General features: G+C 46.8%; 17 protein-coding genes, 2 long non-coding RNA genes and 2 other non-coding genes across 24 annotated transcripts; 10 read left to right on the top strand and 11 right to left on the bottom strand.

The window, feature by feature from the left end:
- Positions 1–15,978: 15,978 nt before the first annotated feature.
- LOC6597785 (sodium channel protein Nach) lies at positions 15,979–18,254 on the bottom strand. Its single transcript, XM_026991198.1, has 8 exons — positions 17,840–18,254; positions 17,481–17,780; positions 17,331–17,412; positions 16,972–17,254; positions 16,776–16,914; positions 16,504–16,714; positions 16,236–16,412; positions 15,979–16,176 (listed from the first exon to the last, which is right to left on the bottom strand). Exons 1-8 carry the CDS (start codon positions 18,214–18,216, stop codon positions 16,057–16,059), a joined length of 1,689 nt encoding a protein of 562 aa, XP_026846999.1. The 5' UTR covers positions 18,217–18,254; the 3' UTR covers positions 15,979–16,056.
- A 3,575-nt stretch (positions 18,255–21,829) lies between these two features.
- LOC6597787 (malate dehydrogenase) lies at positions 21,830–23,006 on the bottom strand. The gene is made up of 2 exons (XM_002022954.2): positions 22,896–23,006; positions 21,830–22,832 (listed from the first exon to the last, which is right to left on the bottom strand). The coding sequence occupies exons 1-2, from the start codon at positions 22,989–22,991 to the stop codon at positions 21,888–21,890; spliced, it is 1,041 nt and encodes a 346-aa protein (XP_002022990.2). The 5' UTR covers positions 22,992–23,006; the 3' UTR covers positions 21,830–21,887.
- A 1,074-nt stretch (positions 23,007–24,080) lies between these two features.
- On the bottom strand, positions 24,081–25,209 carry LOC113566279 (malate dehydrogenase, mitochondrial-like). Its single transcript, XM_026991244.1, has 2 exons — positions 25,083–25,209; positions 24,081–25,022 (listed from the first exon to the last, which is right to left on the bottom strand). Exons 1-2 carry the CDS (start codon positions 25,170–25,172, stop codon positions 24,081–24,083), a joined length of 1,032 nt encoding a protein of 343 aa, XP_026847045.1. The 5' UTR covers positions 25,173–25,209.
- Positions 25,210–25,756: 547 nt separating this feature from the next.
- On the bottom strand, positions 25,757–32,323 carry LOC6597719. Its single transcript, XM_026991243.1, has 9 exons — positions 32,245–32,323; positions 31,743–31,991; positions 30,010–30,182; positions 29,062–29,820; positions 28,837–28,989; positions 27,151–28,767; positions 26,954–27,093; positions 26,736–26,867; positions 25,757–26,672 (listed from the first exon to the last, which is right to left on the bottom strand). The coding sequence occupies exons 2-9, from the start codon at positions 31,954–31,956 to the stop codon at positions 26,153–26,155; spliced, it is 3,708 nt and encodes a 1,235-aa protein (XP_026847044.1). The 5' UTR covers positions 31,957–31,991; positions 32,245–32,323; the 3' UTR covers positions 25,757–26,152.
- A 227-nt stretch (positions 32,324–32,550) lies between these two features.
- LOC113566265 (mitoguardin) lies at positions 32,551–34,706 on the top strand. 2 transcript variants are annotated; one of them, XM_026991160.1, is made up of 4 exons: positions 32,551–32,615; positions 32,681–33,051; positions 33,124–34,338; positions 34,398–34,706. In XM_026991160.1, exons 2-4 carry the CDS (start codon positions 32,983–32,985, stop codon positions 34,704–34,706), a joined length of 1,593 nt encoding a protein of 530 aa, XP_026846961.1. In that variant the 5' UTR covers positions 32,551–32,615; positions 32,681–32,982. The 2 variants fall into 2 exon arrangements, with proteins under 2 accessions (XP_026846961.1, XP_026846960.1); XM_026991159.1 differs by having other exon boundaries at positions 32,560–33,051.
- A 435-nt stretch (positions 34,707–35,141) lies between these two features.
- LOC6597720 lies at positions 35,142–36,009 on the top strand. Its single transcript, XM_026991165.1, has 3 exons — positions 35,142–35,192; positions 35,266–35,550; positions 35,625–36,009. The coding sequence occupies exons 1-3, from the start codon at positions 35,142–35,144 to the stop codon at positions 35,844–35,846; spliced, it is 558 nt and encodes a 185-aa protein (XP_026846966.1). The 3' UTR covers positions 35,847–36,009.
- A 4,231-nt stretch (positions 36,010–40,240) lies between these two features.
- On the bottom strand, positions 40,241–43,772 carry LOC6597721. Its single transcript, XM_026991262.1, has 4 exons — positions 42,314–43,772; positions 41,984–42,236; positions 40,513–41,894; positions 40,241–40,449 (listed from the first exon to the last, which is right to left on the bottom strand). The coding sequence occupies exons 1-3, from the start codon at positions 43,202–43,204 to the stop codon at positions 40,882–40,884; spliced, it is 2,157 nt and encodes a 718-aa protein (XP_026847063.1). The 5' UTR covers positions 43,205–43,772; the 3' UTR covers positions 40,241–40,449; positions 40,513–40,881.
- Positions 43,291–44,735, bottom strand: LOC113566278. Its single transcript, XM_026991242.1, has 4 exons — positions 44,425–44,735; positions 44,209–44,249; positions 43,407–44,130; positions 43,291–43,336 (listed from the first exon to the last, which is right to left on the bottom strand). Exons 1-4 carry the CDS (start codon positions 44,493–44,495, stop codon positions 43,291–43,293), a joined length of 882 nt encoding a protein of 293 aa, XP_026847043.1. The 5' UTR covers positions 44,496–44,735.
- Positions 44,736–44,779: 44 nt separating this feature from the next.
- Positions 44,780–56,955, bottom strand: LOC113566283. The gene is made up of 3 exons (XR_003409039.1): positions 56,892–56,955; positions 51,398–51,505; positions 44,780–44,875 (listed from the first exon to the last, which is right to left on the bottom strand). It is a non-coding gene; the product is annotated as an uncharacterized LOC113566283 (long non-coding RNA).
- Positions 55,882–56,586, top strand: LOC113566284. Its single transcript, XR_003409040.1, has 2 exons — positions 55,882–55,955; positions 56,092–56,586. It is a non-coding gene; the product is annotated as an uncharacterized LOC113566284 (long non-coding RNA).
- Positions 56,956–59,629: 2,674 nt separating the features above from the next.
- LOC6597722 (GPI transamidase component PIG-T) lies at positions 59,630–62,025 on the top strand. Its single transcript, XM_002022958.2, has 2 exons — positions 59,630–59,978; positions 60,038–62,025. Exons 1-2 carry the CDS (start codon positions 59,801–59,803, stop codon positions 61,786–61,788), a joined length of 1,929 nt encoding a protein of 642 aa, XP_002022994.2. The 5' UTR covers positions 59,630–59,800; the 3' UTR covers positions 61,789–62,025.
- Positions 62,026–64,364: 2,339 nt separating this feature from the next.
- Positions 64,365–67,936, bottom strand: LOC6597724 (trithorax group protein osa). Its single transcript, XM_026991150.1, has 4 exons — positions 67,810–67,936; positions 66,844–67,519; positions 66,224–66,757; positions 64,365–66,138 (listed from the first exon to the last, which is right to left on the bottom strand). Exons 2-4 carry the CDS (start codon positions 67,447–67,449, stop codon positions 64,432–64,434), a joined length of 2,847 nt encoding a protein of 948 aa, XP_026846951.1. The 5' UTR covers positions 67,450–67,519; positions 67,810–67,936; the 3' UTR covers positions 64,365–64,431.
- Positions 67,937–69,168: 1,232 nt separating this feature from the next.
- Positions 69,169–71,072, top strand: LOC6597725 (CTD nuclear envelope phosphatase 1 homolog). 3 transcript variants are annotated; one of them, XM_026991196.1, is made up of 4 exons: positions 69,169–69,637; positions 70,111–70,359; positions 70,429–70,611; positions 70,685–71,072. In XM_026991196.1, exons 1-4 carry the CDS (start codon positions 69,539–69,541, stop codon positions 70,874–70,876), a joined length of 723 nt encoding a protein of 240 aa, XP_026846997.1. In that variant the 5' UTR covers positions 69,169–69,538; the 3' UTR covers positions 70,877–71,072. The 3 variants fall into 3 exon arrangements, with proteins under 3 accessions (XP_026846997.1, XP_026846996.1, XP_026846998.1); XM_026991195.1 differs by having other exon boundaries at positions 70,102–70,359; XM_026991197.1 differs by lacking the exon at positions 70,429–70,611 and having other exon boundaries at positions 70,102–70,359.
- Positions 71,073–73,006: 1,934 nt separating this feature from the next.
- LOC6597726 (SRA stem-loop-interacting RNA-binding protein, mitochondrial) lies at positions 73,007–73,575 on the top strand. Its single transcript, XM_002022962.2, has 2 exons — positions 73,007–73,086; positions 73,154–73,575. The coding sequence occupies exon 2, from the start codon at positions 73,173–73,175 to the stop codon at positions 73,437–73,439; it is 267 nt and encodes an 88-aa protein (XP_002022998.1). The 5' UTR covers positions 73,007–73,086; positions 73,154–73,172; the 3' UTR covers positions 73,440–73,575.
- Positions 73,576–73,590: 15 nt separating this feature from the next.
- Positions 73,591–74,475, top strand: LOC6597727 (acyl-CoA-binding domain-containing protein 6). Its single transcript, XM_026991241.1, has one exon. The coding sequence runs from the start codon at positions 73,591–73,593 to the stop codon at positions 74,398–74,400; it is 810 nt and encodes a 269-aa protein (XP_026847042.1). The 3' UTR covers positions 74,401–74,475.
- Positions 74,471–75,948, bottom strand: LOC6597728 (26S proteasome regulatory subunit 8). The gene is made up of 3 exons (XM_002022964.2): positions 75,848–75,948; positions 75,644–75,788; positions 74,471–75,575 (listed from the first exon to the last, which is right to left on the bottom strand). The coding sequence occupies exons 1-3, from the start codon at positions 75,863–75,865 to the stop codon at positions 74,521–74,523; spliced, it is 1,218 nt and encodes a 405-aa protein (XP_002023000.2). The 5' UTR covers positions 75,866–75,948; the 3' UTR covers positions 74,471–74,520.
- Positions 75,949–76,828: 880 nt separating this feature from the next.
- On the top strand, positions 76,829–82,863 carry LOC6597729 (ATP-binding cassette sub-family A member 2). The gene is made up of 10 exons (XM_026991240.1): positions 76,829–77,046; positions 77,122–77,710; positions 77,779–77,922; positions 77,994–79,509; positions 79,728–80,244; positions 80,298–80,983; positions 81,045–81,183; positions 81,240–82,082; positions 82,146–82,211; positions 82,599–82,863. The coding sequence occupies exons 1-10, from the start codon at positions 76,829–76,831 to the stop codon at positions 82,861–82,863; spliced, it is 4,983 nt and encodes a 1,660-aa protein (XP_026847041.1).
- Positions 82,864–85,122: 2,259 nt separating this feature from the next.
- Positions 85,123–98,624, top strand: LOC6597733 (ATP-binding cassette sub-family A member 3). The gene is made up of 12 exons (XM_026991113.1): positions 85,123–85,184; positions 86,826–86,941; positions 90,533–90,841; positions 92,080–92,145; positions 92,362–92,959; positions 93,031–94,461; positions 94,528–94,876; positions 94,946–96,166; positions 96,236–96,386; positions 96,478–96,654; positions 97,022–97,804; positions 97,878–98,624. The coding sequence occupies exons 3-12, from the start codon at positions 90,630–90,632 to the stop codon at positions 98,068–98,070; spliced, it is 5,181 nt and encodes a 1,726-aa protein (XP_026846914.1). The 5' UTR covers positions 85,123–85,184; positions 86,826–86,941; positions 90,533–90,629; the 3' UTR covers positions 98,071–98,624.
- Positions 85,979–86,089, bottom strand: Trnay-gua. The gene is made up of 2 exons: positions 86,053–86,089; positions 85,979–86,014 (listed from the first exon to the last, which is right to left on the bottom strand). It is a non-coding gene; the product is annotated as a tRNA-Tyr (tRNA).
- Positions 86,309–86,419, top strand: Trnay-gua. Its single transcript has 2 exons — positions 86,309–86,345; positions 86,384–86,419. It is a non-coding gene; the product is annotated as a tRNA-Tyr (tRNA).
- An 834-nt stretch (positions 98,625–99,458) lies between the features above and the next one.
- Positions 99,459–105,601, bottom strand: LOC6597734 (ATP-binding cassette sub-family A member 3). The gene is made up of 9 exons (XM_026991182.1): positions 104,726–105,601; positions 104,519–104,662; positions 103,012–104,304; positions 101,874–102,709; positions 101,468–101,808; positions 101,079–101,402; positions 100,659–101,010; positions 99,846–100,595; positions 99,459–99,788 (listed from the first exon to the last, which is right to left on the bottom strand). Exons 1-9 carry the CDS (start codon positions 105,599–105,601, stop codon positions 99,587–99,589), a joined length of 5,118 nt encoding a protein of 1,705 aa, XP_026846983.1. The 3' UTR covers positions 99,459–99,586.
- Between the last annotated feature and the right edge of the window lie 31,543 nt (positions 105,602–137,144).

Here is a 137,144-nt window from a genome sequence, read left to right as displayed (position 1 = left end):
ACAAACGACTTTTGTTTCAGGCAAAAGTTGCGTAAAGAAGGAAAAAACAGAAACCAGAGGAGTAGGAGGAGGAGGAGGAATAATGTGCAGCCTCAGTGCATCGTGGGAGCACCCAATCCCCAGTCCCCAATCCCCACTCCACGTTGAATGTCAACTCGGAAAACTCGGAAAACTCGGAAAACCCCTTTTGCGATTAACCAAAGGGGCCACAAAGTGGCCTACTTAGCGATCTGCTCCACAGGCTTCCCCTTTGGCTGCTATTTATTGAACTGTGTTCTGTGTGGCACAGGAAGGAACAACGAAACGAAAGGAGTTTCCGGAGCCTAGCCCACGCCCTGTGGCAGGGCCTATATAGAATCCTTTTCTGGTGCAATGCATCCTTAGAACGTTCACATAATTCCATAATCACAAAAGGTATCATATTATGTACATATATGGACTCTTCTGACTCCTGACTCATCTGATCTCTCATTTCATTACCATCTTAAATATCTTAAGTACATAGGGACCCCCCGCTGATGGATTACTTAGTTTAATTTAATCTAACGATAAAATCTATAATCAAGACAGTTGGAGGGGCTTTAGCTGCACTCCATTAAGGAGGCATAAAAACCCTGGACTTTATACCATAATAAGTGTCCCCTTCTGTACTCGGATCGGGGCCTGGCCCCTAAAAGCCATTCAACTTACCAGAAATTAATATCTAAATTTGTCTCCCGTTGGGAGATCGGAGATCGGAGATCGGCGTTCGGAGTCGTTGTCTGGTGGCAGCTGCGTTTTGGCGTTAGACTCCTCCTAGCACGTGGGTCGTTCAACTCTTCTTTGGCTCCAGATCCCAGGTCCAACGGAATGGCAATGGCACGGAATATATATAATTTAATTGCGTAATTAAGCGCCGACTATGACTCCTAATTCTACACCGAATTCGGTTTCGCACATCCTCTCAGGCGTATTACCCGGGTATAATGGACACACGCGTTGCCGGTTGCAACTATCTCTCTCTCTCTCTCTCTCTCACTCTGCGGGTGCTGCTACCTTAGTTGTTTTTGCTTTTGCACTCAAATCCCAGCGGAGTCTCCCGCTCTCTTGCTTCTGATTTGTTTTATGTTTTCTTAGTTTAAGATGAGCTTTAAATACGAATTTTTTGTTTGAATTGGCATCACATTGAATAGCATACGGCACTTGGTAATACCCTTGCAGATGGTATACCCTTCGAAACACCATCAAGAATATATGATCGTATATTTAAGCGCAGATTCTTTGGTGCAAGATCCTACCAATCCAATCTATTTGGAAAGATTTCGATTATATATCGACCAGCTTGTGCGATGTTAGATCGCGAAAAGTGCTTCATATTTATAATAATATATTATATATTATAAATCAATTAAATTTGTTTAAATTAAAATTTTTTGAGGCTAGGCAGATGTACTCGAAATGTTGAAATCCTTGTCCAAGGATAATAAGGATAATGTAGTATGGAAACGTGGACTTTTCTCCCTCTAAGCATCAGTAATTTCTATTAAATAAAAAAAAACCTGGCAAAACAAATTAGAAATCGGAAACACACAAAAATGTCCTAAATCGATCTGCAAGGGTATTAAAAGCTTCGATTTGTTTTCGTTGTTGTTTTCAATTGAATATTTTTAACGTTTTTTCACCTATTTTTTGTTTTTGCTTTTTCGGCTGTAAAGAAAAGATAGAAAATCGAAATAAGTTTAAATATTGAGTGGTTTTCCGAGTGCATATTTTCCCATCAAAGATTTCACGAGTGCTTAAACCCTTATAAAAATGCAACGGTATTAGCAGCTTCGGCCACAGCGGAGAGCATGGAAATGCCAATAGATTGGTTGAGTCCGGTTGGGAGAGATGGGGGAGGAGATAGGTGTGGGGCGGCAGGGGGTTGAACCGCGAAACACTTAAAGGCCACTTAAGAGCCATGGACATCTATCTAGCCCCCTCCGCCTCCGACTGCGCACTGCCTTTTTGCTTTTAACTTTTATCAACATTGTAATTTCTGGCTCTTCATCTTGCGCTCTCTCATACTCATATTCTTTAGGCTAGAAAGCAAAAGAACGAAGTCCTTCCGTCTTCGACTAGCAGATACCCTCTGTTCTGTGGCAATCAAAGCCGTGTGGCCTTACCACTAATAGTGCTCAGAGGCCAGGTGTTCAAAGAGCTTTGACATTTTTGAAGATTTGAACAGATGGAAAACAATCGGAGCTCCGATTAGTTGAAATTATATATATCCTGGCCCCTCGGTGTTCCTTGAGCTACCATATACCATATGCCCTTCCCCATCTACGATTGGTGGATCCATAGAGAGAACAAGAGTCAAGTTTTATTCGAAAAGCCGGGATTACGAGTGGGTGGATGGAGGGTAAACTTACGAGTGAGATGAAATAAAAAGCGGCAGAAAATAACGATGTTGAAATCACTTAGCTTACAAAATGCAATAATACGTACAGCACTCTTCCGCCCCTCCAGCCATCCTCTGCCTCTGTCTCTGCCTCTGCCTGCCGCAGTGCAACATTAGTAGCGTTTACAGTCTTTTGTTGCTCGCTAGTTCTTCCTCGACCCCCCTTTCCCTTTCCCATTCCCATTCCCATTCCCATTCCCTACCCTTCCCCTTGCACTGCAGCCACACTTCCTCTTCGTCTTGTGCCCTGCCCCTACCCCTGCCCCTGCCCCTGCCACTGCCCGTGCCGTTTTTTATCTGGGCTTTTGGTATGAAAAAAGCCAAAGGGCATGTGTACAAGATATGCAAAGTACGGGGAAAGGGAGAGCTCCTACATGGGATACACAGAGCAGCACAAAGAGAGAGAGAGAGAGAGAGAGTGAGTGAGAGAGGGGTAGAGCTTTCGAAGGGGGAGAGGGGAGCAAATTGAAAGCCAAAGCGGATTGCCATTACTTAGAGGCGCGTTGCAAGCGCTTCATTGAGCGGGAATTTGGAATGGTACTCGCGGCAGGGGGGTGGCAGGGGGGTGGCAGGGTAATAGGCTATTCGAGCAACAGAAAGAATGAAAGCACAGCTCCATGGAACTACCGGAACCATTGCATACCCTGTCAGAGCCTTTGCCATAGCGAAATTGGAGAATATTCGGCAACAAAATCTAAAGAAGAGAATGGGGCCCAGGTAGGTCTGAAACGTATAGAACAACAAATACCCTACCATGGCATGTGCTCTTCTCGTTTGCAGTGTAGAGCATTTGCCCAGTCGCCCCTTATACATATGTATATCGTGTTTTGCAGTGTCAGTGTGGCATGCAATATAGCGAGATGCCCCACAGTCCATCCAACTACCGCTCTGCCCCCGCCCCGAAAGGCCTTCCCCCCAAAATGCTGCTAGACTTCAACCAACTTTCCGTTGTGCAAAAAGTCAAATGCGCTTATAACACTACAAAATACAAAAGCCGCAGAGTCTCGCATTCGCTTGTTGCAAGTTCCAAGTTGCAGCCAGCCGCCAGCTAGAGTTGTGCCAGTGGCAGGGCCAGAGCAGGGGCAGGCGGCAGGCGGCACTGGGGACTGCGACTGAGACTGAGACTGAAACTGAGGCTCAGGTTTTGGGGTTAGAGTTGCCTGGCACTGACAGCGATGGCGACAGTTGCACTGCGGAGGTGGAGGTGGAGGTGGAGGCGACAGCGACAGCGACAGACATGGCTTACAATTGCAAGGCGACTAATTGGTTTACTTATGGCCTTTATTCCGCTGGCTCCCCTTGCAGCCACACTCGCCGCATGCAACACTTTTTGAGGCCCCATAATTGTGCGAGGGGAACACCTTCTCGGCGATGCCTGGCAACGGCGACTCAATTTGCCGGCCAACGAGTCTGTGGCCTCACACACACGAGAGTTAACAATCAATTATGGTCCGGCCCGGCCCGGTCCGGTCCGATCCGCCGTCTGGGGCAGGCCACAGGGTGGTCAGTTTTTTTCGGGAATAGGATACCCTGCAGTCGCCCGAGTCCATCAAAGGGCGGATAGACCCTTTTATATTAAAGACTACAGAAGAGAAGATTACGTGTGAGAAGAAAATGAGAGCGTTGCTCTAAAGTTTCACTAAAACATTGAGTGGGTATCCTTGTTGCAGATTCGACTTCTGAAGCCATGGCCTTCCATCACCATTCCATTCAATTATTACCCCGCGAAACTTACGGCATTCTGTGGCGGCAGTGGAAAAGCGGCAATCGGGAAAATCGGGAAAGCGGATGGGAGAGAGAGTTTAGGGTCGTTTGAGTCGCTGTTTGTTTTGACTTTCGGAGGGGGGTGGGGCAGAGATTCGCCGTTAAGCGATTGCCTTTTGCCTTTGAGCGGACCCGCCGAGGAAATTCCTTCCCTGCCACACTGCCACAAGCAGCAGTGGCAAGCAGGCAAGCAGCAACAACAAATGATTACTTATTTAAAAACTCCATTAGAACACGTTCATTTACAAGAGGAGACCAGCGCCGATGACGACAACGACGACGAGGAGAAGGAGGATGAGATTTCCGACGACGTCCACGGCCAAGAAGGATGAGGAGGATGATGCTAAGGAAAGGGTTATAGGACCATACAGTGCGTCCCCATTGATGTAATTGAGCTTAGAGAATGCTTATAGATGTTCTGCGAGAGTTGATTACAGCGAGTAGCGATGATAACGAGAAGATACTCGTATTTATGGACAGTATTGCTTCGGACAGTTGATGCATTTCCGCGTGACTACCTCAGTGGAAATACTCCATCGTTTTCGTATTAGGTCTGTCTTATACTTTTGTTCTGCACTGTATGCGCCGTTGAGACTAACTCATTTCTCATTTTCCCATTAACTTGGGCAAATACTATGTCATCATCAAACAAGCCCAAAGACCAAACGCCGGACGATGGACGACGAACGATGAACGGCGGTGGCGCACGGGGGACTGAAGAGGGTGTAAGGGTCCGTTGCCGCTGCCGTTGCCATGCAGCAGCTTCAAACTCAATTTAGTTAAATTTTCTTCCCATATAACTCGTACATTTTTTGTTGGGAAATTAATTTTCGTTTTGGGGGCATGAAGCGACTTCATGCTCAGGCAATTAGCTTTTAGTAAAAGGTTGCAGGAGGACCCACAAATCAAAGGCAGAAAGTATCGTAGCCATCATGCGATACGATAGTCTATACGATAGATCAATGATAGACAGAGAGGGGCAAAGGGTGCATTTGGGAGAGGATACATGGAGATACATGGGGGTGTGGGTGTGGGCCCATCCACATGAGTGTCTTCTAAATTGTGGTTCTTCTTGTTGCCGCAATGATGCGTTCCCGCTTCGTATTGATACCTTGTACGTAGGAGATCTCAGCTTGAACATCAATTTGGTTGATGCTGTTGCTTCTCGGTACTATATATTCTCGCTATCATCACCACTCGTTATAATCGCTACTCGGTATCAGCTCTTACATCTATCGATGCAATGCTCGATCATCAACAAATCTGTACAGAGTAGAGGGTATCCCTTAGTCCAAATATATGTGCTTCTATCAGCTCTAGCGTCTGGGGGCAGTGTCTTCTGCTTCAGCATTTTCTATTTGGTGATTTGGTGGGCAGCAGGACAGCAGCAGCAGCAGCAGAAGACTGGGGGCTGGGGCTCTGGAGTCTTGTTGGTGGGAAGGGAGGCCAAACAGCTTTAGACACTTTAACACATTCCACTGGGAATGAATACCCACACACACAAACACACAGATGCCAGCTAGAAGAAGATACACAGACAGACAGACAGACAGACAGACACTTTGGGGAGACTTCAGCATCGACATTGACTCCGTCTTGGACTCGGACCTGGACGGAGAGTTGGACTGGGACTCGGACTGGGATAAAAAGGTTGAACAGCCAAGAGAAACATTTAGACGACTTTCCAAGACCGGTTCTTTTGGCTCTATGAACTCGCTCCTCGGCTCGCCTCCTCTCGCCTCGTACTAACTAGAACTTGTGGCCAAAATAAAAAGGCACTGCACTGCACTGCAAAATGGTCAGCTCTTGTTGGCCAGTAGCACTTGGCCACCGGCCCCATCATCCTTCTGCACCTTTCGTTTAGACGGGAATTACTTTGGTTAATAAGTGAAATCAAGCTCCGAAATTTGGTTTTTCTTGTCAGTTTTTTTGCGGGTAATCTTTTTGTTTTTGTTGTCTTTGTTGGTAACAAGAGCTGACACAAAAAGCCAGATCCAGAGAACAGAAAACAGAAACCAAGTGCCATGCCTTTTCATACTCTTACGAAAGGGTCCCAACTTTTAACATATTTTTTGGATCGTTGATTTTAAGACCATAGAAAGTATATCTCAAGATAGGCCGCGAGAGATGATAACGAGAAGAAGTGAAAGAAGAGATGATAGCGAGAAGAGATGATAGCCAGATGAGATGATAACGAGAAGAGTTGATAGCGTAAAGAGATGATGGCGAAGAGACACTACCGAGCAGATCTGATAGCGAGAAGCAGAGAGGAAAGCTATAAAATTTAATAGAAAATTTATCACATAACTTTAGCTCCACGAAATTCTCGAATCTCCACGAAGTTGATCAATAATTTTTGCTGATCCATCACCCAAAAAAAAAGCATCGGCAGAGTACTTGAAAATTCGGGAAGATTTAAGCCCGCCATTTCTTTGTTTTTATCCCAGCTGCTGTTGAGTCCACTACCTTCCTTCCCTTTTCCCCCTGTGGCAGCCAATCCTCCTCCTTCGCCTTTTCCATATGCCACATGCCGCATGATTACAGGAGACGACAATGGACGACATTGACGTTGACTTTGACGGCGTTGGCGTTGGCGGCCACTAACAAACTCCAGTGTGTCGCCGCCTTCTGTGCCACCTCCTCCTTCCCTTCAAGTGCCCCTGCAGGCTGCAGTGGCATTGCTGCCAAAACATTTCGACGGTTTAGCATTTGGATTTTAGCCGCCTTTTTTTGTTGTGCCCCGATTCGCTCTGTAACTCTGGACTGGACACTTTTTTGTGGCTGTTGTTTTTGTGCGTGGCAGCGGGCAGCGGGCAGCGGGCGTCGGTCTCTGCTTCGGCTTCGGCGGCTGGGTCCTTTGATGATCGATCGCTTTGTGGGGCAATCAGGGGCTGCCACTCTTGTTTTTGCCTCCAGCACTGCAGCGCTCTGGGGCGAAAACCAACCTCAACCTCAACTAATTAAAAGCCTTCAGCTTCGTTTACTAATTGAAAGGTTAAGTGCGTGTTGACCTGCTTCAGGACCTCAGAAAGTGGAAACTTTTCTCCTGACGAGAGGCTCTCATTTGTGGGTTGAATGAGAGATACCTTCTTTCCTCCCCTACGTCTCTCACTATGGTTTTCATTTTCAAAAGAAGATGTATACTGAAATCTACATTTACTATCCAGGTCCCTCAGAAATAAAGAGTTGAACGAGTAAAGATTTAATGATTTGATTAAAGGTTTATCGTTTTATAGATTCCAATATTGAAAGAACCCACCCTGATTTTAGAGCTCTCTGACTTCTACGACTATACAGCGAGTGTGTTGATAGCGAGAAGAGATAACAGCGAGAAGAAATGTTAGCGAGAGTGGTGTAGCTTCTGGATAATCCCTAAGAGGATCTTTCTCTCCCTATGCTGGATATAGATAGCGATAGCTCGCTTCAAATCGACAGACCGCACATATCGCTCGATGACACTTCATGCTAGAGTGACCTGGAAGGGCAACGGGACGCCCTCTCTGCTCAACGGACAACGCTCCACGTCTGTCGCATTGTGTTTTCTTTTCTTTCTTCGAGCACTACAGAGAGCACTACGGAAATTCCTTCATCTTAATTAGAAGGGATCATTCCATCTCGCATTGTGACAGACACATTGGGTTCTAGATGCCCTAATGGCCAGGGGCTTAGACAAAAGGACTCACCATACCGCTGACGGGGAAGGCGACGCGCGACGAACATTGAAGCCAATTGCAAGCCAAACGGACAAAAGAGTGGCGCCACCGCGCCCTCTCAGAGTCAAGTTATTGTTGTTAAAATACAGTATATATGTATATATGTATATATGTATATATAAATAAAAGGATTCCTTAGCTATTCCTATGGACAGAACGGAGAACAAGCGACTCCCGCTGGAAACACTGGAAACACTGGCAACACAAACACAGAAGTGACTGCAGGCAACGAGGATTCACTATTCTGACAGTTATTATTCTATGACAACACTCGAAGGGAGCGGACAGGCGGAAAGCGGGGCATGCCACAAAAAAACAAAAACAGAGTTAAAGGGTCAAAAATTGCGACTAGAGCATACCCTCGGTGACAATTATCCTCCTCGTATGAATCAATGATGAATGCACTCGTATTGCTCGCTTGAATCCATCTGAGAGATAAGATCTTTAGATGTAGATCTCCGTCTTTTAGAGAATGGCAATGCCTGTGAAGACAGGGTACGAGTATTTTGGGGATACAAAAGCCTAAAGCTTTAGATGGCATTATTTTTTTTTGGTGTATTTTTAAGGAGTTTTCGTGTTGGTTTTTGGTTGGTTTTGTGTTTTTTTTTTGTGTTTGGTTTGGCTTTCGGTTTTGATAGTCTGCGGTGACATGCCCTAATTTTGTGGAATTGCATTGCAGCGCGCGCGCCGTGCCAGCTGCCACGTGACCGCACGTCCTATGGACGGCTACGCCCGCCACAGCCCCCCTGGAAATTCCCGCCCCGGGAATTGGGTGGTGCACTTACATTAAGTCACTCTGCTGCAACTGCTGCAACTGCGCTCTCTGGGCCGGACACGTTCCGACGTTGCGACGATCAAACAGCATTTTGTGCAAATTAGCTTCTGGTCTGGGCTCTTGCCACTGCCACTGCCTCTGGCCTCAGCATCTGCCTCTGCCGCTGCCGCTGCCGCTGCCTCTGCGTGGCGTCTCTCTCTCTCTCTCTCTCTCTCTGCAGCGTGCAGGAATGGACCGAAAATACGAAATACGAACGAAAAATACGAAAAAGAAATATTCAATTAACTCGAAACTAGTTTTGGCACTAAAACAAAAATCAGGAAAAAAAAAGAGCCGCACACACACACGCGCGGACACGCGGACACGGACAGAGACACAGATACGGATGCGGATTCGCGTTTGCGGATTTGGAGAGAAACTGAAAATGCATTTGCGCTCCTCAAGGGTAATGCGGGGGGATGGGGTGGGAGTTGGGTGGTAGGCACAAAATTAAAATGTAATATTTCACTTTTTGTTGTTGTTGTTGTTGTTGTTGCTGCTGTTGTTGCTGTTGTTGCAGTTGTTGTTGCAGAACTGGAAAGAACGTTCACTCTTTAGTTGTTGTTTTTGTCGCCCCGAAGATCGCCGCCACGAAGCCAGCGCCAGCTCGGTTCGGTTCGGGCCGGGTCGGGGCTCTAAGCCTGGCTCTGAGTCTTGCTATCAGTCTGTAAGCTCCTCTACAGAGCGCGAACCGAAATCGAAATCGAAAACGAATCGCGAGCGAAACGAAACGAAACGAAACGAACGTGGACAAAAACACAACTCTGTTTCGGATTTTTTCTTTCGTGCGGCAAGATATGCACGTCCTCACGCGACCAGCACACGAATTCAACTGTGGCAGAGGCGACTACAGCGATGCCGCATGCGGCAGCAGCACCAGCACCAGCACCAGAACCAACTGCGGCTGCATGCAACTGCGGCTCATGCATACACCGAGAGAAATACATATTTATAGTTCTACTACAGCTTGGCCGAATTTCTCATATTAAAAGCCCAAATCAAACCACTTTCGAGACCCAGTAAGGTCATATTTTCAATTATTGAGCACTTTAAGCAGGACTAAAATATGAGACAGGGACTGTGCTAAGCGCTTAACCTTAGACCATATATTGAATGTGTCTAAACCTATATGTTCTCTGCCAAGAATGTAAATACTATAGATCACTCAAGGAACGATCGAAGACTGAGAAAAGTTCATATGGTTCTTTTACGACAGAACCACTTTTCTATTCTATCATACTTATACAGGAAATTCTCTTAAATTCTTCTGTAATCATTACATATTCTAGCGCTTTTTTCGCTCAGTGCCTGTGGCTATGTGAGTGTGTTTTTGTATGCGAATAGAGTGCAGGAGGAACAAGAACAAGCAGCAAGCTGTGGCTGAGGCTGAGGCTGAGTCTGACAAACAAACGAACGAGCGAACAAACAAACAAACAACATGAACAGCGCTTACAGGAGGAGGCATCATGCAGCAGCAGGCATCAGGCAGCAGTCAGTCCGTCCAACACGACCAGCTAGCGACGCGCGCGCTCTACTCTCTTAAGCAAACATCAGCAGAGAGCGAAGGAGAGAGAGTTTCGGCATATTACGTATACGCAACGTAACGTAGAAGATAAACCGGCATTAGACAGACACACATTTCGGGCCTAAGACAGAGGGAGAGTCAGGGCCGGATCGGTAGCAAAGAAAAGATGATAAAGAACATTACAAATCCCATTCGCAATACGAATCCCTGTGGCTACGATTCCTGGCGCCCGTTTCCCCGTTTCGCATTAAATGCGTCACTGCCCTTTAAGAACTTTTGCGCGTGCAGGTTCGGTTCTAGCATGGAGCGGAGAGGAGCAGAGATGTCCCCACATTACGTTACAACCAACTGCAACCCCATCACAGGCAGGGCGGCCAGTGCGCACAGTGGGAGAAATATCCCAACTGTCACAACAATTGATTGTTTTCAAAGGCAAGTGGCATCATGTGCAGGACGATACCCCCATTCATTTATTATTTATTCCTGGTGCAGATATGTATTGCATTAAATGAATTGCACTGTCAATTTATATCGCGGGAGGGACATGAAGCACTGAAGGAGGCATGAAACAAAGATTAATTCTTCAGGGATAGGTCGTATATTTTTTGTAGATTTAATTTTTCGGTACGGCTATCCCAAGTGGATGATATTTTCGGCTACAAAAATATAAAATAATCATTACTCAAGGTACCTGCCCTAATTAATAAAATTAATTGGATTTTCACTATGCGCACATCCGTTTGTTACAAAGGCAGCTCAAAATTACGTTATTTCTTCCACTGTGCAGCGGACAGGCGAATGTAACGCCACTGAGAGAGTGCACTCTTGAGCAGCACACTCTCTTTCTGTGCGACGGTTTGTGAGAGCGAGCTGCAGCTGGCAGCGAGCTTCCTACTTTATTACTGGTTTCCAGCTTAATAAAATATGTGGAGCGTCGACGTCGCCAGCTTGATTTACTTTTAATCCAGCAACGAGAAGGTGCAGCGCCTGGAATGGGGCGAAGGGAGGGGGAATTGGAATTGGAAGGAGAACGGCAGTAGCAGCGGGTGACTTTCTTCTGCCAGCTGTTTCTGCTGCTTCTGCTCTCTCTCTCTCTCTCTCTCACCACCAGCTGTTGCTTGCCTAAGCGCCAGCGTGCCTGTGCCAGGGTACACACTCATGCAAGGTAAGGTCACCTCAGTGAGCGGCGTTCGGCCAAGTACTGGAGAAAGAGAGAGCGGATGAGAGAGGCTTACCTTGCACTAGAAGCATATCCTGCTCATGACCACAATAGGAGTGTGTGCTTCAGAGAGCAGGGAGGTGGAGGAGGGTGAGCGTTGGTATGTCTTGTAGTTTATTGCAATTTCTTATTAATAAGCGCCTTTTATGTGGAGCCGGGAGCAGGCGTTAGTGCCATCATCCCAGGGGCGACATTAACGTTAATAATAATAAAATGTGTAATTGCATAGAACGAGAATGCAGTGGCTGCTCCTGGTCCTCTGTGCCACTGCAGCTGTAGCTGTAGCTGTAGCTGTAGCTGTAGCTGTAGCATCTTCTTCTTCTGTTGTCCAGACCGGTGCCAAGTCATCGGCCAGGCCTTCCATGCCATTCCCCTTCCCCTTCCCATTCCCATTCCCTCTCTCTGTTTCTGTCTCTGTCTCTGTCTCTGGCTCGACGCTTCTGCCAGAGGTGTAAATCATTTTCTAATCGCAGCAAACAGATCACATGCACACGCATCAACAAGCACAGACACGCACACACACAGTTCCAGAGCAGAAGAGTGCAGAAGAGAGACAGAGCAAACAGTTGGACACTCGAGTGGACTTGACTTTTGTTTTTAAATACCCTTCCCCAGAGAGAGTGTATCACGGATTGCATCAGAATTATACATACAAACATATGTACATATATTTGTATGTATGTCATGTGGATAGAAGAAAGCTAGCTTTCGTATTACATATTCTGTTTGTCTAAGCAGAAATTCTCTCTATATCCTACCGGAACAAGGAAGATCTGCAAGGGTATCAAAGTTCCGGCTACCCGGAAGCTGGTCGTCCTTTCTTGTTTTTGGCATTGCATTGCATTTAGTTTATGTTTATGTTGCAGGACTCAACTTTCAGTTGGGGCCAGAGCCAGAGCCAGAGCCAAAAAGACAATGTTGTAGAGGAAGTGCAGAACCGAGCTTATTTCGGGCGTGGGCGTGGGCGTGGGTGTGGGTGTGGGTGTCGGTGGGGGAGTGCAACTAAGAGTCCCCCACCGGAAGCAGAGCACTTGCCACTCTGTCATCTGCAACAAAACGGGGAAATGGAATATGTAGGTCCTGGCATCTCTCTATTGTGGTGGCTTTTTCTCGGTGGCAATATTTTTGTGCATTGTGTTTGAAAGATTTAATTCAATAAATTCATCGAATGTTTTGTTTTCTGCACTGTTGCTGGCGTTTCCTAATCGAAGTTGCACAGAAAAATCCTGGTAAAATATTGCTTACATTCCCCGTCCCGTCTCGTCCCGTCCCGCCCTCAGGGGCAAGCGGGCGGAGTGCCGCTGCCGGATGGCATGATGGAGTCTGGGCGGAAAAGTTTACGACGCGACTTAAAAACTTTGCTCATTCTTCTTCTGGTATTTTGTGTCTTAATTTCTACATTATCCTTGCAATCTTAATTAAGCTGCCTGTCAGGCCACGCCCCCGTCAGCCAGTCCGCCTCCTTTTTGGCTGCCGCTACCCATGCCCCTGCTGCTGCTCATTTGCTTGCGACCATTTTCCTCCCTTCTGCTGCTGTTGTTGTTCTTGTTCTGCTTCGGCCCCATGCATTTCTTCTTCTTTTTTCTTTTTGTTTTTTTCAAAGTCAGTCCGCATCCGGCTCCGCCTGCGGCACATTGCGTATCCGCGTGAAAAACTAGCGCCGCCGCTGCCACAGCCGCCATTGCCGCATTGTCCTTGCCGCAAGTCACAAGCTCATTTGCTTTTGGCTCATTCCGAGCGGGAGTCCCAGTCCGTACCAGGGTATATTGGATTCGTTCAGCGCCAGCACAGCCATAACTTAAGCGTATGGATTCGTGATCAATCATAGTCAATTATTCATGCATTCAGAGCCACTTCCTCTACAAAGAAGTAGGTACCACGATCCATGCAAAGTGGAGGCTATGGCAAATCCAAAAAGCTTTTCAGCCTTGTTTTCATGCCGGCCTTTAACAAATTTCTTGGGCTACTACTCGTACGACAATTAACATCTTTGCAGTAAGTCTCTTAAAATTTCAATTAGTTACCTGTTTTGAAATGGGTTTTCTTTTTTATGCAAGTTTTCAAAGGCAATCAACTGGGTTTTTGGCCGTATCATTAAGGCTTTATAACACTTTTATGGGCCATTTTAAAAATGCAAATTGAAAAGCAAATATGTTGTGTGTACATCGAGCAGCAGTCAAAGCTGATTGGTGGGTTCTCCGTCTGGTTCTGTGCCTAAGTACACGGAAAACGGAATGCGAAAAACAGAATGCGGAATGCGGAATGCGGAAGAGATCTCCATATACACAGACACAGACACAGACACAAACACAGACACAGTGTGTCAAAAGAGTCTCACTCTCCATGTTGGCCAAATCCTGAATCAATTAATGCCATTCGACTTTATTTCGTTTTATATTAGGCCACAGGCGGGAGAAAATGTCACCATTTTTATATGATACTAGCTGTGGCACTCATTGGCCTTGAACGGATAGGAAATTCTCTTTCTCTCTTTTTCTCTCCTTTCTCCTTTCTCTCTCTCTCTCTCTCTCTATCTCTGGCAGTGTGGCTTAGCTTTTAAGGGTGGTTACTCCAAGGAAGCACGAATCAATCCATGATATCAATGAATATCAATCCATAATAGTCTCTCTGTCCCTCAATTAACTTCAAGCCTTTTAAAGCTTCAGTTCGAAATGATTTTATAGAATTCTAAGACTATATCTTATTTACTCCATCGACAGTTGTGTGGCCTTAATAGTGCGGCCATATCTCTTCAATGCTAAGGAAGCTAGACACATAAATAAGGCAGTCGATTGTATTTGTGTGGAAATGCTGTTCCCTTTTGATAGTATCTCTTCTTTTTGTTGTTTGCATGGAATTGAATTATTCTTTTCGAGGGTTTCGCCGCCCTTGACGAGAATATTCAATTGTGCCCCAATTCTAGCCTCTGCACCTTCGACTTCCAACTGCTGGACGTCCTGTAATATATGAACATACAAATTCAAGCAATTAAAAAATATATTTACCATTTAAGATGATTTCATTAAATCCTGTAATCCTGTAATCCTGTATCCTGTAATGCCACGAGTGTATCCATATAGTAGGATCTGCAAGGGTATCAAAGTCTCGGTACCCCGAAAGACAGTCAGTCTTCCTTTCTTGTTTCAATTAACTTTTCTAAATTTATTTATGCATGCGCCTAAGTATACATGCATACATATATGCATGTGTGTGTGTGTGTGTGGGCGTTGAGGGCGTGCCGTGTGTGTTTGCATCGTCAACATTCCCGTTAACAGGCCCTAATTGTTTTTCTTTTTTGTTTGGTTTTCTTTCTTTGGTTCTGTTGTCAGGGTTTCGCTTCCATTTTTGCTGTCGGATTTAAAGACGGAGTTGGCTTGGTAATCCCGACCCCGCTCCCCCCTCCCCGGTCGCTGGAGAGGGGTTCCCATGGAGCGATCGCTGCATCTTAATCCCTGCGAGTGGCCGCCTCTGCCGCCCAACAAAGAGCTCTCCCGCTCTGCCTTTTACAAACTATCCGGCGGTTTCATTCACAGAAATATGCAAAGTGCCAGGGAACAGGTGGGTGGGGCGGGATGCGGGTGCGGGTGCGGGTGCGGGGGTGGCCGGAGAGAGTTGAATGCCAGTGGCTCACCTCCATCGTGCTCTTCACTGCTTGCATGCTCTGCTTTGCCTTGCCCACTGCTTTGCCCTGCTTGCCTCTCCCGCCAGACGACTGTGTGCGGCGCGTACTACGCGGCTTACAACTGCAATTACAACTACAACCGCCAGCCACCCACCCAGTCCCCCACCTGTTGGCAGTCATCACTCTCTCTGTCTCTCTCTCCTTGTCGCTCCCTGGTCTCCATCTCTTTCTACGGCACGATGGCTGGGGAATTAACAATGAGCCGGCAACGATGTTAACTGAAAAATGCTTTTCGCTTTTGCTCAACTGTGGCTCTGAATGCCGGGGAATTTGGTTGGAAGGCTTTGCGGAGGGTTGCGGCGGGTAGTCTGTGGTTGGCTCTGCACGGTGGAGCGGGGTGGGGTGAGCTGTATTGGGTGTGGGGTCTGCACCCACAGTGCACTGAACTCCGCCGCTAAGTATGCAGCACTGAAGACTGAAGTTTAATTGGGAGAAAAATCCATCGTTGGTGGCGGCGAGCGGCTGGCGGCACATTCCTGTATTCCTGTGGCGGCAGCTGAAACAATTTCACTCTGTTTTTCTACTATTTTTTGAGCTGAATATATAGTTTGTATGTACGTTCTTTATTACTGTGCTGTACGTATTGGTTTGTTGGTTATTTATTTTGATATAGTTTTTATATGATATATATATTTAATTAAAAGCAAGACCGCAATTCAAAATTCACACTCCGCAGTGACGCCTCCTCCTAAATGGGCAGGCGGTACGATATTTAAGGAATACAATTATCTGCCACTCAGTGTTAATCGGTGTTATCGACCAAGCTATCGTCGAAGGCTCTTATCGACGTCTTTAAATTCGAAATATTCCCGAAACTCAAGCAAAATACTACTGTGCTATTATCGAAGGCTGTTATCGATTGGAAAATACTACTGTGCTGTCATCGAAGGCTGTTATCGATTGCTTTCAATTCACGAAACTCAAGGAATATACTGTGCCTGATCGGACGCTTTCCAAGATTTCATGGTGGTGGATCCATACCCATGATCGGGCAAAACTTTGGGGCTGCGATACAAATTCTTTGTGTGGTTATAAAAGCTCTGCAAACGACAAAGAAGCTAGATAAGAAAACCAACAAATATTGCATTGCAGAACAAACCATTTCGTGTTTTCGCTGAGATCCCCCGCCTGCCTCCCCCACGGGCTTCACCTGCAGCACGGCCGAGGTGGAAGGGGTGCCCATCCTCAGTGTTGAATGCGACTTGAGCCGCAGCTGGAGATCAATCGATGGGGGAGGCTCTTTACGAATGCGCTCCTCGATCTCGTATAGCTCTTGCTAGCACAGAAAAAGAGAGAGTCGGAGAATTAGAGAGGAGCAGAGCAGAGCAGAGCAGAGGAGCAGGAGCAGGAGTCCTGGGAAAACTTACGCGATTCTTGTAGACCATGCAGCAGGCGCGCAGCGTGAAGTAGTAAATGATCTCAACGCCAGATAGCAGCGAAAAGCCAAGGAAGAGACTGGCAATGCCCCCGAAGGACACCAGCAGATCCACCCAGCCGAAGAGAACCTCACGCTTGTAGCGGATGATGGGCCATGTGAGGAACTCGACCAGTACTCCCGTACTCTCGGGTCGATCCATTCTGGGAGAGGCATACCATTAGAGGGAAGTATGGAAAACGGGGAGGACTACGGAACACTCACATCTTGATTAGCTTGTCAATGTTGAACACAGTCTTGGAGCAGCTGAGCTCGCACTGCAAGCAGTCCTTGATGTTGGTAATATTCGCCTTGAACTCGTCGAGGCAGTCAAAGTCCTTGACCATGCACATGGGAACGTTGTCTGGAAGGCAGAGGAGGATCCGTTACGGAGGATCTATGGACTTATGGACTGACTCACTTATGGGCTTGTAAAAGGGTGGATTGCACTTGCACAGCTTGATTGCCTTGTTCATGCGGCACTGCTTCATGCAGGAGGAGAACGTGTACACGTCCGGAAAGTAGTTGAGCTTCACCTCATCGCTGAAGATGCACTTTCGCTGGCCGATGGACAGCTGGCGGGCATCGTCCGTGGTGTAGGTGTTCTTCTTGGAGATCCGCACCTCCACCAGCTGGCTCTCGGACCAGTCGATCTGTGCATTGAAGTCCGATCCAAAGTACTCCTCATTCGAAAAGATGAAAATCTGTCATCAAACATAGACAGGACTAGTATCAGTATTCAGTATCCCCAAATCGTATTCTTTCTCCTTCAGGACTCACCCTGGAGGTGCTGTTGGGCACAAAGAAGAGGGCCCACTTCTTGTCCGTCTCGTAGAGATCGTGCGGGGCTCCCGTCTTGATGCTAAAACACACAAAAGATCCTGGCTCAGATCCAGATAAACGGCCAGAAGACGGACAAAATGCACTTACTCTTCGGTGGCCGTGGACTTGAAGCGACTGTTGAAGGCATAGCAGAAGCCGTGCTCCGTATAGATGGGCTCGAAGTGATCGCAGCAGGGTATGTCCTCGTCGCGATACTTGCACGACACGAAGGTATTCTCGCAACTGATGTGGCCCTCGAACGCCCACTGCCTGATGGTGTGCTCCTCCAGTTGGTCCTTGGGTATCGACTCGGACAGCACCTTGGCGTCGCGAATGTTGCCGAAGTTGAGCGATGTGAGTAGCTCTAAGAATGGGGCAAACATCTGTGCGTGTGTATCGTCATAGTTCCTGTTTGGAAGCAGCAAAGTATATACCACAAGGCCGATATTTCCGGGTGCTGTACTCACGCCAAACTTTTGTAGACCGCCGCATAGGACTTTTCATGATCGAAGGCCGCCTCCGGGCAGACAATTGTTGTGGGAAAGACGACATTCTGGTTGTGAAAGTCCGTGTCCAGACCGGTGATGGTCGGATTCGTTTGGAACTTCTCCCACAGGCTCATGATGATGACCAGAGCGGTGACGGCACCAATCGATGTGAAGCAGAACCACATGAACTTCTCACCGATGGGACGACCCGTTTCGGCAATGTAGCGAACGCCATGAAGGGTGGAGTTCTGGAAGAATTCCTTCGTCTGGTAGATGAGACTCCGGCGGAAGATGACCAGAGTCTCGAGGGCTCGTTGCCGCCTGGTGGACTCGTGGACGCGTTTCTCTTGCGGCATTTTCGTTTCAGAAACATTGCTCGCCCCGGTCGAGGCCACAGTCAATGGTCCACCAATAATCCAGCGACCAGAGCAGCTCTGGCTCGTGTCAGCTTGCCTGAAGGACTAACCTAAGGACAAATCCCACACACACAAAGGAGTGAAAATACAAAAAAAAAAAACGGGATCGATGCGTGGGTCATTAGTGGCTGCGTGCGAACGGGCTGGGTGTGTGGCAGTGTCTGCTTTTTGGGGTTTTTGCGGGGGCCACTAAAAGCCTTTCATTGTTTAGGCACTGTAATGTTGCATGACGCTGATTGTGCCCCCGAAATGGGGTAGTAATCGTGACTGACCCATCTACATAGATTGACCTATACCCTATATACCCTACACCCTGATACCCTTCCGGGGAAGAGCGTTTCTACCACTATAACCAAAGGACGGATATTTATTGTTCAATCGTTCAAGCATTCAATTCAATTGAAAGCTAAGATATAACAGCGATTTTGTATATCTGCAGAATCTGATTCAAAGTACCTGCATATCTACTGCCAGGCTATATTCATATTGGACTTATAGGTCGCTAAAGAGATATGTAAAAAGGGATTTCCAAACAGTCCTTTACAACGTTTGTACTAACGGAAGAAGAAAATACTAATATGAAATGCTACTTATCAGCAGGAGCCCTCTGCTTGACTAGCCAACCCCCGGCTCACTAGCTTCCCTCTTGCGCTCGGACGTCTACTAAAATCTATTGCAGATTATCTTTGACTTGTGGCTTATATTTATCCCTAAGTCAACTGGATATGCAAGCGTGTCAAGCGTATTTCATACTTCGGCTCCTAAAACTAGCCTTTTCTGTTTTTTTTTTCCTAATGCTTTCGCTTAGATTGTCGATACCCGGACCTTGGTCTAGTCTTCGAGTAGAGATTGTGGGTCAGTCCTATGCCGGAGTGCAGATGCTTTGGATGGATGGATAGATGGATGGATGGGATGGTCGAATGGTCGGTCGCAGCTAATTGCTCGATAGGAGCTGGTCAGGCGCTGTCTGAACAGCTTCCGGCGCCGCCTTGCACTCCAGTCCGCGACAGGCTCCACTTCAGGATGCACAAGACGAAGGAACTTCACAAGTTTTGTGTGAACTTCTGACACGGCCGGCCCCAGACTCTCGGCTCTCGGCGCTCTTTGTTCGCTCCGTTGTCCAGCCAACCTCGGAGCCAACACATGAAGTGTTCTCAAGTTTCACAAAAGCTGAACGGATCTCCAAGACCAGCTCAAGCCCAAGAACCCAAAAAACCAAAAAAAAACCGAAAAACCCAAACTCAAACCCGAATCTGAATCCGAGCTGAACAAAAGAACTGCCGAATTGAGTTGACCCTGATGGCGGTGGCCAGATAAGTGAAGCAGAAACAGCAGCGGCAGGAGCCCTCATCCAACTGGCGCCAGTCGGCAGGGCAGGGCAGGGCAGGCCCTACACAGCTTCCCCTCCCTCTGCCACCGTTCCTGCAGGAGACCATAACGGGCCGGGCGCGGCCCCTGAGCATAAATAAGCAAAGGATCCCGTCGATCACATAAGATCTGCACCTGCCGGCGGCGCTAAGAGAAAGGCAACCAGAAGATCATTCTAGGACCTCTCCTAGGATCGAAACTCGATCGCGACCCACTTATGGTGCACCCTGCCAACTGCCTGCCCCACGGTCCTCCCTTTCAATTTGTTTTCGAATCTGCTCTTTGCTGCTCTCTCTGCCTCGTTTCGGCCTCTTATCAGCGATCATTTGTCAAAGGCCCCCACCCCCCCACTGCCATTGAAAAGTTGTCCGACCACTGAGCGAAACGAACGGCAATTGAAACAAATTTGTTGGGGCCCCTTCGCCACAGCGTCTCCACAGTGCTACCCCCTGCCCCTGGTGTCCCCTAGCGTCGCACCACACTCTTCAGATCCAGTTGACAAATGCAGAGGATGAGGAAAAAAAATTACCCCAAAGAGAGGAGAACTTTTCGAAACAGGAACCCGGCTAGAATATACCCATGCATTGGTCCACACATACCAGAGAATGGCAATCCCTGAAGAATACTCACCGTTGAATAAAAATCATTCACTCAAATCACCCCAAAGTCACAATCACAAACTTCAAATGTAGCCATTTGAGTTTCCAAAAATCCCATTACTCAATTTCTAGACATAATTCCTACCAAATATCTAGATGCTTCTCATGTCCAATCGGCCCGTGATGCTCCCAGATCAGTGGGTAGCGCTGCCATCGTAGGGAGCACTCTCATAAATAAGAAATTGAGAGTAAGCGAGACTCTCGAGGATGAGTTCGAGAAAGAGGACACTGGAGGGGCAGGCAGGACAGAATCTATGGCTGAGGGTATACAGGCTTCGATAAAAGTTTTTCCTTTTCTCATACCCTTGCAGAAAGTATCATTGCTTTGAGAAGAGAAGGACGCGCAGCACTAAATGGTTTGCACAGCGCAATACCAATAGATCTGAAAGGGTATTGGGTGCTTCGTCACCCCGAAGCTGGCCTTCCTTTCTGGTTTCAGTCGGTTTCAGTTTCTCGTTTTGCATTGCGCACCAAGATCGATCGGTGGCGAAGAATGTTCCTTTGAGGCTGGTCTCCATGTCCGTTCCGCTGTCCGTCCGTGCGCCTGTCCGTCCGTTTATTTGTCTGTATGTGTTCGTGTGTGATTAATGGTAATTGCTTTCATGGCTCTTCCATACCCAGTACTCGGGGAGGACACGGGTATAGTGCACTCGTTTCCGATCACACAACCCTCAAATGTACTGATGATCAACCGGCCAAAAAGATACACACTCGTGCAGAACTCTATTGTGCTCTAACTCCATTGTACTTCTTAAGTAATGAGAGAGAATGTGCACAAGCCATAGAGGCCTTCTCCCTGACCTGCATGACCTTCAGGGGCAAGAAGACAGAGATTTAGGTCTTCTAAACTGACTGCTCTGATCGATCAAATCATATATTTAAATGGGTATCTGTCGGGCGTAATACTCGACAAAGCCATTACGAACTTGTTCCCCTTTATTGCTTGCAACCATTTGTTGCGCTAATATCGCTTTTAGCTGCCGTCACCTCTCCTCTCCTCTCGTCCTTCTCCGCCTTTTCGGACGAGCACTTTTTGGAAAGTTTGAGAACTATATTTCAAAACGAAAGAATGTGAGAGCGAAAGTTGCAACTTGGACAACAATGTGCCACTATGTAGTGATCCGCTCCGCAAAGCGAAGGCTTGCCTGTATACAAGATATCTGCTGGGGAAATGTGGGGAAAGAAATAAAAAGATGGAACGAAGGACATGGCTATAGCGAATCGACTATCCGCATATCACTTAAGTATTCGTTGCGGGGCACTATAAAATTTGCAGATCCCAGAAAAGGTATATATGTATATATGTACATACATTCTTGATCAAAAAGAGACATTCAAACTTTGTCCATCTGTTTCTCTACAAACTGGTCCATCAGTTATGAAGCTCTCTCAACGAAATTTATCTTTTGTTGTTTTTTCCGGCAGTACATTCCTCTGAATCGCCAGGAATGCATCCACTACTTCAAATAGCTTCCAAATAAAACTATTTCGCTATTCCGGTAACTATTTCAAGATGAAAACCGATCTTTTCTGCTGCACTGAAAATTTGTATTATCGAAAGGTGCTACATTTTCAAGAAGCCCCTTACTTTTTCATGTACTCGACACCCTTGGCAGCGGACTTCTTGAGCGCATCGACGGCCACCTTCACCTGCTTCTTCTCGCTTTCATTCATCTCGGGCAGGCCATGGTTTTTCTTGATTCCATCCTTGCCGAAGGAGAGTGGAGTGGAGAAGAACGGGGCGTCGGTGGCGTCGGACTGGACGTAGGCGCACTCGGGCGCACATGCCTTGCCCTTGAGGCCTCGCATCAGGGCGTTGGTGAAGCGAGCGGCCGCGTAGGCCATCGAGAGGGTGGCGGAGCCCTTCCCAGCCTTGGCCTTAACCACCTCATCGCCGCCTGTCTGGATGCGTTTGACGATCGACGCGATGCACTTCTCGTCTCCCTCGAAGGGCGGCTGGCACTGGGAGAAGATGGGCACGATGGTGGTGCCGGCGTGTCCTCCGACCACGGGTATCCTCACATCATACGGATGAATGTTCATGTGCTCCCCAATGAACTTCTCCGCCCGCACCACATCCAGCGTGGTCACTCCGAAGAGCCGCTTGGGGTCGTAGCAGCCAGCCTTCTTCATCGCCTCCGCCGCAACGGCCACCACGGCGTTCACCGGATTAGTGATGATCCCCACCAAAGCTTTGGGCGCACGCTTGGCCACCATGCAAGCGACCCTTGCCACTATCGGGGCATTGGTGTCGAACAGGAAGTCCCTGGTCTGGCCCGGCTTTCGCGGCATTCCCGCGGTAATCATGACGATGTGAGCACCGTTTATGGCCTTCTTCAGTTCGTTCTCCCCGAAGTAGGGCTTCACCTTGCACACCGTGGAGATGTGCGACAGATCCTTGCCGAAGCCCTGGGTGGTCTCGATGTCGTGCAGGGCCAGCTCGGTGACCAGCTTGTTGGTCATCAGGAGGAGCGCCAGTGGCTGGCCAATGCCTCCGGCTGCTCCTATCACCGCCACCCGGAACTGCCGCTGCAAAAGAACAGATGGGATAGGATATTTATATCCTCATTGATTGAAGATATAGCGACTTACCGTCTGCGTCAACCTTTGGCTTGTGGACGCTTGATACAGCTGCCAGCAGAGTCGAGTCTTCGAAAAATTTGTTAGCTTTAGCTGGTTCTTGAACATGTTGACGCTGATAAATGAAAGCCAAAAAATTTCAAGGAAAAGGTAGGTTTGGGAGTTTAAAGATTAAATTTCGAATACTTGACAAACGGAAACGGCTTACTCAGCTCCACGACTACTTCAAAATCGTAGAAACTACTGACTTCTAAAAGAGTGTATCCTCTCAATGTTACGGATCGGACAAATTGTATGTAGCCTCAGCAAATCAACGGAACACAGCCGAACGAGAAAGAGAGTCTCGATGGCCAAGAGAGGCAAGCAGAACAGGAGTGCGGTGGTGTTAGCCTGATAGGAGCTTTTCATTATAAAAACAAGCAACACAATTCGGTGTTCCCCAATGAAAAAGACGCCGCCCTCTCTCAATATCAGTCTCGCACCTTACAGCACAATTTATTAGAGCTATAACCAACAACAGTTCGTTTGAATCCCCTGTTTTATTTTGTAAAAATCATCTATCAGCAGCCCGCCCCAGCTGCAAGGTGGTAGTGGAGTGAAAGTCCAGTGTCCGCTGGATCGAGTCGATCGCCTCGATGTCATACCACGTCGATAACGATAGGTCATTTTTGGCATTCTTTTTGCAACGGACTGATGATTGCAGGCGTTTTCTCGGATTTCCTGCGAAGACGTGTTCTCATCTTCGATTAAGCATCCATTTCGAATGACCGCTCACTTGTAAAATGTTCCTGGATCCGTGTAATACACGAAAGACCATCACTTCGACCATTTCTCCCATCAAGCAGGACTGTTGAAATTAAGACAGTCCTTTACGATGGATAGGATGGATAGGAGAACGGCCCATCTGGACCCCAGATCCATCCTCATCTATGGGTGCTCGCTTGCCTTCCAATAGTTAGTAGTCCAGTGGTTAGTGGTTACCGCTGAAATGATTCTTACACTCGCTGAGGAAGAGCGACTAGGCGCACCGAGATCATGTACTTTTCTCGGACACCATACACACGCCAGTGTAAGGCGGACACTCGTCACGTGGAGATCGAGAGATAGGAGATTGAGACTACCGACTCAACCATGCGGACACTGACCTTCAACACCATTATCATCTACAGTTACTCGTTGTACTTGGGAATGTGTTAATTATTCCATGAACTTCACGCCCTTGGCGGCGGACTTCTTCAACGCGTCGACGGCTACCTTCAGCTGCTCCTTCTCGCATTCATCCAGCTCTGGCAGGCCATGGTTTTCCTCAATGCCCTTGGGACCGAGGGTGAGTGGAGTGGAGAAGAACGGGGCTTCGGTGGCGTCGGACTGCACGTATGCGCACTCGGGCGGCCCCGGCTCGCCCTTGAGACCTAACATTAAAGCGTTGGTGAAACGGGCAGCCGCGTAGGCCATCGAGAGGGTGGCGGAGCCCTGTCCAGCCTTGGCCTTAACCACCTCATCGCCGCCTGTCTGGATGCGTTTGACGATCGACGCGATGCACTTCTCGTCTCCCTCGAATGGCGGCTGGCACTGGGAGAAGATGGGAACGATAGTGGTGCCGGCGTGGCCTCCGATCACTGGTATCCGAACCTTCCCTGGATGGATGCTCATGTGGTCCCCAATAAACTTCTCGGCCCGCACTACATCCAGTGTGGTCACTCCGAAGAGCCGCTCGGGGTCGTAGTAGCCAGCCTTCTTCATCGCCTCCGCCGCAACAGCCACCACGGCGTTCACCGGATTAGTGATGATCCCCACAAGCGCGTGGGCCGCGTGCTGGGACACCAGGCCGGCGGCCTTTGCCACTATCGGGGCGTTGGTGTCGAACAGGAAGTCCCTGGTCTGGCCCGGCTTTCGCGGCATTCCCGCGGTAATCATCACGATGTCAGCACCCTTTATGGCCGACTCCATCTGGTCCTCTCCGAAGAACGACTTCACCTGGCACGCCCTGTCGATGTGCGACAGATCCTGCCCGAAGCCCTTGGTAGCCGTGAGGTCATGCAGGACCAGCTCGGTCACCAGCTTGTTGGCCATCAGCAGAAGCGACAGTGGCTGGCCAATGCCTCCGACCGCCCCAATCACTGCCACCCGGAACTGGCGCTGGAAGAAAACAACGATTAATCGACTGGAACACCTACCTCATTGACCCTAGACTCTTACCGTCTGCATTTGGCCAGGGGTCGCTTGGTAGAGCCGCCAGCAGACACGGCATTGAGAAATGGCCGAGCTCTGGAACTGTTTCCCGAGCATGCTGATGAATTTGCCGGACAACTCGGAACTATTTTCAGGAGCTATTTAATTTTGAAACTATTTCGAATGTGCATTGTAACTTTTTAACAAACAAAAATGACTTACTTTGTTCTGCGATATATGATCGTATCTCTCTCGTATCTCGTTCCAGAATATTGAGTTTCATTGTTCCGGCTGGTTTGTTTAAGTGACTAAATATCGAGTAACTAAGATGTATTCGATAGAATTTTAGTATCTGAGAAGAGAATCTTCTTGTTGCTGAGCTCAGCAATCAGCTTATCAGCGTCGAGTGTTTCAAGATAATACCCCTCCCCAGAATCTTCTGTAATACCTTAGGTATTAAGAAGCAAGTCAGAGGTCCACAGGGAACTCTGGCTCTCAGTATGTTTGGCTCCTTTTGGTTGCCTCTGAGGCAATTCTTTGAGCTCTCCGAACGAAACACTCTCAATTAAGAGCTCCGGAGCAAGAACCATTACATATGGAAAAGGAACCGGAAAAATATAATCTGAATGAGTAGGGAGTGTAAAGTGTGTCCCCCTATTCTGAGGCTTAATTTTAATTAAAAATCCGAACGTTATAACGAATACTGTTGATTATGTTGTTTATAATTAAATTATGCTTATGTTCTTTACAGTAATTTTAACAAAAAAAGTTAATATAAATCTAGTTTCTTTCACATGCCACTTCATTTCATTCTGCTTCGTGCTTTGTTTCATCATAGACGTTTCATAGACGGGTATATAAAAGGTATATATATATACCATAATTAATTCAACATAGCTTACACTTGAACACAAACTCTCTTTTAAATCGACAATTTAATATATGAATATATGAACTTGGGACTGGACGTCAACGGACGAACGTCTGCAACATAACACAAAAAAAACCAAAAAGAACTGTGGACAGTGTGGTGTGGTGTGGTGTGTGGTGTGTGGTGTGCCGTGGTATGGTGTTGTCTGGGGGCTGTGTGACATCTCCTAATCACTGCTGTTCCCCAGGGTCAGCGATGATCTGCGTGGCTGCTGCCCATTGATATTGACGATCGGCGAATCATCAATGGTGGTCCTACTCTCGCGGTACTTGCTGAACAGACCGCGCATCTTGTTGAGTGGCGTTTGGAATGACTGCGAGACGGTTGCCGCTGCGGCCGCTGCAAAAGCCGGCATTGGGGACACTGCTGATGCGGTTATCTCGACTGGCGTGCTTACTGGCACATCCTTCGGTACGCTAACATCTATGCCATTCGACTGGCCGGGGGACCGTGGTAAACGCGCTGGCTTTGGCGGCGTCGATGGTGCCGCTCCTGGGCCAGACCCACGACGTCCGAACGATGACACCGCATTGAGTTTGGGTGTAGAAAACAGGCGTTTGGGATGAATCGAGCTTTGGTTGTGTTTGGTGCTAATGGTGCCGCTGCCCTCCGAAGTCTTGGAGGGGCCGGGGCCGGTCCACAGGATGGGCTTGTGCGTCTTCTGAATATTTGTTGGCGATGGGAAACTGCGAGAGAAAAAACATTTGGTAATGCACAATACTGAAAAAAGAAGGGATAGAGTAGCTTACAGATCCATTTCAACTGCGGAGTAGCTCTCCATGGCCGTCTTCCAGGCGTGCACGTGCGGCAGTGTCTCCTTCTCCACATCCACATGGAAAATGGCATTGAGGATATCCAAATCACGCTTGGTTGGCTCGTTACTGCAAGGGTTTCGGTTTCGGTTTCGGTTTCGGTTGCGATTTAGTTGCGATCGATATTATTATGGGATATTATTGTTGAAACTTACCCAAAGATAAAGAGTTTGTAGTGTAGGCTTGTAGGCTCCGGAGAGATGGATGTACGCGGTGACATGCTCTCCGGCGGAGTGCAAAACAGCTCCTCGTCATCACTACTGCTGTCCTGCTGCTGCACATTGCTGCAATCGTACTGGAAGGAGGCCACAAAATGAGCACAGGCTTGGTTTTATTTATCGTTTCTACTTACAAAGAAAGCCTCCCCAATGTTGTCCTCATCGTCGTCGTTGTCGCTGTTTGGGCGGCTGCGGCGTGAACGAAATTGCCAGGGCCATTCCTCGACTTTGGAACGTAAAACGATGGCCGCTGTGGCTGTGGCTGTTGGAGAACCCGGTGCTGGGGAGTCCTGGGCCTGGCAGGCCTGGGAGGCCTGGGAGGCCTGTGCTGCACGCTTCATCGATTCCGTGCGCTTTCGTCGACTGGTCTTTCGACTGAGATTCGCATCCCAAATACAGGGGCACGATTGCTCCGTATTCCAGGCGGCCGAACAAAGACTCTCGGTCTTGAGGGCATCGGGCAGCTGGGCGGCATGGACCGGAGCCTGTTCGAGCATCAGCACCAGGCTGCCACAGACGCAGCCCAAATGATCACGACGGTCGTCGTGCAGCTGGAGGAGACGGCGCAGCATCTGGAGAAGCTGAATGAGAATGGCTACATTGACCTCCTGCGAATTGGCCACATAGCTGGCCACCAGATGGGCAATGCGGGAGTGGACCTTGGTGAAGTTAACGCTGATGAATCGGGCGTCATCCTTGAAGCTGACGATCAGCGATTTCAGTCTTTTAAGCTCACAGAGCAGGGTGTCGTTGATCGACACCATGTTGCCGATGTTGTTCATGAGGGTCTTGGTGATGCGCTTGGCGAACACCTGCAGAGAGTTCTCCACGCATGTGTATGGCGTCATCACCTGGGTGGTGGGGCTGGGACCAGAGCCAGAGCCAGAACCAGAACCAGCAGCGGATGCCGCCACAGCCTGGCCCTTGCCATGCCTTTGCTGATTCTGATGATGATCCGCGATTACCATATCCAAATACTCGTCAATCTGTGCCTCAAAATACATTGGATCGGACCTCTCGGCCTGGGCCTGCTCCGCCTTCTGCTGCAGATAGCCCTCCAGTTGCTGCAGGCCACTCTCGCTGGAGATGTCAACGAACGAGTCGAGAAAGTCCCAGTACTCGCGCCACTCGAGATTCTCCAGGCGTGCCAGCTGTCTGCCCACCATCTCTAGACCCTTCTCGATGTCCGAGTTCTTGATGTGACGCTCACGCAAGCTATCGTTCATGTATGACTGCGAGCTCACATCTATACCGATGCTTTCGTCGCCGAGCCATGTGCTATTACAGGGCGAGGACTGGACGTCCCCGCGATAGGCCAAAAATAGATCCGGTCTGTTCAGACGCATCGGTGTCACTGGTATCTCCATCGGTGGCCCCATCGGCTCGCTGTTGTAGTTATTGTTGTTCTCGCAATCTTTGCCGTTCAGGAACAAAGGCTTCGGCGAGCAGCTGGCCCCTGCCTTCGGGCTGAAGAGCGCACGCCGACCCACGGGTGTCGATGCCACACACAAATCTGCTCCCCCATTGCCATTCGGGCTGCGATTGAAGATGGACTTGTTAGGCGTCACCTTCAGCGGCGACGCAAACGGCGAGAAGGCCAATGGACTTAAATTATTGCAGGCAATGCGAGGCGGCGTCTTCCAGCGACGATAGAAATGCATGGCCTTTTCGCGGGGCATGGGTCCCGCCAAAGCGCTGATGGTCAGGTCCATGGTGAGGCCCTCGCATTCCCTTGTTTTTTGCTTCAAGTTCTAATGGGGATACAGATACAAATACAGATACAGATACAGAGAGGTAACTCCTCCTCCACCACGACTTACCGGCGGTTCGCTAGGCGTAAAGGGCTGGCCCACCTGTGGCGGCACCTCATTTGCGACGGACCTCAGCACGGGCACATAGTGTGGGTCTCCCAATAGCAGCTCCAGCTTGTTGACAACCGCGGGCGGGGCGTGCGGTGAGCGCAGACAAATGATCTGTGGGGTACAACATAGAGATGAGAGATTGCAAAGTGATTTGATTTATTTTCTGTACAGCAAACAACTCACTTCTTTCGGCTCTTTGCCCTCCAAGTTGATTAGCGACTTGCATTGTGGATACGAAAGGAGGACCTCAGCGACGGCCACGTGGCCATTCTTCACCGCAAAATGTAAGGGCGTTTCACCGCGCGCCTTGTCGGGCATATTCAAATAGTAGTCGAGCAGGTTGTCGTTTAGCGTGGCGCACATCTGCCCGCTGGCCTTCTTGCCGACATATTGAAGTGTGAACTCGCGATTGGTGAGGATCTTCAGGATCGCTTCGGCTGCACGCGCCTGATTGAACTGCGCGCAAATGTGCATGGCATTGTAGCGACAGCCCTCCTTCAGGCTGGTGGGGGTGTCCCCGTTGCTGATGAGAAAGCGGGGGTTCTCCCAGACAATTCGCTGCAGCCGCTCGATGTTCCCAGCCTCGATTTGTTTGCGGAACTCGACAAGCTCCTGCTTGGTGGGTGCCCGGAATGGTGGACGCTCACTGCTGGAACTGCTAGCTCCTGCTGTCTCGTGCTTGGCCCCAGTCGCAGTCCCAGTCGCAGTCCCAGTCGCAGTCCCAGTGCCAGTGCTGCTGCCGCTGTTTGTGGTAGTGCTGCTTCCGCTGGCACTGTCGTTGATCGGCACACTGGTGGCACTTTTGTTGCTGCTTATGTTGATGGAAATGCTGGGTAGCGTCGATATTGGAGGATTCACAATCAGCAGATTCGACATGGAGGCGGCCAGGCTACTGATACAGCTGCTGCTGCTGCTGCTGCTGCTGCCGCTGCCGCTGCCGCTGCTGTTGCTGGAGGTGGCGGTGGCAGTGGGCGAGGTGGAGTACGGACCGTCCGTCGATCCCGATGACGACGGCTTAAAGTTGTTGCTCATCGCCAGGGGCTCTGGATGGATGGGAAAAGGAAAAAAAAAAAAATATTAGATCTCCAGTGGGAACTGGTGACTGTCTCTCTGTCTGCACTTACTGCTCACTGGCTTGGCCCAGCCAAATCGGTTCAACGACTCGATGCTCTCGAATCCAAACTGCACGTAACTTTCTGCCTGCTCGCGATTGGGGAACTCACGCAGGCGGGCATCCTTGTAGTGTCGCAGCACTTCCAACGCCCTGGCTTTTTCGGTAAAGATCAGCCACAGGGGCGAGTCGGCTGTGGGTGGTGTTGGCATCAAATTCAAAATCAGAAGATTGTTGTACCATTAATAAATGAGATCTAGCTACCAGCAGAACAGTAGACGCGACGCGACGCGACTGGTCACGCCATTCGAATGGCAGAGCAGCGGAGAATAATGAAATGGTGAAATGGGAAACTGGGGAAAATGGCGAAGCGACAAATGAAACGAATGAGCGGAATGATTGCCAGATGAGGCGCGAAATGTGGTAAGCAAAACAAAATCCAATGCGCGGAGGGAGCAACAGCCACAACAAAAACAAAGAGGCGGCTGGCTGGCACGGCGGGAGGAGGAGGGGGAGGGGGAGGGGGCAGGGGCACCACCATGCGTGTGACGCAGTTATTGGCACAAAGCCCTGACATTTCCCTGCCTTTTGCTAAATGCACAGGGTATTTCGCTGGATTTTCAGGTGTTTTGCCACATTTCAGACTTTTCACCGAATTCCACGGAAACTGTGCTTGTAAAGGAATAAAAACAGAAGAGCTTTCTGTGGAATGGAATTTCCCTGAGATATCCATCTGTTGTAGCTTTAGTAGTTGTTCTGGTATTGTAGATCGTCATATTGCTATTGCTATATTGGGAATCGATAGTGTCTCTTTATGGGCTAAATTCCCCATAGCTATTACTGTAGTTTACAGTAAAGATCGATTGAATTTAGGACGGAACTCCATTCAATGTTAAAGTATCGTAAATGTGGTCATGGAACAAATTTTAGTTGCCAAATAAAGGTGATGAAGGGTATAAACATTTCGACTATTCGCAGATGATTTTGTTCTACGTTCTTGTACCCTTCTTTTGCTTTTGTTTTTATTTTTGTTGGGGTTTTTGTTGTTGTTGGCAGGGGCTAACAAACAGTCACAGGGACTGGCACAGGCACAGGCACAGGCACAGGAACAGAGAGAGGCACACAACCCACATTGTTCCGGGGAGCATTCGACACATTAGCTGGGGATATATAAATATTGAATCCGGGGCATACGCATACGCACACGCACACACTGTTTTGTTTTTGGTTGGTACTACTGTGCAGCTGGCTTTATAAATAACACTCGAAAACTGAAGAATATATGTACATATTAAGGAAAAGCGCAATGTAAAGGCAACAATAAATGTGCGTCGTGTTGGTGGGCGGCAGTTCAAGGTCCTGTTGATGAGAGGCAGGGGGCCATCTGTTCGGTGTACCTCGCAAACAAAGGCAGCCAAAGTTAATCGCGGGTAAAGGCATTTAATTGGATTACGCCAAGGCAGAGGAAAAGTAACAGCAGACCGATCGAAGGGGTAGGGGTTTGTGGGTGTGCCAATTTATTGCCATATAGGGGCGATATACGATATTGTGGTGGAATCGACTGGGAGAGCGAAACAGCTGCGAAAACCTCGCGAATTTCTTGGGATTTGCTCACTCACACACACGCATTTGCACACAAACACTTAGTCATGGCTGTGTGCACACACCGCGCGCGCGCGCTCTATGGAAGCAACAAGCGTCCCCCCCGCCAAATAGCTGTAGCTGCAGCTGAAACAAGTAACAACGCACTTACGTGGATATTCGGGATCCTCATAGTTGTCCACGTTGAGATTATCTGATGCTCTTGACGATGCTGCTGTCGCTGTGACTGTCGTGCTGTTGCTGGTGGCCGACGACGACTCTGGGCCTGGCTTGATATTCACCGCCGCTATGGAGCCCGCACACTGTGACGCGGTGCCCTCAAAGCCAGCCTTGGACGGCGGAATGTAGACGCCAAAGTAGGACATCTGTAATGTTAGGGTAGCACCGGCTGCCGATGATGCTGCGGGGAAAACGGTACACACACGGTATAAGCCCTGTTATACAGAATACAGCGCGAACACACACACAGCCACAAACACAGGTTTATGTCCAATACCAGTGCAGGCAGCAACAGACGCAAAAAAAAAAGTGACGCGATGAGCGGATTTCGGTAAGCTCGGCCATTTTTTAGGCAAATCCACATGGAAGACAGGCCAGCAAAATGCGGCTTCCGGAGGAACCTCTCGGTAATCACCTTTTCTCTTTTATCTTACCTTTAACACGACTGCTTAGCGTTTTGTTCGACACGGGATTTACGAGTTATACGATTTTAACCAAAATTTACAAACAAGATTTAGCCTTCAGTGTGACGGCGTCTGACACTGAGAACTATACCAAAGTATACGGTTTCATTTTAAAAATATTCCTTAAATATACTGACGACATCAATTTCGAAATATCGATGCTGTTATTGATTATAAAATATACCGAAAAATACCGAAAAGTATTCAAGATATATCGTCACGGCGATAGCTATCGACTTGTCGAGCCAGCCCTGGTAAACACACGGGTGACAGCTGATGGCCCTCTGGCGCCGCGCGCCCCCCCAACGTTGTGATGCAATTTGTTGTTTTCAGGCCTAAAAGTGAAAGTTTTGACTGACCAGCAGCAAGGAAAACCTATGTAAAAGAACCCTTTTCATCTCCACAGCACACCCAGTAAACCAAGGCAATCAGTTCGTGCAAAAGTGACTGCCAAACCATAGTTTTTTCGAGGAAAACAAGGGGGCAAAACAACAAACTCCAAAGGGCAGGCCCGAGCCGATGAGCAAAGCAACAGCCTAGTGGCCAATGTGCGGGCCAAGTATTGGCGCTGGTATCGGCGGGGCTTAACCTCAAAGCACGCACACAATCAGCGAGAGAAAGAGAGAGCAGATCAGGCAGGGAGCCATCCGTACAAAAAGTATTCCCAATCGTCCCATCCAAATCGAAAGTGTTCAAAATTCAAATAGCATGCATCGCAACGTGCCGGCAACATGGAGCGGTAGCCTGCTGCCGTTTCGTGTCTCCACCACCACAAAGGTAAGCAGAAGCAGTAGCAATTCTGATTATTATTCTTCCACTACACTGACGTTCTGAAACATCATTGTCCAGGTCGTCATCTTCTCACTGACCGCTGGTGTGGCTCTGATGGGCGTCCTATCGCGTTTCCTGCGTCGCCGCAAGCCGCCACGTCCACCGCGTCGTCCCAGGAAGTACACAAATCGTCGGACACGGAACAGTATGCGCAGTCCCAACGATCTGCTATCGATTGCCGGCTCCAAGGCATCGGCACGCTCTGGCAGCCCGGTGGGCTCCACAATCGCCTACTCCGATCGGCTGTCAATGGCATCCGGCTCCATTGGCATTATGGGGCCCAGTGGTGGTGGACCGAATGCTGTGCCCACAGCAGTCACCCAGCTGACCGTCCAGCAGCTGGGCGTAATGGGAATGGAGGCCCTGGACACGGTGATCAACTTCTGGGAGGATGCTCTAGCCGCACACTATTGGCCGGGCGGATTTCCAGCCTCGCTGACCACCGCCGAGGACTCGGAGTTCTGTCGCGAGATCCAGAACCTTCTGGAGATGGCCTACACGCTGCAAGAGCAGAGCGAGCTGCTCTTCCTTGACCAGCGATCGGTGCTTTTTCGCGAGGAACATTCCATAGACGAGGCCGAGGAGGATCGCCTCACCGCTGGCGGTGGCATCGGCGGCGATGACGATGACCGCATCTCTCGAAAATCGGGCAGCGTGCTCAGTCGCGCCGGCTCCGATCCTAATTTCGATTCGGCGGAGAGCTTCGCCTCGGCCCTCGACCAGGTGGCCGATCTGCGCGAATTTGAGGGCTTCATCGAGACCTCGTACGAGGAGTATCCGCTGTTCCAGAGCGCCCTGAAGCACCACGATGAGTACACAGTGCCCTGCCGAACCATTCGAGCGGAGCTGGTGCACTGCAGCACCGACACCGAGTACCTGGCCAAGCTTCACTGCGTCCGTCTGGCATTTCAGTTTCTCTTCAAGGACCCCGCTGTTGGTCAGTGGATCTGCGATGCAGGCAGGCAGATACTCACCGATCTGCTCTGTCTGGGCGACAAGGACACGAAGGAGTTTCTCGTTGGCTACGAGGACATGGTGAACTTCCTGAAGGACCCCAATGCATGGCCCTGCATCCAAATGGAACTGGAGCAGCGCAACGTCAAGGCAATGACCTTTTACGACATCTGCCTGGACTTCATCATCCTGGACTCGTTCAAGGATCTGGACACACCGCCAGCCAGTGTCACGGCTGTGGTTCAAAATCGTTGGTTATCCAACGGATTCAAAGAGACGGTAAGAAACGAAACCCAGCGCCGTTAAGACTATTCATATTGTCGTTCTCCTTTCGGCAGGCTCTCACGACGGCCGTGTGGTCGGTGTTGAAGGCCAAGAAGCGCATGCTTAAGTTCCCCCATGGCTTCATGTCGCATTTCTATGTGATATCCGAGCAGATATCACCGCTGATGGCCTGGGGCTTCTTTGGGCCCAACGAGAATCTGCGGGACATTTGTCACTATTTTCGCGAGCAGCTACTGTCCTTCCTGGGCGACATCTTCAGCTTCCAGAAGAGCCGCTTCACCACCATCGAGGACTTCTCGCAGGATGTCCTACAGCACATGCAGACGCGCGTCAACAATATTGGCGTCAAGTTTAGCCAGTAGTTTATCCTGTCTGCCCTTTCTCCAGCGCTTCTTCCAGGATCATATACTACATTTGATATACTCCAAAAAGTTGACTAATTTTAAAGCCTCATCCATGCACAGTCCATGACCCATGACCCATTCCCACGCCCATCCCCGCACGCACAAACCCACATTACCCAATACCCCGGGGGAATCGCCATCATTTTGTATGATTAAGCATTTAGTCGCAAGAAAAAACATGTGTAAAATAAAACTGTTTACACCTGCTCCAAACAGCAATCCAGCTGCCATACCGACAACGCATCCAATTCCAATTCCATTCCCATTCCCATCCCCACCCTCCAATCGCAGCTCCAGCGGGGGTGCGGCTGTTCAGGCATGGACTTCGCTCTGGCTCGGCCAGTCGTTTCTGGCAGCTGATTGCAACAAGATCGAATCGCATCGAATCGAATGATGTGTCGGGCCCTGGACTTGAGCTTCGGCCTATTGTCGCTGAGTTCCTTTGTGAGTGTGGAAGAGCCAAGCCCCATTGATGATGCTTTACCTGGTCCTGATCCTGATCCTGATCCTCCTCCAGATTGCCTGCTTTGGTACCCTCCACATGCTCAACAAGATTGTACACATCCATGCGGATGCCTCCGTTCATGTGGCTGTGCGTGTGTCGGACGACAGCTCCATCTCCGAACGCTGCAGCAGGACCATAATTGTGGACAACATCCAATTGCCGCATCTCACCTGCCTGGAGCTCTTCTATATGCGCTGGACGGTGGTGCTGACCCTGGTCTATTCGTTTCTTGTCATGATTATGATGAGGGCCAAGTACGTGAGCCACTTTCAGATCAATCAGGTCACATCCAATGGGGTGAGTGACGGGAACCCTTCCGCTCCTCTCTACGTAATTCCGATTATGCATATCTACTGTACTATCCCTGGTAGATGATGCTTGTGGGCACTGTCCTGGCTGTGGTTCTGCTCATTTCCACCACGATACTCCACGAGCGGACGCCCTTTGTGGAGGTGTGGTGCAACAATTTCATCATCTACTATCTATACTACATTGACCTCAACACCATCGTGGCCGTCGCCTACTTCATTTACACATCCTGCTACCTATTAGTGGGCTCAGAGGGCGACCAAGAGCCGGTATATATTATGTGATCACTGATCAGCAGTCTATGTATGGTCTTTGACGCATAGTAGCTGTTGCCTCCTGGCTTAACATCCTGCCGTTCGGCTATCAATTTCCCTGTTAGGCCTCGCAGAATTCGATTGATTTTCATGTTTTAAACATATTTATAATGAAGAAAAACGCACATATTTATGTATTTGAGTTTTATTCAAACAAATTGCTTTCATTTGGTTGGCTTTTGTGTTGGTTTGCTGTCGGGGACTGCAGTTCGGACTTCGGAGACGCTAAAACATACGTGGAACTAAACATACATATGCATATCAGATGAGTTCTCTGCCTTTTTTTGTGTGGCATATGTATATGGTAGATATATATATATATACTATGTGTACATTGGCAATTGCTTGATATAGTAGATGCAGTATGCAAACCATTACAAACTCTCGAAAATCCAACAAAGAACACACCTATACCCATACGATTAGTATGCAACCGGAGAGGAGACCTCTCTGCCGAAATCGAAATCGAACTTTTAGTTTTTTTGTTTCTTTTCTTATTCAAACTACTGCCATGGGGGTAGTAGTACTATCATCTAAACTTACGACTAATACCAATAGATTTATCTTTCAATTTGGTGATTTTGGGGGTGTGGTGTGGTGTATTACAATCCGCCTTTCTTAACTATGAATGGAAGGGAAATCCCCCTGGGGTTAGCACGTTTTGGTAAGGTTGTTTTCACATCATTATTTTGCTTTTCGTTCTGTATAGATCGCGTCGGTATAGAGAGCCTCTAAGGCTCTGGATCTGGATCTGAATCTGAATCCTTGGGGATCGATGGATCGATGGAACGATGGATCGCTGGATCTATGGATCTCTCTCTCTGTTTCTCTGTCTCTCTCTCTGGTCCAGTGCGCTTAGGTGCTAATAAATAAATGTTTCTTGGTTTTTGTTTAATATTTTTCATATTTTTTTTATCATTTTTTTTTTTAAGTTTATTTATCAATTGTTCTGTTTTAATGCCTAAACATCTTTCCTTTCTTCATCTCACATCTCTCTCTCTCTTTCGATCTCGATCGTCTTTACACATTATTTATTATATATAAATTGATATATAATAATTGTGTATATAATTAATTGTTGGTATAATGCAGTCTTTACGGCAAAACAAAAACAGAATTATGCTATTTTGTTGATTTCTTTCCATCCACACACCATCCATCTTACATTGTTTCATTGTTCTCTCGTCTGTTTAAATACGTAATAATAATAAAAAATATATATACTCATACTCATACTCATACTCATACTCGTACTTGTATTGTAGTGTATACTATATAACTATATTTACTTTTTTGTTGTTTCTTTCAAAAGTGTTCTATATATGAAACCAAATACACATTAGTTAGGCGTGTTCCTCCTTCCTGCTCCTTTATCTGGTGTTCGTTCTACAACTACTTGTGGTCTTTCTCTGTTGGCTTATTGTTATTACAGAAAATAGCAACACAAAAAATTAGTACGGTTTTTTGTCATACTCGGGGTCGTCATAGCTACATACATAATTCAATAATCATAAGCATCATTCATCATTCATCATTCACCACTCATCTGCTCCGTTCTGCTAAGCATTTCATTTCATTTAATTTTCTTTCTTTCATATTTGTCGTGTGTATATAATTAGTTTCTTTCATAAATTTCCTATAATCCTAGGCTTTTGTTTTTGTTATTTTCAAAGGCAGTTTAAAGTGTATGTCATATGTCATATATGCACACCTTTCGATAAGAATCTCAACTTTCTTGTAATATTTGTTGTCTTGCCCTTCTATCTTCTATCTCTTCTTCTATCTATCTACACACAGATCGATTTTGCGGGTATCTCGGGGATCCTTAGGGGCTTACTCTTCCAGGATTCTAGTTCTTAAATTGCTATATGCATTTTGGCTTAGACATTAGTATTCTGTTTTGTTTTTTTTTGTTTCATTTTCAATTGGTTAATGGTTAATGGTTGTTGGTTTTTGTGTGTGTTTCGTTCTAGCTTAAGATCTACTCTTAGATTCTAAATTTCAAGCACTTCGATTTTGCAATTGTTTACAACATTCCTTCTCGCTACTCGCTACTCGCTAGTCGCTCCTCCCACTCACATCTCCATCTCGTTCTGTTGCAATTTGTTCCCTAAAGGCATATTCCGATGTAAAAACATTTCTACATATATTGGATTGTTAGTTCTTGGTTTTCTTAGCAAATGAAGTATGATTTTCTTGATCATGCTTAAGGTGTGAACGATATGAAAAGCATAACAACAGAAATATGTATAGTCGTTTTTGGGGGTCTCATATGTCTAAGGTCCCTCGAGGGTGTGATTATGTTGCTTATATAGTATAGAGAAACTGATGCAGTTCTTACAAAAATCCTATGCCTAGTTGATCTTCTGATACCCCATACCCCACACATTCCGTTCCACTCCATTCCATTCCATTCCATTCCAACAAATGTATTCGGGAGGGTGCTGCGAGTTCTATTTCAATGATTGATTGATTGTACAATTGGCTAGTGGATTGCTTTTCTCTTCATTCGTTTGTTTCTTTTTTGTCTACACTGCTTGCCTGACGGCTTTACGGTTTTACTGCTTAACTGGTAACTGCTTGTCGAAGGCTGAAGGCACGACATAATCGCATTTAAAAAAAAAAAGTCTATTTACAGGACTACTTATGGTGGTGGTATACAACGGCAGCGGCGGCGGCGGGGCTGCCGGCCTGTCATGAGTATTGGTTTTATTTTATTATATGTTTGCTTTGTTTTTGCTTTCGACTGCTTGCTTTGGCTCTGCTTGCTTTTGTGTTGTTTGTGTGTTTCTTACACTGCTCGAAAGAACATGATAGATAATCCTTATTTTGCTTTGTTTTATTATTGCTAACGATTCGTATTTGTTGGTTTGCTTTTCGTTTGTTTGTCATTTCTTAATTATAGTATGTACATGTGTACGTATGCATGTTGTGTGTGGATGTGTGTGTGTGTGTGCATGCTTCAACTAAATGTATGCATGCTTTTTGCTTTCTCATTTCTCAATTTGTTAACAACACAGGAACAAGTTTCTAAAATCTACACTTAAGTTGGTTTTGCATTATAAATAAGAAAAAATATATATCGATAAATATATCTGGTTATCGTTCAATATATGTATATTGATGTGTGTTTGTGTGTTTTTGTATCTGTGTTTTGGGATACCTATGCGATAATAGTTTTAAGAGGAGAAAAAAACTTATTGTATTAAGAATAAACACTTAGAATTATCGTCCGCCATCGTTAATTGGTAATCGATAGTCGGTAGTTGGTAATCGGTAATCGTCATCTGTTTGTAAGCTTTGAGTGTAAGGCTATCATGATAATTGTTTTTGTTTCCTTTCATTTTGTGTGTGTGTGTGTGTGTGTGTGTTTGTGTTTTTGTGTTTCGTGGTGTGTGTATGCAATGTATAAAGTATATGTGTGTTTATATAGTATAATGCGTGTGTGTGTGTGTTACAAATAATTAAAAATATTACTATACTATAGTTCTACAGCTATAGCATTAGTTCTGCTTGTTATTGGTTTACAAGTGACCAGATATAGGTGTGTTTCGTATGCTTAAATGTATTTAGCATATAGTAAATATATACACACACACACACACATATATATATATATATATATATATATATATATATATATATATATATATATGTATGTATTATTGTATGCATGTGTGTGTTAATCGAAACATTTTTTTGTTTTTCCTACCATAACATCTGAATGTTCGATAGAAGCTTTATGCCCTTAAGATTACTTAATTGAACTTAAAGTGAAAACAAAACAATAAAAAAAAATTATATATATTTATATTTTAATTCATATTATTATTTTTGAAATTAGACTAAATTGTGTGTGTGTTTGGGAACCCCCCCTCTTCGGAGAAATCTCTTTCGAAGAAGGAAAACAAATCAATTTACCGACGGCCTGACTGACTGACTGACTGACTGACTGACTGATGATTTGAACGTGTGTGTGTGTGTGAGCGTGTCTCGTATTTAATTCTTTTGGAAGGCACTTGAGTGCTTCTATTGCTTGTTTGTTTTTGGATTGGTTTAAGGCTTACAAAATCGTTTCAAATGTGTGTGTTTGATTAAAGGCACTGAGTGCGCCTTTTACTCCTCTCTATACTTCCTATTGCTTATTGTTTAAGGCTGTGAGGGGGGGGTGACTGACTGAATGTTTTCCTTCTTCCACTCACTCTACGTCTCCGCTTCTCTCTCTCTCTCTCTCTCTCTCTCTTTCTGGCTATATACGATGTATCTGATTCATTTTACAGTATGTTCATTTTCATTAGGCGGTGGTTTGTTCAAATATAACTAAATACAAAAAAAAAAAAAACTAAGCCATATGGTTGGGGGGGCGGGGGGGGTCTACGTAACTGAATGTCTACGTATTATAGAATATATATTAGAATATAAACCGTATATTGCCTATTTGTTGAAATTTAATTCTATATCTAGGATCATTTTTCTTGTGGGATGCGCATGGTACGTGCAATACCATTCTCTGATCTCTGTTTTTCTTGTGGGATTGTGTGTTGTTGATTGGGGGATGAAATTACACATAAATCTGCAAAAGAAGATGGTGAGCACATGGATGCCAATTGGAGGAGCGACGGGGGGAAGAACTCACCTTAGTATTACATTTTTGGCTCTTGTTTTAGTCGCGATTCTCGTTCTGCGTTTGTGTCCTCCGTTTCCTTCCTTCGTTTAAATGCAGAGAACAACACAAGACATGAATTGAATCGAATCGAAAATGAAGTTCAAGAAACACTGAAAGAAACGATCTCGTCCTTTTCTTTTCTTTCGGTCTCTGTGTTTTTCTGTTTGTTTTTGTGTTGTTGTATTTTGTTTGGGGTTTGCTCTAATTTCTATATATTTTGGCATAGGCAACGACGATATATTGTTCCTCTCTCCCTCTCTCACTATCTCTTTCGCTTTGTCTCTCTCTCGTCTCTCCATCTCCGTGTCTGTCTCTGGTCAATCACTCAATCATCCCACATCATGGCCAGCCCATTTCAATATCCAAATCCGAGTTGCTGCTGAACTGCCGCTCCCTCTTGATCGCCGCTAGGGTGACGGCAGAAGCAGAAGCAGCAGAGCCACCAGCAACGTTGGCTGTGGCTGTGGCAGTGGCATTGACGGCGGTAGCGATGCTACCACTGGAGGCAGCGGTGAATGCGGCCAGAGCATTGCGATTCAGTGGCTTAATGCAGCTCTGCTTGATCTTGATAATCGTCCCCGTGGCTGGGATCATTGTGCGTGCGGCCATCAGGCCAAATGGCCTGCTGCCACTGATCGTCCCAATGGGCGTTAGCGATGAGAGCGGCAGAATGGGGCCCGTAATGGTGGTGGCGGAAGCGCTGGTGGTGCTGATAGTGGTGGTGGATTGGATGGCGGGATTTGATGAGGAGGAGGCGGTGGAGGGGGCAATGGAGCTCGTCGATGTCGTTGTCTTGCCCGCCGCCAATAAGCTGGGATCGTTGTAACGCGGCCGCTTGTTCTGCAGCTTGGTGGCCCAGCACTCGGTGGCCCGTCGCCGGGCATTGGCACAGATATTGTCGCCCGGTGGCGACCTGGGTGTCGAATGGGGGAACAGCCCTGCCTCCGACTTGTCCCTGGGGAAGGGTATATGGCGGCGCTCCTCCTGCGTCTGACTCGACAGCTGGCGATACGATTCGATCTGCTTCAGCCGCTGCACATTGCAGACCGCTGCATTAACCAGATCCCCAGCCGCACTGCCAGGTATTGACTTGCTATGGGCAGCGGTGGCATTCACCAAGATATCGCTGCGCGACTGAGTCTTCGACTGCGTGAGGATCTGATCCTCCAGTACCCGGGCTTCGCTGGCATCGGTGATGTTGTTGGCGGCGGCGGGGGTGCCAGTTATTCCGGCATTTTTGTTCTGCTTAGCCCTTAAATGCTGCAGCTCTTCGGGCGATCGCTGCTTGCGGAACTCATGGACCAGTGGATAGATATGCTGTATGGCGGATTCAACATCATTCACGCTGGCGGCTGTAAAACGGATAAGTTTTAATCTCAGGCGAGAGAGCCAACGCCAAAGGCAAAGGCAAAGCCAAAGCCAAAGCCAAAGAGAGACTCACCTGTCACTGTAATGCTTCCCGTGGAGAAGATCTTCAGCGTGGCCTTTGGCATTTTCATCTTGTACGTGACACCCGGATGCAACTCCGGCTCGTAGCTGGCGTTGTCCCGATGCTTCTCCGAGAAGTTGACAATCTTAATGGCCCAGGGCATGCTGCAGGTACCCAGAACATTCACGATGCGAAAGTTCTGGAAGCGTGTGGGAAAACCGAGTTTACCCAGGCACCGGGCGTACCGTCTGGCTGCCACCTTGGCCTTTGAAACGAATAAAGAATTGAGATTTGATAAGGGACTTGCTCGGCAGTTGCTGCATTCCGTTGGGTTGCACCTACCATTATCTCAGAGGTGGCCCCTGTGCAGGTGATCCTACCCGATGACCAAATGGAGGCCGTCGTATAGGGACGTCGCAGCTTCATGGTTACCATTCCGTTCTCCCTGCGGTACTCCACATTGCAGCCGCGCAACGCAATGTCCCTTAGCTTGAGGTGGCATCGCACGCTGAACGAGCACACCACATTGTTGATCACAATGTCCAGCTCTGGGTCGTCTGCCTCTGCTGCTGCTGCCTGTTGCTGGTTGCTGAGCAGCGCCAATGGTGCATCTGAGACAGGAGCAGCTTCTATTGGCTCTGCTGCTGCTGCCGGTGCCACTGCCGGTGGTGTCTGTGCTGCTGCTGCTGCTGCTGTGGCCTCCGTCTTGGTAATCACATCTGGTTTGATCACAGTAAGGGACTCCAGCAGCATATCTTGTTGCTCCGTTTTGATGCGCATCCCATTGGGAACGATAGCCGCCACTCTGCCATTCGCGTGGAGATCGCCATTGGCTGTTGGCTTCCGCTGCAGCAGCTGCTGCTGCTGCTGCTGCTGGGGCTGTTGGTGCTGTTGGTGCTGCTGCTGGTGCACCATCGTGGTCGTGCTGGCAGTGGCCGATTTGCTAAACTGCGAAAAGTATCGCACGCCACCGCCAGTGGCCGAGGCACCGGCCGGTCCAGACGCCGCCTTGAGGCCGCCATTCAGATTGGCCATCGGTATGCTAACCATTTCGTTTTGCATCAGCGACGAACAGAAGGATGCTGTGTGTGGGAATGTCGTCGACGAGGTCGTCGTGGTGCTGGTGCTGGTGCTGCTGTTGCTGTTGCTGTTGCTGCTGTACTCCTGCGGATAGAGATCTCCGAACAGGAGATGGCTGTAGAGGGCTTCTGTGTGCAGCTTCTGGTGTTGCATGAATCTCTCCCTCTGCTGCTCTAGCTCCAGCTCCAACTTCTCCTCCTGGCGCTTCTCTAGCTCCCTCTCCTCTTCTATCTGCCTGATCACGTCGAGTCTCTGCCGCCGCTCGTCTTTCTCCAGTTGGTCTTTCTGCCCGCGCTTTCTTAACACAGCTTGCCGCTCTAATTCTCGATCCCTTTCCGCCTTTATGCGGTTCCACTTCGCCTCCGAGTCCTTCTGCACCTTGATCTGGTGCTCAATGTCCTTCCTCAGCGTCGCCAATTGTTTCGCGGCCTTGTCCTCGTCCTGCTGTCTCTTCCTGAGCCTCTCCTTACCGAGCCACTGCTGCTCTTGGGCTCGCGCCTTCTGCCTTTGCCGCTGCTGGCAGCGCGCTAGCTCCCGCAAGTGCTCCTTATGGCGTAGGGCTCGCTCTGCGTCCCTCTGCTTCGTCTCCTTGGTGCGCAGGTCGAGCACCCGCAAGATCTCTGATCCGTGCCCTTCGGCCTGCTTCTTCACGCAAAGGTCTAGCAGCTGTGGTATCGTCAGATATTCTAGCGACTTAGCCGCCTTGGTGGACTCCTTCTCTCCGTTCTGGTCGTCGGGATCTCGCTTACTGTAGGTTATAGTGCCGGTCGTTGGGCTCAAGCATTCGTAGAGGACGCCCGGATGGACTTCTTTTTCCTGTGCTCCGTTTAAAGACACGTGTTCGAATCCCAATCCAATATCGTAGATCCGTGGAGAGCCACGTTCCCCTGCTCCTCCTCCTCGCTGGCTTCCTCCTTCGCTTCTCGTCGGGGGCTCGCTGGCTCCGTCGTTCACTAGAGCTAGTTTGATGCGAGGCAATGGCTTCAGATCTTGTCTGATCTCAACCTTGGGGACTATGTCAGCAGCAGAAGAACTCCCAGAAGGAGGCCGGCCTTGATAGACGCTCGGACTGGCGGTACCTTTAATGCAAAAACAAACAAACAAAATTGGATGTTCTATTAATCTATGGGATGTTCTTGAATGTACTTTTTTCTTACCGTTTGCCGGGCTAGTGCCTGGTCCCGAAACGTTATCCCTTCTGCAAGAGTTGGTTGTCGATTAATGTTGTTGTTGTTGTTATGGTTTTTTGTTGCGGTTTTCTAATTATTTCTACGACTGTGTGGGGATCTGTAGCGTGTGGATCTGTGGATCTGCCTCTGGCTATCTGTCTGTGTGGGTGTCTCGTCTCTCTCTTTCGATCGCTCTCTACTTACGAATCGGCCATATTGACAATGTTTCTTGTTTCTTGAATTATTAAATATCTTGAATCTTGAACCTTAGGCATCTATTTCTCCCCCTTAAACGTATACTTTGTTTGTTGCTTGGATTTTGTTTGTTTTCTGTTTTCCGTTTTTTGTTTTGTATATAAGGCTAAAAGTGATTCTTCCTAAGCGTTCAATATAATAATAATAGTCGGTATCCGGTTGTCTGTTTGTCCGAAAATACTTTTCTTTTGTTTTTTTGAATTTGCAATTAAGTTTTCAATTACTTTTTATGTGGTGGTGTGTGTGAGTGTGTGTGTGTGTGTATGGGTTTTTGTCTCTCGTGGTTTTGTTTTTTTTTTTTTTTTTTGTTAAACTATTGGTATTATGATTAATTCTAGTCTTTCTTCTCCTGGGGTTTTTGTTGTTGTTTATCTGTAGAGTTGTTGTTCCTTTTAGCAGTCTGCAAGTAGATCGATAGATAGTAGAGCCGAAAATGTATTGTTTAGTTGTTTGTTTAATTAATTAATTAATTAGTTACTGCTTTCCGAAGCGCCCCCCGGCAGCAAAGCAGCAAAGGAAATTCTGAAAGTCACATATTTTGACAGAATATTGGTCAATATCGTTTGATGGTCCGTCAGGTCAATCGTTTTATCGTATCGATATCCTGCCACCTGACATCAGGGTCGCCTGTCAACACTGTAATGTTACTGCAATTGCAGCAGTGCAAGCTGTTAACAATGCTGTTAAGCCAGAAGCGGCTGTGAGCTGTGGGCTGTTAATAACAGCTGCGTATGCTGTGAGCTGTGGGCTGTTAATAACAGCTGCGTATGCTGTGAGCTGTGGGCTGTTAATAACAGCTGCGTACGCTGTAAGCCTCTGCTTAACAGACAGCTGGAACGGAGGATTATATTTCACTCGAAAATACAGCTCGGTAATCTGCATTAGCTACTTAGTGCGGGACAGTTCTGTCGCCTGTTCAAAGCGAAGAGAGCGGGCTTTGATAACATAATGTACATACATACTGTTAACAACTGCTAGGATCGTCAGCTGATGAGGGGGCGTGGGGCGAGGTGTTTTTGGGAGTTGCAGGCGCCACACAGCAGCAGCTTCTCGGTCAAGGACGCACATTCGAAAAACTGGCACGCACACACACACACACACACACACACTGCCAATTGGGCACAGCGTCGACGCAGCAGCAGTCACCGTCATTCAAGCATCAACAAATCAAACGCATGCACGCAAAGTGGCTTAATTAAAGGTGAGGCCCTCGCCCCACACTATTTGCTTCAAAACAGGATGAGTGTCGCACCTTGCAATAAAATGCACCCTGACATTGCTTGTGCTGCTGCACATTGGCCATCTCGCTTGCTCTGGCAGCGGCAGCGGCAGCGGCATAGCAGAATAAGCAGTGCAAAGCAAAGCAGTGCAACTGCAACAGCAGCAGAAACAGGCACAGAAACAGACACAGAAGCTGTGCTATTTTTGGAGCAATGTGTAAATTAAATTGTTATTGTAAATTAGCAAATTGCCATAAATTAAAAGATTATACACGCACACACATATGTACATACATATGGTACGGACGGAAATATTATTTCTCTGGCAGAGTAGCGAGAGATGGGACCTCGACCCGGATTCCCTGGCATCTAGGACAACAAAACATTCAAAAAAAAACAAAAAAAAAGAGAGAACACACGACTACGACTATACATAACATATGTATATATAGGAGCCGATATATGAAGAACGACTATGGTGGCAGGGAGATGCAACTAGGGTTCTATATATGAATGAACTGCTTGTTGCTCTCAGCTGATTACAACATCCAGTGTTGTACAATTATCAGTGTTTTTACACAGTGCGAAAAAGTCAAGGTTTTTCCACTCCCCCATGAAAAGTGCAGTCCCCAATCCCCCTCTAGACATATCCGGTGCCTCTCTGGCAATACAATTTTTTTTTGTCAGTAAATTCTCATAATTCCACGAACACTTTCCGGTTGCAAGTTCGACACCCAGAGAGAGAGAAAGAGAGACAGATAACAAATATATCATAAGCTGTTGTTGTTGTTGTTGTTGGGCCGCTTGGCCGGATGTATTTATGTACAGACGATGTAGATTGTGTCTCACGCCCCCACACCCCAACAACTGCAGATCGCTTTACAGTGATTCATTGTGAAAATCCAGTAATGCGATACAGAATTAATGGGAAATCGTCAAGAGATTAAACTCTCCAATTATAGGGAAAATAAACATTCTATACGGAATCAATTCTGGGTCGTTATTATCATTCTGTTTCTGTTCTAAAAGTGAGGGTATTCCATACAACGCCTGTCATTCGTATACGAAATGAAAGTGAAAGACGCCGCCGACGACGACGACGACGCCGACGCATATTTATACCCGAAGAGTGTTCTTCGTGCGCGTGGGTGTGGGTGTGGGTGTTGTCTGTGTCTCCAGTTTCTAGGTGACCCACAAAAGCAGAAATTTAAACTCTATTTTAGTATTCACACACATTTTCCCTGGATAAACACTTTTATTTTGCGCAAAATAAAGACATTTTTTTTGTAATGAATCAAATATCAGAAAAAAACAAATGATTCGCTGATTGTGCTCGTTCGTATTTGCTTAGTATTTTGATCTAAAGATGATACCATTTGGAGCTTTAGATACCTATGGATATTACCATTTCGGAGAGTATCTCATGGAGGAAGGCCAGGACGAAAGCCTACGAGAGAACTGCCCTTTTGGCACAGGTGCGTCATCGCGTAGACCACACCATACCAGTGTGTGCACGTAGCGTACTGCATACATGTGCGCGTTGTGTCAGTGTTGCCCCTCCTCAAATGACGCAGTCACATTTTTTGAGACGCTTTGTTTGGGCCACGGCTCACGGCATCAGCATCGGAATCGGCATCGGCATCGGAATCGGAATCGTTGGCTATTTTTAACAGCTCGACAACAGCGTGGGTCAAAAATAGGAAGCTATAAAATCGAGCGAGAGAACACAGGGAACACACAAATGCACAATAAATGCAAATAATGCTGCGCCGTCGTCCATTGCTTGAATTTCAATAAACGAGGAATCGAATTCAAATTCGAATTCGAGTACTAAATATTTTAAAAATGTACCCACAAAAAATCCTACAAAGCATTCGATGATTTCACCCAAATGTTTTTGTGTTGAAATCGAAATTAAAATCATTCTAGCAATGCATCCATGGGGGCAGGAATTCTGATAATGCTTCAAATAAATAAACATACATATGTATGTACTACATGCAGGCGTGCAGACGTGCAGTCGAAAAATTTTAAACGAAATTGAATTTAAAATTCACGCAGAGACCGAGACAGTAACAGAGCCAGAGCCAGAGCCAGAGGCAGACACCCCTAGATATGTCCGTCCACACGGGGGTAAATACATATGGTACATACATATAATGTTCTCGTATCGTATGGTAAATGCAGTTCGTTAACCCAAGAGGCGCGACATCCACACAAAACCCAGTGGAGACAAAGGTGCGCGAGAAGCCAAGAGGGGAAAAATGTGTGAAAAAACGAAAACGTAGGCAGACACACACGCAAAAGGCACCACAACAAAAAGAACTAAAAGAAAACCGTGTAGGATAACAGCTAAAACGCACTATGCGGCAGCGCCCCTCGGTTGGTTTTGCAATCGGATCGCAGGACGCTAGACCTTCCAAGTAATGTACGTACATATACCCCTTGGGATAAAGCTCTACAATTATCAGCGAGGGCATAATGTATCACGTGTCTTGCAGCAGCGCCCCTCGCTCGGTACTGATGTGTTATCAGAGATCCTAGATCCTTCCAAATATAATATATAGATAGATCGATTTTAATCGCTCCTCGGTTGGTTCTTGGATATTCCCTGGGACATATGGCCCTACAATTATCAGCGGAGGTACACGAACTCTGTTCAGCGCGAGAGGAAGACAGACGGAGAGTAGCAGAGAATGGGTGTATGGGTGTATTAAACAAAAGGCGTTATACTAATATTAATAATTGAAGGCAGGCAACAATAAAGAGCGGCCGAGACGCAAATGAACTGCGAAATTCAGGTTCAAGGCCGCCACAGAAACGACGACGACAACAGCGACAGCAACGACGACGACGACGACGACGACTGTTTGCCCACCCATTCGTCGGGCATGGTTTTTATTGGTTTATTTCTACCGTGTTCTGTTGATTTTTGGCCGCTGGCTCGTTCGTTTCATTATTTGAATAAATCTATGAGAAGGCAGGCACATTAAATATACATACATATGTATTATTATAAACATTTTGTTGTAGGCACACACCCTACCCTACCCGCATGATGCCTCATAATTGGCATTAAAAACCAATCAAGGCAATTCCTCAAAACTGATTGTAGCCACGATATCTCTTCCGATATACCAGGAATATATCTACAAGTACATATACATATGTAGGAGGTGCTCTCCCTCTCTCTCTCTCTCTCTCTCTCTCTCTCTTTCTCCCTGTCTCTCCCTGTCTCTATCTATGTGGTGTCGTGTGGTGTGGGGATCTGGCTGAACGACAACTGTAATACGAGAAAGGGTTCTTCGAAATGTGAGCTATGTACGTGAGCTCGACAGCGACAAGGGGGGAACGGAACCATAAAAATGGTACGCCGCCATACGCCCAGTCCAGGGTTGTGTTTGTGTGTTTGTGTGTGGCGCGGCTTCCGCTCCATATTTTCGAGTCGAGTGATGGACACACGATTATCAGGCAGAACCAGTAACAACGAGCGCAACAGAGCGACAACAGAGGCAGTGGCATGAAGAGCGTTGCACATCTAAACATTTATCATAGGGTTTTCCACGTAAATTCATTCAAAACCGAACCAAAATAGCTGATCAAACGATTGCGAGAAAACCTAAAGAAAACATTGTTTTCGCAAGATAAAACCCTTCTGATCGATTGTAGCAGAAATCGTAAGAAACGAATATTAATTATATGACAGCAGTATGTGTACATCGAAATAATTGTACGGGAATATCATAGTTATCATCCGGCGCATATCTTCTGCTATCTGCCCCCCATTTTGCATTTTGAAGCCTCAATGGAACCTCAGCCCAAGCCTAGGATGCCAAATACTATTGGAATACATGTACACATATGTATATTTAGTCTGCTCTATAATTCCTCTATGCCTATGTCTATGTATAGTTTTTCGTGTCGCGCATCATGCAGCTGCCCTCATCGGTTTAAGGGGAGGCTCCCGTTCCAAGTCCCGAAAATTGTCTTCATTTACATATATGCATTTTTATTCTGCAAAAACTTTTTATTACGTATTATTTGTAATTAAAAAAAAGTAATTTGTCACATTTGTTCATTAAAAATATTTCAAAATATTTCACCTTCTATAAGCCTTAGAACGGAAACTGCCCTCCAAGATAGTTCAAGATAATACGAATGACTAACTCCTAAATGCAAATAGAACAAATATTTCCAGTTATATTTGATGGTGCTTGACGTTTTTTTTTTATATTTAATATACTTCAGGACTGATAGCCTTTACATACTGTATATCCAGAACTGTTTGGAATAGTATTGCCCATTTAATTTCCCATGAATAATCTTGAATTGAAATTTCCTGCTTTGTGTGCGGGCGATGGAGGAGATGACCCAACGGCGGATTTCGCCATCAGCTGCAGGCGACAGCTGTCCCCCTCCATCGCTCGAGCAGCAGCAGGCAGTCATCTAACAGACAGTCACATGTGCTCCAGGCTGCAGCCAGTGCTGTTAAGTGCGGAATGTGGCAACGGCAACGGAAGCGGAAAAGGTTTTCGCACATCACGGGGTACCGCCAACAGGTGCCTGTGCGTGTGCATGTGCGTGGGATGTCCTTGCAGTCACGTTGCAGTGATGCCACACAATGACTAAGTAGCAATTAAAAACTGTGACCCTGTTCGAAGTGAAGGAGAATGGATGTGCCAAAAGAAGGCATACCCCATAAATGTGTACATGCACACATTTTTATTGATTTAATACACGATTTAGTGGCCCTGTTCTTGGCGGAAAAGTGTACTGTACACAATATTCACAAGAGAGGGAGATAGGGAGAGAACGAGAGACATGGATGTGTCAGCGGCAGACAAAACGAAACCAGGACACACCAGTTGTTCAATGCAACCGCCTCCACCTCCACCTCCACCGTTGGGTCCCGCTCTCGGTCTCGGTCTCGGGTCCCTGCCATTGTTCAGTCGCCCACAGCTGGGTGCCGCTGCCATCATCAGCTGTCAAGCGCAGTGTTGGGTAAAAGCGGAAACACTGCAAAATGTTACATAAAATATCAAGGCAATGACAGCCTTTGGGATGTTATAGCCCCCTACCCTGGCCATTCGTCATTGGATTTAGCTCCATCTCCACACCCACACCCACAGCCACTCGCGTGTATCGAGGGCAGTCCCCCGTTCTTCTTCGTTGGAAGAAGAGTTAGTCACTCCTCGTCCTCCTCCAGTGATCTCATCTCCCACACATTCACGACTCACGAGTCACGAGTCGCAGTCACAGTCACACAGAGTTTTCACTGTGACCTCATTGGCGACGCGCGCGTTCGAGACGAACCTTATTTCCCAGTAGTCACGATCAAAAATTACAGCATCTATGCATTGCTTAGCACTCTCTGTCGAACCGAACCGAGCCACGGAATTGCACAGAGAGGGAGAGAGGCAGGCAGAGACACACACATTCAAGAAAAACGGGTTTCCCCAGAGAGCATTCGACAGAGGGAGACGATCGAGAGAGACCGGCAACGCAGCCAAGTGCGTCATCGTTTTGGCAATAGAGAGAGCGAGAGCGCGAGAGAGAGAGGTGCACGTGTGCGTGTGTTTTTGTGGCTGGATTCTGCACTTGACCATGGCCGATGCATCGATAAGATGGTGCATGCTGCATGCTGCATGCCCAGGAAAAGCGCTAACCAAAATTATTCCCCTCCTTTTTGGGCAGGTACTCACCTCTTAATAGTCCTTAATTAGTTTTTGTTTTGTTTTTCTGTGGTTTGTTGTGGTTTAAGATATTCCTCAATTCTTTCTCGTCAGTGTTTCTCGACCTCAAAAAGGAGCCTGCAACCAGAGAAAAAATAAAGATACAAACAATTATCGTATATCCAGGTGCAGAGTTTTTCATTTAAGAATAAAATATACAAAGACTGTGGAGGCGATGATCAGCGTGGAAGGAGGAAAATATGCATGCAGGAAAATACTTCATATTTTTCGTTGGACAATATTAAAGCGTACGTGCCAGTGCTGAGAAATGTCTGGCATTCATTCCAAAAATGTGGGCCAACTTGCACACTACGATTTAATACGAATTCGTATATGCATGTGTATGTGTGTGTGTGTACTAGTACTTGGCCTGTACATGGCGTCAACCCTAATAGTGTGTTGCCCCCAAGTCCCGTTTTGGAGATGTCATTGAACGAGAATCTTCTTCACTTCGTCTGTGGCCGAAATAAGAAATCACGAACCAGAGATACGAAGACGAAGGAAGGAAGACAGCAGCAAGAACAAGGAGAACAAAGAACCAAGTCGTTGACATTTCGAGGTCCTACGCACACACACACACACACACACACACACAGGCAGACATCGGGGCCACAGCTCGACAGACAGAGACAGCTGTCGATTTGTTATGATTAGCCGTTATACGCAGAAGGGAAGTAGGGGAAGAAGAGACTGCCAGACAGTTATGCTCTACCCGCTCAATAGGACAACACTGCTTGTTGGAGCCTCTTTTGGTGACTGGGCGGTGGGTTAGAGAAAGGGGGAACACTCTTCAAAATGTGTGGAATACTAGAATGTTATCGCTATCATAATTGTTTTAAGTTTTTAAACCTTCTAAAACGTAGAGTATTTCCAATAGGATAAAGAGAGCCACCCAGCCACAGACACAGACACAAACACAGATACATCGCAACCATACACAAGCGAAAACGTGCTCGTTTGTCGTTGTCTGGGATCATGGCTGCTTCTGCTGCCACGTGGCCGAATCACAGGTAGGACAAAGCCAGACATGGTTTCGGGCTTAACGCTGCCACTGCCACTGCCGCTGTCGCTGTGTCTGTGGCTGACCTTGAAACATTGAAGCAGCTCCCACATGAATAGCATTACCGTTGGAATGACTTTGCTACATTTCCGTTTTTGGAGACAGCACGAATATTACTTTTGTGGTTTTTTAGCTCTACATTTCTATACGAATCCGTTTTCCTAGTGTGTTTGGGAATGACAGCTAATCAGATTGCACTGCAATCTGCACTGCAATCCTTCGAAGAAAGCGGACACACACACACACACACAATCCGCAGACAGTTCAATTGATGTGTACGCTCTGGCGACAGTTGACCAGCGACAATCCGCCGGTTTCTGTGGTGTGTACGCACTCAGCAACAGCCGAGGAACAACAGCGCATTGACAATCGGCATTGATCTCTTTTCGTGGTGTGTACGCACTGGCAGAGCTGCAATCGCGGCTCCACCACGAAGGCGGGGGGGGTGGGTGGTTTCACTGCACGTTGCGAAATCTATTCGCATGGCTGACACAGTTCTAGATACGCGTCCGTCGATAGTGAGGGGGAGGCCGGACCGGACCGGACCGGACCGCACCGGGCCGGGCCAGAGATTTTCTGCTGTTCTCTTTTTGTTCTGCTGCTGCTGCTGCTGCTGTTGGTGCTGCTCGAAAGAAGGCAGCGAAAGCGACCAAAGAAGACGTCCAAAAACATTTACAGTTATGCTGTTTGCCGCTGGCAGCGCTACTGCTGCGGCTAGAAGCAAGAAAGTAAAAGTTGAAATCAATGAAATTTCATTGTAGTATGCGAAATGATCAAAGAGGAGAGACGAATAGCGGGCCACAGTGGACACCCGCTTTGGGACGCATTTAAAGACCATAAAGATATTGATCGTAATTGCTGCTCTACGAGTGAGTGTCTCAGGCAGATATTTCGCACCGTTTTTCCCCTGTTTATCTTGAGAAAACGCCTATCAGTTGATCGGTAGAGTCTTCACAGTGTTGGTTTAGTTAGCGACGCCGTAGACATCACCAGCTACATACATATCTCCTCCTGTCACACACTTACAAACGCACACAGACGTGGTTTGTGCTGCTGCTCTGCCAAAAAAACAAGTTGGTTTTACCGTTCGTTTTTCTCTCATTTCTTTTTTCTTTTTTTTTTTGTGCCCAGACGAAATGGTTTCACACTGTTGGGTTTTAATTGCTAGGGACGAAAAGAGAAGAAACACAGCCAACAGCAACAGCAGGTGATGATGAGTAACAAAAGCAGAGCCACAATGAAACTCACACGGCAGGAGAGAAAGAGCAAGGAGAGAAGCGAAGCGAAGAGAGAGTGCGCGCGTACGCTTACGCTTAGCCTTAAAACATTTTGAAATCAATTATCAGATAGAAAAGTGCACATAGGGGCTCTAATCGCAAATCACATGCCTCGTCTTCTCCCTCCCTAACAGAACCACAAAAGAGAGCAAATTCCGGCTGTAGAACAGCTGTAAGAAGCGCCTCTGGCAGCACTAGCAGCAGCAGCAGCAGCAACAGCAACGTCGATGTTAAGTTATAAACTTGACAATCAATTGAATGAGCAGGCGGCAGGCAGCAGGCAGCCCACAGCGCTGCTGCTGTTGCTACTGCGCGCTGCTCAGACACCGATCGCTGCTCTAACCCACGAGGTTCGCTCTATCTCTCTCCCGCTCTCCCGCTCTTCCACTCTCCCACTTTCAGTGTGCTCTAGATAAAGCAATTTGATTTCTAAATTGTAACAGTATGTTAATGCAGTTTTCTAGTGCACATGACGTCACAGTGTAAATTGTCCATTTGTGCCGCTTTCAGACGAACTGGGTCAATATCTTAATTAATTTTAATGGGCCTTAATTTATAGACAAAAGGAAACAAACGCAAATGCAAACTCAACACACAGTTACATCAATCATATTTGCGTAGGAGACGGCGGGCTGGTGGAGCAAGGGAGGCAACGGGTAGGCAAGGGGTAGAAAGGTTATGACAAAGCAGCCATCATTTTACTATGTAAATGGTCTCATTTTTCGAAAAATGCGGCCATCTACCACATACATACATACATATTATGTACATGCACACATACATGCATATGTACACTCGGTACCACATTTACATATATGTACATATGTACGTACACTAGTAAATTCTTTTGCAATATTCAACGCACGCCATTGATGAAATTAATTTATGAATATTGGCACACAATTTTAATAAATAAACCGTTCTTTCGGTTGAGAGGTTATGGTGGTTTACGAATGAATTTTATATGCTATGCGTATCTTTGCTTGTAAAATGCAACAACAACAAAACTTATAGTTTTGGATCAGGTAAAATAACGGCACTTAAAACACGAAATTCCTTTCAAAATGTACTAAAAGGGTGTGAAGTAGATTAACAAAAAACAACTTAATAATAGTATAAAAACAAACAGAAATCTGAGAGAGGGAGAGCAGAACCAGCAGCAATACGCGATAACCCACACACATTCACACATATGTATGTATGCATGTACATAGCATCGCGAACATGCGGGCATCGAACATTTGATTTATGCAGACAGCGAGCCCGAGAACGGGAGAGAGAGAGAGGGCAAGCCGGAAGTTACATATTACATGTGACAAGAGGAAGAGAGATGCAGCAGAAGAAACAGGAGCTGGGGCGGAGGAGAACGATCGCTGCTGACAGGTAGCCCGAAAGGCAGATGGGCAAAAACGAGACAAACCAACTGCTGCAAACTGCGATTTTTTTAGGGTTGACTGCTATTGCAAGTGTATGTATGTATGTATGTATGTGTGTGTGTGTGTAGGGGGTCTGACCTCGTTGGATGGAAAAAGGTGGAATATGCCAGAAGAACAACCCGGCGTAAGCGGGCGAGAGGGCAACAAGAAGCCGCACCTACAACAACAAACAAAAAATCTATTACATCACGAGGAAAATTGACACAATCGCTTTACACATAGATATGTACATTCATTTGAAAAATTGTATGAATGTATGTATGTATGTATGATATGCTGCATGTGTTTGTTAAACGGAAGACAGCCAACATGCAAATTAAGCTGCCCTTTGTCTATATTTTATATTTATTACAAAAAATGCTTTATGTTAATCCTTATATACACAAATTTGTATGTAAAATTAATAAGTGTGGAAGCTACCAGAAACTTCTTTCAAAGAAAAATAAAAATCAGTGAAGAGAGAGAGAGTAGAGAGAGAGAGCGCGAGCGTGAGCGAGGGCCACAAGCTACAAGACTGCAAAGCCACAAATGAGCGAGGCATGCGGCGAATTTAACAGCGGACGTCGGCGGCAGCGAGACGACGACGGCCGGCGACCACAGTACCGTTCGTTGAAATTTTGAATGTATGAAAACATTCAGTCTGCCGCCAGCACGGCCCGAAGCGTTTAGCTCGAAAAGCGCGGCAGAGGGCCGCCAGAGTGGTAGCAGCGCACAAGCTGTGTGTTGCGGGGCTGGCGGAAACCACGTTTACGGAGGTAGCGTTGCCAGGCCAGAAAGAAGCAGCGTCTGCCTGCGTGCATGTGTGTATGTGTCATGTGTGCGTGTGTGTGTGTGTGCGACATTGCCGTTCAAAGCCATTTCTTTTTTTCTTTTGGCTATTTTCCATTATAGAATGCAAAATTATTTGAGGAATGCACACACACACACATACTCACGCGGCGAGATACACTCTCGCACGTATAAAAATAGCCGCAAACGACAGTCGGATCCCAGGCCCCCACATGACGTCATCTTTGTCTGTCTCTTCGCTCTCATTGTACTAGGGATAAGATGAAATTATCCACCCCACCCCACCCACAAAGAACAATCAAAGTATTGAAAAATGCACACATTTTGGTTTTACAATCCTTTTTTTTTTGTTGGGCAATGTTTTATTGTTTCACTCACACTTTTGGCAATGCTGTAAAGTAAATGCTCCCTGTTAACCAGCTGTTACTCTCTCGCTCGCTCTCTCTCTTTTTCACTGTGTGGTGCTCTCGCGATGTGTGTCGCTTTGTGGCTCGCCAACGAAAGTGAGCGCCGGCCACAAAGCTGCAAATATGGGCGAATAAATGGCAGACAATCGAAAAATGAGTATTTTTTATGTTTTTGGAGCCAAAATCGATTTGAATTTTGGGTTTGCGGCCGGGTCAGGGAATGTGGGGCTGGGGTGCAACCAAAACATGTGATTATGACAAAAAAAAAAAAAAAAAAACTAGTTATGAAATAAACTACAAAAATCGACGGCGAATTAGCTGAGCGAGAGCGCAAGAGGAAGTGAAGTTGAGAGCGATACAAAGAGAGAAAAGTTACATTTTATTCAAGACTCGAATTTCTACAGAAGACTATATCTAGGGCTTTAGGTGTTAAAAAAGACTAAAACGAAACTCAAGAGAGGTAAATAATAAGATAGAAATTGAACAAAAAATCACCTTTTTTCTTAGTAGGTCGCGTCGTAATGTGCTTATATTTGTTGCTGCGCTCTCTTTTTCAGCGGGCAGTGCAGGGCGCGGGGGTGTCGTGGCGTGGTGGCTCCAACTCTGTTAGTACTCTCTCCTTCCCTTCTCCAGCGCTCACCACACTACTCCCTCTCTCTGATGACTGCTTCGGAGCAGCGGAGCTGTGCTGCCGACTGGCTTGTGCTCCGCTGCCTTTGCTGCTGCTGCGGCTTTTGCTGCGTTCCGAGAATTCGCCGTTACTTTTGCTTGTTGTTCTTGTTTTCTTTTTGTCACTTTGTCTGTTTTTTGCTATTCTCTTTTATCGTTAAATGTGTATGTGTATATGCAAAATGTATGATTTTGTGGCCTTTTTAGATTTCTTTTCGTTTATATCTATCTGTAATTTGCGTTGATTTGTATTAAGGAATGAGATTACAGCAGACAAGAATGCAGGGTGGAGGTTGGGGGGGAAACACGCTTCCGCTCCGCTCCTCTGTTACGGCGACACAGCGACAAGACCTCGGCGAAAATGGCCGCAGAGAGAGAGCACACAGCACCACAATGGCATTGGGCCCACGGCAGAGCAGAGCAGCGGCTGTTCAGTGTGTGAGTCTACGGCGGCGGCGGTGAACACACGAACGAAAAGCGCGCAACAACGTCGCAGTTTCGGGCCAAGTGAAGCGACACACACTCGCTCACATACACACGCGCGCGCACTTATATACATCCAGAGACAAAGCAACATTCGAGCGCATGCTCTCTTTGCCACTGCCTTCTCTCTCTCTCTCTTGCTCTCCCGTTTTGCACTCAACCACCAACACACGTTTCTCGCATCTATCTCCGTCTCTCACGCCAGGCAGAGGTTTTGTCGCTTGGCGCTCTGGCTGCAAGAGCAACACGCAATAAAAGTTCAAAAACAGTTGAAGTATACCGCGACGCGAGTAAAAATCTTTCCTTCAACGTTGTCGTCGTTGTCGTGTCTTCCGCGAATTTCTTTTCCGACCGAACCAAGGGGGGGAAAAAGAAGAACGTTTCGTCATTTTTGTTGTTGTTCCCCAGCCTTTGATTCATATCTAATATTACTAATATTCATATATATATATATGTACGTATATATGGCATACATATATATATATATGTTGTGGCGAATATTCGCATTTAAATGAACAAAAAAGTTAATAGAATGAAAAACTCCACTCCCAATCGTAATGGGGGGGAAAATGTGTCAAGTCAGTCAAGGGAAATATCGTTTCATTGCATTGCGTTCCGTCTCGTCCCGTCCCCCTGCCGTGCGCCCACAAATGTTCCAATTTTATGAAGAATCTCCTTCGAATAAACATTTAATTCGTGCTCTGCTCTCTGCCCCCTCCACCATCCATTTGCTGCTTGCAGGCAGCAAACATTTTTGCATACAAGTCGCTCGCTGCTGCGTTTCTCCGATAATTATTGACGGGCGTTAATTGATTTTGATTATCGTGTATGTTTGGTTGTTGGGTTTTTGCTTGTTTTCTCGTCGTTCATTGTTAATTTTGTTGTACCAGGGCAAAAAAATAGATGACCAAAAATAAATTCAGAGAGCACAGTCAGAGCACACACGATAACGGTCTTCCGCGACTCTGGAGGGCACGTCCGAAGTATTTCATGGTTTTTTTTGTTATGACTCGAGCAGTGTGACCGCGGACATATCGATAAGATATACGGTCCGACCCTCGGAAACATACCGAAAATACGTCACAAATTTCAAAATATACCGTAAATATACTGACGAACTATTTGTATTCAAGTTTGATCATATTTCTCGTTTCTGATATTCGGTTGAAAATTACTAGGTAGCTAGGACTCTCAGCTCTGAACTCATTATTTTATACGATTGAAAAATCGATTTCCTCCAAGACTGGTTTAAAATAAGTTTTCAACTTTGTTGCATTGCTTATAAAAAAGGTTTAAGCAAAAGCAATTTCCCCTAAATGAATTTCCTTACATGGTAACTACACTCTAACTACACATTTGCTACATACGAACTACATTTTAATGTAATTTCCGAAAGCGACACCTGAAGGGGAAATGTGGGCGTTTAAAAAATTGTTGTCCGTCTTTTTTTCGTATAAGCCCCATGGAAGCGCCAGTGTGAAAAACACACCACTATGCACTTTTTGGCAAGCCTTTTTTCCCGACACTCGATGCTGATCACGAAATAGGCTCAAAATAGCATTTCTACACGATTTATACATTGCTGCATTGGACAAGAGGGTGACTCCATAGCGCGTCTTGAAAAATACTGGAAAATACTATGAAAAGTATAAAATTTGCAAGGTGCGCTAGACGTGTCACGAAATCAGTGTGACCGACCATTATATTCCTCAATTTGATTGACAAGTTTGACGTTTTTTTTTTTAAATGAAAAACAAAGAAAATATTAAATGTTTTAGTGTGTTTTCCCTCGCAGAGGAAAGCAAGGCCAGACCAGATGACGCGATGTGGGATAACAAAATACGGTATAGCAATCGATCCTGGAGATACAGATGATCAAACTATTTACTATATATGTACATATACATGAAAGTAGAATAAACTAAATTAAAAATAAGTATATTTCTACTCCTTTAGCATATACAAATTGGGGTATATGAGGTTTTCATCCAGATTGTTACGAATTTTTAGCTCGCTCCTAGAAAGTCTAGTATTTTTATACTTTTTTGTAGTATTTTTGAGATGGATGCTGCGAAAGAATACAGGAATACAGTGTGACCATCGCGGATGCATCGAGAAAATAAAGCAAAGCAACTCTGAAATGATGAAATCAACCCTGCTCTTACCCGCTGTTTCTTATCTTTGGCATCTGCATCTTGCATCTGCCGCAATTTCATAATTGCAACTGCCCTGCTCATTTAATACGCATTCAGATGTCTTGGGTACATCTGTGGTGTGTGGTCGCCCTTCTGCTTGCCAGTGTCTTAGCCCAGACAACCCCTAAGGACGAGCACTTCCATGAGGAGCTCGTTGTGCGTCCCTTATCCGGCGATCATGTAAACACGTACTTCCAGTTTACCACACGATGGCACTACGGCCAGAAGGAGAACCGTGAGTAGCATAGTCACCGAATGCCCTGTATCCTATCCCTATAATCGTGGCTCTTTCAGTCTACCACACGCAGCTGACGCCCCGCGTCATTGCCGAGCTGCTGCAGCAGTTCGATGTAAAGGAGCTGCACATCGGCCTCACGCAGGGCTTGTGGCGCTACGAGACTTGGGGCTATCCCATCGTTGAGGCAACCAGTGGGGCCGAGATGTGGGCTTGGTTCAAGGGACCCAATCTCACCGACGAGGCGGTGGACAAGCAGTGGGCCCAGCTTGCAAACGTCTTCTCCGGCGTCCTGTGCGCCTCGCTCAACTTTGTGGACAACACCAACAGCATATCGCCCAGGCATCTGCTGCGGCCACAGTTCATGCCTGCCAATCGGGAGACGTTTGTGCGCTACGCCTCGTTGCCGCGGGAGATTGTCTGCACGGAGAATCTGACGCCCTGGAAGAAGCTGCTACCTTGCGGTAGTGCCTCGGGATTCGCCTCGCTGCTCAACTCCGGCTATGTGCACAACACCAAGTACCATTCGCTGGGCCTGAAGGTGCGCACCCTGTGTCAGGACTACGACGAGGACAACTGCATCCTGGAGCTGACGCAGACGGCGAATCTCGTCTACGATCTCCGCCTGCTCGAGCAGAGCGGCAACGATTTCTCGCTGCGCCGCCTCTTCGGCATGGGCCTCAACGGCTACTGCGAGCTGGCGACCACCAGCAAGATCTATGTGCAGTGCAACGAGCTCGGCGCCCGCTACCAGCTGGTGCCGCTCCCGCCCGCGGAGGTGAAGACGACGAGGGGCGGATATACAGTGCTCTATGGGGTGTACGACATGCAGGAGCAGTTCCAGGACCAGGGCGAGCGGCTGTTCAATATCGCCTGGCTGGCGCCCAAGGGCGAGGTGCGACGCAACCGTCTGAAGCCCGCCCCGCCGCCCATCTACGTGCATCGCTATCTCCTAGGCCAAGGCCAGGAGCGGGGACGCATCGTCACGGAGGTGACCAATTCGCATTACGCACCGCTGCCAATCGTGGTGCAGGAGCTCATACCGTGGTATGTGCACGCCTATCTGCATACCCTCAATATCCGTCGTCGGTCCATGGGCCGACACGAATACGGCCGCGAGACGCTGCCTTTCAAGCTGCTCCATTACGCTCCCGGTAAGCAGCGGGAGCTGCCCACCCACCTGGAGATTGGGTTCCTGCTGCCCGGCCAGAGCTCGGCGCTGATCACCATCGATGTGGACTACCTGGTGCTCAAGTGGCTCGAGTATCCTCCCGATGCCAATCACGGCCACTACATCAATGCGGCCCTTGTCTCCAGTTCCCTGCCGATGGGCACCAACTACTCGGCCCTGCCCCTGGAGGGCCATCTCTTTGCCCATTCGTTCAACGCTACCCGCCCATCGTATGTGCTGGGCCTGCACACCGAAGCCCTGATCGTTTCGCTGCCCACGCCCGACTTCAGCATGCCCTACAACGTCATCTGTTTGGCCTGCACTGTGGTGGCTCTGGCCTTTGGCCCCATCCACAGTGTGGCCACCAAGGTGATTGTGGTGGTGCGCCCGACATCAGCCGGACCTCGGAACTTCCTCAAGAGGCTCAAGGAAAAGCTGTTTAGTCGGGGGGGTCAGGAGTCGACACCAATGGAGGGGAAAAGGGAAGGGGTCGTCCCCGATGATCCATGCCCCAATGAGAAGGCGGACGACGACCAAGAAGAGGAGAGGGAAGGGAAAGAAGAGGCAGCGGAATCGCTGATTGCAAATCCATTTGAATCGCTGTCAAGCGCAGCATGTCCGACTGTCTGGGATCTATGATGGCCAGGAAGTACACCTTAAATGGTTGGCCGCTTCCTTCAAAGTGCTTCACCGTAGGCCGCCGTCAAGCCTCGGAGGCCCTCTCGAAGCGCCAATCCAAGGCGGTGTCACATCCTCCCGTTGATGCATTCCATTGTCTATTGTCTGGCTGGGATGGGATCCAAGCTGTAACATGACTGCTTGAAGCTATAACAAAAAAATAAATAAAGAGTTTCGGCTTCGGCACTAAAAAGTTTCCTCCAGTGCTGGGTAATGCGCGTCGATGTTCGCTAAAAGCTCGACTCCGAATAACGGCATAAAGAGGGTTGCAACCAATACAACCGGATGCACTTGCAGGCTGCCATGCGATGCAGCATTTTGCAAGCAGCGAATTTTCTGCGCAAGCAGTGCCGGGGAAAACCATGCAGTGGGAGCACATCACACCGTCAGAGAAACGATGGATTCACACTCTCTGAAATAATTTTCGGGCTTCATGGAGCAGTGTTGGGTAGCGCATGCTTTGTAGTCGACTTGCTCTTTGCCTGGCCGGTGGCTTGGAATATCTTAATACTTTATTATGGCCAACAGAAGTTGCGCCACGTACGGCTCTTCCGCATGGGTGGCGACGACCACCAAATCCAGTATCTGTATCTGGTCGTGGCCCAGACTGTAGAGGCCGGACTCCATTACAAGCTTTTCGAATCCCAAACCATGTGTGACAGTAATAGAAGGAATTGATGATTTTCCACCAATTTGCCACCTTTTACTCAGGAAAAGAGTGTGGGCTTACTTGCTCAAGAAATGAGTTTTCTTCTCCAGAGTATATTCTTATAAATCCCCACTCTCAATTTCTTAATCCACAAACAATCTCTGAAAAAAGATCTAAAATTCAATTTCTTTTCTAGAAATTATAAAAAATAAATTAAAAAAGATTTTCGAAAAATGATATCTTTTTTTCTAGCACCTCCTCTCCTTAAAGCCCAATCCCCAAGGAATCCTTTAGAAAAATTAAATTTCTTTTCCATAAAATCTTAAAAATAAATTAAAAAATTTGTGTCGAATTTATTGTATTCTCTTTTTTTGTTTTGTTTTTATTTTTTATATTTCTTATTTTGCATTTTGAAAATAGAAATTTCTAAATGCTATTTGATATACTCGTATCTCTATATATTTTCTCGATGTCTGTGGGGGGAGGGTTGGGGTTTGGGGATAATTTAATTCGAGACTTCCGAGCAAAGAGCAGAGCAGCAATAGTCGGGGGGCGGGGGGTAATGGGGCTTTAGACCTGCTTTAGAGCGAGCTGGCGCATGAAACGAGTGAGCGGGACAGAATCTCGTAGGGGATTACAAGATCAGTACAAGAATTCTGTATGGAATTTTTTCGTTTCAAGGGGTCACGTGAGGGGAAAGGGACGACTACTACAGTGGACACTTGATTTGAGTGGAACACATTCTTATAGCCTACAATCGAAATCTCTTTAAATCATTAATTTTTCTCTCCTTTGAGTAACAGTACAACGCTTGTCGTTTGTGTTTGTGTTTTTGTTGGTTTCCCTTTCGTTAGCTAAATAAATATTTATTTTAATACTAAATGCTAGATAGATATATTTTGGAACTCATTTGTGTTTTTTTTAGGCATTAAAATGCAATAATAATAATAATTATTTTAATAGAATCCCATCGATTCCAGGCGATCCCGCGTATCGTGTTAATTATTATCAAACTTTACAGAGTCTTATGGAGTGTCCACTGTATTCCACTATATTCATTAACTATACAAAAAAAAAAAAAAAATAGAAACAAAAACTTTAAAGACCAAAAATATAAAAATGTATATATTTCTAGAGTTCCAATTTGTTGTAGTTTTTCCTTTTCCTTTTCGTTTGCTGAATGTTTTGTTTTTTGTTTTTGTTTTTTAATAGCATAATCCTTCGCACAGTCCCTGCCATTAGTGTAGGCATCAATGTAATAGTATTGTATTATATATAATTTTCTCATTTAAATATTTAAACTAGTTTACGGGGCTGGGAGCTGCTTATTCTAAAGTACGCGAAAAGAACAAATAAACTAAGGGGAAAAGGGTGGAAACGGGGGAGGGGCATGCTCGTTGAAATAAAAACAATAATCAAATTAATGTGAATATAAATGGATGGATAGAGCCCGTAGATCTATCTATCGTTTCTCTCTACGACACGACAAAAAAATTTGTGTAAATAGCTAATTCTTATGGTTAAGAAACACACATCTACTACTATATATAGAGGGGGGAGGGGGTTGATTAAAACTAAAAGACCGAAGCGCAGGACTCTTGCGTACTCTCTCGCTCGCTCTCTCTCTATCTCTCTCTCACTCACTCTTCAGGAAGTTTCCATTTCCAGTTCTTGTGAAGCAAGAGACAGGAGGAGGAGGTTCCTTAAAAGTGTATTATATATCGTATCGTATATATATACATATATCTGTATATATATCTATTTCGATAACTGTCTGCCGATCTGCCGCTTAAACTCTAAAATTGTATGCAAAAAGAATCGTCTTCATTTCGGGTGCGGGAGCTCTCCTTCCTTGTATCCTTCATGAATCCCATTTCATCATGAGCATTTTTTCGAGTGGATGGACATGGACTCCTCCTCCTCCTGCCGTTGCCCCCACCACGGTCACCTCAGCCTCATTGCGGCGGTTGATTGCTGTAGTAACCGTAGGCCCCCGTCGGTGGCGGTCCCTGGGGTGCTCCCGGCGGCGGCATTTGTGCGCCCGCTGGCCTGTAGCCCTGATAGCCCTGCGTGGGCGGATACTGAGCATAACCACCCGCCTGCGGTGGCTGATGGTACGCATGGCCGGGATAGGCACTGCCCGGTGGAGGTGGTCCGTAGGCCTGCGGCGGCGGTCCCCCATACGGCTGTGGGGCGCCAGGAGCCGGCTGATATTGATTGGGCGGCATATTAGGCGTGGCACCATTGGGCGGCGGTTGTTGCTGCTGCTGCTGCTGTTGTTGTTGTTGTTGCTGCTGCTGGGCACTGGACTGGGGATTGGGGGGTCCACCGGTCGGTGGGGGCTGCTGCTGGGAGGTAGGAGGTCCTCCCGGAACTTGCTGCTGCTGTTGTTGCTGCTGCGGTTGCGGCGGTCCATAGCCAGTCACGCCGCCGGGCGTCGAGTAGGTGGGCTGGACCTGGGTGGGCAGCGGTGCCACCCCTGAGACGACCACTCCACCCGGCCCTCCCTGCTGCTGTTGCTGTTGGGGCGGCGGCGGCGCGTACTGCTGCTGCTGTTGCTGCTGAGAGCCTGCCCCTCCTGCCCCACCTTGCGGCACTTGCTGCTGCTGCTGTGGATTTCCTCCCACACCGCCCGATGGCGGCGGCGTCGACTGTTGTTGGGCATTGGGCCCGTTCGGATTGGAGCCCGCTCCACCGCCACCCGGCTGCTGTTGCTGGGGTCCCTGCGGCGGCGGCGTCTGGCTGGGCGCCGTTGTCTGGCTATAGCCACCGGGTGGCGGCGGCGGACCCCCGGACACCACACTCGTCGGCGGCCCGCCCGGATAGCTACTGCCCGGCGGTGCGCCTCCGGCACCGACCGCCTGCTGCTGCTGCTGCTGCTGGTAGGCCTGGTACGGCGACTGTCCGCTGCTGTTGGGCGGAGGGGGTGGCCCATAGCCTCCACCCGGTGGCGCTCCTCCAGCCCCCGCCTGGCCGTACTGATTGGGATTTGGGGGGTACCCGGCATAGCTCATGGGTGGCGGCCCACCCGTCGAGTTCTGTGGCGGCGGCGGACCATACTGATTCACGCTTTGCGGCGGACCAGGCGGCCCACCGGGCGCTCCCACCTGCTGGCCACCTGCGGTCCCCGGCGGCGGTCCGTACATCTGTCCCGGCGGCGGTGGGGGTTGCTGACCAGGCGGCACGCCCTGCTGGCTTCCCGGCGGCGGTGCATAAACGCCCGGTGGCGGAGCCTGCTGCCCGGGTCCACCAGTGTTCGGTTGATAGCCGCCATGTCCCCCGGCCCCTGCTCCGGCTCCACCATGATGGTAGCCGGCCTGCGCTGCATTCGGGGGCCCCGGAGGCGGTGGCCCATAGCCCTGCGCCGGCGGTCCGTACGGATAGGCGCCCTGGGGCTGGTACTGGGGCTGCGTTTGCGGCGGATAGCCGGGATAGTGGCCGTGCTGTTGCTGCTGCTGCTGGTAGCTCACGCGGTACGGGGTCTGGGGCGGCGGCACTCCGCCCGGTCCGCCCTGCTGCGGTCCCTGCTGTTGTTGGGGCTGTTGCTGCTGCTGCTGGTTGGGGGGTTGCTGGGAGCCCTGCTGTGGCTGCTGTTGCTGCTGCGGCGGCTGCTGGTTCTGGCCGGGTCCTGAGAGGGGGCCATTGTTGGGCCGCTGCTGCTGCTGCTGATCTGTAAGAATATGAGGGAAGACATGAGGATCATCATCGGACAAAGCTGGAGGCGCACCTCCCCTGGACGGCGAATACTTTACACTTACTGGGTAGAATCGATTGCTGTGCAGGGCCCTGTCCCGGCTGGCCCCCGCCCTGGGCATTGCGGTAGATCGCCGAGGGATGCTGCTGCTGCTGGACCTGTGGCCCGGCCTGACTCACTTGCGTCACCTGCTGCTGGCCAGCGGCTGCCGCTGCTGCTGCTGCTGCCGCCGCAGCTGCGGCCGCTGCCTGCTGTTGTTGTTGTTGTTGTTGCTGCTGCTGCTGAGATTGCTGCTGAGGATTGGGTGGCATGCCGGGATGTGGCGGCTGCTGTTGCTGCTGCTGCTGGCCGCCATAGGGTGTCATTTGGACGCCGGGCTCGCTGCTATGCTGCTGCATGCCACCCATTTGCGGTGGTCCACCCGCCTGTTGGGGCTGGCCCTGGCCTGGGCCGCCCGGCTGCTGTGGCTGTTGTTGTTGTTGTTGGGGCGGCGGTAGGCCGCCCAGCATACCGTGCGGACCGGTGGGACCACCCGGCGTCTGCTGGTTGCCCTGCTGCATCGCCTGTGTCTGCAGGATGTGCGGCGGCTGTTTGTGTGTGGCAGAGAGCATTAAAAGATTGCCCCAGGCTCAGGCTCAGGCCGAGGCCGAGGCCTCTCGTCTCCAGCACTCACCGGCAATATCTGGGAGATATTCATTGCAGGATCCGCCAGCTGGGCCAGATATACCAGATTCCTGTGCAGGGCCACATGGTAGGACATGCACTCCTGCGCCTTGCCCATGCTCTGGAAGTCCTGAATCGTCTGGATCAGGCCGCAGTTCTCGTCGAGCATCTTCTGGATCTGCGCAGAGTTGACCTGCGGCGGTCCACCGCCGACGCCGCCAAGGCCTCCGCCACCACCACCGCCGCCGCCGCCGCGTGGAGTCGATGGCGGAGTGACACCCATCATGTTGCCGCATCCACCGACACCGACGCCACCGCCGCCGCCACCCACACCGGTGATGATGCTACCGGGGGAGCCGGGCACTCCCATTGGCGGCACGCCAGTGATACGCTGCTGCTGCTGCATCCCCATGGGCAGCAGCCCGCCCTGGGAGCCGAGGACGCTGCCACCGCCGCCGCCGCCGACGCCAGGTGGCTGCTGTTGTTGTTGCTGCTGTTGCTGCTGCTGCTGCTGCAGGGACATGGCATTGGGGGGCGGTTGCTGCTGCTGCTGCTGTGGTGGGGGAGGCGGTTGCTGCTGCTGCTGCGGCGGCTGCGGCGAGTAAACTGCAGACATTTTACTGGCTGCAGTCTTCTTCTTCCGCTTGGGAGTTTTCTCCTGTTTTTCCACAATTTTAGCGGTTATTCTAAACCGGTTGGGGGAAAAAAATATATAAAACCGATTCGTCGGTTCGCCACGGGTGTTGGGGGCGCCCCTTTGTACGGTTTTTGATTGCCAAATGCGAGAAAAAGGGCAAAAAGGAAATTTTTCACTGTTTTTTTTGCAGTGTGCGGCTTTTTTTTACACACACACACACGCACGCACGCTCGCACACACTCACCCACGCGCCGCAACACACATTAACAGACACACCACACGCACACACACGCAGGAGACACGGAAAATAATTTGTTCAAATCCTCGAGCACTTTGCACCTGTCCCTTGGCTTTTGGTTTTCGTCTGAATATTGGACGTCAGCACAATTGGCATTCAAATGGTTTTGCGCAAAGTCTGCATATTTTTCTCTTTTTCTGGCACTTTTTGCAAATTGCAAAGAACGACGCTTAAAACGATTACACCAGGCGGCTGCTCGAAGCGATTAATCGGTTGGCTGTCATTCATACACGAACAGACGGCGCTTGGTGTCGTGCTCCGCATCTTTGCATGACGGAATACGTGGATATAATGTGGTCAAAACAAAAATCGGTTAACTATTGAAAATGTACAACTTTTGGCTACTGTAAATTCCAATATTAATGGCTAAATATGTTGGCGGACATTTCAACAGATGGGCGGTGTGGAAAATCGCATTTACTTGTTTGCGAATGCATGACGGGCGCATCTGTTCGTGGTTGGACGCCATCAATATGGCGCTCCCGTACGCATGTGCTGCCAACGATGCCAACGATGCACAAATCATTTTGCAGGCCTTCGCTCAGGGCCACACTATAAATAAATAACCATAATGCTAGTATTGTAGTTTTTAATTGAGGATATTCGTAAATTGTAGCAACTTTATGTGATAATTATATCAAAAACGCTAAACAACGATAACAAATATTTTGCAGCCGGCAATCACACAAACGGGGCCTATCGATAGCATAGTACTCTGCCACGGACGGTCCTCATACACTATTTTTTCACAATTATATTTTGTTGGCTGGCTTTTGGCCAAACTCTGTGTGTGTGCGCGCGTCTGTATGGATGTGTGTATACGTGTGACAGTTTATTAAACAAAAACGCTGAAAAAAATAAATAAAAAAACTACAGACAAATTATATTTATATAATTTAAAGAGCAGCGCAACCCAAAACAGTTATGAGAAAACCTCGGCCGGGAGATTATCCAACCAAAAAGCACACACATCAAATCAAAGTGCAATAAATATGTGCAGATAATCAATCCTCCAAAATTGTTGCTCAATAGCAACTCTTAAGAAATTTGTTTGATCTCGATTCCCGATTTCTGTACACTGCTGTGCTGTGCTGTGCTGTGCCGTGTGTTGGAAGTGCCAGGAAGTAGACGCCACTCCAATCCAATCCAATCCAATCCAGAAGATATGCTAGATCAGCGCTATAGTGGAGTCAGGCAGAATGCATACATAGAAGTCTCGCACATATAGAGGCGGAAAAAGCGCGCTAAAATAAAAGAAGAAACTCTGTTTCTGCAGCCTTGCCCACCAAGGGGAAGAGAACGAGAGGAGAGGGGAACGACACTAGGCGGCAGAGTCTTGTTATCGATTTTCACGCGGGTGTTCGTGTGTGGCGGGTGTGCGTGCGTGTGTGTGTGTGCGTTCAGCATAACAACAAAAATCAAAAGCGGCGTGTTATCACAAAAAAACTAAAAGCTACAGTAAAGCGAAATCATTAGCCGGCGAAGAAGAAGAAGGCCAGAAGTGAAAGAGAGCAGCAGTACATAACGTAAACCGAAAAAACGAACGGAACACCGAACCGCGAACTGATCCCTCGCCCCCTGTCTCTCTCCGTGCTCTCGCTCTCTCCGCAAATGCAGAAGACCGAAGCGTAACCCCATCCCATCGGTCATCGGTCATCGGCGGTCGGTCGATCGCAGTGTGTTTCCCATTCATTCAAAATTCTACTCAGAAAAATTGGTAGACATAGAAATTTGGTAAGAAGACGCTACCGGACGGAACCTTCTTACCAAATGATTTCCCTTCTGCAAATGAAATTCCATGCACTTTTGTTGCTGCTATCAAAAGTCTGGACATGCATCTGTTTCATGTTCAATCGCCAAGTGCGAGCTGTAAGTATTAAGTATTATACCCCACCGAAAAAGCCTATAGTTCAAAGCCCCCCATTCCCACTAACCTAACCCGTTGGCGATTCCCCACCCCCCAATCCACACCCCCCAATCGACACACACTGATGAAATAAGTACAATAAATGCCACTGGAAATTGATAAGACGAGCTGGCTCTGGCCCGTGCTGGCCCGTGCATAGTGAAGGATCGCTAAGGTTTACCGCACATGCCGCCCAACTATTTGTCACTGCAGTCGGTCGCCTTATCAATCAAAACGTTTCATCATGACGCTGCAAGAAGACCAGACCTGACCTTCGAGCATGCGCTCACGCTCACGCTAACGCTAACGCTCACCCTTGCCCTCCCACCACCACTACCATTCCTATCCCTCCACTCTTAGTATTGTATTTATCGAACTCTAAAATAACCGATGTCGAGTCAGAGTTGATTGTGATTAACTTTCTTAGTTTATCCAGTATCAACCGGTTAAATATGAATTGTTCCCGCTGTCTCCGGTATCGCGGCATCGGCTCAGTCTGGTGCAGCGAAAAACTCTGGTCCTGGATCTGGACGAAACCCTGATACACTCACATCACAATGCGATGCCCAGGAATACAGTGAAGCCGGGTACACCGCACGACTTCACCGTCAAGGTGACCATCGATCGGAATCCAGTGCGCTTCTTTGTGCACAAGCGGCCGCATGTGGACTACTTTCTGGATGTAGTAAGTTGTAGTAATCCTGATAGCTGGCAATCGAAGCCCATTTACCATCTATCGTCTACCTCTTTACAGGTCTCACAATGGTATGATCTGGTGGTATTCACCGCCAGCATGGAGATCTATGGAGCTGCTGTGGCGGATAAGCTGGACAATGGTCGGAACATATTGAGGAGGCGCTACTACAGACAACACTGTACGCCCGACTATGGATCGTATACCAAAGACTTGTCTGCCATATGCAGTGATTTGAATAGGGTAGGCAAACCGGATTACAAATTACGGATCTAGAGATTTGACATGTGTATATCTTACCTACATTTATTTGCAGATATTTATAATTGACAATTCCCCGGGGGCATATCGCTGCTTCCCCAACAATGCCATACCCATCAAGAGTTGGTTCTCGGATCCCATGGACACGGCACTGCTGTCGCTGCTGCCCATGCTGGACGCACTGCGCTTCACAAACGATGTGCGATCGGTGCTGTCGCGTAATCTGCATCTGCACCGCCTGTGGTAGCAGGTGGGATCTAGCCTAGAACTAGCCCTAGCAGCCCTAGACCTAGCCCTAGTGTGTAGTAGTCTATGAGGATCAGAGAAAGCGCGAGAACGTAAGAGAGAAAATCTTCTGAAATTAACAACAACAACAACAAATGGTGGTGCTGTGACACATTAACGAATTTTTTCATTATTAAAAATTGTGTTTTTGTTTTGTATATCCTTGAAGCGATAGCAAAATATTAAGGAGATCGATTCGATCCAAAATTATGATGTTTGTATGGTTATACTATATACATTTTTTTTCTTGTATTTTTAAGATGCATATATATATATATTTTTGTAATTGTTTCTACTTAATATTCAATTCTTTGATTTTGTACATTTTTGTGTTAGTTTTGTTCGTGCGTGTATTTTCCTGTACTATATTTCATAAGCTAAAACTTAAAGCAGATCCTTAACCTTAAAAGCGCAGTAACATGAAGTTGAGAGCGGCAGAGCGCGCAGAATTGTCAAGATATATAGACATATACTATATATATATATATATATATCATATATATTATTATACATTTTTTTATAATATCTAAGGCCTCTTTCTTACAAACCACAGAGCAGTGCAGTGTCGTGTCCTGTCGTGTCCACACACGGATACATGTATATGTATGATATATGATTATGAAGTTTTATACTATGGATATGTAACGCAGAGCAGAAGCAGATAATGCGAGAGAGAGAGAGTGGAATATGAAACATACCTACTATACACATACATATAAATATATATATATATTTACAAACTACAAATTAGTTGATTACGTGACTACACTATCCTGGACTACATCATTTATTGTGTGAATTATGATTAAAACAAATGTACCAATTGTATAATAGATTTATCGTATCTGTTCTGTTCTGTTCGGTTTTATATTTTATGTTTTATGTGTGTGTTTTGTGTCTTTTTGGTCAAAGGAGAGTACTCTATAATTAAGTAGGCAAGAAACAAACTATAATGTAATGCGGCAGAGCCGCACTTCAATCAGATCTGAATGCAGGCAGTAAGGCGCCGTCAAAATCACTAATTTATATATAATAATAATATAAAGCTAGAACAGAATTAGTCATATAATTGATGGGAAGCGCAGGCAAAGAACAGATCATCATCATCATCACATGGGGATCGCATCGGATCGGATCGGATCGGATGAGAGTTGTGCTGTGGAGCAGAGAGGAGAGTTTAGAGTATGTGTAGAGTAGAGAAACAAATACGAACTGCTTCCATAGTTAAAATGTTACTTTGATTGAAACATGAAGAGCAATACAACAAAAAACAGAAAAAAACAAAAATCACGCAAAACAAAAGCTTACACCCCAACACCCCTGCCCTGCCCCTGCCCCTGCTCCAGCCCCAAACAACACCACCCACTCTACCTACCCCTCCTTTACAATTGTTCGTTTTTGTATTGAATTGTACATTTAAATCGAAGATTTTGTGTTTATTTGTTGCAAGGAAAAAGCGATGTTGTTTTAAGTAGTTTGTAGCGAAATTTGTTAAAATAAAAAACGTAAATGAATAAATGAATGAGGGAACACAAAAGTATAAAACAGAAACAACAACAAAAAAGAACATGATAAAAAATGAAAAATAAAAAAGAAAATCAATGCAAAATCAAAATAAAATGCGTTGCATGTTATTTTCTTTCGTGAATTCAAATATACCGCCAATTGGGCAACAGAACTCGCCTGCTGCATACACAAAATTCAGTGCTGTAAAGCGCAATAAATGCAGGCAGTGAGAGTGCTGTTAAGGCACAAAATGTGCTTCTAAGCGCAAAATGTTGGAAAAATTAAGGAAATGAGTTTCCATTAGTTGTCAGACACCGATACTCTTATACCCTTACGATGCACGGCAATGTATGGAAAAAGAAATCGTTTATTTCAGTTTGAAATGCATTATTTAAATAAGCATGCAAATTGGAAACAAAAAAACAAATAGCTTACTGTGAGATCATCAGCAAGCAATCAATGCTAAACCATAATTACCGACTAGCTAAAGTACCCCATGCAAGGGTGTGCGGTATGTGCAGGTGCTGTTAAGCGTGGAAATTTGAGGTTATTTTCTCACAGCCGCGCACCCCGTCCGTCATTTATTGTTACAACAACAGCAACAACAAGCTACAAAAGGTTGGGTTGCGACGAGACGAGGTATTTACGCAACGCATCACAGAGCTGGTAAGGAGCGGCCTGAGGCCCCCAAGATCATCGACAACTAGAATCAAAAAAATTGTTGCTTTCGCAGTCGCACACGCACCGCACACATGGCCACCGCAGTAGCAAAAGTTGGAAAATCGGTTCACCGCATATTCGTGGGTAACTTGCCCTGGACAGTGGGCCATCAGGAGCTGCGTGGGTATTTCAAGGAATTCGGTCGCGTCCTATCGGCAAACGTCATCTTTGACAAGAAGACCGGCTGCTCCAAGGGTTACGGCTTCGTGAGCTTCAACAGTTTGACAGCACTAGAGAAAATCGAAAACGAGCAAAAGCACATACTGGAGGGGCATCATCTCAATATACAAAAGTCGTAGACAACGTAGTCGGCGACGCCACAAGCATTTTCCCCCCCAACAAAATTTTTTCTCCCACAAACGAAAAACAAAAGAACATAGCTATAAGGTTATCCGACAAAACTAAAAATACAATTTAACTGAGAAAAAAAAGAAATATTCAATAATCATCATGGACTTGGATTCGGACTCGGACCTATTCGACTTGACCAACGACGAGGACGATGAGGAAGGCGAGCTGCAGGCGCAGGCGAGCGCTTTCGAGTTGGCCACCAGCTACGTGAGTCGACAAACGCAAACATTCAAGGATTCCGATCTGCTGGAATTCTACGCATACTACAAACAAGCCACCGAGAGTGGCTGCAACCAGCCATGCCCTTCCATACTACAAATGAAGGCACGCAGCAAATGGAACGCCTGGAAGGCACTGGGCGACATGTCCCAGGCCGATGCCCAGCGGTCGTATATCGAAAAGTTGCAGGAAATCAATCCCAAATGGAAGGAAGAGTGCAGCAGCAGCAAGAAGTCAAAGACAGGCGGCAATAGCTGGGCCGTTCATTCCATCGAATCGGTGCCAGTGGAGGAGGTGATGCCCGACAACAAGAAGACCATGTTCGATCTAGTCAAGGAGAAAAATCTGTCTGCGCTCCGCCAGAAGATGCAGAAAGGCGATATCAACGTTAAGGATGAGCATGGCATGGCCCTTATTCACTGGGCCACCGATCGCAATGCTGTCGACATCATAGACTATCTGGTGGTCTCAATGGGCGTCAGCGTCGACCAGCTGGATGCCGAGATGCAGACACCATTGCACTATGCCGCCAGCTGTGGGCACGTGGAGGCGGTGCGCACTCTTCTGCAATTGAAGGCCAGTCTGGAACTGTACGACGAGGACGGGCATTGCTGTTTCGATGTCGCCGATACCGAGGAAATCTTCAATATGCTCAAAGCGGAAGAAGAGCTACGTCAGGCTGCCACCTAAGGCTGTCCCCTGCCCTGCGCTGCCCCCAACAAGTTCCGTTCTTTTAATAAATGTTGAGATAATAGTCGCATGTTACTTGGGTGATTTTTAATGACAAAAAATAAGGGTTACGTTTACGATCTACTTCCACAGCTTCTTGATGGACATGTTCTTCTCAGAGTCCTTCTGCATCACCTTGGCCACGGCCATCTCAAAGTCCTCCTGGGTGACATGGACACGTCGCTCGCGCAGGGCATACATGCCCGCTTCGGTGCAGACACCCTTGACCTCCGCCCCAGAGGCACCAGGCATGAGTTCGGCGATCTTGCGCAGATTAATGCCTCGCGTCAGATTCATTTTCCGCGAGTGAATCTTGAGGATGTCTAGGCGGGCCTCCTCGTTCGGTGGCGGGAACTCAATCTTGCGATCAATACGGCCTGGACGCAGGAGAGCCGGATCCAGAATGTCAATGCGATTGGTGGCCATAATCACTTTGATATTCTTGGTGGCCTCGAAGCCATCCAGCTGATTGAGCAGCTCCAACATGGTGCGCTGCACCTCGGAATCACCGCCGGAGCCGGACTCGATGCGGGAGGAACCAATCGAATCGATTTCGTCCATGAAGATGATGGATGGTGCATGCTCACGGGCCATCACGAACAGCTCGCGCACCATGCGCGACCCCTCACCGATGAACTTCTGCACCAGCTCTGAGCCCGAGACACGAATGAACGTGCATTCGGTGTGATGGGCGACGGCACGGGCCAGCAGGGTCTTGCCAGTACCAGGCGGGCCATAGAGGAGCACACCCTTTGGCTGGGCAATGCCCAAAGCGTCGAACAGCTCCGGATGCTTGACGGGCAGCTCGATAACCTCTTTGATTTCCTTGATCTGCTTGTCCAGGCCTCCGACCATTTCGTAGGTGGAATCCGGTACCTTCTCGACCATCATGAGCGACACCAGAGGGTCCACTTTATTGGGCAGAATCTTGTGCAGGGTGTAGCTCTCGTTGCGCAGGGCCACACGACAATTGGGGGTCACATCATTGATGTCAATATTCTTGTCCAAGTCCACCACAAACTTGCCCTCGGGATGGACCTTAACCAATACCTTCTTCTTGTCCATGGGCTTCACCACCTCGCCCACATAGCTGCCCTGCTCCTGCAGCAGCTGCAGTTCCTCGCGCAGCATGCGAACTGAAAAAGGAATTTGTGTTTCGTTTCATTGTTTCTCTTCATTTTCTCTTTTAGAGTCTAAAGTTTACCTTTGGCATTGAGTTCGTTGCGCTGGGCTTGCAAACGTCTTAGATTCTGGCTCTTTTCGGCCACAATCAGCTGCAATTCCTCAATCTTTTGGATATAATAGGAGCGGAAGCCTTCGCCTTTCTGGTAGGCCGTCTCAATTTCCATCTTGAATATTTTCGGGTTTTCTTTGCATTCAAGCGATTTTTTTATGTGAATTTACTTACCCGATTGGTCACAGTCATGTTGGGATTCTGCTGATGTGCTGTATATTGCCTGTATATGTCTTATATTGCGTGCAATTATTGTTTTTCACCATGCACTTTTTTTCCTTACTTATGACTCGGCATTCTTTGTAGCAGTGTGACCAGTGAGACCGCGGATTTATTGATAAAATTTACGGTCTGACCGTCACAAATATACCAAAATATACCATCTCATTTTAAAAATATACCGTAAATATACTGACGAATCGAAGTTCTATTATACATATTCCTCGATTTTGATATTCCGTCGAATATTACTAGCTATACAGAACATTTAGCCCTGCCCACATAGTTTTATCCAATTAATGGATCAATTTTCTGCTTAGCCGGTTTATTTTGAATACTTGACTTGTTTTCTTGCTATGGCGATTGCTGTTTTTGCTCCTGAATAACAATATAGTGTCTCGTATGATAAAAAACCGAACTTAGCCAACCTAAGCCCCCTCTATTAAAATAATTAAACTACTTGAGGTAAATGACGGAAAATATTAACGATTGTAAGTTCTTCTTGTAGATTCATGCCATCGTTCCTCTGAACTTAAAAAAAACCACTATATCTTTCACCCGATCTTTTCATTATTTTCGATGGAAAATGGAAATACCTCTTGGCTTATAATAGGTTAATCGTTCTCCGTCAAGGATTGGAAACCATATTGCTCAATTTTGATGTTACGTCGAATATTATTAGCTAGAGAGGTCTCTTAGCACGAACGGCTAATGAATCTATTTTCTACTTTACTGGCTTATTATGTTACACACTTTTTCCGTTTGTTCTTAAACATCGTTAGCGAACAATCGGAATAAAAAAAGCAAGGAGAATTCATCGCAATATGCTTGGAGAACAACGTTTTTATCGTTAGCTAAAAATGAAATAGTCAAAACGTAGCAACACAAAATCATTGCAAATAGTTAGTTTTAGTCGACCCCTAGTTAAATTTGAAAATGACAGCAAGCTTTTGTCTGCTGTTCAAGCGCTACATTCAAATCGAGAGGAATCTATGGCGTCGCGTGCTTTTCGAGGCCATTGTGATGGTGATAATCATGATATTGATCCAGGGGAATCCCATAGCGCACACGAAGCAATTGCTGTTCCCGCGCGCCAAAAGCGATCGCGATCATGTTATCGTTTCGCACAAGCTGGACGACTTAGATATTCTATCGTAAGCTAAAAGACGTTCCATGCCGTTCCAAGCCGTCTGGTAGGTATATTATCATTTATATTTATTTCCGCAAAGGGGCATGGGCGACAAGAAGAGGGAAAAAACCAAATATTTATTGGCTTACGCACCCAAAACGGAGTTTACCGAGCTGGTAATCAATGCCGTTGCCGACCAACTGGGAATGAAGGGAATCCAAGGCTACAAGAATAACGCCGAATTGCAGAAACATTTCGATGAGCGCACTACCCTGGCCGGCATCATTTTCCATGATTCCCCCCCAAAAGAGCCACCCGAGAGCCTCTCCATTTCCATACGATTTCCCAGTGAATTTCGCACCATAAAACCATTCCTCACCGAGGCTCGCCTGTGGCTGACACGCTGCTCGGGCGCCGTCCGAGAGAAGCAGGACAATGCCAAGGACACGGATACGAATCAAGATCTCTATATACGCGAGGGTTTCCTTCAACTGCAGCATCATGTATTTCTTCAGTGGTTCCAACAGCTGAAAATCAAATATCCCCACACATACGCGGAGCCCCAAGTGGAGGTCTTTAACATACGACTAAGGGCGGCCAATTCACCCTGCACCATGATGACCCTGGTCCGGATGCCAGCATTTCTATACAATTTCCTATATCTGCTACCATTTTTAAACATTATCAGGGTGCGTATCGTATCGTAGCGTATCTTCCTGCCTATCGCTAATTTGTCCACCCACCCCCACGCGCATAGAATATCGCCGGTCAGCTGGAGGATGGCGTTATGGTCCATCAGTGGCACTATGGTTTCTCTTTCTGCACCCAGTACTGCTGCCTGTTTTTGGTGCTAGTGCTGCGATTGCTACTGACGACATTCTGTTCCCTCGTGGTTTTAATTGTAGGTTTCAACGCCACTTGTTACACACTTATCTATAGCTATTTTCAATCGCCTCTCCTCCATCAAAACAGGTATTTTGGATACTGGAAAGTGGCCCCAATGTCGCCCAGGCGATTGCCGGCACAATATTATTTATATTAATCTACCACATTGAGCTGATACTAACCGCCATGTTGGTGGCCAAACTCCTTGTCAATCCCATTAATTGCGTGCTCTTCGGCCTGGTCATTTGGCTGTTTACGTATGCGGCATTCAGCTTAATTCTCGAACGTTATTGGGACGTTCGCAGCTACTATGTTACCTTTGTATTGGGGTCCTTTTTCAACACACAGCTCAGCTTCTGCATGCAGCTGTTCCATCAAATGATCGACGATTCCAGTAATCTGAAATTCTACGATTTTATCGTCCTATTTGTCTCGGCAGCGGTCTGCACGCTCATCTATCTGCTACTCTTCGTTCTGGTCCAATGGCGCGCCCCTGGCCGCCTGCTGAGCCGCCGTGTCCTGCGCAACAAGCCGCGCGTCGACAAACCCAAGTCCGAGGCCCCCGTCTTCATTGGCCGATCGCCCAGTTGGCACAATTTTGAGTTTGTCGACGCCAACAGCGAGGAGCTGATGCGCCTAAAGCATGTGAGCACTTCGCATCGCGAATCCGAACAGAAGATCCTGAAGAACATCTCGCTGCGCATCTACAAGGGCGAAATACTGGTCATACTCGGCCACATTGGCTCCGGGAAGCTCACTCTCCTGCGCCTGATTGCCGGCCTCAAGTTCCCGCTGCGTGGCATCGTCTCGGTGCTGGGAAATAGCTACACGCACAAGGGCCCCAGCCGTCGGCTGGTGGACTTTCGCTTCGACGAGCACGGGCTGAGTCGCCATTTGACCGTCCAGCAGACGATCGAGTATCATGTGCGGCTAAAGCTGCAGCGCGACGACGAGGACCGCTTCAAGATCGAGAAGCGCAAGTGGCTGACCATCCTGGATCAGCACATCGAGAGCCGCAACACAAAGATTGGTCAGCTCACCTATGCCAGCACTCGTCTGGTGGCCCTCTGTTGCTGTTTGGCAGGCAACACTCAGGTCGTGATCCTGGAGGAGCCGACGCTGAAGCTGACCGGCTCCGAGGCGCAGACCTTCTGGACGATTGTCAACCAGGAGAAAGAGTCGCGGGCCTTTGTGGTGGCCACCTACAGTGTGGGCGAGGCGGAGCATGTGGCCGATCGTGTGGCCATAATCAATCTGGGCGTGCTGGAGGCCAACGGAACACCCTTCTTTCTGCGGTCAAAGTTTACCGGCACTTTGGACATGATTGTGACCAAGAAGCCGCACGTACCCGCCGAGCCCATCACCGATTTCATCAATCAATTCCTTACGCGCATCCAGCCGGAGAATGAAATTGGCGACACTCTGGCGTACAGAATCCCCATTTCGAATCGCCCGCGTTTGCAGAAGCTGTGCCTGCATCTGGAATCGGATCGGAACCGATTGGGCATCGATTATTTTCGAATTGTGGGCACCGAACTCTCCGATACTTACATGAAGTTGGTCAAGTCGTTTCGTTTGCAAAAGCAGATCATACCGGATGTCAGTAAGTATATAAAAAGTAGTGTCCTCTAATTGTACTTATCGGGGAACCAAGACATAGAACGCACAGAACCACATTCGATCCAGTTCACACGAACTGGATCCCGATCAATCAGGGTCAACATACACTCTGGTCACACCATGCGCGCGCATAATTCAAATGGAGTGCGAGATTCAAATAAATTAGCATAAATTATTTATTCCCCGACATACTCCTTACAGCCCAAACGTTCAAGTACCAGGTGGTGTCACAGAAGCAGCTCAGACGCCAGCGCATACGTGCCATGCTCTACAAAAAGATGATCCATACGGCACCGAATGTCTGGCCAATAATCATGATATTTACTAGCTTCATATTGATAGCCATCATTGCCAAGCTGTCCGTGATGCTGGATGTGCCCGAGGAGCGTTCGAATGTGATCGAAATTGGCTTCGGCAGCGGCTCTGAGATGAAGAATATACCGGATATTACGGCATGCGGCTATGTGGACATACAATCGCTGACCAAGGCGCATCACTACAAACGGCAGGGCGGAGGCCACATGATGAGCAGTTTTACAGCGGACTCGTTCTCCTGCGAAAAAGGTTCCTATCGCGATAACCTCAAGAAAATGAACGAACTCAAGAGCCTGGGAGCGATCGAACAGGCTGGCGATCAGACAATGAATGGCTATATCACACAGGATGTATTCCATTCGGCAGCAATGATGCTCAATCTGCTGCACAATGCGATACTCAAGTAAGAGGAGTATCCATAGAGCACTAAAGCCATATTAATTCTTCTCTTTGTAGACTTGCCTATCCTGATTCTAAGAAACATTTCACCTTGGTTACTAATCATCCATTGCCCACACAGCTGAGCATGAAGATCAACTTGATCGACAATAAGATAGCGCACATGAATGCTCCATTGGCATTGGGCTGCATCCTGCCGCTGGCCGTCTCTGTGTTCATTATACCCCTGGTGGAAGAGCAGGTGCATCAGTTAAGGATCCTGCAGGTGATAGCCGGCTTGGGCATGCCCATCTATTGGGGCGTCAATATGTTTTGGGATCTATTCACTTACATCATCTATTCGGTGATCATTGTGGTGATTATGGCCGTGATGGGCATCGGTGGCTTTGGTTCGTATGAGAATTTTCTCATCCTAATGCTGATGGGTCTCTATGGCTTCGCCGCCCTCACACACACCTATGTACTGTCGTTCTATGTGAATGCCTCAAGGATTAGAGGCTTCCTGGCGTCGCTCCTGCTGCACGGGATCACGGGCATTGTGTTGTACATATTATTTTGGGATGTGGCCAACAGTAATGACATCTTCTACTACGGCGCCTGCCTGTTTCCGGGCTTCTCGCTGCTCGATGGCGTGAGCAACATTTACACGCAGTGCCTGGAGGAGTCGCTGTGTGAGGACAAGTGCCAAAAGACGCCCAGCTGCACAATGGAGAATATGGCCGAAATGGTGCCCAATTGTCACTGTAAGTACCTGTTCTTCGGTGGCATTTTCAAGGGTTACTTTCCCTTTCTTTTCCCCTTCAGTTCATTCATATTTCACTTGGAGTTCGCCTGGCATTATGCCAGCCATTATCTATATGCTCGTCTCGGGGTTGCTTGGTGTCCTGCTGATCTTTTGGATTGAACTGCATCGCAGGGAGAAGAAATATCACTCCTCCCGAGAGTAAGTCCTTCCGTTTCCCCGTGTAGGTGTTTAATCCTTTTCTTGTTTGTGTGTAGCTTGCATGATCTACGTACTGCCACATATCCGTTCGATGATGCCGATATGGCCGATGTGAAGCTTAAAATTGCCGAATCCGACATGACCAAATGCAAACAGTCGGTGTTTCTGGTCGATCAGGTGGAGGCCAAGGTACCCATCACAGGATCGCGGGTGAATACCGTCTCGTTTGCTCTGAACAAATACATGAGCATGGGCATCTATGGCCGGCGAAACTCCGGGAAGAGCCATCTGATCCGTCAACTGGTGGGCATCGATGGCTTCGCCTTTGGCGAGATCTATGTCCGGGGACTAGACCTCAAGCTGGACACCGACAAGATACGCACCTACATGGGCTACTGTCCGCAGCATCAGGGCTTGCTCATGGAACTAACGCCGCGCGAGCACATCCGTCTGCTCTGCATGATTCGGGGTGTCCCAGATCCAAAGATCACCGAGAAGATGCACGATCTGTGCCTCATGCTGAACATGACCGGGTGGATGCATCGCAAATGCAGCTACCTTACGGCCGAAAAGCTACGCAAACTGAATGTGGCCCTCGCTTTGGTCGCCTACAACAAGATACTCGTCCTGGACGAGCCCACGTACGGTCTACCCGGGACGACACGCGATGAGATCTGGAATATATTGCGATACATACGGCACTGCGGCAAGACGGTGATATTTGCCACAAACGATGAGCTCGAATGCAAGAAACTGGGCGATTTCATCATACTCCTGCACGACTCTGAGATGGTCTCCTTGGGCAGCCTGCACTACTTGCGTTTTAAGTACAGCACCGGCTTCTATTTGGAGGTGCGACTCATACGGGATGGCAAGACCCTGGCCGAAACGCAGGAACAGTAAGAACCTATGGTTTTCCCCCTTTAAAATTGTCTCCTTTTCAATATGTGAATCCCACACAGTTTGCGCAAAGATATGGACAATTTGGCCAGATTTGTCAACTTTTTGCATGACAAATCGGAATTGGTGTAAGTATTACCAAGACCAGACGATACCAAGACGTTGCATGAGGGGTGACGGGACCAAAAAGCTGTTCAATTCTCTTTTCACCTTCGTCTCTGTCTTTGGCGACGCACAAAGTCGATCCTCTCGCCAAGCGAATGGTTCAAAACGGAATGCCCGAGAATACAATAACAAACTGCATGTCTTGGGCATGATTAATATCTCCGACTGCGCTTCGCCGAAGACTGTGTATTCGTCAGAGGCGAAGGATAGCCTAAAAGAGAACTGAAGCTCGAAGCGTCGAACGAAAAATGAAACGGAATTTGTTCCTGATGCAATATCTTGGTATTGGTATTACCGAGGGAATTCCGATGAATTTCTACTCTCTATGCTGTCCTCTATTAAACCCGTAGCTCCCATTCAAATCACTGGCTCAAATACTATGTACCAGTTGGCGATATTGTCTATTCGTATTTGTATGGCAGTTTGGAGAAGAACAAAATGCGTCTGAATATCCAGGATTATTGCATTTATCAGGCGGATGTCAATAGTGTTATCGAGCAGGTCCATGAGATGCGTTCAGAGCTGAAGCGTCGCATTGGCTCGAATGGGCAATTGCATCGTTTCTCCCAGAAGGAAAAAGACGCCGGCAAGGGCAAAGGCAAAGCCAAGAAATAATCAGAAAATTCGAATTTTAAATTAAGGATAATTGGGTCAAAACCAATGCACACCCACCCTTGAACTTACATACATATACCTATACATATATATTATAGAAGCCAATGTCTTACGGCTGTCCGGCTGTCTGGTTGAGCCTTTGGGGCCAAATCCATAATTAACGATTTTTCCGTGCAAACGCACGTGTCTGTCTGCATTATTAACAATGTGTCTGGGAATTTCTACCAGCCCTATTACCGCCATGTGGCCCGAGAGCCCAGAGCCCCTCCTAGCCCAATTTGAGTTACAAGTTGAATAAATATTTAATTTCAAACAATTACAAATGAATTTGTGTGTGCGTGGTGGCATTTTTGAATTGGAATTTGAATTTGAATGCAGCCTCAATCGATAAACGATAGCATGCAGAATGAATGCCGTTGCTATGCTCTCGCTCCACCTCATTTAACCTTGTCAGCCCACTATCGCCATATAGTCAGCCCTAGCCCCCTCTTCCCACACCCCATATACAAGCAATTGTTTCATTAGCAAGTTTAATAAATATTTAATTTCAAACAATTGCAAACGAATTTGTGTGTGCGTGGCGGCATTTTTGAATTGGAATTTGAATGCAGCCTCAGCCGATAAACGATAGCATCTAGAATGCTCTCTCTCTCTGCTCTCCCCCTAATCTGCCCCCTCTTATTCTAACCAAACAGCTCACGTAATGTCTCTGTGATTATTTTTTTTTGTCTATTCCGTTTTACTCCGCCGCTTCGTGTTGGTTGCCGTTTGGCCGTGCGCGTCTCGTCGGCAACAGAGTGTAGTAGTTTTTCTCTCTCTCTCTCGCTTCTCGGCTTGCTTTACTATTTCTCTGCTTCTCTACTTCTCTGCCGAGCTCCGAGAGTTCAGTAGTTGTGTTTTTGGCGTTAGAAGAACTTCATAAATAATTTTTAATCTAATATTTTAACAAACACAAAATCATTTTTTTTTTGCTCGATCGCGTGCCCCGTCCGTGTGAGTTCGCGTTTGTTTGTTTGTGTTCGTGTTTGTGTGCTGTGTGCTCTGTGAAACAGCTGTGCGCGAAAGAGCAAACCAAACAACAAAAAAATAATCCATAACCAGAGTGCAAAAGTCCTAAGAATAGAGCACCCTTCCGCCCTCCTCCTCCCCACTCTTTCAACCTTTTTAGTGAATGGAATGTCGTAGAATTTTCGCCGCTAGGGCCGTCAATGACGACGCAGATAGCAGGAGTGCAACTGGATAACTGTAAAACTGCAAGGAGATACAAAAGAAAAAACCTTGCCTGTGTACGTATATGTTTTGTGTGTGTGCATATGTATTTTCTGCCGGTAAAGTAGTTTTGTGTAAGAAAGGGGGGGCTAGACGCTCAACATGTTTCGAAGGCCAAGGGCACGGCAAGGCGTACGAAATGCATACATATATGTACATATACATGTGCCTCAGCGTTTGCATGTGTGCGTATTTAAACATATGTACATATATTTTCTGTGAAGTGCGCCAAAAAAATAATAATATAAAATTCTGTATAACGGTGCATACACACTCAGAAATATACACATGTGTATCCCGAAGGGGCGTGTGTGTTGCATGCGCATTTCGCCATGCATCCGGGCGGTTGCATGCGTCAATCCATCCATGAATCCATCAATTAGAAATCTCTCTCTCTCAAGAGAGTAATGGAGGTGCATATGTGTGTGTGTGTGTAGGGAGAGAGACAGTTAGTCCATTTCCATTGTTTCGTCCTGTTTCTGTTTCGCCTATCATTCAGACCCATTCAATTTCGCATTGGAAAACAATTAAATTAGCCTTTGAGTTCGACGGCTCAAAGGCTCAAAGGCAGTGGGTAATGGGCGATGGAAGTGCGATTACGCACAAAACCGGAATGTTTATACAACTTTTACAGTGACATTGCAGAAAGCACACAACCAATAGAAGAATAAATAAATAAATTATTGCGATTATACAGGGAGACATTGCAAGAGACAGAGAGAGAGTGAGAGCGAGAGCGAGAGAGAGATAGAGACTACTACTATTTGCCAATCAATTATGCACTAATGTCGCAGACACCGATGACCACAGTCCAACGCTTGGAATAAATTGTTATCATTAAATCTCCCCTCTCCCCCGCACACACGCACACACAAACACACACAAACACACACAATCGCAACCAATCGCGGTAAAAAATCATGTTGTACGGCGGAGGGGTTCGCGGTTATATTGGCCCTGCAGTAACACTCCACTCGTACCATTCAGCAGAATATCGGGCCTTACAATTCCAATTATAACGTCCCACCTCCCACGTCAACGTCCACCAAGGGGTGAGTGCAAATTAATTGAGAATTATCTAATGGAGTAGTATCGGACGTAGACGTCAGACGGTAGTACCCGTACTAGTATTGTACGAAGGAGTAAGCCATTAAAGACCCCATTTCCATGTGACTTAAATGCCGCAATAAAACTCATTCCACGAGTACAAATTCTGCTAGCCACCATGATGTTGTATGCCACTCGTGTCCGTTCCAGTATCATGGGTTTGGCTAGTCGCCCTCTGCATTACGTGTGAGAGTTGCTTGGTTTTTAGAGTGCTTTTTGGTAGGATTCAGATAGAATATCTACCAGAAGTCATTGCATAGGTTTTTCTCGCTTTTATCCATGCCCCGTGGCATCCACAGTTGTCCAGATATGAAAGTAACATTTGGTAAGGCCTTAACTCAAAGAAGTATTAAGACCATCTACCAAAAATTATCCAAATCGAGTGAAGGGTGAGAGCTACGCGGCTCTACGGGGCATCTTCTAGTCGGTCATGCTCTACAGTTTGGTCCAGTATTAGATCCATCAGATTAGCCAATCATTTGGAGATATTGTAGTGCTATTCCTTTTATGCGGGTCACATGTCAGCATAGCACGCTATTAATTATTATTATTGCTCCGACTTTATGATTCATCATGTGCTTAATATTTGTCATCAATGGCTTGCACGGGGTATCTTTAAGGGTTCTCCGAACACACTCATATCGGGCGTTCAGTCACAAGGCGGCCACACGTTCCAGCGATACCAGGGCCGAGTGGCCCATGCAAAATAAATCTGTGCAAAATATATCGTACACACATATCCTTCGAGCCGGATTTGAACCAGCGACCTATGGATCTCTGCTTTCTATGGCGCCATGCGCCACCCACTTCCATCTACAGTCCACCGCTCTACCAACTGAGCTATCGAAGGCCTCTTCGAAGGCGTGACAGCCGTCCGCTGACAATGCTTTTATTGGATTTCGTTCATCTCGGGTCTTGCATTATTTATAAACTACAAAATATGTATATGGCATAGCGCTTACCTTTCACTTTTTGCCCCCCACCCCCCGCCGCGCCAGATTCCAATGCCGATTGCGCCCCGTCCGTCGTTCATCCAGCAGTCGCTCTTTGGAACGCCTCCGAATGTGCCCCTTCGATAGCTCAGTTGGTAGAGCGGTGGACTGTAGATGGTGTTGCGGTGCTTGTGCAACTTGGAAGCGGAGATATCCATAGGTCGCTGGTTCAAATCCGGCTCGAAGGATGCGTCATTTTTTTCTTTCATTTTTCATCTTTTTTTCATTGAATAACCGATGGGAGTGTGGCAGAAATCTTTATAGTGTTGAGTTATTCATACATTAGAGCATAGTTACAGTTCTATTGTATCGCCTTATTATCGATATCCAGTGAGCGATATGTTATCGTGCTATTACACTAGCCAGCAAAATCGATCTGTTCTCTACTTAAGCTATGTGAAAAAAGTCCTATAGTAAAACTATAATCTATCAGAAAAAGTATTTTTGTATTTATCGATTTATTATGAAACTAAAAATGAATTTTGAATTTCCATTCCACTCAAATTCAATTGCATTTTGACGCAAAGTATTCTGGAAAGATACATATCTATTTGATCTTTAAATATTTCTTTTTTATTCGGCATTATCTTACAGAACAGCTTGCCCCAAACATGATAGATGCTAGACTTGAACAATTTTTAGAGTAAAAAGGGAGGACACAACCCTATAGCCCTCTGGGTTCTTAAATCACACAAAAAAAGGTTTCAGAGGTGAGTGAAGTCCCGTGCAAATGTGCCGAAAATGTAGGTAAGCCTTTTTATGGCAATATGGGAATCACAAAACGTGCGTCCACTGGTATCAATATATTTATGTACACATAAATTTTATTGGCTCTTGAAAGAATACGAATAAAACTATGTCACTATTAACGTTAAAATTTGGCGAGTCGATAGGAACAGGTGTTCCTCAATTCTGAATAATCTCTAGGTGTAGGATCGCCTTATCATTAGCATTTCTTCGAAAAAAAGAAAGTTCTTATCAACAGTAGACCGACCCGACCACTCCAAAAGAAGTAAAAGTCGCCAAATCACTTAGAGGTGTTTAACATGCAGGAAAACTGAATCATCATAGTTGGAATGTAGATGTACGATCTGTCGATAGCGAAATCAGTTCTAGAAAAGATAATCGGAGTGCCTCACACGCCCAACCCCGTGTGATTCATCATCAATGGGCCGGACAATACGCCTCGCAAGTGAAGCTCTCCCTAAGTGTATATATCTCTGTGGGAAAGTGTTATGGGTCTTTTGGCGCTTACAATCGTTTATACCCCCGAAGGATCGGCTGGGGGTAGCGCATTCAATCAACCCAATAATAAACTTGGATCGATCTCGAATGACTAATACACTTAGAGGGGACGTGTCGGGGCGGGACGGGGCGGGGCGGGGCGAGAAGCTTTATGACGGCGTATCGTGTGCCCTTCTCCGATAAGCCCGGGGACACATGTCGTCTGCTTGTACGGGACTGGCACTCGCGTTATCATCTTTTTAGCCAGGCCAAACCGAACTACGAATTTATTTGCTTTATTGGCCCTCTATGGCTGGCTGACTGCCTGTCCGTTCTATTGATAAATATGGAGATTGCCTTGCGGTTTGGCTTTAGTTCTAAATAGTCCGCCCAACGAAACGGTCGAGTGTACGTACCGTGCCCTCACACGCTTGCGGCCAGAAGTACCCGCCTCCGTGCATTTTTGATACACTGTTTGCTCGCGACTGCTTTGCCGACTGTTTTTTTTTCTGGTGCGTTCTTTTGTGGTTGTCTTTTTGTTCTAGTGAAAGGCTTTGGGGTAAGTGTCGCCGGCGTCTCCGCCTCCGCCTTTGCTCGCTGGATGGCCTATCATGTCCGCACAAATATTAGATATTGTATCTCGCAAAACTCAGAACCAAAACCAGATGTCTACTGCCGGCTCTCGGCTGACGCGTATTGGATTTATGCCACTCTGCCACTCTGCCACTCGTTTATCTCTGTTTATTCCTGTTACACGTCTGTTTATTAGTTTTCGCTCCCTCCGTGTGTGACTCACAGTATGAGGGGGAGGGAGTGGGCGGGCACCCGTGGGATTTCCATTCATTAAATGCTAATCGATTTGAGTACTTTCTACACCCTTCTGCTCTCACTATTCTGTATGCTACTTTCCCTACGAAATTCGCATAAGTGAACGGCTCTTATACGGATGAGGAGTCGCTGTACAAAAATTCCCATCAATGAATGGAACACTTGGGTTGTTTCTTTTCTTTTATATTCCCATATGAGGTCCTGCACGAATTTATCAAACAACGAGGGGGAACGTTGTGAGTTGCTGCGGACACCGCAACTCTACATTTATACCCGATACTTAGTCAGTATGGCTCTCCTCCGGCAGACGGCGCTAATATTAAACGACACGACAAAGAGTGCGTGCGAGAGAGACAGAAAATCAGCACTGCGTAGCCAGTGCAAATTGATTTGTTCCCTTTGGCTATAAAAATCTGATCTGATCTGATCCAGATTCAGCAACCGGATAGATATGGTCATTCTCTATGATTCTGCGGTTTTCAGTTTTCTCGAATCTGCAATATTATGGATGCAACAGTTCTTCGTCCTTTGTGGGGGCGGAAGGCGGTGGGGCGAAATTTTGAGATATACATTTTATAGTGAGATCTAACAGAAGTGTGGATACCAAATTTGGATACTCTAGCCTTAATAGTCTCTGAGATTTGTGGATGCCCCAGATTTCGTCCTTTGCGGGGGCGGAAGGGGGTGTGGCGAAATTTGGACACGAAACGGTCAAGGTCCGATATCACAGGAGTGTGGATACCAAATTTGGTTACTCTGGCTTTTATAGGTTCTGAGATCCTTGAACTCATATTTTGCAATTGAGAAAGAATGAAATTGTTTTCTTGATTCTGGGCTATAATAATTATACGATCTGGTTGAGATTTTACACTCTAGAACATATAGTCATCCTCTACGATTCTGCGTTTTTAGTGTTATCGTATCTTTAAAAATGTGGATGCCACAGATTTTCGTCCTTTGTGGGGGCGGAAGTGGGCGGGGCGAAGTTTTGAAATATTTTTGTAGCAGTGACATATCACAGAAGTCTGGATCCAAAACATCGTTGCTCTAGCTCTTATAGTCTTTGAGCACTAGGCGCTGAAGGGGACGGACAGACGGACAGACGGACGGACGGACAGACAGACATGGCTCAATCGACTCGGCTATTGATGCTGAATATATATATTTTATCAAGAATATATATACTTTATGGGGTCGGAAACGATTCCTTCTGGACGTTACACACATCCACATTCACCAAAAATCTAATATACCCCAATATCAATTTTGAGTATCGGGTATAAAAAATGTTTGCCAGAATCAGGAAAGAATCATAAATAGCTGGGCTTATCGGTGCATTTGCTTCAGTTTTTCGCAGTATATTTTTTATATTCTCTTTTTATGCAATTCATTCTTAGATCAGCAAAATTTCTTACATCGCTGCCAGCTCGCTCTGTGCGCTCGGACTCTGCTCCCAACACACGCCCGCGTATCGCACAGCAAAACCCGTTGCCACCAGACTCGGGGCGCCGTTTCGACTGATTCCGCGACAATGGAATGGGATAACCATTATCGTCATCTAATTATTATCGACTTGAGAGTTCGTGTGTCTGAACAAAGACAGATTGGCTGTTGGGTGCATGGGTTTTATAGTATTTTTGTATACAAACCTGAGTGGAAGATTACGAGTATGAGGATTAAAATTAGAGGCTACCCAGACAGAGAGCTCTTCCAGAAAGGTTTCGCCGTTCGCGGTACATTTCCTAGCCCAAAAGTACCCATAATTGAACGGCACTTTTGTGGATGGGTATGGGTAGCCCACAAGTGAATGAAATCCATCCGTAGTAAATATCTGTCGCGTGTTTCCACTTCATTTTAACGCGTGTAAATATTTACAAGGTACATCCCCAAACCCCAACTCCAACCCCGCCCCGCTGTAATAGCCGAGTGCATTCTGTGTGCGACTACGGTTACACGAGTACACGGTTACGCCTTGTAAATTGTTTGTACATTTCGGACATTTGTCCGTCGAACCGAAGGGTAGGAATAATTGTAACACGAGTAACGATTTATTTACATTCATTTTGTTGGTTTATTGCCGCCCTATCAGTTGATTTTGATAAGATAATGACAATAGATAATAGATAATACGAGTGCAATTCCATCGGGTACAATCGATCCATGTTTGAAGTGAACATTGATAGACTTGAGCTTGAATTTCCCCGATTATTTCATATATTCCTATTTCCTCATTCTTTCTCTCTCCCCAGAGCTCCACCTGATTTTAAACGATTTTAATGCTGGGATAAACCAAAAACCACAAACAAAAAAACAAATCCAAGAGAGACAAAAGACCATCAAGCAGCGATGGCAAAGGTCACCAACTGGGACAAGTTCGTCCTTCTGCTGTGGAAGAACTGGACGCTACAATGGAGCCACAAGTGGCAGATGGTCATCGAATTGGTGCTCCCGGCGATCTTCTCCCTGCTGCTGGTCCTCGTCCGCACTTTGGTCGACACCGAACCGATGCCTGACCGGCTGTACCAACAGCAGAACATCTCCAATCTGGATCTGCTGAAGTAAGTTCTGGCCGCTCCACCAAGCGCTCTTCCATGCTTAAAGCTACCTGATCAGCAGCTTTTATCGATTGCCATTTTGGATATCGATTTTATGTTTAAAGATTGCTTTTTATGTTTACCGATTGCCATTGCCTGCATCGATTTCCATTTATGTTTATCGATAGATCTTTTTGTTAATATAATTATTTTAATGGTGTATCGATTTCCATTGCAGGTATCTATTTTTATTGTATCGATTTCCTTTTCCATTTATGTTTATAGATTAAATTTTATGTTTATCGATATCCTTTAATGTTAGTATAGTTGCTTTTTGTGTTTATCGATTGCTTTTTATCTACATCGATTGCCTTTTATGTTGATCGATTTCCATTTTGATATCGATTTTAATGTTTATCGATTTCTATTACGCATTCTATTTTTTATTTATCGATTTTTATTAGGAATTATTTGTTCAACAACCATCGATAAATATAAAATAATCGACCAACACAAAGTGTATGAAATTTTTATCGAGTATTCGATATTTATCGAAGTTGAAAGATATTTTTTTTTATTTCTTTCTATTGCATGTTTTGAGTATTTTATAGTGAGCGCTTCTGTTTTCCTCTTACTTATCCCACTTTTCCCACTTTTCTTATGATTTATTTTGATTTCCTTTTTTCTTTCTTTATGATTTTTATCATTTTATTCGTATTTCCATTCTTTTTTATTTGATTTTCAATCAGCTTCTAAATTTATTCTATGATATCCGTAATTTCCTATTTTTTCCATATAATTTCTACGCTTTTCCACATTCTTGACATATATTTTGCATGATTTCCTATTTTATTTCATTTATATTTCTTTACTATTATTTCCTTTCATTTTCTAAATGTTTTTTCATGAAATACTTCTTTTTCCTTAAGCTTTCTTTGGTTTTCCCATATCTTTTCATTGATTTCTCTTCTTTTCCTGTATATTTTCTACGATTTCCTTCCATTTTCCACATATCCCTGAATTTATATGTTTTCTATGATTTTCCCTTGTTTTTCTTTATTTTCTATTTTTTGCTTCCTTCTTCCCATATTTTTTCTTTCTTTTTCTGTATGCTTTCCATATGCTTTCTATAGTTTCCTGCGCTTGTGCGCTTACTTTTCTAAAGAAATACCAAAAAATACCAAAAAAAACAACCAAAATATACTTCATATGTACGAGTATGTGTAAATTTGTAAATCTCTCGTCTCTCGTTTCCGCCCCAGACATACGTTGCATAGTTCGTCCTACTTTGGCAAACTCCTAGAGCTGATTGCACCCAACCGAAGGAGGTAATGAATCTGTAATGAAAATATCATGAAAATCAAACCATTATTCCAGGGATTGAATTTCCTCTAACTCATCATCTAACATATCCTCAAGCAAAAGCCGAAAAAAACTAAACCGTAAACCGTAAACTGTCTGTCTTGTCCAACTCCCAGGGCAAAAAAGAACCCATGAATAAACCACCCACTATCCCACTTTCTATCCCTTTATTGATCCTGCAGCAACACCGACACGAGTCTGAAACCTTTCTTCTTCAAACTGTACTACTCGCCGTACAATCCCGTGCTGGACAAGCTCGTTAACGAGACCTGCAGGGTACTGCAGCTAGAGAGCTACCACTCATCGGTGGATGCTGCCACATTGCAGTCGGATCTGGTGGCGGAGCGGGCCTTTGCGGGCATACAATTCAACGATGATTGGTCGAGTATCAACGGCTCCCTGCCGGATGACTTCAGCTTCGCCCTGAGATTCCCCTCGGAGCTGCGAACGGCCACGATAGCGATAGCCAACACGTGGCTGACAATGCGGCTCTTTCCCAGCATTGATTTGACGGGGCCGAGGAATGAGCCGGAGGAAGACGGCGGCATACCGGTGGGATATCTGCGAGAGGGCTTCCTGCCGCTGCAGCATGTCCTGTCGATGAGCTATCTGCGACAGAAGGCCGAGGAGCTGTCGCTGAATGTGACCCTGCCGGAGGTGTGGATGCAGCGATACCCGTTTCCGGCCTACATCTTCGATCCCCTGCTGGAGGGCATGTCTTCGATAATGTCGCTGATTATCCTCCTCAGCTTCATCTATCCGTGCACGTACATCACAAAGGTAAGTGGCTATGCCGCGACGGGATTGAACCTCTCATCTCTCACCTCTCACGGCATATCAATCACTTGCAGTACATCACCGCCGAGAAGGAGAAGCAGCTTAAGGAGGTAATGAAGATCATGGGCCTCAGCAATTGGCTGCACTGGACCGCCTGGTTCGTCAAGTCCTTCATCATGCTGACCATCTCGGCGATTCTCATTGCCATACTCGTGAAGATCAACTGGAGCGAAGGCGTTGCCGTCCTGACCCACGCAAATTTCACCGCCCTGGTGTTCTTTCTGATCGTGTACATCGTCGCGAGCATCTGCTTTTGCTTCATGATGGCCACATTCTTCTCCAGGGCCAGCACTGCGGCGGCTGTGACGGGTCTGATCTGGTTCATTGCCTACATCCCATTCTCCTTTACAATCAACACGTACGACGATCTCAGTCTCGGGACGAAGCTGGGCTGGAGCCTGATCTCCAACACGGCCATGGGCTTTGGCATTAAGCTGATCCTTGGATTCGAGGGCACCGGCGAGGGTCTCCAGTGGAGCAATCTCTTCACCCCCGTGTCCGTGGACGATACCCTGACGATAGGGGCTGTGATGCTGATGATGCTCGCCTCCTGCTTTATTTGCATGACCATCTGTCTGTATGTGGAGCAGATAATGCCAGGGAGCTTTGGTGTCCCGAAGCCATGGAATTTCCCCTTTACTATGGAGTTTTGGTGCGGCGAGAGGGAGTATATGGGTGTCGAAGATATGCCCGTCAATGGGGGGCTGGAGGAGAACCGCGATCCGAATGCCTTTGAAAGGGAACCGGAGGGCAAACACATCGGTGTACAGATGCGGCATCTGAAGAAGAAATTCGCGGACAAAATGGTCGTCAAGGGTCTGTCGATGAACATGTTCGAGGATGAGATCACAGTGCTACTCGGACACAATGGCGCTGGCAAGACCACGACAATTTCGATGCTCACGGGCATGTTTCCGCCGACCAGTGGCACGGCTATACTCAATGGCAGCGACATACGCACCAATATCGAGGGGGCCCGCATGTCCCTTGGCATCTGTCCGCAGCACAATGTCCTCTTCGACGAGATGAGTGTCGCGAATCACATACGCTTCTTCAGCCGCATGAAGGGGCTGCGGGGCAAGGCCGTCGAGCATGAGGTGAATAAGTACCTGAAGATGATCGAGCTGGAGGACAAGGCGAATGTGGCCTCCTCGAAGCTATCGGGCGGCATGAAGCGAAAGCTCTCTGTGTGCTGTGCCCTGTGCGGCGACACCAAGGTGGTGCTGTGCGATGAGCCCAGCTCTGGCATGGATCCGTCCGCTCGCCGACAGCTGTGGGATCTGCTGCAGCAGGAGAAGATCGGTCGGACACTGCTCCTGACGACACACTTTATGGACGAGGCGGATGTGCTCGGCGATCGCATAGCCATCATGTGCGATGGCGAGCTCAAATGTCATGGCACATCGTTCTTTTTGAAGAAGAAATACGGCTCGGGCTATCGATTGGTAATAGAACTGATGATAAATATATTTCGGCATATCCTTATTGACATTTTCTCTGTCTGTTTTTAGATCTGCGTGAAGCGTGAAAACTGCGAGACGAACGAGGTGACGGCCTTGCTGCAGAAGTACGTGCCTGGCCTGAAACCCGAGTGCGATATTGGAGCGGAGCTCTCGTACCAATTGCCGGATAACTATTCCTCGAAATTTGAGGAGATGTTCGGGCAGCTGGAGGAGCAATCGGATGAGCTGCATCTGAATGGCTATGGCGTGGGCATCACCTCCATGGAGGAGGTCTTCATGAAGGTCGGTGCCGAGAAGGATGGCGCCGGCAATCTGAAGGATGCCAGCGAAATAATGAACGGCGGCACTGGCTATGGCAAGGAGGACAACAACCACCACGACAACGAATCGATACAGTGTAAGCAGCGATTGATCAATCAATTGAATCGAATCGAATCGAATGATAAACTCCATTAACTGTTTGCAGCCGATGGCATCTTCTCCGAGAATCGTCGCCTGCTCCAAGGAATGAAGCTCCTTTCGAATCAATGGAAAGCCATGTTCCTCAAGAAGATCTTGTACACGTGGCGCAACAAGCTGCTGCTCCTCATCCAGAACTTAATGCCCATTTTCTTTGTGGTTGTCACGATCCTTATCATCGAAACGCAGGGCACCTTCATGGAACTGAAGCCCATCACCATGTCCCTCACACAGTATCCTTTGGCTGTGACAGTGCTGGAGTGGCAGAATCGCGGGAGTGGCACACAGGGCGACCGCATAGCCACACAGTATGCCGCCTTGGCCCAGTCCTATGGCTCAGATTATGAGCTGCAAGTGACGCCCGCAGAGAAAACCTTCACGGACTACATCCTGGAGCTGGGCAGGACGATACAGGTGCGGATCAATTCGCGTTACCTCACAGCGGCCACTGTCAACGATACGCATATTGTGGCCTGGCTGAACAACCAGCCAATGCATACGGCGCCCCTCACCGTCAATCTGGCCCACAATGCCATTGGCATGGCCCTCCATCCAAAGATCAGGATATCCGTGACGAATGCCCCACTTCCGTACACCACCGACACGATCCTCACGCAGCTCTCGACGGGCAATAATCTGGGCACCCAATTGGCCACCAATTTGTGCTTCTGCATGTGCTTCGTCAGCTCCATTTATATCCTGTTCATGATCAAGGAGCGCGAATCGCGTGCCAAGCTCCTCCAGTTCGTGGGCGGAGTCAAGGTGTGGACCTTCTGGCTGTCGCAATTCATCTGCGACTTTGCCACCTACATCTTTACTGCGTTCATTATGATCCTCACGATACTGTGCTTCCAAGAGGCGGGTCTCTCGTCCTTCGGGGAGCTGGCACGTTACTTCCTGCTGCTGCTGCTCTTTGGCTTCTCGGCGCTGCCGTTCATCTACATCATGTCGCTCTTCTTTAAGGAGCCCGCCACCGGGTTTGCCCGCGTCTCCATCATCAATATCTTCTGCGGAATGGCCCTGTTTATTGTCGTTGTGGTTATGTCCTCGGATTTCTTCGATACCAAGGACACCGCAGACGTTCTGGGCTGGATTTTCCGCATCTTTCCACACTTTTCGCTGGCCATGGGCCTCAACAAGGTGTACATCAATACGGCCACAAGGAATGCCTGCGAGAAGCTGGGCCTGCCACCCGTACTGCTCTGCGAAATGCTACCCAAATGTTGCAGTAAGTGTTCCTTACCCTTCGCAATGATTACCTTCTCCTAACAACGTCTAACAAATTTTATTCCCACAGATATGAAGCCATGGTTTGCTTGGGCGGAGCCTGGCGTCGGCCCCGAAACCACCTACATGATCACAACGGGCGTTGTTTTTTTCCTCATCATCATCGTCCTGGAATTCAGAATCATCGGCGAGCTCATCTACAAGATACGCCAAGCGTTAACGTAAGCATAGAATCGCTCAGACTTCTCTCCCTCTCTCTCGCTCTCTCTCTTTCTGTCCACAAAAGTAACTATGGCCTTTGTCGTTCTGCAGCAAGCCACCACCGCCACCTGTGGAGGGTTATCTGGATGACGATGTGGCCCAGGAGCGGGAGCGCATTTTCAATATGAGTACCCCCGAATTGGCCGCCAAGAATCTGGTGTTGGATCGTGTGACCAAATATTATGGCAACTTTTTGGCCGTCAATCAAGTGTCGCTCTGCGTGCAGGAGTAAGTTTTTGTCCCAGAATCAAACAATCGATAGTACTCGTATTTTCTATGCAATATTTCATCAATTTTGCAGTAGTTAATCATGTGGATTCCCTAAAATGTATCTTTGGCATGAAAAATGTAGCTAAATTTGATTTAAGATCGAGCAAATATTATGTTTTTATAGGATAAATCGAAAAATCAGCACAATACCGAAAATTTTAATCGATTATTAATCGATTCAAAATTGATGAAGTAGTAGTAGTAGTAGAAGAATTGGATGTGGATTAAACATCGATACAATTTGATTGATTATCGATTATTAGTACTACAAAATATTGCTGCAAATGTATCCATTTTTACTAATTCTTTGGCGTCCTTTCTGCAGGGTCGAGTGCTTCGGACTGTTGGGCGTGAATGGAGCGGGCAAGACGACCACCTTCAAGATGATGACTGGCGACGAGCGCATCAGCTCGGGGGCGGCCTATGTGCAGGGCTTGAGCCTGGAATCGGACATGAATAGCATCTACAAGATGATCGGCTACTGTCCGCAGTTCGACGCCCTGCTGGACGATCTGACGGGGCGCGAGGTGCTGCGCATTTTCTGCCTGTTGCGTGGCGTCCAGGAGGGACGGATCAAGCAGCTGTCGGAGGATCTGGCCAAGTCGTTTGGCTTCATGAAGCACATAGATAAGCGAACGGCCGCCTACAGCGGTGGCAACAAGCGGAAGCTGAGCACCGCCATAGCCGTCATTGGCAGCCCCTCGGTGGTGTACCTGGATGAGCCGACAACGGGAATGGATCCGGCGGCCCGTCGCCAGCTGTGGAACATGGTCTGTCGCATCCGTGACTCGGGCAAATCGATTGTCCTCACCTCTCACAGCATGGAGGAGTGCGAGGCTCTATGCACGCGTCTGGCCATCATGGTCAATGGCGAGTTCAAGTGCATTGGCAGCACGCAGCATCTAAAGAACAAGTTCTCCAAGGGACTGATCCTGAAGATCAAGGTGCGACGGAATCTGGAGGCACTGCGACAGATGCGGCACAGCAGCAGCTTCACAGCCGGCACAAGGAATGCCGATGAGCAGACAGTGCCCGAGCAGATGGCACAGCAGAGCATCAACCAAGTGAAGGAGTTTGTGGAGCGCGAATTTCCACATTCCATATTGCAGTAAGTGCTAAACTTGAATCGAATGGAGGAAACCCTTTCTGTAAATCTTTTGTTGTATGTTTCTTTCTTGCAGAGAGGAATATCAGGGCATTTTAACATTCTACATTCCATTGACGGGCGTCAAATGGTCGCGTATCTTTGGCCTAATGGAGAGCAATCGCGAGGAGTTGAATGTCGAAGACTATTCGGTCAGTCAGACCACATTGGAGGAGATATTCCTCGAGTTTGCCAAGTACCAGCGCGAGGATACACGTGCCCAACAGTGAGCGCATACAACACGCATACTAGTTGTTGCTAATCCTCCCCTTTGGCTTTTATAACTTATGGGTTTTTTTTTTAATGCCTCATCAGACCTATTTCGAGAATCAACGCCATGCCACTCATTTCTATGTCTCATGCATCACCACTCATCACGAATGCACAGGAGCAGGAGACACTTTTGCCATCAGCGATCTTTCGTTGTAGTTTTCTTGTAGTTCTTTTAGTAGTGGCTAATCCCAATACTCCTCTCCCCCCCATCTTTATTGACACCAACCAACCAACCAACCAACCAACCAACCAAACAGCAGCTAACTTTTCCGCATGGCTTGTAGACCTATCTTCAATTCTGTAATCTGCTATCTCTTATCCTATATCGATGTCCATATTGCTAATGCTAATGTATGACTATGTAACGTTTTTGTTCCCCCCCCCAAAAAAAAAAGCAGCCAAGGCCACCTCTCAAAGTTGAGAAAACTATGCAAATCCCTTCTAGATAATGAGTATTGAATGAAACCAACTACCTAAACGGATCTAATCGGATCTTCTGTGACCTGATGCCCGAAACACACACAAAATAGTTTCTAAGACTCTTAACAAAAGAAACCGAGACAAAAGATAATGCAACGTGAATGCCTTGTTACCTTGTGATCTACTAGCGAAATTACACACCTAAAAATAACATAACAGAGAGATCTATCATATATGTATATATATACATATATATATATATATTAATCGCATAACGTATAACGTTTCTGCCTGAAATGCACGATAAGTTCCAAAGATTTTTACGTATCATTTTATCATTTTTATTTTTTTTTATTATTATTTTTTTTTTTCGTTTTCGTTTCTATTTTGTATTTTGTATCTTGTTCTGCCATCAAAAGTATTCTTCTTTAAGGTACACAAAAGAATTGGCGCTTTACATTTATAGCTTTAAAAAAAAGTCAACTCGATGTACTTTGATGTATTTTTATTATGAATGTTTGTACTTACGATTTCGGGGGCTAAAACCAAACTGTAAATACTATAGTTGCGATTTTACTATGGAACCTGAGCGATAACATTAAATGTGTAATAAACGGAAATAAATAATTAATTCTGAATGGTATTTGGGCTTTATTTGGGCCTCTAACGTATAAGAATCCTTCTGAGGCAGAAACTATGTGCTACCTTCGACAGTTTTTGGATAATCTTAATGATGAACAGCCTAATTAATCCCACTAAATGGTAAACATCAACATTGGTTCGATATATTTATCTTCAGGTACAGTCTCTGTAGCGACACGAATACAAAATCCTATGAAAGCTTGAAAAAATCGTTTCTCTAACTTGATATCGGCGCTGAATAAAACTATCTTTTTATTGATCTTTGCAGTTCGCTATAGCTCTGTTTATTTTGTTTCTTTTAGCAAGATCTTTACGCGATTATTGTAGGGCAAAGGCAATGTATTTGTTTCTCCAAAATGGTCGCAAACCTATATTTAGGAAGCCAATGGAATCTTCTTGGGGATTTGGTTATTATTTTGTAATGGACGTAGGGGTATACCTTCGGCTGCCGCGATCAAAGAGATAGACATGCAGGCCAATGACCATATTGCGGGTGATGAAAAAGTCCTCAATATTGAGCTCAAAAGTGTCCTTGCGAAGACTAAGGAATATGTGGGAGAAGGAGGTCGACTCCAATGGCAAATGAAAGATCATTGAGTCGCTCTGCTCATCGCTAAATGGGAATATGGGGATTACGACACGAAATTTAAGGCACGCGTCCACAACTCACTGGAGCGTTGCTCCGTGGAACTTGAGTTCCATGAACGAGGACAGCTTCTTGTGCGGCGACATGGGTATCTGGCCGATGCGATTCCATGTGCTGCGCGAGAGACTGACACTCGGATTGGCCTTGCGCTTGAATCGCACCTCCACCTGGTAGCCGTTCCTGTAGTTGTCGCTGAGCTCCTCATAGCACCCGATGGCCCACAGCTGGCCATCGTAAAGGACGGGCGTCCTGTGGCACAGCCGCTCGCTGTCCAGCGGCAAGAGGCTGGTGTACAGAAAGCTACTGCCACGCGACTGCATGAACGCGGTGATGGTGAAGATCGTTCTCTTGCCCGCCGGATCGATGCCCGCCGGCACCCCGTCCACGCAGATGAATGCCGGAGAGCCCAGAATGGCCAGGGCGAAGTGCAGGCGGCGCCACTGGCCCGTGGTGCAGAACTGAATGGGCAGATTGCAGCAGCTCTGGAGACCCATCATCCGTATCAGGCCCTCGCTCACCTCTTTGGCCGTATGGCGGTAATGGCCCTGAAGCAGGGCCTGGATGTACATCAGCTCCATGGGTGTGAACTCTCCAGGCAGGGTGTCGTTCTGCGGACAGTAGCCCAGCCGGCGATAGCATTGGACGCGCTGACGGGCCATGGAGTAGCCCCCGACCCAAATGCGGCCACAAGTGGCGCGCGTTTCATGCACCAGGAGCTTCAGGAGGGTCGTCTTTCCAGAAGTGTTGTAGCCATTGAGGGAAACACATTCGGTTCTGCGAATCAAAAAAGTCTCGATAGAAGAATGACTATCGATAACTATCGATATCGGCACTCACTTGCCTATGCGCAGATCTAGTCCCTCGATGATATAGCGCTTCTTGTGGCGCTTTCCCAAACTGTGGATGATCAGGGAGTACTCCTCCCGATCCGACTGTTTCATTTGGTCAATGTGCTGCTTCTCTGTGATGACAGAGGCATCCACAGCCGGGGCATCTTTGAGAGTGGGCCTGGACGCAGTGTCCTCCGGAATGCGACACTCTTCGGGAATTCTGTGTCTGCAGAAGCCATAGGCGAGGACCGTGTAGAATTCCGTGGCTTCAAGGAAGACCACAAGCAGTAGAATGTTCAGCATCATCATTGAGAACTCGAAGGCGATGCCAAAGTCCTTCATAAGGTAGTGATAGGTAGCTAGAAAGAGAGGATAACTGTTAGAGGACATCCTTCTTGAAGGGATAAGGATCTCCTCTTCACTCAACTGCAACAATTGGGTATGCTATTGCAATGCAGGATCTTGGTGGATACAAATTTCACATCCGGATCAGTGCAGTACAGTCCATACTCGTGTATCATGAACAATTTGAAGACCATTTCGGCAGAAGTATATTGTATGTGATATTGAAACCAATCCGTGAGATTCCCTATATCATTCGATACCACAATATTGAACATGAGAATACCCAAGGAGTTCCATAGGCAGATAAGCACAAAGCCATGCAGGGGATCACGAATTAGCTCCGATACCAGATAGGTGCTCAACATCACTGCCAGACCCAAGAGGCTGAGTGTCAAGGAAAGGTAAACTACAAGAAAATCATGCGAAAGTAAATTGAAAGTCAGAGGGAACATGGTTGAGTCGAGAACCCACAGTAAAAGAGAACATCATGATGTGGATGCACGTAGACGGCCACACAGATGATCACGCAGATCACCAGAATCGACAGCAGCATTAAATCAAAGAGTATATAGCACAGCCAGAAGGTGTGAAGCCTTGCGCCAGCTAGTAACTGTTGCTTCTTCATCGTACTGGCCCGCTCCCGAATGAGAAACATCGAGATGCTCGGCCACACAAAGCTCACGACGAACGTGATGTTGATGGCCAGAAGGCTGCCCAAACTGAGCGGTGAGTGGGTAAAGGTATTGAGATTCGTCTGAAAGGGCATTGGCCACAGGGTCACATCAATGGTGGCCTCCTCGTCGAAGGTTTGTCTGTGGAAGGATCACGCAATCAAAAGAGTTCGATTCAGAGGCAGAGGCAGGAATCTGGCTGGTACCTGGCCACCGCATTGTGCACCGTATTCAGACTGTATGCGGCCGTATGCAATGGTATATTGTTGAACCATGCCGTCACAATCTTCTCGCTGAATGTTGCCCCAAACATATGGCGGTAATTCACATTCTGTGAGAACTCGTTGTTATGCAGCAGATGCGACTTGCCGTGCATATCCTTGTTGAGGATGTGGACATGACCGTCGTACCAGTATAGCAGCTCCGTGTAGAAGCCATACATCCCGTGCACATTCTTGGACTCCTGGGTGATGATCTCCGCAAAGGCCTCTATGGTGTGCAGGCTCGTGAGGTTGAACGTCAGCGGGAGTAGCTTAAAGTTCTTTCCATACAGGAGAGTGGCCGAAAAGGTGCACACAAGGGCTACGGTGAGAACCAAGGCATCCACTATCCCGAGACTCCATGATCGGCGGGCCACTATCCATCGCTTGTAGAGAAGGGCCCACAAATGCAGGACAAACAACCGCCGGCCGGTGAGCTTTCCTTTGTGCCCGACATCCTCCAGCATGGCATAGTAGTCCTCAACGACGATGCTATGATTGTTGATCGTCTGCCCGTCGCCCTCCTGATCGTTCTGCTCGCACCCGAAACGCAGAAAGATCTCCTCCATGGAGGTGTCCCTTATGCGAAAGCTCACGACATTGAGCTGATCCATATTCTGCTCGAGCTCATCCAAAAGAGATGTGAACTGATCCTCGTACTTGTTCTCTAGGACAAACGTCACCTTCAGCCCAATATCGCTCTCGATGGCCAGGTGAGGCATGTATGAGCTCAACATTGTGTACAGTCTAGTGACGTTGCAGTTCTTGCCCTTGACGCAGGTCTTCAAGGCGAGAGAGAGAGGGAGAGAAAGAGAGAATAGAATGGAATCAGAGATCGATGGTAGAACTATATGGGTTCAGTTGGAAATCAATGAGAGATCGAAAAGAGATTGACAAGAGATGGATGAGAAGATCGATTAGAAATGAAAAAGAAATCAATATGGGACCTATGAGATAATTATTGAATTTGAGAATATTTCGATATAAAATCGATCAGATAGATTGACAATTGACTATTGATCTCTGAGAGATCCATTAGAAATCATTGAGAGATCCATGAGATATCAATGATCGATCCACATACCAATCGATATCCATGTCCGTACATATTCTTCAGAAAAGTTCTAGTGCCGGTGCACTTGAGCTCTCCATTTGCCATGATCGCCAGACGATCGGCCATTGTCTCTGCCAAAGCGGTGGAGTTTGTAACGAGAATAATGGTGCGTCGAGACTTCTCCTCGTTGATGAGGGCCCAGATGAGGGACTGTGTGGGCTTGTCCAGATCGGAGTGTATATCATCGATCAGGACGATTGAGCAGTCCCCCAAGAATGCGCAGCACACACTGAAAAGACACCTCTCTGGGGCGCTGAGATGCCTAACCTTTCTGGTCTTCAGATGGGTGATCTTCATCGCCTGCATATAGAAATTCGCCTGTGCCACAATCTGGCCGCGCTCGTGCATGCCTCGCACCTGGCAAACAAAATGGATGTGATCGATGACACTCAGATCGAGCAGCAGGAGATCGTCGTTGAAGGCGACACCCAGTTCCGCAGAGGCTGCCATTCGTTCCGTTTCTATGTCATGCGTGGAAATCATGACCGATCCCCGATTGGGATTCAGCAGACCAGCGAGTATACGCAGCAGCGTCGTCTTCCCACAGCCATTGTGGCCCATGAGGATGGTTACTTCGTTCTCGTAGACATTCCATGTGAAGAGATTGAGGGCCGGGTGATCGCTGCTACCGAATCGCTTGCACAGTTTCCTGATCTTCAGCTTGAAGCGTCGATGCGAGGGCTCCACCTCGTAGATCTTCGTGGAATTCACCCCAATGGTGGTGCCCTGGTGCGTAAAACTTTTCGGACGCTCGTTCTGAAAGTCATCGGGCATGCTGCCGGCCCGCGACGAACGCTTCATTCCCTTGTTGGCCATCTCGGTGGCATTCCACATGTCCATGTAGAGGCCAATTATGCAGTACACCAATGCTGCGGCGGCGAACACCCACGAGCTCTTGGTGACGCTCATCGGTTCGGTGGCGAAGATCAGCTCGAATCCGCGGTCATACCACTCCTTGTGGAAGATCAGCTCTCGCTCCACCAGCGTCTCGATCACTTTGGCCAACACACAGTTGGGCAATGCATAAGACAGGTAGCGAATGATGCGCAGTTCCTGCTCCGGATTGTTCCACAGCACAAAGAAGGGCATGTACGTGATGATCCACAGGACAGTCAGCACATGGACGGCATTCAAGGGATGCTTAAAGAACGCCGAGATCATCATTGCAAACGCATTCGACGCTAGACTGTAGGAAACGACAATCAGTAATAAAATATGCCAGGGGGTCTCCGTGAGGACTCCATAGTCATTCCGCCAGTGTACCTACAAATTGAGCAACACATAACACATTGACCAAGAAATCGGCTATTAGCAAATCGATGACTTCGATAGTTATCGATAGTATTATATACATTTGATAAGTATTCGAAGTCGATAAGTTTATCTCCATGATAAAAATTCAAAAATTGTCCAAGCAAACGATATTTATCGATAATATAAACATCGATTATTTTCGATGAATAATTTGTATTCTTACCTTGCATATCACCGTAATCAACAAAGAGGTAAAGAGCGTATAGAAGACACCCTTTATGTACCACGATATAAAGTGTATGGTATTCCCAATATTCATGTTGATCATGAACAAACGCAGCTGGGAATGCTTCTCACTTACCACTTGCTAAAGAAGGAAACGTTCAATTCAATTCCAGATAGAGCTAAACGACATATCGACGTTTCTTACATAGATTAAAATTTGGCAGGGAAACAGGAAGCCAATGATGAAGAGCAGCGCCAGACTCCGATCCAGGTAGAGCAACAGGGGATCCTGCTTTCGACCGATGATGGGAAAACGACGCATCTGGATCTCGGGGATCGTCTTGGTACTGACCATCTCCAGAAAGGTCTCGCTAATGACCTTCTGCAGTTTGATGAAGCCCTCGCGAACGTAGCCCACATAGCCGCCGCAGTAGGGCCGATCGAGACGCTCCTGCACGGTGGCGGCTTGGTCGTCCACATAGTTTGTCATCCAATTGGCGCTGATGAAGGAGCCCTGATTCAATATCCGTAGTTCGCTGGGGATCAGAATCGAGTAATTGAGCACCGGATGGATTCTGTCCTTTTGCACCAGGGATCCCTCTTCGAAATCGTATCCCATTTCGAAGGGCGAATCATCGAAACAGATGCCAGCGAAGAGGTACTCCCGTCGCATCACGTTTTCCAGATGACTGCAGTCATTGAACTGTTGCGCCTTCAGTGGGTGCAGTTTCCCCATGCTCTGTGTAATGGTCTCACCGAAAATATTAAACTGCTCGGGTGCCCAGCCGATCACCATCTTCGGAATGTACGGATTGTTATCCTTGCCGTACTCTGTGGCGATCTTCTGCCGCTCCGCTAGCATGTCCATCAGCTCCGTCCAGCTGCGCTCCAGATCGATCGGTTCGTACACACTGTCCACCCGCATATCCACCTCCATTATCCATCGCATTGCCACAGCGATGAAGCACAGCATTACCGGCGAAAAGACAATCCATAGCAACTCCAAGGGTCTGGATAATTGAATCTTGTGGTTCTTCCACGATATTAAAATTAATTTTCCTACACAGTCACGTATTGTCATAGTATTTTTGTTGTTGTTGTTTTTTTGCTTGTGAGGGAAAAAACAACGACTGCTACTACTACTATGAGTATCTACGCGTAGGAGTGCCCCAGTGACTGAGGGGCACTGCTGCATGAGCCGTGAGGTAAGAACCGCTTTCAAAGGTAGCAAATTTAAGCCCAGATCTTGTCCTGTTTCCTCACGATCTTTGCCCTGCTCTCATATATTTTTCCTAGCTCTATTTAATGGTGTATCTTTTATGATGTATCTTTACGATGTATCCCTCGAATGTATCGCCTCTCCATCTTTGACTATTTGACTCTTTCGCTGTATTCATAATATCCGCTATCAAACGCTGCTTTCACAGTCATCTGGTCATCTTGTCCTTTCTCCTCTATACACATATACATACATGTACGTACGTATATCTTCCAGTTGCATGTTGATTTTTGGCAACATGCAAGCAGCGTGTTTATTTATCCTTTGGCATAACATTTTTATTGCATTCTAAAGCAAACAAATGACAAAAGCTTTTACGCTGCCGACTATCGAGTGGAGAGTAGATGGGGGGCATGAAAATGACATGAGAGTGAGTGGGGTATCCAAAAAGATTGAATACAAAAAAAGAACAGAATGAAGATATATACATTTCTAGAGCTCAAACGAATGTCGTTTCTCTTTCACGCGCTTTGAGTGTTTTTCCATTTGGGCTGCAAGATTGATAAGAAATCGATTCGAATATTAAAAACTGATATAAAATCTTCAATAAATTCTAAAAAATTGTATGATTCGATAATTAATCGATATTAATGACAGGTATCGATTAACATCGATTTTATAAAAATTAATTATCATTACTATTTCAATAAAGGATCGAATACGATGCATCTTTCGCATGAATCGCATATTCTTACCCCCTATTGCATTTCTTAGGGTATTCCGTCGGCCGTTTTGTGGCTTCGGCGGGGAGTGGTCTCGTATTTTCGTCTCGTTTAATTTGTTGCTAGCCTCTCGAGGGCCCATTCAGAGCCCCACGGCCCTTTCTGTTCACATTCAATTGCATTTATTGACCGAAGAAATATTTTATTACTTTACGCTTGGCAAATATTAGTCGCCCCTCGCCAATGACATCGCCGGCGAGTGGCGAGTGGCGTGTGGAGTGGTGACTCTTTGCTTTTGTGCCAATGATGCGATAGTGGGCGCCTACCCAAAATTTTTGGGGCGCCGAAATGTGTGCGCCCGCCGCAGTGGCACAAAATAAGTAGAAGGAAGGGCTTAGATCTGGCAGAGCAGAGCGTGTGGCACAGACAGAGTGAGTGCGAGAGCGAGTGCGAGAGGGAGAGAGAGAGCTTACAACGAATTTGTTGTCATTGACGCAGGCAGCGAAATGAAACGATGATGCTGATGCTGTCCTGTCCCTTGTCACCCTGTCCCTGCTGGCCCTGACGTCTGTCCTGTGCTGCCCTCCGTCTGTCTTGGCTAATATATCCGGCCTGCTTTTGCGTCCACTGTCCGCCCCGTCCCTCTGTCCGCCACTGGCTGCCACTTTGATTTCTTGGCATAGCTTTGATTGTTTTTTTTGTATACACCCTTCGAAAGGGTATACTGTACGCGCCTAGATCTATGTGACAGCATGTCACGGTATTACAGGTAGAAACCATTACTTTGATTGATATGGTATATGTCTAAACATATGTTTAAAGTCATGGCGATTGGGACAGAATGGAACCGAGAATCTGTGGAACGTTCCTTCTTTGGGCTTCAATCTTTGGGGATAGAAACTATGACTTATATTCGGGAGAGATACATACATATATATTTAATGGTATGGTTTCAGTTTTAAGTAAAATAATCTCTGTGGAAAAAGTTCCTCTTTCTTTTAAGGAGATTCGGGGCAGATATCCAGATCCAGATCCAGATCCAGATATCCATATCTGATAATTGAGATATTATTTCGATGAAAATCTGCAATGCCAGCGATTCTCTAGCGTATTCCGTGTGTCGTTATGGACCCAATGGAGTTCTTTCTTTACTTCTTTCGCAGGGCTGCCATTTTTTGTAGGACTCCCCGACGAACTTTGGCAAATATTTTGGTCATAGCCGAGATTTGCGTGCCTTGTGCCAATGGTTCTGTTTGTTTTGCTCTGTCCACACAAATGGGTGGCTGGGGAGTCGGATGGTGGGCCGACTGGGAGATGGAACTGGTCTTGGAACTGGGTCTGGGGTGTCGTCCAGTGCCTGGGCCTCCACATGGCATATGAGAGTGTGGCTGGATGGCTGAATGGCTGGCTGGCGGGCTGGTGGGCTGGCTTGCTGCGCTCGCCCTCCAAAAATCTGGGTAATTCGGTCATGAATATGCGAACAATTTTCAGCCATTGTCCGAGTAAAATTTTCTATCTTTTTGGTAGCATATTTGTCGCAAATGGACTACATTACATTACTGCGACAGTTATCTCCCCTGATATACCATGTACGAGAGGATAGGACATTAGGCCTAAGAAGCAACGAAATATAACCATAAAATGTATGTATGTATGTGTACGCGTATGTGTATGCGAGAATGCATCCAAAATACAGACAGAAACAACGACTGAAACGAAACAAAGGCCGCATAACATTAAAATGTAACAAAAAGCCACAACAATAGTACAATGTGTTCCATGTGCTGCTTGCTGCCTTGTCGTCTGTTGTATGATTAAAATTAAACAAGCAGCGAGTGTCCGGTGCCGGATCGGGATCGGGGGCACATGTTGAACTTGAAAAAAAACAACAAACACAGCTACAGAAATACATACATATAAGAGCACTACGAAAGTTCTATAGAGGGAGGCGACTTTGGGTATACCCCCCGACAGACAGACAAACGCTGACCACAGGAACCAGTCAAAACGTTTTTGTCGAGGCGCAAATTCCATTAATTAATGCAGACCATTACGAGTAGACCCATCTCTCTTTTGAAAGAAACTGCCTTTATCGAGACACAAATGGGAGTTCCACAGTAATAATCCAGTCCATAGCGTCCATAGAGTTACATCTATGACTCTCTCAAATTTGAGATGCATACATATGTATATCTGATCAATCAAAGCAAAGTTGGAACCGTTTTTGTCGAGGCACACCACGGGAGAGATCCCACATATACATAGATGATGTCTAAATGTAAGATTTCTATGGACATTTTATTTCTATGATTTCTATGATTGCCTTTTCGGAGAGTAGACAAAGTGTCATCCCATCCACCGAGGTCATGATGGAATATTTAGTAAATCGATAACATATCGATTTCAATTAAGTGTGATATAGTTTCCTCAGAAACAATATACCCCTTTTGCATCCCATACAAGTACAGTATGAATGAACACTGAATGAGAGGCAGAAGAGAGACAACAAGACGACGACTGGAGTGCGTCCAGTCTGCTCTGCTGATAACGATGCTGCCCGCTCATGTAATGGGCAGAAGAACTCATTAGGAATTAGAAAAATCTTTTGTTTCTGTTGGGTGTGTGTGTGTGTCTGTGTGTGTGTGTGTGTGTGTGTGTGTGTGTGTGTGTGTGTGGGGATCATAGGAGACTAGACACTCGCTCGCACTCGCAGGGAGCGGAGCACAGCTTTCCTTAATGATTCCCAATTATACTCATTTCTCAGCAGCAAACTTTTTCTCCATGTCGCCATTCCCACTTCCATCCATGAAACCCGTTATGTCTGCAGGGTAGGCAGGTGAGTGGTTGAGTGTTTGAGTTCATGAAGCAACTGGCGAGGAGAGCCCATAGAATTTTATGATATTTTCCTATAAATTTCGTTTGTCAAGTTATTTAACACAACAAAGCCAAGCGCTAGAGGACAATACAATGGTGCTTCATTGATTGGCATAAAACAGAGCATATGCTTTCTCTTTTTGCACCTGGGGGTGAGAGAGTGAGTGCATTGGGAGATCAATATATTCTTCAGTCTTGTTTCTGTATAATCCCTTATAGAGGGGAGTAACGAGTAATTGTTGAGAGAATAAAATGCGTGCAGTGGGTAGAAGTTTTCAAAGATAGTATCGATTAAAAAGCAAGTAACGAGTAGTAAAAAGTAACGAGTACCAAGTTTAATTAATTAAATGGATTACAATTTATGTGTATTGAAAATAAAGCATTCATATAAGCGATAAAGAGGTAACGAGTATCGAGAAGGTGAGAAGTAACCATTGATTGAATAAATGTTATTATCGGCATTTCAATGCAACTTTTGTGTGAGAAGATCACCGTAGGAGCGAGTCGGGCAATCAGAGCTGTAATTCCTGGGGTCTACCAAATGGAAGGCAGAAGGAAATGTCCTCAAGAAAGGGCACATTTTCCGCTTGGGTTCCCTCACCGCAAAAGTTTCCCCTTGCACTTGCAGTTACAGGGTATATGGGTGTGCGTATGCATTGCATTCGTATTGTCGCTGCTGGGAGAGCGCACGGAGGAGGCAGCAACAAAATGCATGCTGGAGAACAGCTGCTTTTGCTTGGCATTGAAAACACTGATGGAGTGTCGGCGGGGAGGCCGAGCGCAGCGAACAGAGAAAGAGAGAGATAGACGCAGCAGAAGAGCAGAGCAGCAGCAGCAGCAGCAGCAGCAGCAGACACTGCGGCAATGAATGGCCAAGCGAACGAATAGCCCGCCCGAAGGCCGACAGCCGACAGCCGAGCACGAGCACGAGCACGACTATCAAGCACGAATAAACACGAGCGCCACGAAGGCACAACAACTGGCGGCGACCGAGACCGGTTTTTGGCGCTGCTTTGGCGCTGCTTTGGCACTGCTTTGGCGCCTCGCAGTCCACAGTGGAGCATCGAAGGTGTCAGAGGTGTATTTTTTTTTCGGCAACTTCTACCGCTCGTTCGAGAGACTTTGTTCCCGGCCCCAAAACAGATTTTGACGCAATTTTTAACGTACGTAAAGCTCGAGTCTGGTCTTTCGTTTACTGCCCGCCACTGCGGTGATTTCACTCTGAATCGCGATTCCAAACAAAAAACTACAAAACACAAACGAGAAAACGGCAAAAAAAGACAATCAAAAGTGCTAATGATTTGGGATTTTTTCTCCGTTTTAGATATTTTTTAAGAACTGTTAATTATCTTTTTTTTTAACTGTGTGTGTGTGCCATTAAATCATCTACCATCTCAAAAACAAGTGATTAAAACAAAACAAAATAACAAGAAAATACAGTGAATTCCAACCTGAGATTATCATAAAATACTCGCGTAATATTCGTTTGCTATTGTTGCTGTTTTCCTCTGGGGACTAATTAAAATATTTACATACTCGCCACTTTCTTATACAGTATATCACGTGTGTGCTCGCTGGATCGCCCCGACATTGATCGTGAGACGGTCATCTCTCTCTGCCACTCTCTCTCTCTCTCTCTCTATCCATCTGTCTCTGTGGCTTTAATTAGCAAATGATTCGATTCCAAATGGCATTTATTTGCCGATTCCATTGATTGATTTCAATTGCCAGGAATTGAAATGTTTTCCACAGCACAAAAATTAACAATAAAGTGCACTGAATTTGTGGACAGGGGAAATATATGTACATACCATTTGTCTAAAGAGTATCTAAGTTTAGGAACGATTTCAACTAATTTCACGAGTGTAAAAAGTGCCATTGAACTTTTGGACACAGAAATTTTTGTTTAAATTTTCAAGGGCAATCTTTTCCAGTCTGCACTCAATGTGCATTCTTGTGCCACTTTCTTGGGGATTGGAGATTCTCTGGGGAATCCCATCTTTCCTGAATGAAGGACAGACTAATAAAAAGCAGATCCTCAGAATCCCACAAAATCCCATGGAAGATCATGCCAACGTTCATGATCATGGAAATGTGCCCCACTTCGATTTCGAATCAATAAATCTCCCAGCGAGGAGAGCGCTCACATAACAACTGTGCCTGCCCTTGGGGATCAATCGTCAGGCGATAAGGAAGCCAACCGCCGGCGAAACGAAAGACTTCATCCTCCATTTCGTTCTCTCATTTGGCCCCTCGTTTGGCCCCTCGTTTGGCCCCTCGTTCGCGCTCTCTTTTTGTTTCGAGTGAGCCTCAATTTCCTCCATGCGGAAGGGGGTAGGGGGAGAGAATTACTGTAATGTAATACGGGACATACGAGTGCACGACGTCATTGGCTCATAATGTATTTTCTTACGCCTTCAATCGAGTGGAGGAGCGAGTGCTGTGCTGCAGGAGGATTAGGAGAAGGGAAGGAGGAACCCCTCATACCCCTCAGGCATATGGGGCATATCGCATCTTGTTCGGCGAACTATAAACATTAAATAACAATAATAACCAGCAGCAACAAGAAGGAGAGAGAGCCAGTCAGCCAGTCAGCCAGAGAGAGAGAGAGAGAGCGAGCCAGTCAGTGCCGCCTGAAAGTTGAAGCAGTTTGTCTAAGTGGCTTGGGGGCTTTGTCAAAGCATATAAAATATAATACAATAGAAAGTATATGTATGTATATATATATATGTATATGCGCCTCTTGTAACAAAAACAACAACAATAGCAACCAGAGTACGTCGCAGTTGTTGGCTCCAAAACACGCAACAGTCCGTTAGAATAAAAGTCAGCCCCCGCCAGCGAAACCCCCGAGAGCACCCACACAACCCTAGACCTAAGACCCACTCCTATTTCTCCATACTCCCCCTCCTATTCCTCCTCTGGCACCACTCCATGGAATCCCTACCGTTCTTCCAACCATCGCGTGTTCCGGCTTCCAAGGAGCCTCATCTTTCTCTCTCTCCCTTTCGGAGACTTCAAACAGTGCGGCCCCCGTACGGTCGTCCTGACGTCCTCTCGTCCGTCGGCGGTCGGCGGTCGAGCCCTAAAACTCAAGCCACAAACACATACATCAGCATATGATATCCACATACATACATACGAGTCTATGCCTCGTCCCCGATACGTTCCAGAAAACTTCCAGAAATGAGTTCCAGAATCCGTTTTCGAAAAGCGTCTGGGAAACTGGGAAGGAATTTCAGAGTCGTTTTGGAAAAGCGGATTTTTCCATCAAAATCTGAAAAATTGTAATAAATTTTCTTAAAAAACTGCTAATTAGAGATTTCCAGACCAAAATTTATTTCCGCTTTTTCTATCTAAAAATTTCCTTTCCGCATATTTATTGGGAGTTTTCCGGAACGACATGGCAGGCGACGGATGGGGGCGGGTGGCGATAAAGTGCAATTTTTTCTATAACAAAATTTTCTATATTGTATTTTTGTTGTTTTGTTTTTTTTTTAACATTTTTTTTGTCTACCGCCCACCGCTGTGCAACGTTCCCGTTCTTGCAACGTACTCCCGTTCTGCCGTTCTGACGTTCCCGTTCCTGAAACTGCAACTGCAACTGCAACTGCGTGCTTCTTGCAACACACACTCTGCCGCGGATGGAGAGTAGGTCACAGGTCAGTATGTGTTACTATTTAGTCATTCTAACTAACTTTTAAGAGGAGTAAGCGGGGCCCGAGGCCTGAACGGGGCAGACCCAGACCTCCCTTTCCGCGTTGCATATTAATTTGCTGGCGACTTTTGTTGTGTGCCCCGCATTTCATGGGGAAATCTTGAGAGCCTAATGTGCTTATGGCTTCCCCACTCGTCGTGTGTGTGTGGTGTGGCGTGTGGCATGTGGCATGCGGCATGCGGCAAGAGGCATGGCGGCTGACAAATCAATCAGAGGCAAATGCTTGATGCGGGAAATGCGGCTGGAAAAGGTGGGGAAAAAGTTTTCCATTTTTGGTTTCTGGAATTTGGTTTTTTTTTCTTTTTGCCCCTTGAAACTTTTTCTTGACATTTGGGCAATCATTCAGTTGTGGAATTTATAGAGTTATAGAGTCCCGGAAAAGTGGGTTATTGAAGTGGTTTTTGAGGCTCTCGAAAAAGGGTAACAAAATTCCAAACAAGTTGCACGCTTCGGAGGGGGTTCTTGTAACTCTGCAGCGCCGCCAATCTGAAAGTCCGACATCAGCCCATGCAAAATGTTTATTTTATTTTACTTGGAGCTTAGTGGAAGGACGATAATCGGCTTGTATCAAACAACTTGATGAATAAAAAACGCCTAGAATTGGGAAGATTCTACAAGATTCTTCCTTATAATCCATATTCTCAATGGGGAGAATACCTTGGACTTTTCAGCCATATTCTATGGCGCAGGGCTCCATTTCTCTGCACTGCACTAAAATACTAGAATTATATTCGAAAACAATTTAATACTTCTAGAAAATTACTAAATGAAATATCAAAAATTACAACATAGTTAAATACGGTTTAAAACAAATTTAGACAAATTCCAGAAAACTATCAAGAAAACAATAAGAATATTAAGAGACAAAAACACTAGGGAAATAATAGTACACATAGAGTAAGACAAACAGATAATACAAAAAATAGTTCCAGAAAAATACTACAAATTTGAATAGAAAACATACTTGAATAGCTCCAGAAAAATACTAGAATACTGCCAGATAGTATTATAATAACAGATATGTACTGCAAAGAGAACTTCAAAAATACTTGAAAATATTTAAAATCTATTCCCTGATCCCCCAGCCTCCCTGCTCTCCCATTAGGAGCAATTACTCAATGCGAGTGCCCCCCGCAATCCGTCAAAGTCAAAGGCAGAATGAATGAATGCAAATCTGTGCATGTTGCATGGGGCATGTTCCATGGTGCATCGCTGAAAATGGAACTCAAATTGAAATTCGAAATTGATATGGAGATTGGGGCATCGAATAGACGAAGGCCAACCGAGTAGCTCCATCGATCAAAATCAATTAAATCCGTTTGCTTCTTTGCTCAAAAATTATATTGTTATTTCGTTATTATGCAAAATGACTCCGGGAAAAGCTATGCAAGGGGGGGGGGGAAAACTTATTCCATGTTTTGCCAAAAGATAAACTTTCCGCCCCGTCGCCGGCGCATTCTCTCGTATACGTAATTTCCAATGAAACTAATTTATTTTCGATTATAACTCCACTCCACTCGACTCCTCTCCTCTCCACTCCGCCGGTTCTACACGCAAATTATTTGCAACTTTTTTTGGGGAAAAAGTTAATTTTGTTTATGCGATGCGTTGGGTGCTGGAGGGGGGGGAGAGGAGGTAGAGGAAAATGCGAAGCGCCTTTCATTTTGGGGAAAAGTTTTCCCCCGCGATTCCGAAACAATTAGCTCCGATTGAAAGTTATGCCACGAAACGAGAGATAATTGTCTCTGAAGTGAAGTTTTATTTGTGGCTGGATCCGACTGCCCTTGACGGCTCTTGAAAGATCTCAGTCTTGGGCTTCGGTTGGAGCGCTTAAACGTCCTTTAAATAATGCAACATATGGCAAAAAATAATGCCCCAGAAACCGCAGAGGGGAGGGCGAACCAGTCAGGGACACGGCAAGGGGCAGAGAAGGAGCCATCCTGAAGGCCCAAGAAAGAAGGGGAGGGGGGGGGGGGAATGAGTAATCGGCAAAGCGTCAACGAACAACGAGAGAGAGAGGGAGAGGGGGAAGCAAGAGAAGACAAAAACTCAAATAGGAACAAGAAGAAGACGAAAACCATAAGCGGAATCAAGAATAGGTACCTTTTGAGGATACCCTTGCAGACCCATTTGGTGTCCTTTTGAAAGCTTCCTCCTGCGGGACAACAAGTGATTCCTATTCGCAGCATTTTCCAGAATAAAAACACAAATTAAAGATCTCTAAAGACGAACAGGACATTGTAGTCCTTGCCCCCTGAGTGGAAAGGGTATTTGCGGCGAAAAACAAAAGCTTAAAGCGCACTTTTTGGTTGCTGCGACTGCGACGACTGTCAAGCCAAATGCACAGAGACAAAGGCCACAAAAGGGGGTGGCAAATGGGGGATGAAGGAGATGCTGGGGCGACAGGACAGTGCAACGGTTGAGGTGGAAATGTTGCAAGCCATGTTGCACGTTTGGACCGAAAACAAGCTAAAAAAAGACAAACAGAAAGTGTTCGACTTTAAGGGTCGACTCTTTTGATATCGCAACTTTTTGATGAATTTTCAAACTGTAAGAAGATTGTTATTGCGGATTACTATAATGCTATAAAAATACTGCAAAAATACGTGAAAAAAACATTATAATAATACTCGAAAACCTTGAAATAATTGCTTGTAAATACTAGCAGTTTTCAGAAAAAATACTAGAATAATACCAGAATTTTAAAATGACAAAGAAATATTAGAATAAGAAAAAATACTAGGAGAGTACGTGAATACGTTGACAAAAATAGAATATTTGAAAATACTTGATTAATTCCAGAAAAAAACAATAAAGTTCAAGAAATCCTAGGAAATAAATCAGAAGACCACATTCATAAAAAAATACCACAAAATACCAGCAGAAAAACCTGAAGAATGACTCGGGAATGGTGTGTGCTTGAATCGATTCAAAATATTCGAGTACATCCCATCGGTGTACTATCGTACCCCGCATCCATTTTCATTCCTGCCACGACACTTGTGTGTTGTGTTTCCCAGTGTGGGGGCATCATGGCATTGTGGCGGTGCGGCAGTGTGGCAGTGTGGCAGCAGCCGTGGCATTCGTTGTGTTGCGGTCTTTTTGGGCCCAAAAACAACATTTGGTAACAATGCGCCTGACAATATTTTCAAGGTCCTCCCCAGAACTGCGGCAGGGACTAAATCATAAGCAAAGAGTAGCAGAACCGGCGGTAGATGGGGGGAAAATCAGTGAAGCGAAAGGATCTAGAGAGAGAGAGAGAGAGAGAGAGAGAGAGAGAGAGAGCGAGAGCGAGAGCGAGAAACAAATCTTGTGGTTTGCTGCCCAAGGACTGCCCTCTATCCCTTTTTTTCGGGGACAGAGATAGAGATAGGAAGATGAGAAATGAGAAACTGTGAGTCTGTGAATCTGGAAACGAAACTGAAACTAAATCAAAGGCAAAGCCAAAGCCAAAGCCAAAGCCAAACCCAAAGCAAAAGTCTGGCAAATTAAATAATCAAAAACAATTGTTGAAGTGCTTCTGGGTGGACGGAAGGCAGATGAAGGCACAATTGGATTACGTGTAGATTGGTTAAGAAGCCGCAAGCTGTGTGGCAAGATACTAGTACAGCCAGCGCAGAAGAGAATCACAGACAAAGGCAGCCCAAACTACTCGCAGAATATACACACTCGTTTGCACATCTATTCACGGGTGTTTGTACGGGCAGATAGTGACCTGCTGCTGTGACCCTAAAGGTTATCTATTATCAACGCTCGCCTCGGCACAGCAATCTCTCTCTAGCTTTCTAGCTCTCTAGCGACTGTTTTTCGTTTTCCGTTCATTTTTGTATAGATTTGTATATATAGTACGCTATTTTTCAGACACAAGACCTTCGACAGAGTTAGAATCGAGAGACTGGGAGGCATATATTATATATTGTATGATTGATGTACGATCCGTATAATTATAAAAAGCTTTTCTTTTTTCGAGAACGCTAAAACGCAAAAAGTCATATAATACGGGTATTTGTGGGATTTTTTTCGTTTCTCAGAATTTCTATAGAATTTTTTACGCATTAGAATTATGAATGGGAAATGAATTAAAAAACGTGAATAACATCATCATATAATGGGTGTTTGAGAGGCCTTAAAAGTGTCTAAAAAGTGTAGATATTCAACTCCGTCTTCGTTCGTAGAAATCTTCAATTATCTTTAGTATAGCGGCTTCTTTAAAGATTATGTTCAAGATATTTCATCCTTAGGCATTCCTTATTATACTCTGGAAAAATTAAAAAAAAAATATATATACATATTAAACTATAGAGCAAAAAATACCATAAAATACAGGAAGAAATAAATATACAAAAAATTCCATATATTTAAATGGGAAAAGAACAAGAGTAGGAATAAAATAACGGATTAAAAATAATAAATACAGAAAAATACTAAAACAATACTTGGAAAATACTCGAATAAGTCTATAGTATTAATTGAAAATACTAAATACCATTGGTAGTAGATTTTTTCTAGGAAATTTAAAAATGAGGCTTGAGGGCTCCCATTCTCAAAACGGATGTTTTCTATGGGAAAAATTTCCCAGTAGTACGAAACGAGAGCCCGCTCTCTTTAAACTTTTTCCGTCAGATGATTATCTCTCCGCCCATCAATCAATCTCCATCGAAATCTAACAATTAAATGGCTGTCAAAAAGGAAGGAGGCAGGCCCCGCAGACAAATGAACAAAACTTTTGTTGCATTGCATTTTCCCCTTCATTTTTCCAGACAGACAGCTTACAAGCTTATCAAATATCCTTTTGCTGACAGGATAGGATACGACAGGACAGGACCTTTGTTTGTTTATCAGAAAACTATTTGCTTTCAATTGTTCCGCCCCTCTCGCTCGCTCTCTCTCTCTCTCTTTTTCTCGATTTGCCACTCGATTTCCGTCTTGACCTCTGGATTATATTTAAATATTTGATAAAAAAGCAGCAGCACAAGAAATGAAAATTGTTTGAATGATTTGACGCTTGACTATTCATTTAACAGTTGGATTGGGGTCTTTGTGGCCTCGAACAGAGGGCGGGATCAGGTCATTGAGTGGCCTTTAAATCACACAAATCCGTTCGTTTAGGGGAACTATTTGTAGAGCGAATCATTCGTGAAATGGATGCCATGGAAAGTGTGTTCGCATTCGATGGTGCCATTCGTTTATGGGAACATCATCCGTGGAATGTGCTGTGGAATGGAACACGGGCTGCGAGGGCATGTATCTTAATGCTGAGAAGTGCCTTTCAGTTTGTAAATATTTGTGAAAAATACACTCTCCGCTCAAACAAAGCAAAAATCCTACTGTTATCTGAGGAGCTTACACACACAACCCACAACCCCCCGCATGGTAACATCTCCCCAAACGCCAATTCCTCCGCCAAGTGGCTTCCAATTTCATTTCTAATGCGAAAACTATCGACAGATTCTCGCACTGGTTCAGCTCTGTCCATCCCATACGTCTATCTATCTATCTATCTACTATCTATTCGTCTGTCTGTCCGTCAGTGCTGACTCCGACTGTAACTGTAACTGTAACTGCTACTTCGTACTAGTAATCGCACTTGCACTCCCACTACCAGAGGCTCCCCCCTGTTTTTACTGGTGTGCTCTTTTCTACACTCTAAGAAATCAACAGTTTAGAAGAATTTGAAATGCTCTACATTTCAAGGAGGAATATTTCTCCATTCATCTTTCTCTTCATTTGAATGCATTTTTAGATAGTTTTTCCAAGTGTAAAAATCTGTAAACGAATCAAAATTGAAACCAAAAGCAAATGCTGCTGTGGGTAGAGGGGCCGAAGGGGAATCCAATTGGTTTCGATTGAAATGAATTGGATTGAAAAGCGGAACGGAGGACTGTGGACGGCGGACGGCGGACGGGACTGTACTCTCGCTTAAGCTGCCAGAGTTGTCGTCCAAACCAGAGTTGACATGACATATTCCGCTGCTGCTGCGAAAGTCGAGCCAAAAAGAAATAGAGAGAGAGAGGGATTTAAAAGTCAGAAATCAAAAGGAGAAACAGAACAGGAGAACAGGAGCTGCAGGAGCTAGAGGTGGAGATGGAGGTGGAATCAAAAGCCAAAGCCAAAGCTAATGCCAAAGCTCTGCCAGGGTTACAGTTACAGTTGCACTTGGAGCTACAGTTGGAGGCTTAAGCAACTGCAACAACAACCATACTGACAATTCAATTGTCACATCCGTTTATACTGCTGTTTGGCAGCAGCCATGAGAGTTAGACAGGGAGGACGGATAGCGGCAAAGGGAGACACAGGAAGACGCGCAAAGTGAGAGAGAGACAGAGAGAGAGAGAGCGCGAGTGCCGCAGGGAGATAGAGGGAACATTTCAAGGTTAGCTTTTGGCGGCCCTAGGTTGCTAATGTGTGTGTGTGTGTGTGTGGAGCGATGCCAGCGACGGGCGAGCAAAAGCAACGCGGAAATGAGAAGATACGAGTAAAGTGGGAAGAGAGCACTATCAAAAGGTGAATGAAATTCGAAATTCTAAATTTATGACTAGCTAATTTCACGGAGAAACTCCTTCAGTTATCCCCATCCCCATCCCCATCACCGTCTCCATCTCCATCCCCTTGACGCCTCCCATAAATCTGTGTGGAAACTTGTGCAAAATTTCACTCGTGAAACTTTTTGATTTTTGCTCTGAAAATTTTGTTATTGCAATACGAAAGCTGAACCGCAGTCTGCCCCCGCCCTCTGGCGCGTGTTGGAGGGGGGTTCGTCTCGTGTGTCGCGGTTTTTGTGGCGCCCTTGAGACAGAGCCCCCACCATCCACCCATCCATCCGCCCATCCATCGGAAAACACACGCCGCCAGTGCAGCGCCCCGTCTAGCAGGAGGTGCAGCCACGTCAGAGCGAAAGGAAAAGAGAAACAGAAACAGAAACAGAAACCAGTGAAACGATGCAAATGGAGGGAGTCCTCCGCTTGATACCCTAGCAAATCGATTGAAGAAGATATTTTCCTAGCAAAACTTGGTATGGCGAAGTCCCACTGTCTCACTGGGGTCTCACTGTAGTGGAGAGAGTAGGCGGGTATCCATTACCAGATAGATGGATACGAAAGATCCAAGCCGTTGGATCTGGAATATGCTTTATCGGTGCAGGAGATGCCCGATGCTCGAAGCCCCTGGCGGGTGGCAGAAACGCTTTCGAAGAAAAGCCTGATGCCTAGTGCCTCCGGTGGGTGGTGGCGCTGGAGGGCTGGGGCAAATTAAAAGAGCATAAAACGATGCCTGAGAGCCGATGGCTGTGGCATGGTGCTCCGTCGTGTGGCAGGGATCTGCTGAGTGGAAAGGATATGTGGCAGCGGTAATGTTTTCCATTAATATTAAGTCATTTGCTGTTGCATACAACGTCGGGGCATAAATCAAATCAAATCAAGGACCAACGACAGGGAGTTGCTGTGGAAATTGCATTCCAAAATGGAAGGAAGGAGGGTTCTCCATTTAATTGGGGAATAACTGAAAGGCATACCATACCCCACTTTCATGCCTCGGAGACCGCCATCTAAATGTGAAATAAATTGCTTAATAAATTATTTAAAAGAGTTCCAAAAAACAAGAAACAGATTTTCCAAGCCGCAGATTTTCCCTGCTTTCCTCTTATAATTTCCAATGGGCTTAGCATCCATTTTTCACATAAAATTTATGATTTAATTATGAAAAAATAATCACCTATTCCGTTGCCGAAAGGGCCATGCCTTCTATTACGGTGAGAACTTTTCCATCTTCTGCAGAAGACTGCCATTCAAAACAAAAAAGAGAACCATATACCCTATTCTGCCTCCCTCATTCATTTACAGTGAGACTCTTACTCTTGGAGGACCCCTCCACTCCATTCCACTCCACCCCAGTCCCCTCCACTTCACTCACTCTGTCTCTGTCCTGCACAAAGGAAAAGCCATTGAAAAGCGCATTTTGATTTATGAAAATTAAAAGCCTCCCAAAAGTTTAACCCAACTCCAAATAATTTGTAGAGGGCTCTCTCTCTCTTTCTCTCTGGCTCTCTCTGGCTCTTCTCACACCTTTGGAGTTCCCAAGTTGTGGCTGTGTGTGTGTTTTTTGTGCTGTTTTTTCCCAAAAGTTTTTCAAGTAGCGTCTGAGAGGAGTCCCGTGGCTTAGTCCACCGCATCCGCTGTCGTTCCATTGTTAATCGCCAGAGAATTAATATCGTAGGAAATGTATATGTATCGTATACATATGTATGTATATAGAAAGTTTTGCTGTATTTCAATCATAAATTATATTTACAACAAAACATATACATACATACATGCATATGTATGTATGTACATACATATTTACATGTTTTTCAGGGCCAAAAATATACTTTCCCTCTTTGCGGTGGGTATTGGTTTTTTTTCTCTTTCTTTCTTTTGCCCATTTACACGTCATTTACACTTCGTCTAACGGCACTTAGTGGCCTATAGAGGGAGTGGGAGTGGGCGGTGGAGAGAGGGGAGAGAGGGGAAGAGTCACTGTAGAAGAGTGCGGGTGGTGGGGGGGTGTCGTAACATCCGGATCGTGGGGTTCTGCGGGGATGTGGGGGTTCGGGGGTGGAGTCTGTGCCAAAACAAATTGATGTCGCTGATGATGCTGATTATACACGCGTCCTCTCTTCCACACTTCACTTCCACCCCCTCGTCCTTCCTCCTTGTTCTCCTTTCTCTCCGCCTCTTCCGCTGGATTCCTTTTGGGTTATTAAACTTTATTGTTGTTGCCGTTGTAAGGAAATAGCAGGGACGGGTGGCGGCTGGGTGCTGGGTGCTGGGGGGCCTTTATCGCTGGGGCCTTTTGGAAATCGCAAATCATTTATTATGAAATATTTTTGTATCGCATTTTGATGGATTTAATAGGCCGATGGCGGATGCACAACACAACATATTTTATGTACTGTACGACGAATCGATTGACGGACAGATATTTTCAGCTCTACTGTAAGCATCTGGCCAAAAAGGAAGCAGAGACTCGACAGAGGGATACCTCAGTTCAAAGAGTACCTACGAGTACCCACAGTCGTACTTTACCCACTTTAAAGGGCTGTAACTTCTGAGCTATCGAATCTACCAGCTTAAACCAAAAAATTTATATTTGTGAACAATTGTTTTTGCCTCGATACGACCAAGGTCTGGTTCCTTACTGAGAATGCATCACAGAGTAGCGCCAGGAGAAGGATGATCGAGGAGGTACATAGGTGGGGAGATTGGGGCAGGTAAATGTTGAATTCAGCAATTTCTGACAGGGGCGGCGACGGCTTAACGGACCACTCAAAGTAACGGAGGCAGTCCCTGTGCAGGAAGCGGACCAGCAACAGCAGCACCACTGTGCCCAGCAGGAGCGGGTCCCACCACTGCCAGCCGCCTCCCGGCGGCATTCTTCCCCGTCTTGGCATTCAGTGGGTTTGTGTCCCACTTGAGTATCCACCAACTTGAAGGCAATTCCCTTGAAGGCTCACCTGTATCGCTCGCCTCGCTACCCGTACTCACGCAGTCGTCTTCATCAGCGACGATTTCTTTATACATATATATCACGCATCGACATTTTGGAATTTTGTTGTTTGTCTGAGAGAATTTTTGGAACCTTTCTCGACCCGGATTTCAAATTTTCTAAAAGTTTTCTCGCAGTGTTTCAGTGCCATGCTGTTTGACAAAGGCAATAAAATGGCACGCCTCAATCTCGATTCGATCTGTTCGCCTTCAGCAATAGAGCGAGGAAGAGAGAGAGAGAGAAATACAAACAAGAAAACGCAGCCGCAACGCGCAATTCTTTTGGGTCTTATTTCGCAACAACAATCTTCGTTCTCCGCTCTCTCATCCAACAAGGCGTCAAAGCGCTCTCACTTTGTAGCTGCTCACGCACCTCTCACTCCATCACACTCCCACCTGCAGCTCTCCTTTGAGGGAGAACAGAATAAGAATGAAAAATTCCGTCACCGACGCTTCTGTCGCGCTCTCCCTCTCGCATATTCAGTTTCTCGTCCGGTCCGAGCGCGCGTTTTCGAGTCAGCTCTGCGTTGCGGTCACTGAAAAGCCGGCAAATAGTGCAAAATCCGACGGAAAAACTGTCGCGCTGCTGTGTGGAAGTGAATAAACACTAAATATGTCCCAACAGTCCAGTGAGAGCAGGAGAGAAGCAGTGATCAAGTGTAAAATGCCATTGAAAAAGGCTGATTCCAGAGTGAAATCTACGGAAATATGTTGAAGTGAAGTGCAAGTCGTGAATATATTTGATAGTTTGCGTTAATTAGTTTTTTTCATGTGCAAAATGTGTGTCTTCCGTTGTGTTGCTGTGTGCGTGCGCGAAAATTATGCAAAAAAGAGCAAAACTCTTTCTCGTTCCCACCAAAGGCGCAAGGAAGAAGAGGAGTGGGCAGAAAAAAGCAAAAGCGCGCTCTCCATGCAAGTCGCTCAATAGCAGAAGGTGAGAGGCATTCCAAGTATCTCTCTCGTTTGCTCATTTTCCCGTTTGTGCATACATATGTAATTGATCTGCTTCCGTATTTTCTGAGAATAAAAAGAACAACAATACGTCAAGCGAAAGCCAGCAGCAGGTGCGGCATATACGCGGTATATACGGAACATGTCCAGACATGTCCATCATTGAGTGTTGTTTTTCTGTTCTTGGAGTTGGAATCGCAAACGCCTCTCGGCTATCCTCTTCTTCCCTTCTGCATAATTCCTATCACAATTTTCCACCGTTCTCTTTTCTTTTATATGTACATATGTATGTATATTTTTCAAATTTTGCAATTTGTATATGAATTGGCTGCGGAATTAATTTTCTGGAAACAACTCTAATGATGACGATGATGGACGGTGATGGAATGGCTGTGTGTGTGCGAAAATTTATCCATAAATCTATCATGTATGTGTGTGTGCGGAAAAGTTGACAAATGGCATTTGTCCCCGCCGCTGCAGCGCTGCAGCGCTGTTGCTGTTTGATGCTGCTGCCGCAGGCTGTGTGTGTGCGTGTGCGTGTGCGTGTGTGTGGATCGAACCGAATCGCAAACGCACTCGTGTTGCATCGTGTGTTAAAACCACAATTGAGCATAAATTTATATTTAATTATGAATACATTTTGCAAGCGCATTAAATTTCACAATTTTCAACTCACCAGCGAAAGTCCAGAGGCATGAAAAATGCCTGGGAATCACTCCTGTAATCCTTGGCTCAACGGAGGGAATGCCCTGTATCATTTCCCCCAGGGAGTGGCTGGCTACCCTGGAAAAGGATACAATTTCGGATGAGTGCTTTCATGCCCTGCGGGCTGTAAAGGACTCGATGATTTTGATGATTTTGTTTGACCAAATCTGAGCTGTGTGTCTTTCCAATGGTGGATGCCTTGGCCTTAAATTGCAAAGGCTGTTTATATCCTTCATGAAGGATACCCTGTAATATGTTACAATGGCCGTAATGATGACCCTACGGCAGGAGGCAGCATTGCATTGAAGGCGGCAGGCGGCAGGAGGCAGAAGGCAGAAGGCAGGGTGTATGGACAGTAAATCAAGAGATAAATATACACACAGGCAGAGAGACAGAGAGATAAAGATATAAATATACATATCTGTGCATATATCGCAGATAAGGAGGGTGGTGGCAGGGGCAGGGGCGGGGCATGCGAGAGTACATACATATATGGATTGTAGTCCATGAATATCGTATGGACATCGCATATCCCCTTGGGGGCTGGACGGGGATTCCCACAATTCCCGTTAAATGCACTGCGAAATTTATTTATGATGCGGCATGTGGCAGTGGCAACAGCAGGCCATGCAGTGAAATAATAAACGACTTGTGTCCCAGCCTCAGCATCAGCCCCTGCCCCTCCCCCTGCCCCTCCCCCTGCCCCTGCCCCTGCAGGGGGTTAAAGGTTAAGCTCGACTCGGCGCGTCAGCAGATCCGCATTTAATTGCACATCAAAATTAACTTTAATTTAGTTTTAATTGGCAAAAACATTTGCCCAAATCATTTGCCACACAATTTCTGTTTCCACTCGAACGAGCAACAATTTGTCTCTCTCCGTCTCTCCGTCTCTCTCTCGCGTTTGTCAAGTTTTTCGCTTGTGTTTGGCTTTTGGCTTCTGCGGAATAAATCATTGGAAATAAATCATTCTTTTATGGCCATTTGTCAGATAATTTCAATTGATACGAGAAGAGACAGGGGGATGGGGGGTCGAAACTACGGGGAAACTGTGGACTATCTTCTGGATAATAGAACTCCATGAGCCCGCCATCCCTCCATCTCAGATTCATCGTTTATTTCATGTTTTGCGTTTGTTCCCATAAGCGAAAGGATACCTTCATTTCGGGGCTTGCCAGGGCTTTGAGATTCCTAGGCACAGATCAAACATCAAACATTTGTTCAAAAATATACAGAAAACTTGTAGAACGATGGATGTTTGGGGCCTGGGCCTGCACACCGATTTGTGCATTTCCCCGTCTGTGTATCGATTTCCTTTCGCGGAAATGCCACTCGAACTGCCTTTTATCCAATCAACATCTGGATATCCACACATTTCCCGTTCCAGTGAAACACAGACAGTCCTCAGAGTTGTATCGATGCAAAGCGTCATCTGGGAAGATCTCTTAGAACCATCTACCAGCCACAGAGATTGGGAGTCAATGAAATCTAAGTCTAAGGAGCAGGCATACAAGGCATCGTTTCGCTCCTTTTCGAGGGTACCCTTCCCGGCAGAAGGGTACCCCTTTTCGTATCCCTTACTCTTGTGAGTGTACTCCTTGCTTTCCAGGGTATCCGCACAGCGAAGCGAGGCTTGCGGGGTGCCGCGGGGAGTGTGCTCGAAGCGGTGACGACAGGCTTTTAGCCAGATTAAATATCCTTCATAAATATCCTTTTGTTTTTCTGTTTTCGGTTTTTGAATTCAAATTCCAATTGCGAATGTCTCCAAAAATGCGAAATTCGGGGGCTCGAAAAATGATGTAAAAATGTCGTGGTGTGTGGGAGGGGCGGGGGGGGGGGGGGACGGATGGGTGGGGGAGAACATATTTTGTTGGCTGGTTTCGCATTCTGTTTGTTGTTTTCCATCGCAAGTGGAGGCTTTGAAGCACATTTTTTTGGGTCTCCTCTCTCTCTGTTTCGTGTAGTCGTATGTTTGTGGCATGTGGCACGGTCTCTGGGTTTTGTTTTAGCCACATGACACATGGCGGCAGCGGCAGCGGCTGCGGGAACGGCGGCGGTGGCATAAATCTTGCAACGCGGCGCGTATGGCAAATGAATGCGCCAATAACTCAATGAAAACAAAAGCAAAAATTGGGGGAAGGAGTGAAGGAAAAATGAAGAAGGGGAGGAGAACGAGGAGAAGAGAAGTGAGAGGATAAAAGAGCCGAAAGGAGCGGCAGACACAGACAGAGACAGAGGGAGGGCGAGGGCGAGGGAAGAAGAGCTCAAGGGGAAAGTCGCAACCAATATGGCGTCCATTTTGATGCATGCTACATGCTGCACGCTGCGGCATCCACTGCTGTGGCTGCTGTTGCTGCACGCTGCTGCTGCCACTTCCGGCGGCCATCGCTGCATCTCTGACAATTGACTTCCGTTTTAAATTTTGCACAACTTCCGGTCTGCCATCGCTTCTGGCACCACCACCCGCCCATCCTTTAGCCCTCTTATTATCACAGAAAAAACATGGCAGCAGGAGCGGCAGCAGCAGCAAAACAGAGCAACATTTCTTTTGGGCGGTTTGCGGCCACACTTGATGGAATGTTTGGAACGTGGCAGGGGGCAAAAAACGAGAGTCAGAAGGAGACACGAGATGCAGGAGGATGCAGGAGGATGCAGGAGGCAGGAGGCTGGAGGCAGTGGCGTCCTTGACAAAGGTGCCACACAAATATGACAAAATGGCTGCCAGGACGCCGCACAGGCAGGCCAGCGACTCAATGGAGCGGCCAAACAGCAAAAGCAAGCACCAGGGGGACACTCATTGCCTGAGGCATGACTCATGTGGCATGTGGCACGACGAGCGAGAGAGAGAGAAAACCATTCGAAACAGCAAAAGAGGACAGTTTTCCCCAAAGATCTGATTTTGCAGGGTATGCTTCCAGTCGAGTCGCGTTCTTATTGGCTTTAGATATTCCAATCCTGTGCCCCAGACGGTAGCAGCGAAGCATTGTCCCATCGAAGACCCCAAATAAAGATTTTCGCTCAAAAGCATGCAACGATTTCTGAAGCACGCCAACAAACCGACGAGCGCTGCTGCATGACAACTGTGTAGCATGTGAAATGATACGATTTTGAAGGGGTATCCATAGGCTTTTTATGCCTGGGTTTTATTTGTGGTTCGCTTCTTGTTTTGTGGCAAAAACAAAAGCGCGCCAAATGCAAACAATGGGAAAATGTCAACAGGAGGAGGCATGCGGCAGGCGGCGGGCGGCGGGCGGTGGGCGGCAGTGGCTGTGGCAGAGGTCGCCAAGTGTCGACAGACAAACAGAGAGACAGTGAGAGAAATTAGGAGGAAGAGCGGTAGAAGGAGGGAGAGAGACGGAGACGGAGAGAAAGCCCCGAAAAATGTGACAAAACAAGTCATTGCTGCCCCGCTCTCTTCCTTTCCCTCGGACCCACTTGCATCCTACTCCCACTCCCCCTCCCCCTCCACCTCCCCCTCCCTCTTGCAATGAGGTCGCCGCCGCAGCGTTGCCATATTTTTCGGTGGTGTCGTCGTCTTTTTCGGGTGTTTTTCCTTTAATGTTATTTGCGCTCGCCTCGCGCGCTCCACTTGAAATACATTGTGCAGCAGCGGCAGCAGCGGCAGCAGCAGCCACAGCTGACCCCTGACCCCTGCAGAAGGAGACGGGAATTGTGTCACCAGAAAGGAAGAAGAGCCACAGGGCGACCGAAGGACGGAAAGACAGTCGAAAGACACGACAGCGTTGACTAATATGCGCCTAGATTTTATGTTTTTTTTTGTTGTTTTTCGGGCGCAAGAGAACGAAGAGAATACAAGTCCCACAGAAGTCTGTAATACCCTTTAGGTCGGGGGAGGTATTCGGGGATGCAGATATCGGGGGATATGTATATCTTGAAGGAAGGCCATAACTGCTCACACTTGCACTCAGCAGACCGATGGGCGCTGCTGTATGCCGAGACTAGAGGGTGCACAGATCATGGAAAATATGTACATTGTCCGTAGGAATTTGTGGGGTCCATTACATCTCTGGGAGATATCGAGCTGTGCATCTCGAGGCCCAAAGTTCATCTCAATTTTCCACCTGAGAAGCGATGGAGAGTAGCCTCTTTTTTTGCACTTGTAAATGAAATTGCGGCTCTGAAAAACTCTCTTCTTGCAAGGAGAAAATGGAAAAACTTTATTGTGTGACCCCTTTCGCAGCACCAGCAGCAGCGTCAGCAGAGAGAGAGCGCCAGAGAGGAAAAGCGCAACGAGGAAAAGTGGGTTAGGCCATGGGAAATTGCATCCTGCAGGCAGGCATCCAGGAGGCAGGAGGCAGGCGGCAGGCGGCAGGCGGCAGCCACCCCTCTGATTTATGCTTTGACCTTTTCCGCAGGCAGGAAAATCTTCCCTCGCCGCTCTGTGTCTCTCTCTATCTCTATCTCTCTTTCTCTCATGCTTCTTTCGTTTTACTCATATTTTTTTTGTTTTTGTGAGCTTAATTAGCGGAGCGACTTTTAGTCGTCGTCTGCAAATGGCATTAGTGGGTTAATTAGGGGAAAACACACACACACACACACACCAGCACACACACACAAACACACACAGAGCTACGGTTATCAATGTGTGTCAGCAGCGTCCCCTAATGAGCCTTGTGGGCGGTGGGAGTAGAACACTTTCCTTTTTTTTTCCACTTGATTTTTTCTTAGATTTTAGCTTTATTTTGATTTTGATTAATTGAAGGACTCTCTCTCTCTCTCTCTCACTCTCTCGCTGCTCAGGACAACAAATCCAATTAATTAATTTGATTGAAAATGCACAAACACACAAGAGAGTGGGGGGGAGGGTGGACGGGCGATGGGTGGACGTGCGAATGGCGATCCGTCTTTTGGGTTCAAGGAAATCGTTGCCTGCTTTTGAGCGACATGGCATACAGTGAGTGCGAAAAAATCCATTGCCTGCTTTCGGGATGCAATTCCTAATTCAAACAATCAAGAAATCATTGCCTGCTTTTGGGCGGCGTGGATTACAGTGGGAGCCCCAAAACCACAGCCGACTTCTGGGATGAATTTTTAGTTGAAGGTAAAGCCCAAATATTTATTGCATCGAAATATTCAATTGAAATGTCGAAGGATATGAAGGATAAACAATCGTTCAATAAAACAAAAAAGGAAACCAATTGAAAAATGTAATTACGTTTCGTAAAGGAAAGGCTTTCTTCTCTTCTATTCGGTGCGCAAGCAAATTGTGATCCACGCTCGAGCAATTTTAATTAAATAAACGACTTGTGATTCCAGTCAGAGATTGGGAAGAAAAGATGGCCTACCTTGGCAAAGGATCTGTAATAATGCCCAAAGGACACTAGTACATGTGTCCATTGTGGCATAAACGAGAAACCAAAAAGACTTGCCCCTCGAACGGAACGAATGAATGAATGAATGAAATGAAAACTATTGTATGATGATGGAAAAATATCTAAAGGACTTACGCCTGACCAAAAACACAGTGTGTTTTGTGCTGATTACAAAAAATAACCAAGAAAGGACGAAAGCGAGAGAGAGCAAAAGGAAGAGAGAGAGAGAGAGAGAGAGAGAGATGACGCCCTTGTTTCGACACACAAATATGTGCCAGAATGTCACCAGAGCAGGACGAAGGACGCCAGAGATGGGCTTTGGCCAAAAATGTACCTAAAATTCGGCAAGAGCTTCGCATAACAATGCAGTTTATCAAAACAGATGCAGCGGAGGGCCAGAGAGGAGAAAGGAGAGTGGAGAGTGGTGTGTGTGTTGCATGTGCGAATATCTGGGTTATCCCACATTTGGGGGAGGTACTCACCTGTCCTGCCTCCTCCTCCTGGCCCTGGGGCCAGTGCCAATAAAATTAAAATATTTTCGACATAAATCAAACGCTCAAATTGGGCCAAGCGACAAACAAATGAGTTGACAATAAACGACTGCTGTCCAGGCACTTGCACCAGGCCACACGGTGCACCCAATGCCACATGCCCTGTAAACTGGGGGTGGGCGGCACTCCGGACTGTTCTCTGTTCTCTGTGTCCTTTCACTTATGGGCACCTCTCGAGCTGTGCCAGCTGTCCACCGCTGGGTGCCAATGGGTATCCCCCCAGTCGAGCTACGGCTCTGCGGTACTCCTTGTGCTATGGAAACAAATCCCATTTCATTGTTGATTTGGATATTTTCCTAATGGGCGGAGACCCCTCCACTGGGTTGGCGCTCGCGCCGCCTCCTCGGTCGCTCCTCTGGCCCTGACACCCGTGACAGTTTGCTCTGGCGTTGGGAAATTGAAAATTGATATGGCATCGCTTCGTTGGGGTTCGGGGCTTACGGGGGGGCGGGGTGGCGGGGGGCTGCCATTCGCTTTTGTTGGCTGTTATCGTCAGGCGCGTCTGTGTCGCGTTTTTAAAACATTACCATGCACTTATAGTCGCTGCAGAGCGGCAGTCGGAGCAGATGGACCAAGAGGAACGGCAGTAACAGGAGGAGGAGCCGGAGCAGGAGCCGGAGCAGGAGCCGGAGCAGGAGCCGGAGCAGAAGCATGAGCCCTAAACGAGCGCAAATAGTAATGACAATGGCAGACGACGGCGACGGGCACTCACTCGCTCGCTCGTTACAGTGGGATCAATTGCAGTTTCAAGTGCGTCCCATGGAAAAGGAAATTAGAATCGAATCGAATCGAATGCAACGAATTGCATCGGCTGTTGCAACAGCAACAGCAACCCGTAACCAGTTACCCGTAACCGTAACCGTAACCGTAACCGTAACGGTAACCGCACTGTTGCGATAATCCCTGTGGCATTTGTGGCTTTTGTTCAAAGCTCGAATATCAAATGAATATGAAATACGCACTACGGAGTCACGAGTGCGATAAATGCGGGAATACCACCCCCGGGATGGGGGGGTGAGAGTCGAATACTGGGCGACGGTAATGGGTGTCCTTTCACCTATGGGCACATTTGCACAGCGACCCAAGGAGCGGTTTTCGTGCGGGCTACAAGAAGATAGCTCTTTGATTCGTTGCCCAGGGACCACACAGAAATTTCTTGGTCTCCGGAGGAAGATATTTCAAGGATTAACTTAGTTTATTTATCTTTTCTGGTAACTTTTTAGTATTATATACTTTCAGTATTTTTCTGGTTTTTTTTTTTGTATTTTCGGTACAGGTACTGGCTTCTGGTATTTTCCAGTATTTTTCTGGTATTATTTCCGGTATTTCTTTTTGGTATTTTTCGAAGATATCTTAGATCTGCATTGAAGGGTTTTTGTGGGCTCTGGCCCACTGTATGGTTAATGCAATCAAATGTTGGTCGCCATGGCACACTCCTATTCGGCTCTCATCCGCCCCTCTCTACTCTCCCCATCTCCACTTCTCTTGCCACCCAAACGTACCGCCGCCGCCATCAAACATGTACAACTCTTTCCGTTTCCTTTTTAGCATGTTCGCGCTTCTGCATATGTGGTGTGTGTGTGTGTGTGTGTGTGTGTGTGCCGCCATTTATTTCCCCCTCTTCAGCTCCCCTTCTCGACTGCTCTCTCTCTCTCTATCTCCCTCTCGTTTCTCCCCTCGATGGAGTCTGTTTCTGTTTTTTTTTCCACATGACGACTGCAACTCCTGCTGCCGATGCCGATGCCGCTGCCGATGTTGCCACTGCCGCTGTTGCTGCCGCTTCATCTGACATGATTTCCGCATGTCGTTTGAGTTTTTCTTGCTGCCTGACTTTTCCTTCTGCTTCTTCGCTTTGCTTGTTTTTCCTCTCCTTCGTTTTTCCCGTGATTCTTGCCAGCGATGGATCTGCTTTTCCTAGGGTATTTCCAGCTTCGAAAGAGACCCTTTCTTTTCCTTTCCTTTCCTTTCCTTTCCATTCCTTTCCTTTCCTCGTCTTGTTTTCTTTTTTCGGTATTTTTTTGGGGATTTTATTTGGCCTGCTGCTGCCTGCTCCTCGTGCGCTCCTCGTGTGCTCAATTTCATACAAAAAAATGTCAGTTTATGTTGATGTCTGCATGCTTTTCCTGTCTGTCGCTTTTGCTCGTGGCGGGAAGGGAAGGGCAGGGAAGGGAACATGAAGTTCAAGCTGGAGCTCCCTCCGATGGGGGCCTCTCGCTGCCTTTCTGCCATTGATATCGCTGACGAAATTGAGAATTATTATGTTTAAACGTGTGTGGCATCCACCACTCCTTGCCTCCTGGACGAATGCTCTGCTGGCTGCAAAAAGAAAACATCATCGTTGTGTGACATGCGGGAGAGAGAGAGAGAGAGAGAGAGAGAGAGAGAGAGAGAGAGAGAGAGAGAGAGGGAGAGAGTTGGCATTGCCTTCTGTAGTCTGCCTTCTGCCTTCTGCTGTTGCCTTCTGTTGCAGACATTGCGGCGGCGCTTTCTTCAAATTAGATTGCCTTGTGATGACTTTAATGCAAAGCCCCCGTGCACACACTTTTGAAGCGAACTGTCAGAAGAAGTTAGGGCCAGACGGAGGCGACACACTGCGCGACAGCAGAGGGAAAACGTCGTTCAATCATTCAGCGAGCACTTTTGCCCTTGTAAACGAGCAACGAGTAGAAGCAACGAATCAGACACGGGCTACTCCAACGAGTACAAAGAAACGAGTCGAATTACAACACGTTCGAGCCGAATTATTCGACAACGTTGCTGCCTCCTCCTCCCCCATATTTTTGGACTTTCCTTTTGTTTTCACTGCGCTGAAAGATATTAAATAATTGTATTAACCGCTGAATATTGGAGATTACTTGTCTGGAATCTCTCTGGCCTGCCATTGAATGTCAATGCTGCCCGAAAATATGTGCAAAATGATGATATTTATGTAATCTAATTGGAAACGGGAATGCTGGTCGATCTCTCCCAGAGAATTTCTCATTTAAATCGGAGAAAAGACAAATACGTGGGGGAGATGTGGGGGCGGGGGGAAATGTTCGTTTGCCTTGGCTTTGGCTGGAAATTCCGCTTTGGCCAGGGGGCAATCAATAGGCAAAAGGCAACAATTCATGCCACAAGAAGACGAGAGAGACAAAAGTCAATGCCATGTTGTTTGGCTCCACAAAAGGCTCTTTGTTAAGCACACACAACATGCAACATGGTGGGGCATGGGCAGGGGCAGGAGCAGGGGCACATGGAGGGACACTGAGTGACTCTGACTTACTGCCAAAGGCTAATGAAGGCAGGCAGGAGCAGCAGCAGCAGCAGCAGCAGCAGGAGGAGGAGGAGACCCGTGTGTAGACAAGCCTGAATTTGGGAGGAGAGGATACGCCAGGATGCACTTGCCACTTGGCAATGCAATGCAGGCAACGTTGGCCCCGCCACTGTGTGTGCCACTGCCACTGCCACAACTACAGCTACAGTTCCTGCCTCTGCTTCTGCTTGAACTCCTGCTTCTACTCCTGCTTCTACTCCTGCTTATACTCCTTCGATGTCGCTCATATGCTCTCTCGTAGGCAGGCAATGTTGACATCAAACAAACAAACAAATACACAGAAACACAGAAGAAGAAGCACAGGGCCGGCAAAAGAGCACAGCGCCAGCAAACAGACGCACACAAAGAACGATGCAACAAAATACTGAATGAAATTTGTATAAACTGGCAGAAAAGAGTCGCAAGTTCAGAGCCGGAGACCAGCCCTTTGCCAGGGTATGTTCCCCTGGAAGGTGCGGCCAAGAAGGCCACGAATGATCGAATGGCCTGCCATCTCGTTCAAACAGACACTCGCTGGATGGCATCTGTGACTCGCTGCTGCTACTCGTTCCTTGCGGAAAGGTGCCTAAATCCTCTTTCTCTTTCTTAAGATCCCCCCCTGTAGAGTCGGGGCGAAAATATTAATTATGTTGCAAGTGCGGCAGCTGCCTCCAACACCCCACTGGCTGTTCCGCGTTGTCTGTGCAGATATTGCATTTGCACGGAGCACGAGAGGCAAATGCTCCGCTCTGTAGCTAATCAAAGAGGCCCCAAGAGACGGGCCTGAGCTGCCGCGGATCCCGCAAAATCACTTAATGGCACAGGAGTCGTCTCCGCTGGGGTGTGTCGTTGCCTTTGATTCCATTACGACGATGCAGCGCTGCGTCTTGTGTACATATATTGAGCAACAAGCGGATATCAATTAAAATGCAATGCAGACAACAGATTTAATAAAGGCGTGTGCCACAGACACCGCGTGGAGGTGGAGGCTGAAGCCTCTCTCTGGATAACAGGGAAAATAACTTTAAATTAATTAAAAAACGCGAGCGCCAATGGAGAAATGTTTTAAGCTTTCGCTGACAACGAAACGCGGGCGTGAAAACGGGGACACACACACCGCCCCACATTTCGAGGATGAAAGGAAGGAAGGAAGGAGGCGGCTGCTGCTGCTGCTGGGACGACACCGACGACACCGACGACGACGACGACGACGACGACGACAACGCGCATCAATGTCGCGGAAATTAATTGAAATGAAGGAAGGAATTTTGCGCGCAAGGATCGAACGGGGAGGAGGTGGCAGGGTGGATGGGTGGATGGGAAGAAACTGCAGTATGAAATAATAAAGATGCGCAGCTCTCATCTTCCCGCTTCCTTCCTTCCTTCTGCCTCCGCATTCTGCTGCTCGGCGATGGAATAGTTCTTAGAATGCCGCCGCTGCATCGACGCCTTTGAAAGGGATATTCGGGAGATGCTCAAGCTGTTGGGGCAGAAGCTATAGTTTATGGCCTTTAAAGAGTTCAAACGAACACCTGAGAATGATATACGGCATGGCCCTAAATGGCTGAAAGGCAGAGCTTTGCGGAGATATGGAGGATCTAGGCAACGGAAAGTCCAAGAAAAAATAAAATGAACGCGAGTGAGGAACGAGCAATCGTTAGAGCGAATATGGCAACCAATGAACGAGCAAAAAAATCAACGAGAGGGAATCCAAGAGTCCGAATGCTATAAACGAGTACAAAGAACGAGTGTGGAGAGTGACTGATCAGTTCATAGAGAGAACTAACGAGCAAGGCATCCATTGAACGAGTGCATAGGACTCGCTCATTCTGGAACTAGGAAACTAGTGATCTCGTGATGCTTGGCGGAAAGAGGCACCAACGAGTGGAATCAGTGGCTGGAGAACTGGAGAACTGGAGAACTAGTTCTACTCGTAAATCCCTGTCTCCCACGAAATGGTAAATGTAGCTTTCTCGCCCTCGCCCTCGCCCTCCCCCTCACTGATTTATAGACTTTGACGGATTATTTATGATCTAAATTCAAGTTGGCTTTGGCCAATGCCCAGTGGAACTTTACAAGAAAGAGGGAAAGAGATAACCATGATAGAGGGAGAGACAGAGAGAGAGCTTAAGCCGAAAACATTACCGCACGTCCGCAAAGCTCTTGCTTCGCCTGAAAGTTGGGGCCAGCCAACAAATGAAATTAAGCAAATAAATTTGAGGGCGGATTAGTTTCGAGGGACAAACGGCATGAAGCAGCAGAGGCCGGCGGTCAAAAGCAGGACAGTGGGGCACAAGAGGAATAAACGGAGAAAAGGACGAGCGTAGGATACCCTGGATGGTGCATTCTCGCTGGAGAAGACCCCAGCTGAATAAAGAAGAAGAAATTCAACGAGAAGAAAGAGCGAGTAAGAAAAAGAAGAGCTTCGAACGAGGACGGAAAAGGAGTCCGAGGAATCAATGAGAACCAATAGTGGCCCAACGTCTTGTTGGACTCGTGACACCCTTCGTTTCCCCTCCTAAATGAGGGTATCCAAAAATGAAGACGGAAACGAACTGTGGAACGTTTTGCGGCTTAGCGAGTTATCTGGCAAGTCGTTTAGTCTTTCTATGTGTTCGTACTCCTCTGTGTCGGTGTGTCTCTGTGCCTGTGTGGTCTCTGCTCCTTCCACTCCCTAGACTCCATCCCTTTTTCCCTTCTTCCGTCTTCCCCTTTCCCATTTGCACCTCAACTCCGACGATGCCGCCGCCATTGCCGCTGGTGGCGCGGGTGGAAAACTGCAGCCAAAGAAAATTGCACACGAAATTGGAGTTTTCGAGAGTTGAAAATTGGAAGAGTCGTGCAAAACACAGCGGCGCCCACATTCGAGGCAATTAAAATGTTGAGACCAGACCCCGAGCACCGTCTGGGGCATGAACTCCTTTGACTCTTGAGCTTCCAATCCCCATCCCCCATCCCCTTAAACTCTAGCGCTCCCCACACGCCCCCAAAGGAGTGGGGGTTTGGGGGGAAAACAAATCCAAATCCATTTCCATCCAACGCGAAAAAATAAAGAAAAAACGTAGATAATCTCGGGACAAAGTTGATACCCCGTATAAACAGTCCCGCGTGTGGAAAATCAATGGGAGAAATGCGGAAAATCTTGATGTACTTTCGGGTAGTTTAAAACCAAGAAAACTCTGACGTACAGGTTGCAAGGTCAGTGTTACGAGTGGCGAGTAGCGAGTAGCGAGTAAGAAGAACGAATGCGTGCGAGTATTCTTGGGGAGGAACGTTGATTTCCATTTGAAAAATTAAAAACGGGAGCAAGCCATCCTTAAACAGTGGAGCAGGCTCGAAGCTGCCGGAAGGATGTTTTGTATTAAACAGAAATCAAAGGAGAAGCCGGAGGCGAAGGAGGAGAAACGGGGAGCAAGGAGTGTGAAGATGTTTGTGGGATGCTTGCGTTTTCTTTTGATTTGATTAAGTGCAAGCCGTGCACTTTGGAGAGCAGTCGGGGGAGTTGCGGGGAGGGCAGCAGGATAAGCACTGTGATTAATTTGTCAAGTTATTGAACTGCAAACTGGAGACCGAATTAAGTCCACGCGACGGGAGATTCCTTCTCTCTCTCTCTCTCTCTCTCTCTCTACAAGCTCAGAAGACTGGTTTCCAATGAGAGAAGAAACCAATTGCTCTACTTTTCTCAAACTAGAAGCGTCGCCCTCTCTGAGAGTGCCTCTGAGGACAGATCTTTGATTA

Source organism: Drosophila persimilis, unplaced genomic scaffold (genome assembly GCF_003286085.1).
Source record: "Drosophila persimilis strain 14011-0111.01,24,50 unplaced genomic scaffold, DperRS2 tig00000653-arrow-arrow-pilon, whole genome shotgun sequence".
Taxonomy (NCBI): Eukaryota; Metazoa; Arthropoda; class Insecta; order Diptera; family Drosophilidae; genus Drosophila; species Drosophila persimilis.
This window is presented reverse-complemented; position numbering and strand designations above follow the sequence as displayed.

Excerpts from the sequence above, each read along its gene's own strand:
- LOC6597722 (XM_002022958.2), top strand. The coding sequence starts at position 59,801 with ATGTCTTGGGTACATCTGTGGTGTGTGGTCGCCCTTCTGCTTGCCAGT. Across the intron at positions 59,979-60,037 it reads CTACGGCCAGAAGGAGAACC|TCTACCACACGCAGCTGACG; the intron begins GTGAGTAGCATA and ends TGGCTCTTTCAG.
- LOC6597733 (XM_026991113.1), top strand. The coding sequence starts at position 90,630 with ATGGCAAAGGTCACCAACTGGGACAAGTTCGTCCTTCTGCTGTGGAAG. Across the intron at positions 92,146-92,361 it reads ATTGCACCCAACCGAAGGAG|CAACACCGACACGAGTCTGA; the intron begins GTAATGAATCTG and ends TTGATCCTGCAG. Across the intron at positions 96,167-96,235 it reads AATGCTACCCAAATGTTGCA|ATATGAAGCCATGGTTTGCT; the intron begins GTAAGTGTTCCT and ends TTATTCCCACAG.
- LOC6597785 (XM_026991198.1), bottom strand. The coding sequence starts at position 18,216 with ATGCCGCAAGAGAAACGCGTCCACGAGTCCACCAGGCGGCAACGAGCC. Across the intron at positions 17,255-17,330 it reads TGCCCAACAGCACCTCCAGG|ATTTTCATCTTTTCGAATGA; the intron begins GTGAGTCCTGAA and ends GTTTGATGACAG. Across the intron at positions 16,177-16,235 it reads CTCAGCGAAAACACGAAATG|AGCTTTTATAACCACACAAA; the intron begins GTTTGTTCTGCA and ends TGTCGTTTGCAG.
- LOC6597721 (XM_026991262.1), bottom strand. The coding sequence starts at position 43,204 with ATGCAACACCAGAAGCTGCACACAGAAGCCCTCTACAGCCATCTCCTG. Across the intron at positions 42,237-42,313 it reads GGGCCACCTCTGAGATAATG|GCCAAGGTGGCAGCCAGACG; the intron begins GTAGGTGCAACC and ends TTCGTTTCAAAG. Across the intron at positions 41,895-41,983 it reads GGGAAGCATTACAGTGACAG|CCGCCAGCGTGAATGATGTT; the intron begins GTGAGTCTCTCT and ends TCCGTTTTACAG.
- LOC113566278 (XM_026991242.1), bottom strand. The coding sequence starts at position 44,495 with ATGCCTAAGGTTCAAGATTCAAGATATTTAATAATTCAAGAAACAAGA. Across the intron at positions 44,250-44,424 it reads ATTGTCAATATGGCCGATTC|AAGGGATAACGTTTCGGGAC; the intron begins GTAAGTAGAGAG and ends CAACTCTTGCAG. Across the intron at positions 43,337-43,406 it reads CAGAAGGACTCGGAGGCGAA|AAAGACCAACTGGAGAAAGA; the intron begins GTGGAACCGCAT and ends AAGCGCGGGCAG.
- LOC6597724 (XM_026991150.1), bottom strand. The coding sequence starts at position 67,449 with ATGTCTGCAGTTTACTCGCCGCAGCCGCCGCAGCAGCAGCAGCAACCG. Across the intron at positions 66,758-66,843 it reads ATATCTCCCAGATATTGCCG|CCGCCGCACATCCTGCAGAC; the intron begins GTGAGTGCTGGA and ends ACACACAAACAG. Across the intron at positions 66,139-66,223 it reads TTCTACCCAGTAAGTGTAAA|CAGCAGCAGCGGCCCAACAA; the intron begins GTATTCGCCGTC and ends ACAGATCAGCAG.
- LOC6597719 (XM_026991243.1), bottom strand. The coding sequence starts at position 31,956 with ATGTCCTACTTTGGCGTCTACATTCCGCCGTCCAAGGCTGGCTTTGAG. Across the intron at positions 27,094-27,150 it reads ACATTGGGGAGGCTTTCTTT|TACGATTGCAGCAATGTGCA; the intron begins GTAAGTAGAAAC and ends GCCTCCTTCCAG. Across the intron at positions 26,868-26,953 it reads TACAAACTCTTTATCTTTGG|TAACGAGCCAACCAAGCGTG; the intron begins GTAAGTTTCAAC and ends AAACCCTTGCAG.
- LOC6597729 (XM_026991240.1), top strand. The coding sequence starts at position 76,829 with ATGACAGCAAGCTTTTGTCTGCTGTTCAAGCGCTACATTCAAATCGAG. Across the intron at positions 82,083-82,145 it reads CTGGCCGAAACGCAGGAACA|TTTGCGCAAAGATATGGACA; the intron begins GTAAGAACCTAT and ends AATCCCACACAG. Across the intron at positions 82,212-82,598 it reads CATGACAAATCGGAATTGGT|CTCCCATTCAAATCACTGGC; the intron begins GTAAGTATTACC and ends TTAAACCCGTAG.
- LOC6597728 (XM_002022964.2), bottom strand. Across the intron at positions 75,576-75,643 it reads CAACGAACTCAATGCCAAAG|TTCGCATGCTGCGCGAGGAA; the intron begins GTAAACTTTAGA and ends TTCCTTTTTCAG.
- LOC113566279 (XM_026991244.1), bottom strand. The coding sequence starts at position 25,172 with ATGCTCGGGAAACAGTTCCAGAGCTCGGCCATTTCTCAATGCCGTGTC. Across the intron at positions 25,023-25,082 it reads CCCCTGGCCAAATGCAGACG|CGCCAGTTCCGGGTGGCAGT; the intron begins GTAAGAGTCTAG and ends GTTTTCTTCCAG.
- LOC6597726 (XM_002022962.2), top strand. The coding sequence starts at position 73,173 with ATGGCCACCGCAGTAGCAAAAGTTGGAAAATCGGTTCACCGCATATTC.
- LOC6597720 (XM_026991165.1), top strand. The coding sequence starts at position 35,142 with ATGTGTCGGGCCCTGGACTTGAGCTTCGGCCTATTGTCGCTGAGTTCC. Across the intron at positions 35,193-35,265 it reads TATTGTCGCTGAGTTCCTTT|ATTGCCTGCTTTGGTACCCT; the intron begins GTGAGTGTGGAA and ends ATCCTCCTCCAG. Across the intron at positions 35,551-35,624 it reads ATCAGGTCACATCCAATGGG|ATGATGCTTGTGGGCACTGT; the intron begins GTGAGTGACGGG and ends TATCCCTGGTAG.
- LOC6597734 (XM_026991182.1), bottom strand. The coding sequence starts at position 105,601 with ATGACAATACGTGACTGTGTAGGAAAATTAATTTTAATATCGTGGAAG. Across the intron at positions 102,710-103,011 it reads ACGGACATGGATATCGATTG|ACCTGCGTCAAGGGCAAGAA; the intron begins GTATGTGGATCG and ends CTCGCCTTGAAG. Across the intron at positions 100,596-100,658 it reads CTAGATCTGCGCATAGGCAA|AACCGAATGTGTTTCCCTCA; the intron begins GTGAGTGCCGAT and ends TTTGATTCGCAG.
- LOC6597727 (XM_026991241.1), top strand. The coding sequence starts at position 73,591 with ATGGACTTGGATTCGGACTCGGACCTATTCGACTTGACCAACGACGAG.
- LOC6597787 (XM_002022954.2), bottom strand. The coding sequence starts at position 22,991 with ATGTTCAAGAACCAGCTAAAGCTAACAAATTTTTCGAAGACTCGACTC. Across the intron at positions 22,833-22,895 it reads GCCAAAGGTTGACGCAGACG|CGGCAGTTCCGGGTGGCGGT; the intron begins GTAAGTCGCTAT and ends GTTCTTTTGCAG.
- LOC113566265 (XM_026991160.1), top strand. The coding sequence starts at position 32,983 with ATGCATCGCAACGTGCCGGCAACATGGAGCGGTAGCCTGCTGCCGTTT. Across the intron at positions 33,052-33,123 it reads GTGTCTCCACCACCACAAAG|GTCGTCATCTTCTCACTGAC; the intron begins GTAAGCAGAAGC and ends ATCATTGTCCAG. Across the intron at positions 34,339-34,397 it reads CCAACGGATTCAAAGAGACG|GCTCTCACGACGGCCGTGTG; the intron begins GTAAGAAACGAA and ends TCCTTTCGGCAG.
- LOC6597725 (XM_026991195.1), top strand. The coding sequence starts at position 69,539 with ATGATTTCCCTTCTGCAAATGAAATTCCATGCACTTTTGTTGCTGCTA. Across the intron at positions 69,638-70,101 it reads TCAATCGCCAAGTGCGAGCT|TTTATCCAGTATCAACCGGT; the intron begins GTAAGTATTAAG and ends TAACTTTCTTAG. Across the intron at positions 70,612-70,684 it reads TATGCAGTGATTTGAATAGG|ATATTTATAATTGACAATTC; the intron begins GTAGGCAAACCG and ends ATTTATTTGCAG.